The sequence below is a fragment of the Colossoma macropomum genome, unplaced genomic scaffold (genome assembly GCF_904425465.1).
Source record: "Colossoma macropomum unplaced genomic scaffold, Colossoma_macropomum, whole genome shotgun sequence".
In the NCBI taxonomy this organism is placed as follows: domain Eukaryota; kingdom Metazoa; phylum Chordata; class Actinopteri; order Characiformes; family Serrasalmidae; genus Colossoma; species Colossoma macropomum.
The window spans coordinates 37,298,900-37,443,078 of record NW_023494800.1 but is presented as its reverse complement, the minus strand read 5'-3'; the positions used below and the strand labels follow the sequence as shown (position 1 = coordinate 37,443,078).

The 144,179-nt window shown below is 40.6% G+C and overlaps 2 protein-coding genes across 6 annotated transcripts in view; both read right to left on the bottom strand.

Annotated features, from left to right (window-relative positions):
• Positions 1 to 12,560, bottom strand: part of rad23b (RAD23 homolog B, nucleotide excision repair protein) — an 18,375-nt gene extending 5,815 nt beyond the window's left edge. The window contains exons 1-7 of the mRNA XM_036587929.1: positions 12,379 to 12,560; positions 7,407 to 7,488; positions 6,901 to 6,980; positions 4,962 to 5,164; positions 2,087 to 2,139; positions 1,090 to 1,217; positions 7 to 142 (exon numbers count right to left, since the gene is read on the bottom strand). Coding sequence (XP_036443822.1) covers positions 7 to 142; positions 1,090 to 1,217; positions 2,087 to 2,139; positions 4,962 to 5,164; positions 6,901 to 6,980; positions 7,407 to 7,488; positions 12,379 to 12,444 — 748 coding nt within the window. The 5' untranslated portion in view covers positions 12,445 to 12,560. The remainder of the gene's footprint in view (positions 1 to 6; positions 143 to 1,089; positions 1,218 to 2,086; positions 2,140 to 4,961; positions 5,165 to 6,900; positions 6,981 to 7,406; positions 7,489 to 12,378) is intronic.
• Positions 12,561 to 29,149: 16,589 nt separating this feature from the next.
• Positions 29,150 to 123,869, bottom strand: znf462 (zinc finger protein 462). Of its 5 annotated transcripts, none has more exons than XM_036588249.1 (13): positions 123,764 to 123,869; positions 75,798 to 76,051; positions 70,128 to 75,499; positions 68,204 to 68,341; positions 56,728 to 57,107; positions 52,247 to 52,365; positions 45,909 to 46,106; positions 40,874 to 41,162; positions 38,010 to 38,146; positions 36,360 to 36,583; positions 35,520 to 35,934; positions 32,398 to 32,551; positions 29,150 to 31,835 (listed from the first exon to the last, which is right to left on the bottom strand). In XM_036588249.1, the coding sequence occupies exons 2-13, from the start codon at positions 76,018 to 76,020 to the stop codon at positions 31,622 to 31,624; spliced, it is 7,863 nt and encodes a 2,620-aa protein (XP_036444142.1). In that variant the 5' UTR covers positions 76,021 to 76,051; positions 123,764 to 123,869; the 3' UTR covers positions 29,150 to 31,621. The 5 variants fall into 5 exon arrangements, with proteins under 5 accessions (XP_036444142.1, XP_036444145.1, XP_036444143.1 ...); XM_036588252.1 differs by having other exon boundaries at positions 56,728 to 57,104; XM_036588250.1 differs by lacking the exon at positions 123,764 to 123,869 and adding an exon at positions 123,237 to 123,748.
• Between the last annotated feature and the right edge of the window lie 20,310 nt (positions 123,870 to 144,179).

Here is a 144,179-nt window from a genome sequence, read left to right as displayed (position 1 = left end):
CCTCACCACCTGATCCAGCGCTGGGCTGTGTCGGAGCTGTGCTGGAGGGAGAGGAGAGGCCAGTGGTGGCAGCAGTAGTGCCCCCTGCTGGAGCCACTGGATCAGCACCACCTGCATTGCCCTCACCCTCTACAGGGATGCCCTAAAACACACACATACACACCCCAACACTGACTACACAGAACACAGGAACACTGTAACAACATCACAAGAACTAGAAACCTATACACATATAAACTAATAAAATAAACATCCCTTTCCATAAATTACCAGTAGTGGGCGGCACGGGTAAAACTGTTTTTGATTCCTGATGGTTTCGGTATGTATCACTGCATACTGTATTTATGTTTTGTTTGTTTGTTTTTTTAAAATCAAACCATTTTGGACGCTTAAGCAACCTTTTTTAGTAGATTAATGATGCCATATTATTCTGGATGTTCCTTCACTTTTAATAAGAACCATATTTAGTAACAGCTGAAGTAAATCTAAAATATTTTCATTGGGTGAAACAGTAAAAACAGAAATGATCAATATATATTATACAGTCAGGTGTCAGTGTGTCTCTCTAACCCTACCGAGATGAAGGTGAGTGAGTGTAAAGCCCACAGCGGCTCCTCTAAACGCTGCTGAATGTAGTTTATAGCCTGAAAGTCGTTAGTCTCATCTGTGCGTCTCTCACACTCGAGCTTTAATCTCCGAGAGTCAGACGCTGCTGGAGTTTAGTAAATATTACAGCCGTTCACTCAGTTTTAACTGAGGAGCTGCAGAGCCTCTTAGCTTGTAGGCCGAGACCGCAGCTAAAGCAGCTGGCCGAGCGAGGAGCGCCGTAGGCAGAGCACACGGAGAGACGGCTAGTCTAAATGCTAGGCTAACGGCTAAACCCAAGAGACTGGCCTGTCTGAACGGTGTGTTTTCTGCATTTATCTGAATGCCGGTATAACAGCATTCACTAAACTAACACCATAAATAGTATTTCAACCAGTATACTGCCCACTACTAGTACACAGTAGTACGCTTAATTTGACTCCGGAAGTCTTTCCCAAGATCTCCATTTCTCCCTTTTCCACTCCACATTTCTGTGACGCTCACCGTCAGCAGGTACTCGACGGCGCGGTCCGGGTTGTTGAAACTCGCCCTGAGCGCTGCCACCACCTGCTCTCTCTCATAACCCATCAGCATGATCTCCGTCACCATGTTCTCATACGACTGACCCGTCACTGCAGAGAGAAATAAACAGCATAAAGTCAGGTGTCAATACTGCTTTCCAACCCTAATGAGATAAAGGCGAATGAGCGTAATGTCCATTCCACCTTAAATGGTGTAGCTGCTGGAACAGGAAAATTCAAAATAGCAGCTGGCGAACAGGAAGACAACTTCAGCCTCACAAAAACGGTACTGAACAAAGTTTAGTACTATTACAGTCTTAAGAAGATGGTTCTTCAAGGGTTCTTTAGTGAAGACAGTGGTTCAATATAGAACTATGAACACAAACAGCCATTTGCATGATTAAATAGTTCCCTGCACGGAACAATTTATATATATATATATATATATATATATACACCTATATATAAAAATTCTGCCTTATACAGTGATGGGCGACCGTACATTCTTCTCTGCGTTCAGCAGTCCATGGTTGCTTTGCAACGACCTCACATGCTAAAGGAACTACATTTCTTGGCGGAATATTTATGTCGATTGTTATTTATAGTAAATTATTTTGTTTCATTATGTTTTATATTGGCTGGCGTTTTATAAAAGCAATAAGCCACTTGAGGTCGCGTGTGACTGTGATTTTATCACAAGGAAGGGGTTTTTACTCCACTTTGCGTCATGCCAACACCCTTCAACTGTGATAAAATTGCAGTAACGCATGGCCTCTCATGGCTTATTGCTTTGCTTTCACATAGAACCCCTGTCTTTACTAATGAACCCTTGAAGAGTCATTTTTTAAAGTGTACTAATATGAGAACGCACAGTTAATTCGAGGGTATAAAGGCAGAACAATCACATTTCTTAGTCTCTGTAAAGACTTTTAAATATAATAAACAGCATTATTAACTCTGATATAAACACTGCAGCTCACCCAGAGCAGAAGTCGCTTCGTCGAAAATGTTCACATTCGTCAGTCCACCAGAACTGCAGAATTAGGGGGGAGAGAGAGAGCATGTTAAAAGTAAGACAGGCAGGTTATCTGTGTTCTGAAGCAGAAGCACTGGAGAAAGTTCCCGACAGGTTCTTGATACAGATTAAAAACTCTACATAAGCACTCAGGATTCACAGCACCTTCAGGAAGAATAAACCAAACAGTGTGTAAAAATAGCGCAAATCCCAATAGAAGTGCACTCATTAGTGTAGTAGGTGAAGTACAGAAGTGTGTGGTTTGGGACGCGGCGTTGGATCAGCCAGTGAGACGCGATCAACAGCTGCTCTGCTGAGCTGCTCGTTAGCTGCTCATTAAACACCTCCAAGAGGAAGTTTGAGGGGTTTCCTGATTAAAGAACAACCAACAGGCTGCTCTCCTTATATAGCATTATTTGGTGTTGCACCCCCCAGATACCCAACTAAATAATTATAAATGCAACAGATTGGCCTTTTGCACTTTGCTGGCCAGTGCGATTAATACTGCTTAGGTGTGGGGACCCTCTTCCCCCTAATTATTCTCAGTGGATCAAAAGAGGTTATGCAGTGTGTTTAAAAAAAAAAAAAAAAATTCTCTCTTCAAGGATCTGTACAAAATTTAATAGGATTTGGCATCCCTTTCTGACATATGTGCAAAAAATGGAAGCTGAGAATGTAACCCTATAGTATGGATTTATTTAAAGTTACAATGGACCTCAGTTTTTTACATAATCTCAGGATTTATACAGCTTTGTTTCAATGATGTAGGTCAATAATAGAATTTATGGCCTTGGATGATCAACCGTTCTATCTCCATATTTTGTGATACAAGCTGTCTGTTCTACTCATTAGGCTGAATAGGATATTCTAGCATTCTGTAGAGTTTGTCCAAACTCACAACAGCAGCTATGAAAGTACACATTAACAGGCATCCTATTCCAACAAGCAAACTCAGAGCTGGGGGGCGTTCATGGCCTGATTAACCATAATTCTGCCCCAGGGCTGAGTGATCTGCATCGCACGGTCTGAGATGTGCAGTTTTCATTCGGCGGGTTCCACTATTACAGTAATCTGTTCATTTAAATAAAACAACTATTATCATAAACTCTTTCTAAATGTATGATTTACTTAACTGGTTAAGATGTAATCAGAGCGGTTCAGAGTGGTTTGGTGTGAAACTCTCTGTTCTAGATAAACTTACCGAGTCAGAACTGTTCACAGTGGTGGTGATAGGAACCAGACGTCCACCTCTAAAAGCTCCCTCACAGAAAGTTCCTACATGAAATGGTTATGAATTCACTGCCTGATGACTGAGACACTGTTTTAGTTTTGAGAAGATTTTGGCCCAAATTATATTTCTTATATGCATTCATGGTGGAGAGGTACACAAAGGGCACTATGGGGCAAAATAGTCCCCAAAAATGTGGGGTTTTTTTCAGATTTACCACTAATATACTACCTTCAGCTTTCCACAAAAAACATGTGTAGGTTCACTGGTGGTTTTGGATAGTAAATGAAATGTCTACATTTGTGTTGTAGACATCGTGAGCCCTGGTTTCTATCACCACCACTGCTGTTTTGAGAATTATTTGATTTTGACCTGTTTTTATTTTAACCAGTGTAACTTTTCTAGCTTTTACTGTACCAGTTCAGCAGCCCAGGAGACTCACAGACCAATCGCATACGTTGTAAATATTACCCTGTATTCACACTGGCAGCAACTTTTTGCCTCTTGTTTGTCGCTCAACCCCTCTGGGCCATGGCTTCACTGACGCCAAGCACAAATCAGAAGCGTTCCCACTACAAATGAAAATCCTGGTGAGAAATCGCTTGTGTGCTTATCTTTATTTAACCCCTGTCGGTGCAGTCAGTGTGAGGAAAACAGTATGTGATCTTTGTGATTACTGTCTATTTGTGGCGAAAGCACTGCTGCCATTATTCCATCTCTAGTAGGAACAATTATCTAGGCTGCTTAATGCTCAATTCCTATTGGTAGTCGTCACGTTGCTTCGCTCCTTATTTGCATAAAACCTCTTTGCGTCGCTGACTCCGCCCACTTTGCACTGCCAATGAACTTTTGCTTTTGAATATGAATGACCTCCTGCCGCCTCGTCGTGCCACGGCCAGTACTCAGCCAATCAGATCTGTTTATTACGACAAGCAATGCAACTTGAGTCAGTGACACACAGACACACAGGGCAGAGACGAGAAACAGCAGTCGAAGGAAAGTTCACTCACATGGTGCTCTAAAACAGGGCTTTTAATCCAGAATGGACACTCTTACATGTTTATTCTTCCCACGGGCAGCTCAGTATCTCTCATATGTTCGGGACGGGGGCGATTATTAAAGGCATTAATGTCCAGCGCTACTACGAGACAAAACACAGATCTTAGAGTGTTTGTTATTTATAACTCATCGAGTTTGGTGTGAAAACTGATGAATATTGTTGGAATATTATTGAATTTTACTTTATTTGATTCTGGCATGTTGATATTACTACTAGGCTACTTAAATATACAGTATATGGCACTGAATCATAATGCAGGATAGACATTATGATGTTCCAGACCTCTGCTTGAGGAAATTTTCTCTAACTGGACGTTACTGAATTTTAAACACCCCTGATGTAGGCAATACCCTTTATTAAACCAATTTTAAGCAGGACAGTGATGTTTAAAGCAGGCCCAACGAGCTTATTCTCCAGAACTGCCTCAATCCCCTGACTAGGAGTCCAAGCACAGGTCTCTGAAGCTGCTTTGTGACAGGACCTCCTGTGGAGCATTTTACACATACTAAACTACCCAGAGCTCCCTCTGCTGGTAAGGCAAGTGAGGTGTACCTGGCAGGTGTGGAGGAGGGCGCTGCACTCGAAGGCGGTTTCTCTTCAGCCGGTTTGTCCTCTTTCGGGGCAATCTCCGCGGGTTTGTCGCTGGCTGCTGCTGAGGCGGTTGAGGGGGTTGTGGGAGCTGTAGTGCTGGAGGAGGTGCTGCTGGTCGTCGTGGCGGCGGCAGAAGGCTGAGCGGCGGCAGGGGCCGCTTTAGGCTGAGGAAACAGTTAACTCAGATTTAACAACACCTCCTCACTCATTTGAATTACCTTGACCAATAATTTTAAACCACAGCTTTATTGAGTGTCAATGAGAGTCTGGATACCAGAAATACATTATATGGTCAAAAGTATGTGGACACCGATCATAATTTTGAGTTCAGGTGTTTCAGCCACACCCAGTACTAACAGGTGAATAAAATCAAGCACATAGCCTTGCAATGTCGATTAGGCTGAATGAATAACCGACTCTAAATGTAGGTATTGTGATATAAACTGAGTCTGTTCTACAGTTTCTCATTAGGCTGAATGAATAACCGACTCTAAATGTAGGTATTGTGATATAAACTGAGTCTGTTCTACAGTTTCTCATTAGGCTGAATGAATAACTGACTCTAAATGTAGGTATTGTGATATAAACCGAGTCTGTTCTACAGTTTCTCATTAGGCTGAATGAATAACCGACTCTAAATGTAGGTATTGTGATATAAACTGAGTCTGTTCTACGGTTTCTCATTAGGTTGATCAGCATTCTGTAATGCTTGTCCAGTCTCTCAACACAGTACCCATGAAAGCACACATGTGGGTGGAGCACTGATTAAAACATAATAATAATAATAATAATAATAATAATAATAATAATAAAAATGTTCAATTTATAATATTTGGATCTAGTTTAAGCTATTGAGGAACTAGCATTAATCTATCCCAACTAGCTAATGTTCATGTATGTTCAAGCTCCACTAGACCCTACACACCTGAGAGTATCACAAAGCAGGGCTCCCCCTAACCTCTTTCTGCACGCCCCCATGTGGCCATTCCACCAACCGTAAGAGATCTTGGATATATTTAACGAATACAGCTAAATAGTATGTTTTCTCTGCATTCATATCAGATTAACAAGAACATTGTTGGCTCTCTGCGTGTAAAATGTGACTCAGTGTTGAGCTGCTGGCGAGCAATGAGGGATGAAAAAGGGGAAAAGGTGAGAACCTACGCTGTAAAAACATCACACCTCTTGATGACCAAGCCAAAATAATGTGTACAACACAACTGCAGCTTTCTTCATGTTAAATACAAAAAAAACACCATTTAACCTTTTTAACTTCATCATATTCTTTACTTCACAACTACCATAAGTTTCATTGGTGGTGGGTGTCATATGAGAGTCTTAGAGAGTCTTAGGGTGTCATATGAGAGTCTTCGAGAGTCTTAGGGTGTCATATGAGAGTCTTCTTTCCAGTCAAATAGATGGGTAATATAATTTTAAAACTTTATAAGAAGATAAACTGTAAATTATAAGCATATAGCATTATGTTTATGATCATTAAACACATTCTGTTAATTTGAGGGGAGCTTTTACAAAAAAAAAAAAGAAAAAAAATTTTTTTTACATTTGTTTCAATAATTTGCCTTACAATTTGGGCATGTAAATTCAGATGGAAAATCTGAAATATACCCACGAGCATAAGAGGTTAAACCACTTTTTAAGTGTTGACTTGAAAGCACAACTGTTGACATGAAAATCCAAATTGCTTTCAGATTTGTAAACCACACACATTTCCATCTAAATACATTCCATCAACGCTACTGGAAGAAAATAAAATGCACGGTTCAACTGAAAGGCCTCCTCCAAAACAGGTGGAAATTGCCTTTTCTTGTTACTGTGAAAAGGGGTTAAGAAAGGAAAGGGAAAAGGGTTTCATTCACCGTTGATAAGACTGATCTCTTACCTTTGCAACCATGACGACCACAAAGTTCTTCTCATCTATCTTATACTCCTTAAGTGCGGTGTCATCGTTAAGGATTTTGCCTGTGGGGGACAAAATAATTAAAAGACATTACATGCAATTTATCAGCCGGTACAAGTGGCTGCAGATTTCTCCCTCCTTCTCCCTGACAGGCGTAATTCCCTCCTGCCCGGCTCGGCCGTCATTTCTCCCATCGGTGAGCTGAAGGGACGACGCTCCACAACTCCCAGTGCACGGAACTGAGCTTTATCACTGCATTTCACATAATTACACACAGAAACTGGTGACAACAAATCATATGCATGTCTCGGGGCTGTTTTCTTATCAGGGCTGTACAGGGCAGCCAAACAGCGCCACATAATTAAATCAAGACGGCCCGTTTCCATCAAATCGGCCACGACAAAACCTTATCAAAATGTCAATGAAAATGGAAAAGGGAAAACAGAGAGAGAGACAGAGCGAGAGAGACAGAGAGGGGGAGGACATACCTGCATAGATCAACTTCTGTCCAGCGACAGGAAAGCTCTCCTTCCCCTTTTCATTCTCGATTTTCTCCTTTAAGGCTTTTACCTGTAAAAGCAGAGAGCGCAATCTGTTAGGATGGTAAAAATGAGTCAGAGTCCAAACGCAGTGCTCAGCAGGAAATAATAACCTTTATTCCAGCAAAGTGGACCTCTTCACCCATAAGAACTACCTCCCAGTAAGAGGCTAAAACTGGTTGTTTATCTTACAAGCACAAACCCATTTCCTAAAACGTTGTGCAAAATTCTAATAAAAGAGAAAAGCAGTGATAAGTCAATTCTGTTTGCCCTGTATTAAACTCAATGCAGCACAAAAACACAGTATTTTATGTTGTACCTTATGAACTTTGAACATTGTTTTTTGTGAATATGCACTGATTCCAAATTTAATACCTTGTCTTTGGGGACTGAAGACAAACTGATCCAGTTTTGAAAGTATAGATTATAGTATTACAATATTATAAAGTATTAATATTATTTTCTTGCCATTCATTTGTCATTCATGTCTTCAGCTGTGCACCTGTACAGGCCCTTGTTGTCGTATTTTGAGCTTAAGAAGTTTTCAGTGCACACTCTCTGATTACTCAGCCATGCTGCAGAATGTTTCTTGGTGTGTCATGTTGAAATAATCATGGACGTCCCTAAAAAAGACAGCGTCTAAAAGGCAGCATATGTTGCTCCAAAATGTGTTTAACGGAACTTTTACAGATCACCCACTAATATCCCCGGCCCCCCACACCCACCCCCACCAAGACAGATGCTGGATTTAGAACTTTACACTGGTAACAATATGGAGCGTCTTTTTCTTCTTTGACGACACAACGTCCATTATTTCCATAAACAGTCTGAAAGGCTGACTTGTCAGACCACAATACATGTTTCCACTGAGTATCAGTCCAATTCAGATGAGCTTGAACCCAGAGAAGTCAGCGGTGTTTCTGTTGTTAATATGTATCTTCCACAGAGCAGGGCACAGTCTTCACCTGCCTTTGTGGATGCAGCGACAGACGGTGTTTACTGAAACTGTGTGTCAAAGTATTCTCCAGGCCATGTGGTGATCATCACAAAAGCATGCAGTGCAGTCTGAGTGGTCAAAGGTCACAGGAATTCAGTCGCAGTTTTCGGCCTTGCACTTTATGCACAGATATTTCTCTGGATATTGAATATTTTGATATAACGCACTGTATAGGATGATGAAATACCTAAAATCCTTGCAATGGCGTGTTAAGGAACAATTTTTAACTGTTCGATATTCTACTGATGCATTTTGGCAAAGCGGTTACGGTCTAGACACAATAAATGCATCGTTTAATTAGGATGTGTTCTGAACATTTCACAGTGTTCCTTGTCTTAAATTGCCCCATATTATTTTTTGGAATGTGCTGCAGGCATCACTTTCAAAATGAAAGTATATTTAGAGACAAAAACAAAACAAAACAAAAAAAAAAACAATGAGGCTGATATAGTAAAACACTGTGCACCAGCAAATGGGAAAATAGTATTAACCAATAATATCATGTATATCAAGACTGAAATATAAGATGTAAGTTAAGTAAATGTGAGCAGTCAAGGCTGCAGTTATTTGTATTCATGAATACAAAACAGCCATAAAAGCATGAACGCGCCGGCCGTCCACACTCACCCTAAATAATCTGAATGTTTAATCCAGAAACTGTTTTAATTCACTTTGCACTTTATCAAATTTCGACAGCTAGCATTATGCTACTTTCTATTAGCCCATCAACTGGAATTTCTATGTAATATTAGCATCAAGCTATATTATATAAAAGCTATTCACATTTTTAGCATGCTCTACATTACAAGCTTTAATTGGTCATGTTTAACAGACTAGTGGTGGCAAAAATCAAATATCACAATACCTCAAGAAACTTTCACAATAAGTGATGTCACGAAATTTATTTTTCCAGACGTCCAAAAAAAATCTATTTAAAAAAAAATAATACTGTCAAAAACTGAACACTTATTTATATTTTATATTTGTCAGTAAATCCAGTTAAACAGGACTAATATTTCTCTCTTTATAGTGAAACATGCAGTTGGTGAGTGTCTACAAGCACTGATAAACACAGTATGTTCACAATATTGAATTATGATGTAATTTATCACAATAAATGGTATATATACTGTCATATTACCCAGCCCTATAACAAACATTTACTCTGTGCACTAGAGATTATGGTAGTATTGCACACAGACTGTAGTGAAGTGCTTACTGTGTACAATTATTAGCCAACATCACGTAGCACCACAGCGTTTAACCCTTTCAGACTCACAATAATATGATATTGCTCCGATTTTATTCTGAAAGCAGCCATAAATAATAAATCAGGTGTGAATAACTATGATTACTCTTTACTAGCTATTTCTGATGCCTAATACAGAAATGCTGCTGCTCATTAATGTACAATAATTAAGAAGTACTCCAAAAAAATAACACAAAGTGATTTCTTTACTAAAAGAGTTAAGTGTCGCTTTAAAACAATACATATTTAGTTACATATACACTCATACATACGTGTTTGTGTGCATTGTATTTGAGAGTATTGCTATCTGGCATTTGATGTTTTAGGGAATCACAAAAAAAAAAAAATCAATAATGTAAACAAAGCAGTTTAAGATTCAGGACAGTCAATTTTCACTTCAGGGCAGCTAATTTATTTTTATTTATTATTTTTTATACATGTTTAGGTGTTTTCAGTAGGCTGTGGAAGTGCAGGACAACATACTTGACCTTATTTTTATTTATTATTATATTATTTATTTATAAGCATATAATCATTTTTCTTTGGTTTTTTTAGTTTAATTATCTTTAAAAGTATAATGAAATCCACTGTTAAGACTTTTTTTTTTTAAGAAGTTCAATGAATTCACGATGTTTCCAACGTCAGTGAGTAACTGTGTTAAATAAAGGTGATGTGAGTTCTGACCAAAATAACTCATGATTTTTACCATAATTGAGCAGCCCTAGAGCCTTATGAGTCAGGCCCTCTCTGCCACCATGACTAAGCTTAAACAGCACTTCTAAAGATTTAGAACTAATTTATCTGCCGTTTTGATTAATCCCAGGAAATATCCAGTCAAAGCAGGAAGACTGAAGACCATAAACTTTTCGTAGCCACGTGGCTGCTTAGGAAGTCTGTATGACAAAGTCACGTGGACCCAGATCCATACGTTTACGGTCTTCATCCATTGAAAGTAAGAGTGATGACAGAAATCTGATCAATAATGCTTTCTGACAGAATTCAGGAACCAAACCCGTTATGGTTAAAGGGGAATTCCACTGATTATTTCTGCATAATTCAGTGTTTGAGAGAGATTCAGAGTGGTTTGGTGTAAAATGGTTCAGATGTCTTTACAGTGGTGGTGATAGGAACCAGGGGTCGCCATGACTACAACACAAATATAGACATTTTATTTACCATCCAGAACCACCAGTGAACCTACACGAGTCTTCTGAGTTTATATGGAATGTTGATGATGGAAAATAGTGGAAAATCTGAAATAACAAGTTAACATTATGGCAAAATAATAAGACTATTTTGCCATAATGTGCAACAATTTTCTATAAATTCATTTCCAGGCCTCTTTTTTCAGCCAAGAAGGGTAGAATATCCACCTGTTCTGGCATGAAACTTACACAATGAGTATGTTAGCTGTGAAGGCTTTCATGTCACATATACATAACACAGGTGTACCGTTGCTTCTGATTGGTCTAACTCATCTACAGTTCAAAACCCCTGTGTTATTAGGTTAAGTCTCCATTTAAAACTTGTTCCTAATGTGTTGTATAATAAAAACTGCAGCTTTAGTGATTTGGTATAAAAACAATTAATCTTTCAGCCCTATTAGTAATGATAACGTAATAACCTTCTGTGAGGGATCTTTTAGAGGTGGATCTGGTCTGGTTCCTATCACCACCACTGTGAACAAATTCTGACTCTAAGTTTCTCTAGAAGGGAGCATTTCACACCAAACCACTCTGAATGGAGTTTGTTTACATCTTAGCCACTTAATTATGCACAGTTTTTTAAAAAGTGGGTGGAATTCCCCTTTAATATCACTGAGTCACTACACTAACCCAGCAGCTGCTCCACCTTCTGCCTAAAAAGCACCAGCCAATGTGATTCATTCACACACACACCCACCCAGCATGTACATTCTCTAATGAATGTGCTGTAGCTCTGTAAAAAAATAATAATTATAAAAGAACATAAAACTCATCAGACCATGCAGACCATGCAGGCCACGCAGCTTAAGCTAACGAGCTAACCGTAACAAATTACCGCTGTATCTGAAGTTTACTCAGAACTAAACTCACCAGTGGTGTATATTAGGTGTCTATTAACCCAAAGCAGAGATATAATTCATACAACCGCGCTGACAAATGCACGTCCTGCAGGTCAGCATGCTGAACCAGAAACGAGCTCATCACACACGATTAGCTAAAAGCTAACGCTAATTAGCTTAACGCTGCTTGGTTAAAAGAACATTACGTGAACCCTGCATTTAGTGCTGTTTTCTTACAAGCCATTAAAGACTAAGTGAACAACTAACTACACTTTGCTTTGAGTCTGGGTGAAAACTTCTAAGTACCCAAAAACTCAGAATTAGCGTTAGCTGCAATGCTAACGGGAAGGTATGCTAAGCTAGCGCGTCTCAGTCCCAACTTTTTCTCCGATAACCCGTCTCGCCGTACATAATACACAAACACGATGCTAATAAACGCCCACATATGGACAATTAGCTCCTATAACGCGAGTTAAATCAGCCCAGCAGACCGCAGCTGTCAGAAACGTGAGGTAAAGCTAAGGCTAATGCTAACGCTAGCGCTAGCGAAGCCAACAACTTTTGTCGGTTTTTTTATTTTTTCTCATTCTATTTTTTTCCCCACCGAAACGCGTTTGTTCCGAGCTCTCACCGTCTCCTCTCCGTCGATGTCGATTTTGAACGTCTGCTGCTGGAGGGTTTTCAGCGTGATCTGCATTCTTTTTATTTTTATTTTATATTTTTCCCCCGATTATTTCGCAAGAGAGAGAAAGTGTTGTTATCCGCTCGGTTCTTTCCCGAACGTTTTCACTCTGGAGTCCCGCCTCTCCTGCGCCGCGATTGGCTATCGGCGTCCGGCCAGCTGCGCTGCGATTGGCCACTGACTCGTATTCACGAGCAAGCAGTCCGTTGGAATACGGGTGGGAAACAAATAAATAGCACACCGCACCTGCGCAGTCATCAGAGGTGAGAACTACAACTCCGCCGCAGTGCCCGACGGGAAATGTAGTTTTTATACGACAACACTATAGAAGCTAAAAATAGACATTCAGTCTTAGTCATGCTACCATGACTATGAAACATGTAGGTATGTAAATATCTAACTAAGTCAACAGAAGCCTGTAATTTGTTAAAGTGAGGTTTACATTTAGATTTAACCTGGTGTTCGTACTCATCATCACTATGTGGCCACGGTTAGTTAGCATAAACACTTGCTAACGTTTGGCCTTGTGGATTGTCCACTAATATTCAGACCGCAGTTGCCTCCTCAGGCAAAGGAGAACATGGTAACAGATGTACCGGCGATGGGGGGCGAGGCCTAGAGGAACAGAACCTTGTCCCAGTCAGCTAAAAGAATCTCCTGAGTACGTCACCACAGCCATGGGAGTCAGCCGAAAGGACTTGCTGCCAAATGGCTTCAGGTCCCTGTTGATCCCAGAGTATGATCTGAAACGCAGAAATGTTTTTCAAAGCAAAAAAACAGGCACAGGTTACAGGTAATTAAAGTTAATAACATCTTAATGGCTGAGAACGTTTTGTTCAGACATGCAGCTCAAATCCAGTTTTTTGGCATATCTGATTACCTGCAGTTTCAACAGCTATGTAAAGGAGGTCGATATGGCAAAATGTTATATCACAATACTGTGATGTGTCATGATAATTATTTTTCTGACATCTGATAATGTAGAACAGATAAAGAAATGCCACACTTAAAATGGTCAAAAATTATTAATCTTATTACTTGTATTCAAAATTTCACACACTGTACTGCACTAAATCCAGTTAAACAGGACTAACTATTCTCTTTTTAGTCTAAATTGTGGTTTTAAGTAATGCATGACATACTCAGAGAAGCATACTGTGACATTTTGTGACGTAATTTACCTCGATAACGATAAATATTGATATATTGCCCAGCACTAGCCACATGAAATTTGACTTTCTCCACTCTGATTCAAGCCACATTTGTATGAACTAAGATCTCTGAATATGTGACTCAATATTGTTCCGTCAGATCGGATGTTTTTTTTTATTATTATTATTTTGGTACATTGGTTCTTTGATGTTAGAATGCAGGACAAAAAAGTAATTTAATTTCAGTAAGAGCCAAGTAAAGTCATAACATTATAAGCATAGCATTCTTTAAAATAGGAAGCTTTTAATTTCATTGACTAGCATTTGTTTATCCGATTGCCACAGTTAACGTAATGATAATTTTCCTAGTACCCCAGTGGATTTTGTTAGTGCCAAGCTAGTGATACATATTATAGCTTAAACACAGGCATTTAAAGTTAGTAACAAATATTCAGGTAACATTTTTTAACTTAAATATTTAAATAGTTTAACTTAAAATCTGTCTCTGAATATTGCTGGTATAACCTACCCAGATAGCGAGCATGTATCAGTCCGCTGGATTGATAAGGTCGGCTCCCCACTGACTGTTTGCCGCTGCTGGTCCACCCTCGGACCACCCAGATTAGTGTCCTGCAGACAACGTCTAACTAGTTTTAATCTCCACAAACAGATTTTAAATGCACAGAGACTTTTATCTTAGAAAATAAACTTGTAGACAAATATTACAAACAACTGAGAAAAAAATCATGACTAGGCTTAAAATAAAATGATTTTATAAGAAATGTTGTGTCTGACGCTGAGCTGGATTAAAATTATTTACCAGACTAATTTACAAAGTGTACCTAAAGAAAAGAAGGAAGGAAAAATCAGTAAACTGGACTGTGAGTGGAAATTGAGTGATGATGAGTGGAATTTTGTCTAATTCTCTGCTTAAACACCAGTGGGCTGCCTGGAAAACACTGAGCAAAGTGGACCGCAAGCTTTGTGGACCTCTTGCTATCAGGGCAATAGCCTGTAGCTGTCTGGATGAAAACTTATAATTAGCCAAAAACTCAGAATTAGCGTTAGCCACAATGTTAATGGGAAGTATGCTAAGCTAGCACTTCTAAGTCTTAACTTTCCTCCGTAAAACCAGCCCAGCTGTACAGAATACACACACAAAATGTCAATAAATGTCCACATATGTACAATTAGCTTCTAACACACAAGTTAAATCGCCCCAGCAAACCCCAGCTGTCAGAAACGTGAGGTAAAGCTAATGCTAATGCTAACACTAGTGCTAGCAAAGCCAACATATGATCTGAAAAGCAGAAATGTTCTCATTTGTGGCCCTGAAAAGGATTTCAAAGCAAAACAGGCGCAACAGATAATTCATGTTAATAACATCTTCTAGAACCTATTAGCCTGTAACTGTATGCTGACCAGGTCAGTCTAGTGTCGTGTTCTGTTCATGTTCTAGCTGATATAAAGAGCTATGCTGCTATAAAAAATAATCTAATTGTTTTGTTAGCGAAAATGCTAACATATGTACGCTTCCAGTTTTGCCTAGCATGGAGATACAACGCATCACTATGGAAATCACTTTGACTATGCAAGCAAGTGTTACAACAGCCCGACCATACAAATCACCTTTGGTCAAACTGTAACTATGTGTGTTAAAATGTGGACATTCAGTCTAAAAATCAGATTTAAGAAACAAATCTATGTAAACGAAGCCCACAAGAGCATAAACACAGTAGTGCAATACACCACTAATCAGATAAATCTGGAATCAGGCAGCTTTGAACAAATGAACACTATATTGTCACGTTTAGTGAATGATACGAGTCAGAAACCAAGCAGAAAGCCCTGACCTCTCCTCAATGAATTATCCAGTAAAGTGACTCTTTATTTTATTCAATAAAAGATGAGCAGAGCTCGGCCTCGGAGGAGAGACCTCTGCCCTCGTACCTGAGGGGAAGGTAACCCCGCAGCCTCCTCTGGCACAGCGGCCGTGACCCAGACCTTCCCTCAGGACCTCCATAAAGCAATAATTCAGTGAAAAATTCAATTTACACATTTTCCTCCTGTGGTTGATCAGCCAAGACATGTTTGGTGTCTGAAGTTTGCTTCTTACCCAGATAACAAAATTTCTAAATTTCTAAATTTCCTTCGGGATCAATAAAGTATCTATCTATCTATCTAACAAGAGGATGGAGGGCCACTTTTGGCCCATTGATGGTAAATAATTAAATAATTAATACTAATAATAGTAAATAATTTTAACAGGAATATCAGAAATAAAACTGGTTATACAGTAACCAATCAAATACAGCGTCAGCAACAACATTTTCAATGAAATCAATTTATATTAGGCCTAGTTATTATTTTTATCTCTCAACCGAATGATTGAATGTTAGCAACAATCATACTAGTATATTTTTTTCATAGTAAAAGTCTCTGTTTGATGAGATTAAAAACTAGTTAGTCCTGAGTGGACATTAACCTCTGTGGTCCTAGGGTGGACCAGCAGTGATATACAGTCAGAGGGGGGCCACATTATCAAGCCAGGAGACTGATATATGCTCACTAACCAAGATTGGAGCTATGAGGAAAGCTAAGATAAGGAAAAATAAGGTAGCTAACAAGTAATGGAAGCTAGTGGCCAGTTAGCATCATCACACACTCGTCGTAAACTGAGTGTCTGAGGCCAATATAAAGATAAATTAAGGATGAACAGTAGAGGAAAGGTGGTTTGTTGGTTTCAGTTTAAGTTTAAAGTGGACATGTTGGTGTCCAGGAACTTGAGTGACTTGACTTAATGTTGGGGATGTTCACCTGAAACCCACCGCCGTTTCCACAGGCTTTTGCTTGCTGAGCACAGGTGGTTGCTGCTGCTCCAGGAGACCAGCATCACTGTGGTGTCATCTTCACAGCTGGTTTCTTTGGTGGAGAGACTGAAGAGAATGTGTGACAGCATGCTGAGGGTCCAGGTCTGAGGATCTGACTTGTGTGTCCTGTTTGTCAGGAAGTCCATAATTCACCAGCAGATGGAATCTGGCTCAGACAGCTGGGACAGTTTGGCCTGCAGCAGTTCTGGCACTCTGGTGTTGAAAGCCAAGCTGAAGTCCACAAACAGAACTCTAGCGTAGGTGTCAGAACTGTCATTTAGGCTGATCATTCAGTTATTCAGTGTTAAAGCGGAAGATTTTAGCAACGGAAGATGCCCCTTCAGATGAGCCAATGCTAAAGCTAACACTGAGTGTGTTTACATTTATGTAATAATCTGATAACTGCAGAAAATCAGATCGCATCACTAACTGGTTCAGTGTGTTTACACTTAATAATCTGATAACTGCAGAAAATCAGATTGTGTCAGTCACTGGCTCAGTGTGTTTACACTTAATAATCCGATAACTGCAGAAAATCAGATTGTGTCAGTCACTGGTTCAGTGTGTTTACACTTAATAATCCGATAACAGCAGTAAATCAGATTGTGTCAGTAACTGGTTCAGTGTGTTTACACTTAATAGTCTGATAACTGCAGAAAATCAGATTGTGTTAGTAACTGGTTCAGTGTGTTTACACTTAATAATATGATAACTGCAGAAAATCAGATTGTGTCAGTAACTGGTTCAGTGTGTTTACACTTAATAATCTGATGATGGCAGAAAATAAGATTGTGTCCATAACTGGTTTAGGGAGTTTACACTTAATAATCTGATTACTGCAGAAAATCAGATTGTGTCAGTAACTGGTTCAGTGTGTTTACACTTAATAGTCTGATAACCGCAGAAAATCAGATTGTGTCAGTAACCGGTTCAGTGTGTTTACACTTAATAATCCGATAACTGCAGAAAATCAGATTGTGTCAGTAACTGGTTCAGTGTGTTTACACTTAATAATCTGATGACGGCAGAAAATCAGATTGTGTCCATAACTGGTTTAGGGTGTTTACACTTAATAATCTGATAACTGCAGAAAATCAGATTGTGTCAGTAACTGGTTCAGTGTGTTTACACTTAATAGTCTGATAACCGCAGAAAATCAGATTGTGTTAGTAACCGGTTCAGTGTGTTTACACTTAATAATCTGATAACTGCAGAAAATCAGATTGTGTCAGTAATTGGTTCAGTGTGTTTACACTTAATAATCTGATAACTGCAGAAAATCAGATTGTGTCAGTCACTGGCTCAGTGTGTTTACACTTAATAATCTGATAACTGCAGAAAATCAGATTGTGTCAGTCACTGGTTCAGTGTGTTTACACTTAATAATCCGATAACAGCAGAAAATCAGATTCTGTCAGTAACTGTTTCAGTGTGTTTACACTTAATAGTCTGATAACCGCAGAAAATCAGATTGTGTCAGTAACTGGTTCAGTGTGTTTACACTTAATAATCTGATAACTGCAGAAAATCAGATTGTGTTAGTAACTGGTTCAGTGTGTTTACACTTAATAATCTGATAACTGCAGATAATAAGATTGTATTAGTAACTGGTTCAGTGTGTTTACACTTAATAGTCTGATAACCGCAGAAAATCAGATTGTGTCAGTAACTGGTTCAGTGCGTTTACACTTAATAATCTGATAACTGCAGAAAATCAGATTGTGTTAGTAACTGGTTCAGTGTGTTTACACTTAATAATCTGATAACTGCAGAAAATCAGATTGTATTAGTAACTGGTTCAGTGTGTTTACACTTAATAGTCTGATAACTGCAGAAAATCAGATTGTGTCAGTAACTGGTTCAGTGCGTTTACACTTAATAATCTGATAACTGCAGAAAATCAGATTGTGTTAGTAACTGGTTCAGTGTGTTTACACTTAATAATATGATAACTGCAGAAAATCAGATTGTGTCAGTAACTGGTTCAGTGTGTTTACACTTAATAATCTGATGACGGCAGAAAATCAGATTGTGTCCATAACTGGTTTAGGGTGTTTACACTTAATAATCTGATAACCGCAGAAAATCAGATTGTGTCAGTAACTGGTTCAGTGTGTTTACACTTAATAGTCTGATAACCGCAGAAAATCAGATTGTGTCAGTAACCGGTTCAGTGTGTTTACACTTAATAATCCGATAACTGCAGAAAATCAGATTGTGTCAGTAATTGGTTCAGTGTGTTTACACTTAATAATCCGATAACTGCAGAAAATCAGATTGTGTCAGTCACTGGCTCAGTGTGTTTACACTTAATAATCTGATAACTGCAGAAAATCAGATTGTGTCAGTCACTGGTTCAGTGTGTTTACACTTAATAATCCGATAACAGCAGAAAATCAGATTGTGTCAGTTACTGTTTCAGTGTGTTTACACTTAATAGTCTGATAACTGCAGAAAATCAGATTGTGTCCATAACTGGTTCAGTGTGTTTACACTTAATAATCTGATAACTGCAGAAAATCAGATTGTGTTAGTAACTGGTTCAGTGTGTTTACACTTAATAATATGATAACTGCAGAAAATCAGATTGTGTCAGTAACTGGTTCAGTGTGTTTACACTTAATAATCTGATGACGGCAGAAAATCAGATTGTGTCCATAACTGGTTTAGGGTGTTTACACTTAATAATCTGATAACTGCAGAAAATCAGATTGTGTCAGTAATTGGTTCAGTGTGTTTACACTTAATAGTCTGATAACCGCAGAAAATCAGATTGTGTCAGTAACTGGTTCAGTGTGTTTACACTTAATAATCTGATAACTGCAGAAAATCAGATTGTGTTAGTAATTGGTTCAGTGTGTTTACACTTAATAGTCTGATAACCGCAGAAAATCAGATTGTGTCAGTAACTGGTTCAGTGTGTTTACACTTAATAATCCGATAACTGCAGAAAATCAGATTGTGTCAGTAACTGGTTCAGTGTGTTTACACTTAATAATCTGATAACTGCAGAAAATCAGATTGTGTCAGTAACTGGTTCAGTGTGTTTACACTTAATAATCCGATAACTGCAGAAAATCAGATTGTGTCAGTAACTGGTTCAGTGTGTTTACACTTAATAATCTGATAACTGCAGAAAATCAGATTGTGTTAGTAACTGGTTCAGTGTGTTTACACTTAATAATCTGATAACTGCAGAAAATCAGATTGTGTCAGTAATTGGTTCAGTGTGTTTACACTTAATAGTCTGATAACCGCAGAAAATCAGATTGTGTCAGTAACTGGTTCAGTGTGTTTACACTTAATAGTCTGATAACTGCAGAAAATCAGATTGTGTTAGTAACTGGTTCAGTGTGTTTACACTTAATAGTCTGATAACCGCAGAAAATCAGATTGTGTCAGTAACTGGTTCAGTGTGTTTACACTTAATAGTCTGATAACTGCAGAAAATCAGATTGTGTTAGTAACTGGTTCAGTGTGTTTGCACTTAATAATCTGATAACTGCAGAAAATCAGATTGTGTCAGTAACTAGTTCAGTGTGTTTACACTCAATATTCTAAGGAGACTGATTCACAACCCACGCTGCAGAATGTTCTACTGCTCATTTCATGCAGTTACAGATTTCCACCAGAGAGGTCTCTAAATCCCCAAATCTTACATAGTGCAGCTTTAATATTAATCTACATAGATGCGTGCCGTGGGATGATTTAGCAGAATTTAAACGCTAAGCCAAGTTATTTATAAAGAAAGAACAAATCAACTGGATAAATAAGATGATATCTAATTTACGTATAAATTTAATGACATGGTCCATCTCGGTGTATCAGTGCACCTATGTGTCCCGTAATCTTTAAGTAGATTCTCAATAATAGACCGTCAGAATAAACAGAGAGAGATGCTGGCAGGACGTTTCCTTCACGCTGATTCATTGTCATGTCGTCTGCGGCTGTTTTCCTCTCTGTCTGCTTACAGGTTCAATCAGTTCTCAGTCCCATCATGCATTCTCTCTTCACTTCACTTCACACCAACAAAATCAGGCCCGACTCTGCGTCTCGCAAGCAGATGACGAAACGGGAAATATGTGGAAGATGAAAGTGTTTTCCTGGTCCAAAGACTGACTTAAAGTCAGCCTGAAATCAGAACTGACCCTTTTACCTTGTTCGTCAATGTTCCTGATCATATTTAGCATAATTCATCATATCATACACTTATAAAAATATGGTCCTTCAAAGGTTCTTTAGTAAACAGAATGTTCCTGTTTTTTCAGGCTTCTTCAGGCTGATGGAGGATGTGTTGTGTATGGTTCTCTATATATCACCAAAAAGGGTTCTTCTACTGTTATGATGTCAAGCTTATAACAGTAGCAAAACCCTTTTTGGTGATATATAGAGAACCATACACAACACATCCTCCATCAGTCTGTAGAACAATTTCACCATGCAGAGAAGTATTTAAGGATGCAGTGGTTCTGTGTAGAACTCATGGTTCTAAATAGAACCATTCCCTTTGCTATTTTTTTTAAAGTGAAAAATCCAAACTCTAAGACGAGCACACACGGGTCTTTACTACGCTCAAATTGTTATAAAGTTCAGCACATTTTATTATTAATATTTTTAACAGATGAAATCAGGGGGCTCTGCAGCCCCCTTAGCACCCTCATGTCCACATCCCTGCTTAGCCTAACAGACTACCAGCATTCTATAGGGATGCTAGCAGAAGTTAGCATTATCAGCACCGTTAAGGTGGGTTTTCCTTTGCCGCCGGTCAGCAGGTAATAAAAAGCACTTTGCATCCAAACCTCACCTTTAGTACGGGAATAGTTCTGCTCTGACTGTAGTGTGCGGACAAGTGTGTGGAGACGTCGCGCCACGGCGCTGGCGCTAATATGTCAAGGTCTCGATGAGGTCGCTGCCTTTGGCCTGGTCACGCTGTCAGTTAAAACCACGGCTGGCGTTTCTCATCAGCCATTCCTTCAGTAGTGCTAAGGCAGACAGAACCGCGTCCCCGGGGTTTCGAGTCTGTGTGAAGTTGAGCTACTGAGATTACCGCCTGATCCCTCGCGTCTCACTGATATTTTTAAAAGATGACGTTAGACCTGTGAAATCAAGAGCTTCAGAAAATAGGCCCTGGATACTCACCGCAGGAGAGCGGGCGCTCACTCGCCTTCTGGAAGGTCACCTCTCCACTCAGAACCGCGCAAAATGACTTATATACGCATGTGTTCCACCATGTTCTAGATCTACCATCCAGTATGTTCTCCTTTGTTCTATATCTACCATCCTGTGTGTTTCACTGTGTTCAGTATGTACCATTCTGTGTTCCACTATGTCCTATATCTGCCATCTTGTGTGTGTTCCACCATGTTCTAGATCTACCATCCTGTATGTTCCACCATGTTCTAGATCTACCATCCTGTATGTTCTCCTTTGTTCTATATCTACCATCCTGTGTGTTTCACTGTGTTCAGTATGTACCATTCTGTGTTCCACTATGTCCTATATCTGCCATCTTGTGTGTGTTCCACCATGTTCTAGATCTACCATCCTGTATGTTCCACCATGTTCTAGATCTACCATCCTGTATGTTCCACTTTGTTCTATATCTACCATCCTGTGTGTTTCACTGTGTTCAGTATGTACCATTCTGTGTTCCACTATGTCCTATATCTGCCATCTTTTGTGTGTTCCACTATGTCCTATATCTGCCATCTTTTGTGTGTTCCACCATGTTCTATATCTACCATCCTGTATGTTCCACCATGTTCTAGATCTACCATCCTGTATGTTCCACTTTGTTCTATATCTACCATCCAGTGTGTTTCACTGTGTTCAGTATGTACCATTCTGTGTTCCACTTTGTTCTATATCTACCATCCTGTATGTTCCACCATGTTCTAGATCTACCATCCTGTATGTTCCACCATGTTCTAGATCTACCATCCTGTATGTTCCACTTTGTTCTATATCTACCATCCTGTGTGTTTCACTGTGTTCAGTATGTACCATTCTGTGTTCCACTTTGTTCTATATCTACCATCCTGTATGTTCCACCATGTTCTAGATCTACCATCCTGTATGTTCCACCATGTTCTAGATCTACCATTCTGTGTTCCACTTTGTTCTATATCTACCATCCTGTGTGTTTCACTGTGTTCAGTATGTACCATTCTGTGTTCCACTATGTCCTATATCTGCCATCTTGTGTGTGTTCCACTATGTCCTATATCTGCCATCTTGTGTGTGTTCCACCATGTTCTAGATCTGCCATCCTGAATGTGTTCCACCATGTTCTAGATCTACCATCCTGTGTTTCACTTTGTTCTATATCTACCATCCTGTGTGTTCCACTATGTCCTATATCTACCATCCTGTATGCGTTCCACTATGTTCTAGATCTGCCATCCTGAATGTGTTCCACCATGTTCTAGATCTACCATCCTGTGTTTCACTATGTTCAATATGTACCATCCGGTGTTCCACTATGTCCTAATCTACCATCCTGTATGTGTTCCACTATGTTCTATATCTGCCATCCTCTATATGTTCCACCATGTTCTAGATCTGCCATCATGCCTGTGTTCTGCTATGTTCTAGATCTACCATCATGTATGTGTTCCATGTTCTATATCTACCATCCTGTATGTTCCACCATGTTCTAGATCTACCATCTTGTGTGTTCCACTATGTTCTAGATTTACCATACTGTGTGTTCCACCATGTTCTGGATCTACCATCCTGTTTGTGCTCCACCATGTTCGATATCTGTCATCCTATATACTTTCCACCATGTTCTAGATCTACCATTGTGTATGTGTTGCACCATGTTCTATATCTACTATCCCATACGTTCCACTTTGTTCTAGATCTACCATCTTGTGTCTTCCACTATGTTCTAGATCTACCATCATGCATATGTTCCACCATGTTCTATATCTGCCTTCTTGTATGTGATTCACCATGTTTTATATCTACCATGCTGTATGTGTTCCACCATGTTCTAGATCTACCATTCTGTATGTTTCACCCTGTTCTGCATCCACCATCCTGTGTTCCACTATGTTCTGTATCAGCCACCATGCATGTGTTCCGTTATGTTCTATATCTACCATTTTGAGTGTGTTCCACTATGTTTTTATCTACAGTTTCATGTGTGTTCCACCATGTTCTATATGTACCATCCTGTGTGTTCCCTCATGTTCTAAATATACCATTCTGCGTGTTTCATCATGTTCTATATCTACCATCCTGTGTGTGTTTCATACTCTACTTCTACAACCCTGTATGTGTTCCGCTATGTTCTAGAAAAAACAATCTGTATGTGTTCTACACGATCAGTAGATCGTCCAGACCATTTGGCCACGCTTCAATTATCTTGTTCCCTTGCCTTACTAAGTTGTGGCCATGCTTTAATTATTAGTAAAGCAGAGAATGAGATGATTAAGTTGTGATAGTTAAATCATGGTCACAACATAGTAATGTGTAGAATGAAATAATTAAGTTGTGGCCATGACTTAGCAAGGCAGGGAATGAGATAATTAAGTTGTGAGAGTTAAGTAGTGGCCACAAATTAATAAGGAGATGAATAAGATAATAACTTCTGATAATTAAATTGTGGCCACAACTTAGTAAGGCAGGGAACAAAATAAATAAATTGTGATAGTTAAGTAGTGGCCAAGTCATTACGCTGGGAATAAGACCACCACGGCTGTGATGGTTACGTTGTGGCCATGGTGGGAAACGAGATAATTATCTTGTTCCCTTGCCTTACTAAGTCATATCCATGCTTTAATTACCCCATTCCTTTGTCTTACTAAGTCATGGCTTTAATTATCTTGTTCCCTTGCCTTACTAAGTTGTGGCTATGCTTTAATTATCTCATTCCTCTGTCTTATTAAGTATGGATTTAATTATCTTGTTCCTTTGTTTTACTAAGTCGTGGCCACATATTGCTTTCATCAGTAAAGAATGTCTCGTAGTAACAAGTAAGTAGGTGATGATATTTTTCCTGAACTATTAAATCTGGAAAATTATTGGAACTGTTGGTGTAAAATAGTAAAATTTCGACCAAGAATGGCTGATTTGGGTTTGATCATTTCTACATTACACAGACCAAAACTGAGCGTTTGTCATTACTGAGATTCTCCATGAGGCGCATCTGCAGAGCAGAAGACAAATTGGACTCTGTCTGAATCGTCTGCCAGCTTAACCTGCTTTCCACAAACCCTGAAGGTCACTCCTCTTTCTTCTCATTGTCCATTTTCATTCCTCCTGAACTGGGCGATCAGAAGGGGGACCTGAAAATAAGAAGCGTTTTTTCTTTGTTTTTCACGCTCTAAATGACTGTCTGTCACTTCGCCTTACAAAAGCTGTGACTGAGGGCTGCAGAGGTGTGTGTGGGGGGGTCAATGTGTCCGTCCACGTCAGCCTTTGTCTTTGTCCTCTCCAACCCTGGAGCACGTTTTCAAACCAGCAGACGGTGGAAAACGCGCCCAGGCTTTTGACCTTGAGGTGGACACGCCATGAGCAACGGGATAAGGCGTTAAATCTGGCGCGTGTTTCTGCTGGTGAAATGTACCCGTTTATTTCCATTGACACATCTGTAATTTCAATCATTTGCATTCAAATATCCCAGTTAGCAGTTCTGTTACTGTTATGAAAAGAGGTTGTGAGCATGAAAAACACAATTATTTCCATTCCCTTTTTTATTTACACTGCATTCTATTGTAAACAGAACGGTTAACTACTGTATTTGTGCTTGATTAAATGAAAAGCTTGTGGCTTCAGGATTTTTGTATTTTTTGTCTTTTTTTTCAAAACCAGATGTAAATTTTCAGCAGGCGTGTTGTTGACTGACTTCCTTTAGTGACCACAGCAGACACAGGGGCTAGACAGAGCGTCCAACGTGTACTGAAAAACAGAATAACACAGTTTCAGCTCTCAGGATCAGTAAACGTGTATCTTTACACAATTACAGGCTCACCGCCCAAAACAGTACACTATTTAGTGAATAAGCTATAGTTTTGGACACAGCCCAAAATAGTACACTATTTAGTGAATAAGCTATAGTTTTGGACACAGCCCAAAACAGTACACTATTTAGTGAATAAGCTATAGTTTTGGACACAGCCCAAAATAGTACACTATTTAGTGAATAAGCTATAGTTTTGGACACAGCCCAAAATAGTACACTATTTAGTGAATAGGATACGAGTTTGGACACAGCCCAAAACAGTACACTATTTAGTGAATAAGCTATAGTTTTGGACACAGCCCAAAATAGTACACTATTTAGTGAATAAGCTGTAGTTCTGGATACAGCCCAAAATAGTACACTATTTAGTGAATAAGCTGTAGTTCTGGACACAGCCCAAAATAGTACACTATTTAGTGAATAAGCTGTAGTTCTGGATACAGCCCAAAGTAGTACACTATTTAGTGAATAAGCTATAGTTTTGGACACAGCCCAAAGTAGTACACTATTTAGTGAATAAGCTGTAGTTCTGGATACAGCCCAAAGTAGTATGCTATTTAGTAAATAACATATGGTTTTGGACACAGCCCAAAACAGTACACTATTTAGTGAATAGGTATGTTTTTTCTGGATAGGGTCCAACATAGTGCACTACATTGTGAATACAGTGAAGATCTTAAAATTTTGGATAATACCTAAAATATAGTGCACTATATAGTGAATATGGTGTAGTTTTGGAAATATCCTGAAAATAGTGCACTGTGTAGTGAGGCAGTGGAGAGGACAGAGAGTTAAGCGAGGCTCAGAGGCAGACCGCAGCACCAGCACTGATGTAGTAGTTTAGTGAATACTTCGTTTTTGTTTTTTTTCTTATGAATGAGTTGGAAACAAGAATACACAATAACAAGAAAGAGAAGCAATATGAGTCCCTTTTTTGACTCACTGGACCTGCTCTACTCTGCCTTATTGAACGAGCCCGGCGATTCTGAGCAGCCCCTTGATTGGCTTGACTTCTTACCCACTCCGATCTGGCAGGAGAGACAGTGCCTACCTGCCTCAGAGCTGGGCTGGTAAGAGTGGGGCCTGAACGTGAGGCACTACAGTGGGAGCTGCACATACACGGGCCTGGACCTCTGCTGCCGCTGCTGCGTGTGGTTGACGGATTCTGGGGAGGAAGAGGACTGCTGGCTGGAACCCCAGTCATATGTACACCATCCTGCAGTCTGGAAGCTGTGAGGCCTTGTACAGTGGCTGCTAGAGTATCCGTGTCCCTGAGCCCCAGCCCACCTGCTATCTCCTGGCCTTTGATGACTCTGCCTCTCCCTCTGACGAAAGGGGAACCTGGCATTGTGCACAACCCCTCCCTCCCCAACCTGGACCTTGGTGCTCTCTCTCCTTCTTCTTCCCAGCATTGAGCTCTGCTGGACTTACTCGAGTCTCACTCCTCCCGCCTTGTCCTTGGACTGCACCTGTCCCCGTGCCCAGTCACTTCACCCCTGGCCTTGGGCCAGGTTCGCAGGGGTGTGGAGGCTGCAACAGCCCGAAGCCTGGGCACCCTGGGTTACTCTGGAGTGCACACCAGAGGCACCGCCAGCCTTGACAGCATTGCTTCCAGTGCTGCTTTCAAGCTCTTAGTGCCTTTCCCACACAATCATCGGCACCCACCTCTCCTTCTTCCCCCACCTCTCCAGCTTGCGCCCCGTCACCGGCCCTCACCTTACTGGCTTAGAGTACAGCCACCGGAGTCGGTAACTGTGGCAGTGGAGAGGCGGAGCTGACGTAATCACTGTCTGTGTTTTTGTTCACAAATGTGTAAATAAGACTTTGTGCTGCAGCCACACTGCTTTGAATGTGTATGTCTCTGGGTCCACATGGGCTCTCAGCCAGAGTGTCTCGGCCCCTCTCCAGGCCGTCGCCGGAGTAGTAAATAGGGCATAAGGCACTATATAGTAAATAGAATATAGTTTTGGATAATGCCCCAACTTAAGGCACTATATAGTTCATATGGAATCGTTTTGGATATGTCCCCAAAATAATGGAGAAAATAGTGAATAGGTTATAGAATATAGCTGCATAATAGTGTATTATATTGTGAATATAGTTTTAGAAAGTTCCAAAATAGTGTACTACATAGTGAGTTTTGGATATAGCTCTGAAGTAGTGTACTACATTGTGAGTTTTGGATATAGCTCTAAAGTAGTGTACTATATAGTGAGTTTTGGATATAGCTCTAAAGTAGTGTACTATATAGTGAGTTTTGGATATAGCTCTAAAGTAGTGTACTATATAGTGAATTTTGGATATAGCTCTAAAGTAGTGTACTACATGGTGAGTTTTGGATATAGTTCCAAAATAGTGCACTACAGTTGGTTTTGAAGATTGGCCCAAATAGTGCACTATATGGTGAGTTTTGAAAATAGCCTCATAATAGTGCACAACAAAATAGTGCACTATATAGTGAGTTTTAGATATAGCCCCAAAATAGTGCACTATATGGTGAGTTTTGAAAATAGCCTCATAATAGTGCACAACAAAATAGTGCACTACATAGTGAGCTTTGGATATAACCCCAAAATAGTGCACTATATAGTGAGCTTTGGATATAACCCCAAAATAGTGCACTACATAGTGAGTTCTGAATGTAGCTCCAAAATAGGGCACTATATAGTAAGTTTTGAAAAAAGCCCCAAAATAGTTTATTATATAGTGAGTTGGTTACAGTTTCAAAATAGTGCACTACATAGTGAGTTTTGGATATAGTTTCAAAGTAGTGCACTACATAGTGAGTTTTGGATATAGTTTCAAAATAGTGCACTACATAGTGAGTTTTGGATATAGTTTCAAAATAGTGCACTACATAGTGAGTTTTGGATATAGTTTCAAAATAGTGCACTACATAGTGAGTTTTGGATATAGTTTCAAAGTAGTGCACTACATAGTGAGTTTTGGATATAGTTTCAAAATAGTGCACTACATAGTGAGTTTTGGATATAGTTTCAAAATAGTGCACTACATAGTGAGTTTTGGAAATAGCTCCAAGACAGTGCACTGTATAGTGAAGTGTAAATATTTTCGGACTCAGCCCCAAAACAGTGTAGGACACAGTTTAGTGACCAGGATATAGTTTTGAATACAGTCCCAGAAAGTGCACTATGTAGTGAACAGGGTATCATTTCAGACCCAGCCTCAGTTTCCCGTTTCCTTCTGTCCATCCACCACTCTCTGACCTCCAGAAACCCGCAGAGGAAGCCAAGGGTGGAGTAACTCTGCTGCTGAAAGTACAGAGTCGCCTCCCCGGCTCCTTGGTTTGCTCTTTCATCTCCTACATTTGCAGCACTTTGTCCTTGAAAGCAAGCATTCCTTATTTATTTCCTTTCTTCGCCATTGGCTTTCCCTGGAGCTTGCTTACTTAAGAACTTATTCTCTCGCTTTTCTCCTCACCAGCGCTCCGTGATAAGCATAAGAAGAGGCAGGCGGCTCCTGAGCCGAGCGTCTGCGTCTGAACGGCTCCACTGGGGACGTCTACAGCAACAGATGAATTTGAAATGTGGAATTTAATGAAAGCAGAGAGAGAAAAAATAATGTTTCATATTGTGGCGTTCCAATTTCACTCTCCCCCCACCTCCCCCTCAGGAGTGAAACGCATCTGTCGTGGACTGTACTGAAACGACCGTGATGCATATTGTTCCTCCGGCCGTGTGGAATGAAGCGGGCTCTGGAAGGACAGCGGGCGTTATCTGATAACTTTATTAACAAGTTAAAAAAACAATGAATTACAATATTTACAGAATATCCAGAAATAAATGGAATAAAATTGTAAACAACCATTCTAGTCAACATCACAAACCCATCGTCAGGAAGCGGGTCTTCACAGGGAGAAAAGGCAAGATGGAGAGGAGCTACTGTAAGTCGAACTATGGTGAACTCCGAACAGTCAGGAAAAGAAGGAAACGAATAAAACAAACAAAACCAAACGAAACGAAACAAAAACTTCTAAATCATATGTACAAGTATCCAGTGTGTTATGAATGGGGTGCGTCCGGTCGTCGGCCGGCGCCCCCAAAAGCTTATTTCTCGTTTCTCTAAATGGGTTTGTCTTTTAGAAAGGTTAGGCTAGTCCTTATAAAGGAAACGAGCACCCAGTTCCCCCCCCACCCAAGGACTTTTATTTTGTTTTAAAGGTACAAAAAGAAGAGGATCTTTTTTTTTGTTGTTTTGTGTTTTTTTTTTGTTTCTAAACCAGACATTGTACAACAGCTTTGAACATTGGAGAGCTGAAAAAATGAAGGTTATCTCATTTTTTTTTCTGTTAAATGACGACGACACCTAAAGGAAAGAGTACAGTATTCCTTTCTGAAACACCACAGTCTCAAACACTTGACAAGATTTGTATTCTTTTTTTTTTCTATACATGGCTGCAAAAAGACTGCATGCAGAGGACCCGGAGCGCGGCCGGACCCTCCCTCCTCGGCGAGAGGAGTCGGGAAGGACAATCGTATGGAGGGCCGCTGGAAGGGCCTAACTTTTGGTACCAAGAAGACGTTGTGTGTAACGGCGGTTTCATGGCTCCTGGTAGATTTCTGTTATTTTATCGATGCTGTGAGATTGACGACATCTGCTTTATTGCGCCAACTGGCGTTGGGAAGAAAGCACTCAAACTGCAATGCGCATTAAATAAGGCTTTGGGGTATTTGAGCAGCAACTTCCATCGCATACAATCTCTGCCTTATTTATGTATTTACTTATTTATTCATTTACTTATTTTGCTTCCTGTAAAGATGTGAGTACGCCGGGCTTTGGGCGAAGCTCAGGCGCTCACCTCGTCACCGATATTTTCCGTCGCAAGTGTTGCGATTAGCTGCTCGGAAAAGAGCCTGTCGCCGTTCGGCCGCCGCGGCCGAGCGTAGAAGGTCACGCCACAATGGAGTCATGGAATCGAAGGTGCTAAGCTATAAATGCTTTCGTCTGTCGGTGCTTTTGCGTTTGAAGGTTTGAAACAGTCTGGAGAGAAGCTCGGTGGCCAAACGCAAGGAAGTGCAGAACAAGCAGCAAAAACAAACAAAAAATCAATTAAAAATGAAAAAAAAAAAACAAGAAAACAATTAGAATAAACTACAGTAGCAATTTGCTACAAACTTTGGGGCCCAGTGTCGATATTCTTAAAAAAAGGTGTTCAAAAATCAAACGTCTGATACACAGATAAATAAGATGGCGACTATTCCTGAAGGAATTCAGCTACAGGAAGATTAACACAAGGCTAAAAATGTAAAAAATACAGAAACCGTACGGGTCAGCGCCCGGGTCAGGTCACAAAAATCCGTCTGCCGCAGGTTTAGAATTGCCTTTGGATTGTTTTGACATTTAACTGGCTGAACGTGAGTATTAACGTCCTGAAGTGTGAATGGCTCAGAGCTGAGTTCCTCCTTGTGCAAAAGTTTTGGCACCCCGGCCAGTTCACATATTTTGTCTATCGCAAATAATCAAACCTCGGTGGCTGCAAATGAGAAAAAAAAAACGACCGGGGGTGCCCAAACTTTTGCACACGTCCATAACCGAAGCTCATTTGCTCTGAGGATGGTGCCGTGACATATATGAACACGTACGAGACTAATGGACATCCCAATGGTTTTCTGTAAAACAAGAGTTTCATTACATTCCACATACGCCAATTTTTTTTTTTTCGTTTCTATTCGGCCTAAAAAAATTAAAGCCAACAACAATATGTAATATATTCACATATTACATATTATATATGTTAACACGTAACATTATCAAGGCAACTTAGTTTAAACCGATGCAAAATGAACGGGGTTTATAAACCTGCGCAGGAACAGAAAGCTGGACGATCTGACCCGAACTGAGCCCTTACGGTTTCTTCAACTATTGGTTACCAATATATTAGCATCTGTCCTATGGGACCAAGTCACACTTCTTAAGGATCAGCAATTTAACAAACAGCTAGGATGTAACACAACCTATATATCAACGTTTTAACACTTAAAATCTAATGATGCTCCAAAGTTCTTATGACAAATCTCTTTTTTCTCTTTTTTTTTCAAATCAAGTGTCCGTGAAGCAGCCTACATTTCGTTTTCTAACAACGACACCAAAAAAAAAATCCCAAACAAACAAAAAAACAAACATTCTGGAGCCAGGTCACACGGTCTAAAGCCGAACGGGCCTCGAGCGCCTCTGCAGTCCTACAGATAATTTTTGGTCTCGTGGGCTTCTTTGTCCTCCTCGTGGTGAGTTTGACTCTTCGAGTGGCCGGACTGATACGCTCTCTCGGCTTCCATAGTGTTAATGGACAGGTCCAGCCCTGCGTCCGTCACGGGCACCAGGCCGACGGTCAGGTGGGCCGTGGTTCCGACCGGCGGTGCGGGGCTGGTGGCCGTCCTGCTGCTGTTAAAAGTCCTAAATGGGGCGCAAAAATGACTGAGGGTTAGTGGAGAGTAAGCTGAGCCCTGTAGAGACACACTTCTGCACCTTTTAATGCACAGTCAGTGTTTATTTGCTGAATTTAACACACTGGTTCCGTGCAAAAGTAATGGCACCTTTTATGCCATGATATGTGTTTATATATATTACAAGTTTAACAGTAACCACAACATTCAGCATCAAAAATTTGACCTTTCAACATGAACTATGAACTCGTCAGTCCACACAGTGGAAACTAAGCAGCAAAACAGCTGTTTTGAATTCGCTGTTTTTGTGATGTCACAAAAACCAGCACACTTGCATATTTCAGCCTACAGGTGTTTAGCTCCGCCCATTCACGCTGAAGTATTTCAGCTTGTTTTAGGTACACAAACCCACAGAAACGTTGTAAGAGGAGCTCAACAAATAAATAAATAAATAAAGGCAGAATTATTTTTAATCTACATTTATCTACAAAAGGTGTAAATGACAAAAATGGAGATGTGAGGTTTTGTTCCAATGGCAGTGATATATAAAATCTGCAGTAAGGGCGACTCACATGCCATGTCGGAGAACGTGGCGCTCCCACTCTGAGCTGAGGGAGAAGGCTCGGCCGCAGAACTCGCAGGGAAATCGCTTCTCACTGCCGGACAGCAGGCCGCCGCCCCCGCCACCGCTGCTGCTGCTACTCGGGGAGACCACCACCGGGACACCTGGGGTCAGCCGGAGATCAGATACAGCAAAGGGAAAAAACTCAGGTCAGACTGAGAGAACAAGCTCCTGTAAACGGCCAGAAAAGTGCAGCACTAGTGAAAATTTATACCTCGATGTATTAAATTTTCATCTACATTTTTATCTAATGTTCATATTAATTAAGGATACCACTTACTCCCTTCTGATACCGGCACCAACATCTGATCCGCAAGTATCTGCAGACACCGATACTGATACTAACTCTTTCTAACCTAACTTCTGGATAGGCCTATAAATCCTGACACCACTTTATTTCAAGGAGAGTTCTGTGTCACAAATAAAACATACTAAGCTTAAATTAATAGTGTTTGCTTGGATATGAATGATTTTCATGACTGAAATTGGTATGAATTTGTACGGGTGAGGATGGTTTGCACATTTAGCTGCAGTTTTCTACTCTGCCACAGGGTGTCGCCAATCCCCACTCTCTCTCAAATGTTTATGGCTGTACGCCCAGGTCAAAACTTCTGTAGATGTACTTCTGTTTTCCCGCAACGTATTTCTTTCAAAATCCCGGTTTCTGTGTTAGATGCTGCGTCCGCACATTTCAGACCCGTTTTTGTGTGTAGGCACTGTTTATAAATGAGGCCACACGTTAAAATCTTCATGTTCCTCAAACCATTCTTGAATGATGTGTGCAGTGTGTCAGTGTGCTGATGGGAACACCATCGCCATGAAGGGGTGTACCTGGTCTACGACAAAGTTAGGTAGGTGGCACATGTCAAACTGATGTCCACATGAATGTCCAGAGCCAGCTTGTCTTCTTCCCACAGTGCATCCTGGTCCCTCACTTCCCCAGGTAAACGGCGCAGATGTACCCGGCCTTCCACGTGAAAATGGGACTCATCGGACCAGGTGACCTTCTTCCATTGCTCCAAGGTCCAGTTCTAAAGCTATTCTAAACGTTTTTGACGGGGGGCAGGGGTCAGAAGTGGTGAGTACCCATCCAAAGTTGAGTATCTACCTGACTGTGAGTGGTCGGAGGAAGGAAAAACCATGAACCAGCAAAACCTTGGATCCAGTCATTCATGTGGACGTCAGCCACCTACCTAAACACAACCTTCATGGCGATGGTATTCCCAGATGGCAGTGGCCTCTTTCAGCAGGATGATATGTCCTGCCACACTGCACACATGGTTCAGGAATAGCTTGAGGAACTTGACGAAGAGATCAAGGTGTCGCCCTCGCTTCCAAACTCCCCAGATCTCAATCTGATCAAGCTGGAAAAACAAGTCGGCTCAACCTCGCAACATACAGGACTTAAAGGATCTGCTGCTAATGTCTTACTTGGAACCTCAGTGGAGGTGATACTAAAAATGCTATGAGGTTTGCCTGATGAAGAAACCAAAAAAGGCAGGCAGAGTCGAGTCGAGCCGGTACCATGCAATCTGCAGAAGTGTGCTCTCTGTAGAGGACGTGTTCACTTATTTACACTTAGAAAAGCAACAAAACATGTATTTTGACCTGCATAAATTGCAGTGTCACATCACAAGAATCAGCATTTCAAAAATCTTGACACATCGCAACAGAATCGTATCGTGACTCGAGGATCAGGGTATCGAATCGTGGGGCCTCCATCTGTATCTGTGTCATATCTATTATTCATTTTGAAATTCATATCCAATTCAGATTCAGATCTTTTCCAAACTCATGGCTTAGGCAGACAAACTGCTAAAGTAATTGGAAGATTCATGTAGAACTTCATTTGTGAGTTGGGAAGAAAACAAAGGACGGCGGATGTAGAGCGCTGCCGAACAGAGACTGAGCAGAAAGAGACACAATAAGAAGCTCAGGATAGCAGCTCTGAGCAGCGCCGCAGACAGCAGGTCAAACAAGGCTTTCTTTCCTCAACCCTACAGAGCACATCAGAGCGTTCTCTTTGTGTCTGAACACAATGAGTCTGATGTTTTTAAATCCAGCTTGGACCACAGTTTCTTCTTCAGCATCAGTCCAAACAGCCTGGACGGGAGATACTATGTGAGCATTCTGCTGTCTGAATGCGGTCATCGTGTTTGTTTCACTTCATCTTTAAGAATTTGTCTTTAGTCTGTCGCAAAATTTTCTCCCGCTACCGCAGAAAACCGGAATCATCTGTCCCGCTCCTAACCGCAACCGAAACGCTTAGTCCCGCTCCCGCTCACAGCTCTGAAAAGGCGAATTGCCACCCAATATCTGACACAGTCTGATCACAAACACATTACCCTCTGCTGGAATAATGGTCATCAGGCTCACTGTGAGTAACTTCACCAAACGCCGTTTATTCACCATTTAAACTCAGAGCAGGAATCAAACCACAGAGCGCTTATTTTTGGTGTTCTGCTGGGCAGCTGTGGCCGTCGGACTGAAGGCTCCATCTCTGTGAGCTACGAGAATCAGTGTGTTGTTCATGAGATCGGCTGCTTCACTGCTCTTTAGAACGCCTTCATTCATTTTAACTGTTTTACTGTATATTGTTTATATATGTTTATATATGTTCATTAATTTGCGGAATTTCTCTTTATGCATGCTTTGTCCCGCTCCCGCCTTCATGTTCTGGTTTCCTGCCCGTTCCTGCACACAACACTGAAAACTATTTTGCCTCACAGCGCCCTGCATGTATCCCTCCACCATGAATGGAGTTTAAGTTCTCTAAACTACCATAAAACAGTGTCTCAGTCATCAGGCAGTGAATTCATAACCATTTCATGTAGGAACTTTCTGTGAGGGAGCTTTTAGAGGTGGACGTCTGGTTCCTATCACCACCAGAACAGTAGAGCAAATGGTGTTAGAAACCTTTTAGGGATAAAGTCTTTAGAGATGGCTTCACTTTTTGAGGCAAGTGTGAGATGGCATACAGTTAGCATCATGCTAATCAACGGTGTGTAACCTTCCAGCACCTGTTAACTATATTAGCCTTGTAGCTAAATGCTAATGCATGTTTCCTCTTACCTGCTGCCTCTGGTCTCCTCAACTCTTCTTCTTGCTTCTTCTCTTCCTGTGTCTCTGCCCTTTCCTCCACCATCTCCACAATCTCCTCCTCCTCCTCTTCCTCCTCCTCTTCTTCTTCTTCCTCCTCCTCTTCTTCTTCCTCCTCTTCCTCTTCTGCATCAACAGCCACAGCTTCCTCCTCCTCTTCCTCGACGGCTGCTGATTCTTCCTCATCCACGACGGCCACTGCCTCCTCTTCTTCCTCGACTGCCACTTGCTCGTCCTCCTCCTCTTCCTCCTCTTCCCTTTCAGCAACCGCCGTTTCCTCCATCTCCTCTCCTTCCTCCTCAGCGCTGCTCATGCTGTTCATCTTCTCCTGCAGAGCCTCCAGCTGGTCCAGGTTCACCCGCCCCATCAGTTCAAAGTTGCGGATCACCTGGGAAGAGGGAGTAATGACATATGTACTGAATAATTCATAGCAGTTACTGAATAATTTATAGCAGTTACTGAATAATTTGTATTAATTACTGAATAATTTGTATTAGTTATTGAATAATTCAGAGTAGATACTGAACAATTTATAGTAGATACTGAATAATTTATAGTAGATACTGAATAATTTATAGTAGATACTGAATAATTCATAGTAGATACTGAATAATGTATAGTAGTATACTACTATACAGTATATAGTATACTGAATAATTTGTCGTACATACTGAAAAATTCCGAGAAGTTACTGAATAATTCGTAGTAGATTCTGAATAATTTGTAGTAGTTACTGAATGATATTGATTACTGAATCATTTGTATTAGACACTGAATAATACTCAGGTGAGAGTTTAAAGCGTGAGGCCTGACCTTGTGCTCGTCCCTCAGGTGGTCCTCCAGCTGCTGCCGGTGTTTGGTGTCGTAGTAGCAGAGCTGGCACTGGTACGGCTTCAGCTCCTCGTGTTTGTGGATGTGCTGCTGCAGACTCTCGTCGCTCGAGCACGTGAACGTGCACTTGTGGCAGCGGAACACCAAACCCTCCAGGTGACGAGACAGCTTAGAGCGAGAGACCTCCAGAGGCACCACTCGCTCTTCTGCAGAGAGAGAGAGAGAGAGAGAGAGAGAGAGAGAGAGAGAGAGAGAGAGAGAGAGAGAGAATAAAGAGAGTATAAACTTTGATAAATTGATAAACAATTTCCTCAACACTTTTTAGAAAATAGTTTGATGTAAAAGTATCAAATCAGCCTGTTTTGAATTCACTGCTTTGATGATGTCACAAAACTATCACATTTACATTTATCCACCTATTCAGCTTACAGCACTGTAGCTCCACCCACTCACGCTGGCGTTATAAGGAGTGTTTCAGCCCGGACTGCTTTTTGAATAAAGCTAGCCAATCAGAACAAAGCTCATTTACATATATAAATTTAAGGCACAGTAACAAAAAACAGCCTGTTTTGGGATAAAAACAAGTTGGAAAATATGTTATGTAAAAATTCAATTACGATTGATTTTGGTATTTAAAACCACACAAATGTTATTTGTGGACCTCAGGAACAAAAATATAAGCGAACTAATAAATGGATGATTAAATAATTACTGACTAATGATAATTATTACTAACAGCAGTTATAACTAATTATTTTTTATTATTGTGATAATAAAATACAGTATTTTAACACCTCGAAGACTAGAGTTAGTTATTTTACTATACTATATTGTTACATTATGATATATCAGGAATACCTAATTATTTATTTGTAATAACATAATTGCATCATTAAAGAGAAATTTCTCCGATGCCTCTAAAAGCTCCCTCACAGAAAGTTCCTACATGAAATGGTTATGAATTCACTGCCTGATGACTGAGACACTGTTTTATGGTAGTTTAGAGAACTTAAACTCCATTCATGGTGGAGGGATACATGCAGGGCGCTGTGAGGCAAAATAGTCCCCAAAGAAAACTTATTATTTCAGATTTTCCACTATTTTCCATCATCAACATTCCATATAAACTCAGAAGACTCGTGTAGGTTCACTGGTGGTTCTGGATAGCAAATAAAATGTCTATATTTGTGTTGTAGTCATGGCGACCCCTGGTTCCTATCACCACCACTGTAAAGACATCTGAACCCTTTCACACCAAACCTCTCTGAATTACTCTGTTTACATCTCACACACTGAGCTATGCAGACCTGACAAATTGGTAGAATTAGCCACTAATAACATTTGTGTAATGAATTACATCAAGATATGCGTTTACTTTTTCTTTTACTGTCTTCTATCAATTCAAAGTTTAGAATCTGCACTTTCCACACAAGTTCTCACCTTGTTTCAGTCAGAAATACAAATATAGAAATATATCTTATAAATATAAATTTACAGCGTGCGTTTGTTAGTATGATAACTTTGTCTTCTAAGAGTTGAAACGTTGTGAAGTCACTTTAAAGGTCTCAGAAGAAATAAACCTGGAGCACATTTCGGTGAACAGTGTTTACAGTGTGTGAGGGCGTGTAGTACCTCGGTGTAGGATGACGTGGTCGATCATGTGGCTCTTGTATTTGGTGTGGTAGAGACAGAATGGGCAGCGCAGGTCTTTCGGACCCTCCTCGGGCATGCTGGCGTGTCCTGCCTCCACGTGCATCGTGAAGGTAGACCTGCGCAAAACACACAGGACGAAATTGTTCTTCAGATTGATGAGGAATGTGTTGTACGATGTCAAGTGTGTAACAATAGCCAACCATTTTTGGTGCTATATAGAGCCAAAAAGGTTCTATATAGGTTCTATACTATTCTCATTAGGCCTCTTTAGAGCATCAGAAAGAATATGTGACTTTAGAGCATGGACTTTGGACTACGACTACACTGGTTGGCCAATAATACTGACTGATACTCACTACTGTGACCCACTGTTTTATCGGTATTGATCGATAATATGGGTGATAACATGAGCAGTAATTTGCAGCATTACTGGGGTTTGAATTTCCAATCATTAGATAACAGAGCAAATCCTTAGACCCTGGTTCCACTGAGGAACCCAGTATGGGTCCCCCGGTACTGACCAGATTGAGGAGTCACATAATATAACACTCAAACAACCTTCTGTACGTAGAGAACTGATAGAAAATCAGCAGATATATTCAGATGTCAGTATTTTCAGCCCAATGAAAATGGAACTGGTGACCACCAGGAAATATCGGTCAGGCCCAGGGTGGTGCGAAAAAAGTAGTGATGGATGAATACTGAACACACTGTCCCAAACGAGTATTCAGATTATTCTGAACGTATTCAGAATACATTTAGAACACATATTGATAAAGTACATTGGAAAAGCTCCTCACTGTTACTTGCATGAAGTTTTATTAATGCAATTGTTCTGGTAATATGTTTCAGAAAAAAAAAAATTAATTCGGGGCTCCTAAGGGCGAGGGGTTACTTCCACAATCCCACTGCCCCTTCATGACCTAAACCAACATTCACCACACTGAGATTAATAACTGATCATCACATTGATTTATCAGTCTACTCAGGCTTTAGCAGAGCTCAGTAACACTGAGATTAATATCTGATCACATTGATTTATCAGTCTACTCAGGCTTTAGCAGAGCTCAGTAACACTGAGATTAATAACTGATCATCACATTGATTTATCAGTCTACTCAGGCTTTAGCAGAGCTCAGTAACACTGAGATTAATAACTGATCATCTCATTGATTTATCAGTCTACTCAGGCTTTAGCAGAGCTCAGTAACACTGAGATTAATATCTGATCACATTGATTTATCAGTCTACTCAGGCTTTAGCAGAGCTCAGTAACACTGAGATTAATAACTAATCACATTGATTTATCAGTCTACTCAGGCTTTAGCAGAGCTCAGTAACGCTGAGATTAATAACTGATCACACTGACTTATCAGAATACATATTCCCAATACTTGTATTCCATTGCATCCCAATCCAGGCCCTCTTCACACAGTCATAAAATTTACTGAAAAAACAGATGCAAATCCAGCTTAAACAGTGAGTGCAGACAGCATCGTTATCCAGATCACACCACACACAGTACGAATGGAGAGATGAATGAAGTGAGTGGTGAAGAGATGTGGAGTGATGGAGTCCCTGCACAGCGCTATCAGCCGGGTTAAATTAACACCTCCAGTCTTACCGCAGAGCAAACAGGTCTCCAGTGAGCACTCAAGGTGCTAATTCACCAGCGCTAATTTCACCTGTGAGTGGACAGAATGAGCACATTTGGAAGCAACAACACTTTTCCACTTACAGCTGAATGGCACCCACTGCTTTCCCACAAAGACCGTCTCCACATCCGCCGGAGCAGCATATTTACATTCAGTTCAGTTTTAATTGTACAGGTCAGAGCTACTGACCAAACCATCATCATACACTTTTACTATATTATGGTATTTTTTATCAATAATTATGATATGCAGTCAGGCCAACTGGACACAGTAAACTGCCCCTGAGTGTGAATGTATATGTCTGTCTGTCTGCTCTGCGATGGACTGGCGACCTGTCCAGGGTGTATGGAAAAGAACAAGGTAAACTTTAAGCCTGCAAATTCGCGAAGCGCCAGCCAAAAACAAAAAGATGTCTTCTTTTGGAAAAATACTACGTGGGTTACATATTTATATGAAAATATGTGCTAAATATATATAAGAATTTATATGAAAATGTTTTAGTAAAACATAAAAGAACAGAAATATCTAATGTTATCCAACACCGCTAACTGATAATAGCTAACTCTGCTAAAATAGCTGAAAATAGCGAACACTACATAATTCTGCTAACTGAAAATAGCTAACGCTAGCTAACTCTGCTTAGAGAATAATAGCATACACTAGCTAATCATGTTACTTGAAAATAGCTAACTCAAGCTAACTCTGTTAACTGAAAATATGCTAGCTAACTCTGCTGAAGCTAACATTAGCTAACTCTGCTAACTGAAAATAGCCAACTATAACTAACTCTGCTACCTGTCTAGCTGTTGTGAGTGAATGGCTAGACTTCTCCCTTCTTGTCTAGTAAAAGACAAACAGCTCCACCTACTGTACTGAACTGGCAACTGTTCATAGTTTAAGCCTTTGCTGCCAATACAGAAATAACATATTGAAGTACATGATTTAGTGAAAATATCTCAAACATGCATTATCAATATGGAAAAGATATTTTGTTATCATTTTATCATGCTGTCTCTTTGCTTTAATAAGTTAGTAAATAAATAAATAAAACAAATAAAAGACAATTTCCGCTGCTGTTAAAATGAGATACCTCACACGCTCGTCACCGTTCTAAAGGAGGTTTGTTTAGGTAGCTATTGTTACTGTTTTGTCGTTACTCTCAGGCCGAGGCTGCAGGTGAGGGCTCACTTGTAGCAGGTGAAGAAGGAGCAGTCTTTGCACTTGAAGAGCTTCTTGCCGCCGTGCCGGTCGCGGTAGTGCCGCCGCAGGCTCTGCATATAGCCGGAACTGAACTCGCAGAACTCGCAGGTGAGGATGGTGTCAGGTCGGAGGAGGGCGGAGCCTGGGGACTCCAGGCCCAGCGTGGGGGCGGGGCCAGGGGGGCTGCAGGACACAGTGGGGGGCTGGCTACGAGAGGCCAGCTGGTAATGAGTCAACTGCTGCTGAACATCTGGAGGCTCCAGATATCCTATCGGCTCTGTGAGAAAGAGAGAGAGAGAGAGAGCGAGAGAGTGGAGAGAGAGGGAGGGAGAGAGTAGGAGGAGGAGAGACAGACAGAAAGAGAGAGAGAGAGAGAGAAGAGGAGAGAATGAGGTGATCTGATCAAGTAAATATTTACAAAGTGCAAACTGCATCACGGGAGTGAAGACAGTGAACTAAACCAGATGCAGGTCTGAACGAAGTCTGATTCTGGTGTTAGTGCCGCTAAAATGGTTCATGAAAAGCCACAAGTGTGCAAATATACCAAAACCACAAACCTCAAACCTCAACACAAACCCCCCACCCCCCACAGGCTGTGATGGTAACCACAATATCGCGGTCATGTGATGCCTATCGTTACCGTTACCACCATTTTTTTTTATTTTTTGTATTCAATTTTTTTAGCTGGTGAAACTTACAGGAGTACAAATGCTGTTTGTTATATGAAATATAAACACAATAATCAGTTTAGTTATCATCACTGACTGTTTTCCATCCTGTGTTCTAGAGCATAAGGAGAAACAAAACTTTTCAGCTGCTGGTCACTTCAGTTTTGCATGTGACAGGGAGGGACAGTCCATTAAAAATACGAGGTATTTAGCAGTAACACCAACCAATCAGTGCTCAGTATCAGTAACGTTAACCAATCAGCGCTCAGTATCAGTAATGCTAACCAATCAGTGCTCAGTAGCAGTAATGCTAACCAATCAGCGCTCAGTATCAGTAACGTTAACCAATCAGTGCTCAGTATCAGTAATGCTAACCAATCAGTGCTCAGTATCAGTAACGTTAACCAATCAGCGCTCAGTATCAGTAATGTTAACCAATCAGTGCTCAGTATCAGTAACGTTAACCAATCAGCGCTCAGTATCAGTAATGCTAACCAATCAGTGCTCAGTAGCAGTAATGTTAACCAATCAGCGCTCAGTATCAGTAACGTTAACTAATCAGTGCTCAGTATCAGTAATGCTAACCAATCAGTGCTCAGTAGCAGTAATGTTAACCAATCAGCGCTCAGTATCAGTAACGTTAACTAATCAGTGCTCAGTATCAGTAATGCTAACCAATCAGTGCTCAGTATCAGTAACGTTAACCAATCAGCGCTCAGTATCAGTAATGTTAACCAATCAGCGCTCAGTATCAGTAATGCTAACCAATCAGTGCTCAGTATCAGTAACGTTACCCAATCAGTGCTCAGTATCAGTAATGCTAACCAATCAGTGCTCAGTATCAGTAACGCTAACCAATCAGTGCTCAGTATCAGTAACGCTAACTAATCAGCGCTCAGTAGCAGTAATGCTAACCAATCAGCACGCGCTCATGGGCGCAATCATGTTTTTGATATAATGGGAGGAACAGGAAGTGTCCATGGCTCTGATTTCAACACTAAACATAGCTAGCCAGCTAATGACGGCTAGACTTCTTCTACCTCCTCGTGTAGAGAGTAAAATGCACACAGCACGAGACTTTTAGTGAATTTAGTTATGAAATAAACATATGATACGTCCCCGGCGAAGTACAGTGGGGTCCAAAACTCTGAAATCATTAGTTAAGATTCTTGCCTTCTTTTCTAATTTGTTACAAAGGTTTTCATTACAAATGACATTATTAGCATGAGAACGTCTGTTTAAGGTCCGTTTCTCTGGTTTTTAGGCAGCTGAGTCAGCAGCATAGTTCACTACCAGCATAATGAGCTCCATTTATTTCTACTGTAAAACGCTGCTTTCACTGTGAGATGATTTTCTTTTCTAACTCTGCGTTTTAAAGATCTCAGACGCTGCAGACTCGATCTCCACCGCCCCTCTGATCACCTTCGTGTGTTAATGTTGATGATGAAATATTACAGCGATGGTGGTGAATAATGAGGAGACGGAGCTGAACGTGTGTCTGTTTATTAGGAGGAGTAACGTTAGCGCGCTCGGCTAAAGCGTTTGGGAAATGGAGACCGAAACTGGGGAGCGGCGACGCTCTGATAAACAGCAGGGGGCGCTCTCACAGTATTCACAACTCACAGTTTATCACACTTTAGTGTTATCGACTTTGATTGTGTGGTTTACAGTTTCTTAACTAGAGATTAGATGCTGTAAGATAAGATACCTAAATTAAGATTAGATTTGCTTCTGTAATACAAATTTGTGAAAAATCTTGACCAGTCAAATTTTAAGACAAAAAGAGAGGAAGTTTCTGTAATACGGCTCCAGAACGCCATAATCATTTTATAAACAATTTCTCAATTATGAGATGATTATTATGATTATTATGTTTTTCACTTCTCCAGAGCCCTCCTTGCCTTCTTTGTGAGAGCAGGCCAGTTCAATGAATAAAGCACATCTCTGGTGCCATCTGTCAGCAGAGCGCAGGAGTCAGTGGATAAAAGGTTCAGCGCTGAAATCAGCGAAACACGCAGATCTCACACCGCACAGCGAAGAGGAACCCTGCCTGAGCCTCCCCGAGCTAACGCTGGACTTGCAGCACCAACATATCACTCAGTTAGGACAAGACTGAGATGAGCAAGCGCTTTTAATATTCCACTCGCGGGGGTGATTTATCTGAGCTGGTGGATGCAGCGGCGGAGAGAACAGGGGACCTGGAACGACACGGCGCGCTACTGCAGGATATCAGCAAATACACGGATAACCTTAATCTGAGAGAGTCCTGCAACAGCACTCTCAGAAACCACAGCAGGGGATTTCACACTCACCGAGTAGAACTGAAGGCCCCACGATACGATATTATCACAATACTAGAGTCACGATATCATATTATTACGATACCTGAACCACAATATTATATTAAGCCACTGTACAATATTATCATGACTCTTGAGCAACGATACAGCTTTATCATGAGCACAATAACATTCAAATAACATTACCACGATACTGGGACCACAAAATGATATGTAGGTGTAGGAATCACTGAAGACCCCACGATACGATATTATCACAATACAAGGGCCATGATATATTATATCTAAATATATAGATTATTATGATACCTGAAACACAATATGATATTATCACAACATTATCATGATTTGAAATTATCTCGATACCTAGTAAGTAAGTAAGTAAAGTTTATTTATATAGCGCTTTTTACAACAGGTGTTGTCACAAAGCAGCTTTACAAGGAAATGAGCATTACAAAAAGAAGTCCGGGTCCGAGCCCCCATGAGCGTCGCCAGTGGCGACAGTGGCAAGGAAAAACTCCCTAAGAGAAACAGGAAGAAACCTTGAGAGGAACCAGGACTCAGAAGGGGAACCCATCCTCCTCTGGTCGACACTGGATAGTAAACATTGTTAGTATAAAGTATTATAGTACAAAAAAACAGGGTAAAACGTGAAGGAAACAATTAATTTGAATAGTTCAGTTCATCCTGAACCACAATATTGTATTGAGCCACTGTACAATATTATCATGACTCTTGAGTGACGATACAGTATTATCATGAGCACAATAGAATACAAAATAATATTAACACGATACTAGAACCGCAATATGACGTGTAGGTGTGAGAATCACACCTACACATCACACGATACAATATTATCACAATACCAGAGCCACGATATTATATTATTAGACACCTGAACCACAATACGATATCACAGCATAAACACAATGATTGAGCCATGATTTGATATCATGATGCCTCAACAATGTTATATTGTTATGATACTTGAGCCACAGTTCAATATTATCGTTGAGAGCCACAATAACTACATTTGAGCTAAGGAGGTGCATTTGATTGTCCTACAAACTGTTCCTTTAACCAGCAGCTAGAAAATCATCTCAACTTCCATAAGTGGACCAGACCGGACCGGCCTGGCCCGTCCCAGCCCAGCGTTGCTGCTGCTCGGGAAAATGCAAGCGGTGCATTCCAGAGCAGAACTCGCTCTCGATGCGCCCGAGGGGAAGCCCCGCTGTGCCAGCAGAGAGAGCCCAGCAGCTGCCAGGAACATTCTAGAAAGCAGCAGATAGTGTGAAACAGCAGAACTCGCGTCCAACTTTTAAACCCTGAAGGGACCAACAGCGCAGCCTGGGACAGAGTCTGGGATAAATGGCCAAGCTGTTACTCTACTCCAGCATGACAGGCCTACTTGAAACGCGGTTATTTTTTAATGCTGGCAAAATTGCTGAATTGCTCAACTCCTAGAAGTACCAGTTGATGAAATAAAAGCATGTTCTAATGTTATTTTTATATGAATGAATTATTATATGAATTATTTCTCACTCCTCGCTCATTACAACAAGTGGAGAGATTGTGTGGAAAATGTAGTCTGACAGTCTGTCAGAGTGACTGTGTGGATCATATAATGAAACAGTAGAAGCCATATTGCCCCCTACACTTCCTGTAGTGTATTACAGTCTGTCAGAGTGACTGTGTGGATCATATGAACATTATAGAGCTTTTTAAATGAAACAGTAGAAGCCATATCGCCCCCTACACTTCCTGTAGTGTATTACAGTCTGTCAGAGTGACTGTGTGGATCATATGAACATTACAGAGCTTTTTGAATGAAACAGTAGAAGTCATATCGCCCCCTACACTTCCTGTAGTGTATTACAGTCTGTCAGAGTGACTGTGTGGATCATATGAACATTATAGAGCTTTTTAAATGAAACAGTAGAAGCCATATCGCCCCCTACGCTTCCTGTAGTGTATTACAGTCTGTCAGAGTGACTGTGTGGATCATATGAATATTACAGAGTGGCTGATCTGAAGAGTTGACTAAATACATACCGTTGGTGTCCAAACTAAGTGCTGCGTGTTGGGGATCTGTGTGGGGGCTGGTGTTGGGGCGTGTGGTGCGGAGAGCGGCCGCAGCACGCAGCCTGGGCAGGGTGAGGGTCTCTCCGTGCTCCCGCAGCGAGTGCTCCTTCAGCTGGCTTATTGTCATAGTGGAGAAGGAGCACGAGATGCACTTGTAGGTGTTCTCACCTGAGGAGACAGCACAGCATGAGGGGATTAGCTTCAGCCTACTTATATAAACATTAAAATCTAATTTAAAGCGATAGCTCAGCAAAAGTAAACGTGTACACTGTTTTCCCATTACAGCAAAGTAGCGGATCGCTGCTAGGTTGAGAGTGGAGCACTACCCCAAAAATCTCCTGCCAAGAGAAGCTCAGTGGTCAGAAAGTCCACCTCCTTGTATCTACACTAATTGTCCATTCTGTCAGCTCCACTGACCATATAGTTTCACTCTGTAGTTCTACAGTTACAGACTGTAGTCCATCTGTTTCTCTGATACTTTGTTAGCCCCCTTTTACACTGTTCTTCAGTGGTCAGGACCCCCATGGACCCTCACAGAGCAGGTCCTATTTGGGTGGTGGATCATTCTCAGCACTGCAGTAACACTGACGTGGTGGTGGTGTGTTAGTGTGTGTTGTGCTGGTACGAGTGGATCAGACACAGCAGTGCTGCTGGAGTTTTTAAACACTGTGTCCACTCACTGTCCACTCTATTAGACACTCCTACCTTGTCAGTCCACCTTGTAGATGTAAAGTCAGAGACGATAGCTCATCTGCTGCTGCATGGTTTGTGTTGGTCATCCTCTAGTCCTTCATCAGTGGTCACAGGACGCTGCCCACAGGACGCTGTTGGCTGGATATTTTTGGTTGGTGGACTATTCTCAGTCCAGCAGCGACACTGAGGTGTTTAAAAACTCCAGCAGCACTGCTGTGTCTGATTTACTCAGACCAGCGCAACACACACTAACACACCACCACCACGTCAGTGTTACTGCAGTGCTGAGAATGATCCACCATCCTAATAGCACCTGCTCTGTGAGGGTCCATGGGGGTCCTGACCACTGAAGAGCAGGGTAACAAAGTATCAGAGAAACAGATGGACTACAGTCTGTAACTGTAGAACTACAAAGTGCTGCTATATGATCAAGGGAGCAGATAAGATGGACAATAAATGTATATACAAGGAGGTGGACTTAACAAAGTGGCTGGTCGTTGTATATATGATGGCCATTCATATACACTGTTCTGTTGTCCTGTCTCGTGTGTATTGTCATGTGTATTTACTGTTCTGTAATGCGCTGCTGAAGAATGACATTCCGTTCCAGTGAATACAAATTATGTTGAGGAGTGACAATAAAGAACACTTGACTCTCCTTGTCAAACTGTGCATAACCAAATGAGTTCAACTGTACACCAGCAAGGTGGGGCTACAAGGTAGGGGTTTCCGATAAAGTGGCCAGGGACCGAATATGCATGCTACTCTACAAGCTCTAAAATTTGGATTCGGTTTCAAATACTCCAAAGGATCCCATACGTATCTCAGAACCCTCTGGACATGACAAGCTGCTCAGTTATATTTGAGATATGTTTAACCTTCAAATGGTTTAAACAATTTAGAGTAAGTTCATAAAACAAAAAATCTCTGCTTCAGATGTCGTCTTAACTTCTGTTCTCTCAGGTAACGCTTATCTTAAAGGGCCCACGTTTTCCCTGAGGTCCACTTGTAACATTTGTGTGGGTTTATGTATCAAAATTAAAATCATAAATCATTTCTACTAGGGGCTAAACGTCTGTAGGCTGAATGGTGGGGCTAAACTGCTGTAGGCCGAATGGTGGGGCTAAACTGCTGTAGCTGAATGGTGGAGCTAAACTGCTGTAGCTGAATGGTGGAGCTAAACGTCTGTAGGCTGAATGGTGGAGCTAAACTGCTGTAGCTGAATGGTGGGGCTAAACTGCTGTAGCTGAATGGTGGAGCTAAACTGCTGTAGCTGAATGGTGGAGCTAAACTGCTGTAGACTGAATGGGTGGGGCTAAACGTCTGTAGGCTTAATGGGTGGGGCTAAACGTCTGTAGGCTGAATGGTGGAGCTAAACTGCTGTAGACTGAATGGGTGGGGCTAAACGTCTGTAGGCTGAATGGTGGAGCTAAACTGCTGTAGCTGAATGGTGGAGCTAAACTGCTGTAGACTGAATGGGTGGGGCTAAACGTCTGTAGCTGAATGGTGGAGCTAAACTGCTGTAGACTGAATGGGTGGGGCTAAACGTCTGTAGCTGAATGGTGGAGCTAAACTGCTGTAGACTGAATGGGTGGGGCTAAACGTCTGTAGGCTTAATGGTGGAGCTAAACTGCTGTAGACTGAATGGGTGGGGCTAAACGTCTGTAGCTGAATGGTGGAGCTAAACTGCTGTAGCTGAATGGTGGAGCTAAACTGCTGTAGACTGAATGGGTGGGGCTAAATGTCTGTAGGCTTAATGGGTGGGGCTAAACGTCTGTAGGCTGAATGGGTGGGGCTAAACGTCTGTAGGCTGAATGGTGGAGCTAAACTGCTGTAGCTGAATGGTGGAGCTAAACTGCTGTAGGCTGAATGGGTGGGGCTAAACGTCTGTAGGCTTAATGGGTGGGGCTAAACGTCTGTAGGCTGAATGGGTGGGGCTAAACGTCTGTAGGCTGAATGGTGGAGCTAAACTGCTGTAGCTGAATGGTGGAGCTAAACTGCTGTAGGCTGAATGGGTGGGGCTAAACGTCTGTAGGCTTAATGGGTGGGGCTAAACGTCTGTAGGCTGAATGGTGGAGCTAAACTGCTGTAGCTGAATGGTGGAGCTAAACGTCTGTAGGCTGAATGGTGGAGCTAAACTGCTGTAGCTGAATGGTGGAGCTAAACTGCTGTAGCTGAATGGTGGAGCTAAACTGCTGTAGACTGAATGGGTGGGGCTAAATGTCTGTAGGCTTAATGGGTGGGGCTAAACGTCTGTAGGCTGAATGGGTGGGGCTAAACGTCTGTAGGCTGAATGGTGGAGCTAAACTGCTGTAGCTGAATGGTGGAGCTAAACTGCTGTAGCTGAATGGTGGAGCTAAACTGCTGTAGGCTGAATGGGTGGGGCTAAACGTCTGTAGGCTTAATGGGTGGGGCTAAACGTCTGTAGGCTGAATGGGTGGGGCTAAACGTCTGTAGGCTGAATGGTGGAGCTAAACTGCTGTAGCTGAATGGTGGAGCTAAACTGCTGTAGCTGAATGGTGGAGCTAAACTGCTGTAGGCTGAATGGGTGGGGCTAAACGTCTGTAGGTAAACACTGAAACTCAGACACTGAAACTCATGACCTTGACACTAGCGTTAGCAAAGCAGGAGCTTCCACAGATTGAATGGAGTGGCTTTGAGCAGAGCGTGGATAGTTCAGTACGCTGTGTAAACGCAGTGATGTAACAAGGTGGATATGATGTTATGATGATGACAAAGACTACACACTCACAGTTCCACGTTTCTGTTAATATGGCCAGCTGAATATTGCGTGAGCTGCACAGTATTGATCTGACTCATGTGTTTTTCTCCTTCATTTTTCAGCTGTGACAGGAAATGCCATTCATTCAGCATCTGTCCATCGATTGCTGCAGCTCATCAGTTAGGCTGAAAAGATTCATCTAGATGAAGCGTAATGTTGAAAAATGAAACAGTGGAACTGAATTTGTGCCAATAAACAGGATAAATCTCTGTGTTCATTTGAATTTCACTACTGCGGAGAACATCTTCAGCTAATTTAAAGTGAAATAAAGTCCAAGTAGCCCTTATTTGAATTAAGGAAGATATTATATGACTTTGTAGGTTCACTGTGGATCAAAAGCGGTTATATTGAATGCCCACTTAAGCCCATCATGACTCTGTGCAGCTTTAATGGCATTTTTGGCAGGAATCAGATTTCGATTAAATACAACAACAAGCCACCCAGCAGAACACAATACAACAGAAATACAATACACTAAACTCCAACTAAAGCCTACTAACAACAAGTGCCTTTTAAACCATTATAAGTCAGAGATATATATAACATTATATATATATAACATTCATTTGTGACGTGTGCAAAACTTTGGACATCCTTCCAGTTGTGAAGTCTCAGAATGTAATGAACTAATTAGGCCTTAATTGACTAATTTGGACTTGCTAGGTAGGTCAAGAACAGGCATTAAGAACTATCAGCTGATGACAGTTCCAGAGCATAAGAAATTCTCTGACTCCTCAAATTTTGTGCTAAAACTCAACAACAACGGGTTCCTCCCAGCAACTGGCTGAGACTATAAAAACGAACGACTGTAGAAGACAAGGAAAGATCTAGAAGACCAGGAAACTCTCAGATAGAACAGCTCATATTCTGGCTTTTTAAGGCAAAGCAAAACCCCCACATGACAGTGAAGAAAAAACACATCTTTTTGTGTGTTGTTGAGCCAAATGCTTCAAACTATTACAAGAAATGTGTCAGATTTTACCAGTGATTTCAAATATGTTTGAAATGGAAATCTGGCCTTCAGTTTTGAGCTTTCAGTTGCTCCCCATTCAAAGAAAGAGGACTCTGGTCTGGTATGACTGGAAATGACTGACCGGCGGCATTACCAAGATGGCCACTGAGTGGACAGACTTTCCTAGAAGGACTTTGAAGAAGGTTTAGGTAAACACAGATTTGGTGCTGCACCATTCGACTATTCTACAAACATGATCAGAAGTAAATATTACCTTCCACCTCATCACAAAAGTAAATATCTAAAGTGCTCAAAACAGCATCCAGATAAGCCTCAACCTTTCTAGAAACAAGTGCTCTAGGCTGATGAAATAAAAACAGAACTCGTTGCTCACAGTCGCCAAAGGTATGTTTGGAGAAAAAAAGGAAGCAGCATTTGATGAGAGGAACAACGTGACACTGATCTGAAACATAACTCAAAACCTGCCATTTACTGTTTGAAGAAACACAAGCTGAAGCTTTTAGAATGGCTCTCACAGCCCCTAACATGAACATGAATTTTGGGTAGATTTTAAACATGCTGTGCATTCAAGACAGTCCAAGAATATCACAGAACTAGAAGCATTCTGCAAGGAAAAGTGGATTAAAGCAGAAAGATTCCTAGCTGGCTACAAAAAGTGTCTACAAGTGGTGATCTCTGCCAAAGGCGGTGTTACTCAGTACTGATTAAGTTAATCGAATGTAAAGTGATTGACAGTGATTGACAGTGATTGACAGTGCATTAACATCCTTATTAACATCCGCAGAACAAAACAGTTTGCTGCATGTTGTGTTTTATTTTTTAAATCAAAAAATCAAAAATGGAATTTGGCCAAACATTTGCATAAACCTGTATGTACTTACATTTAAATAGTATAGAAAGATTACAAGAGTGGCTCTAGACATCTAGAGGATGTTACACAATGGATGCAATGCATTTTTTTAAATAGGAATTCCGCCATATTTAAAAAAAATATGTAGGATCAAAAGATATATATTGGAAGAACATATATCAATTACATCAGAAAAGCCCTTTGCCCCTTAGAAAACAGACAGAGAGTTTCTCCTCATTCAGGAGCTGAAACTGTACAAGCTCTTTCACTCGCTCGAGTTTGAGCTGATTTTGGAGATGCAGCTCCACACGAGACAAAGCTTAAAACAAACAGGCCGAATGTCTTCAAGTACATTTAGGAAAGTACAAGTAGCGTGAAGAGCTTCATCGTTTCATTCAGAAGCCGAAACATTGAGTTCTTCCACATTTAACTCTCAGTTTGAGCTGCTTTTGGAGATTCTGATTTTTTTAGCGTTTGTGTTTTATTTGCTGGAACTCAGCTGCTCCATCATCTTGGTGGTCATCATGCCAACAGTAGAGGTGACCGTGATTCGTCAGAGTTTTTGTTGCTGGCAAAATGAGCAAAAATCAAGCAGAGGGCAAATAAAATAATGTCACATTTTTGTGTCTGAAAAATCAGGTTTGGAGTGCAAGATACAGTCAGTCCGACACATGCTCGAATTAATTTACGGTTGTCCGAATAAATAAATCGTGTTCGGTGTCTAACGGCCTCGAGGGTATCTTATCTAGAGATTTAATAAAGGTCTTATACTGATCAAAATGATCACAGTGAGTTCCCCAAAAGAACCAGGCTTACAGAATCAATACTGGGGTAACGAGAGGACAGTTCATAACCAGGATGTGAGCTACTTCTGACTTTTGCTTTTTATTTGTTCGTAGCTCAGTGAAGCGTTTACTGTGTGGGTAAGCAGAGTGTGAGACAGATGTTTACTCTCAGTGTTTGGTTTCCTCGTGTTGTACGACGTGTGATTGGTGCAGCGGCCGTCTTACCTGCATGAGACTTGTGCAGGTGACTCTTGAGGCGGCTCAGGTAGGCAGACTTAAAAGGACAGAGTTTACAGCGGAACGGCTTGTGGTGACCATGATGAGACTGGACGTGTCGGTCCAAACTAGAGAGACAGAGAGAGATAATTAGAGATACAGAGAGATACCGAGACAGAGAAAGAAAGAGAGAGAGTGAGAAAGACAGTAAATAAAAAAAGAACGGTAGAGAAGAGAATGAGAGACAGATAATGAAGGAGAGAAAGAGAGAGAAAGAAACGGATAAAAAAGAAAGAGTGAGGGAGATGAGAAAAGCAGAGAGAGAGATAACAAAAACAGAGAGGAAGAGATAGAGAGTGAAACAGAGACAAAGAGAAAGAAGAGAGAGAATATGAAAGAGAGAAAACGTAAGAGAATTAGAGAGAGAATGAGAAAAGAGAAAGAGAGGGATTAAAAAGAGTGAGAGAGAGAATACAGGAGAGAAAAAAGAGAAAGAGAGCATGACAGAGAACAACATAGAGGGAGAGGGAGAAACAGAGCGAATGAAAGAGGAAAAAGAGCGAGAGCAAGAAAGAGAGCAAGAGAGAATGAAACAGAGAGAGAGAGAAAAGAACAAAGAGAAACAGAGACTAAGAGAGAGGAAAATGGAGAGAAAAGAGAGAAAAGAAGAGCGAGAGAGATAAGAAAAACAAAGAAAGTGACAAAGGAAGAGAAAGAGAGAGAGAGTGAGAAAACGAGAGAGACAAAAAGACAGAGAGAGGAAATAAGAGAAAAGAGAGAGCAAGACAGCAAGAAAGAAAGAGAGAACAAGAGTGACAGAGAGAGGGAAAGAGAGAAAAAGAGAGCAAGAGAGACAAAGAAAGTGACAGAGGAAGAGACAGAGCGAGAGAACGAGAGAGAGAGTGAGAGACAAAAACACAGAGACAGAGAGAAGAAATGAGAGAGAAAAAAGAGGGAAAAGAAGAGCGAGAGAGATATAAGAGAAACAAAGAAAGTGACAGAAGAAGAGAAAGAGAAATAGAGAGCGAGAGGGAGAGAGAGAGAGAGAGAGAGAGAGAGAGAGAGAGAGAGAGAGAGCGCTAAACGTTAACATGCTATACTGTAACACTGTAACTCAGTTAGCACAGTGCTAACTGCAGGCTTACATTAACACACACACATCTGCTGCTGAGCCTGCAGGACAGCTAAGACGTCCAGGTGACTCCACGGAGGGTCGTGGGGTAAAGATTAAGACTGAGGGACGTCTAACGAGTCCTGGTGGCAGAGAAGTGCCCACCCTGGCAGGGAGAGTCTCTGGCAACCCGGCTGTCTCCAGCGAGAGGATCTTGGGAATAGGCCCTGTTTTTTCATCCCTGCCTCCGGAGCAGCATGGGAACACTCTGGCTTTCTGGGTCACAGAACATCCAGTGAAGGCGGATTACACCAGGGAGCTCAACAAAGACGCGGTCTTCAGCTCCCGATAAGACAAACTGCTCCATCTAAATATCTAGCAGCCTCGCAGGAGCTCCACCAGGGCACTGTACGCTTTTTTCATAAAACACATAATTTCGTAGAAGTGTCTGTTATTAGAAAGGACCATGTGTACCAGACCACCATGGCTGATATTTTTATTAGGATCCATAAAATACCAAATCTATTAGAACATCTGGGACAGCCTAGATCAGCCGCAGCGCGTGTCCCTTAATACATCTGCAATACTCACTGGATCAGATGTCTTTACAGTGGTGGTGATAGGAACCAGGGGTCGCCATGACTACAACACAAATATAGACATTTTATTTACTATCCAGAACCACCAGTGAACCTACACGAGTCTTCTGAGTTTATATGGAATGTTGATGATGGAAAATAGTGGAAAATCTGAAATAATAAGTTTTCTTTGGGGACTATTTTGCCTCACAGCGCCCTGCATGTGTCCCTCCACCATGAATGGAGTTTAAGTTCTCTAAACTATCATAAAACAGTGTCTCAGTCATCAGGCAGTGAATTCATAACCATTTCATGTAGGAACTTTCTGTGAGGGAGCTTTTAGAGGTGGACGTCTGGTTCCTATCACCACCACTGTGAACAGTTCTGACTCTGTAAGTTTATCTAGAACAGAGCGTTTCACACCAAACCACTCTGAACCGCTCTGAACCGCTCTGTTTACATCTTAACCACTTAATTATGAAAACACGTTCAAAAATCAATGGGATTCTCATCAAAACATTCTGCTCCAGATAAAAAAAAATCAATTTAGGCAATGACACAGACTGAATGGGCACATTTTGTGCTGCGCCTTCTCACACAGTCCAGTCAAAACAGACATTAAGAACAAGCCGTTCAATTTTTTTAGGAGATATTTCTGAGGAGATAAGATATAAAAGAATCCATTTAGACTATCAAGGAGAAAGTCAAAGAATAATACGTGCAGGAGGTCAAAGAACTAATTAAAAACTACAGACAAAATGTGGCGCCTTAACAACCACCTGGAAGACCTGGTCAACCCCAAAACTGCCCCATCAAATAAACAGCACTTAAAGCTCTCATCTCTGAGAGAGAGGAGAAAATCAAGCTGCTTCAGATCTGAAAACATCCACAGGTGTTTCTGTCCATCCTTCCACTGTGAGAAGACGACTCAGCGCTGTGGGTCTGAAAGGATGTGTAGCTGATCAAGAAGAACCTCACTGAGAAAAGGAGACGGACACATCAAACAAAGAAGCTGAACGATGGACTGACCACCCCAGAGTCCAGACCTCAACACCACTGAATGTGTTTGATTACTTCAGAAAATCATCAACCAGCTTCTAAGACTGAACTTTGGAGGTGTGTCTGCAGATTCTTTGAGGAACTGAAAGCGCTGTTTTTCCGTCTACCTGCTGTGTCGAGAGGAATATGTAATGTCTTATATAATAGCTCCGCCCATTTTTCCCTCCCTCAAATGCATATGTATGAGAGGAAGAAAGGCACGTTGGATGTTTCCATGCTCACGGCTCATAAACTCTGAATTTAGGCCTGTTCCGTGGGCAGAATGCGCTTTGCCTGTCATAAAGGGCAGAGCAGTCTCAGCATTCACTGGCTGCCCGTCTACAGTTCAGACGGGCATTAACTGAAGATCTTTCTCACCAGAATTACTCCATTAAACCCAAAACACACAGCAAAACTAATATTAATCAACATGACAGCGTGCAACATCAGTCGTCAAACCACTCTCCTCTCCTGTCCTGGGCTATTTCACAGCTGCTACAGAGTGTAGCCGCTAATGCAGCTCAGTGTCTAGACGTCTGGAATGGAAGCATAACCTAATCTGTCTCCGAGGGATCAAAGCCGCCTCACCTCCGCTCCCGAGCAGGAAACCTCTGATTGCTCCACGCAAATCAGTGAGGAGAGCGTCCTCATTTGAACACAAGCAAAGCAAAGTTTCACAAAGCAATGCTAGCATCGCTAACGCTAATGACTGATATCTAGTGGAGTCTAGCAGAGCAACACCCCACACTCTTTCAGTCACTCAGGGAACAATCACATTTACACCACATACTCGATCAGCCTAGACAGGTCTGCGGTCTGAAGTCGCTTCTGTAGTTTTAATGCTGGCACTATGAGGCTAATGTAGCTAACAGGTAATGGAAGCTTATGTACACCAATTAGCAATAGAGTTGTGTAATCTCAGTAGACTTGCTTGCGTGGTTTCTGACATGCTATTATCAACAAACATGGACTCAATAATTCATAGTGGGTTAAATTAACTTAAAGTAGAAACTGATTATATTAGATACTGAATAATTTATAGTTGATACTGAATAATTTGTGGAAGACACTGAATAATTCTTTGTAATTACTAAATAATTAATAGCAGCTACTTACTAATTAATTGAGGTTACTATAGTAAATAATAAATAATTTGTTGTAAATACTGAACAATTCATAGTAGTTACTGAACGATTCAAAGTAGATACTGAATAATTCATAATAGTTACTGAATAATTCATAGTAGATATTGAATAATTCATAGTAAATACTGAATCATTTATAGTAAATACTGAATAACCCAAACTGAATAAGTCATAGCAGTTACTGAATAATTTGTAGTAGACACTGAGTAATTCATAGTACATACTAAATAATTCATAGTAGATACCCAATAATTTACAGTAATTACTGAATAATGTATAGTAGATACTGACTAATTCATAGTAGATGCTGAATAATTCATAGTAGATATTCAATAATTTACATTAGTTACTGATTAATTTACAGTAGATACTGAATAATAAGCCTGCAAGTTCAAGCGACTTTTAAGGAGTTAATCAGGTCAAACTGCCAAACTGTCCTCTGTCTACTCTTTCTCTCAGTGTCTCTCTCTCAGTCTCTCTCTCTCTCTCTCTCTCTCTCTCTCTCTTGCTCTCTCTGTCTCAGTGTCTCTCTCTCTTGCTCTCTCTCTCTCATTGTCTCTCTCTCTCTCTCTCTCAGTGTCTCTCTCAGTGTCTCTCTCTGTGTTCAGCTGTGCTTACTTGTGTCTGAATGGTGATTGGAACTGGCAGTACTGGCAGCTGTATTTGTCCTCCCTGTTGATCAGGGCCATGGCTGAATGGCTCCTCTCGTGCGAGCGCAGGCCCTGCATGGACATGAACACGCGGTCACACAGACTGCAGGGGTGTCCCGGGACCACCCGCGCCTTCTCCTGCTCCAGACCCGCCGCTGTCAAGTCCACGGTCGCCATGGCTACCGGCCCACCCTCTTCCATTTCGGCTACAGGGGCGACAGCAGCAACCCCGTCCACCGGCACCGAGCTTGTGTCCGTAGCGACGGCATCAACGTCGACCACTTCCTCTACGCTGCCGTTGGCGACGCCATCCACAGCAATGGCAACGGGCATCTCCACCACTTCCTGCTGAGAGAGGAAACAGTCAAATTTACATCTGCGGAGTTATAATGATTAAATAATTTAGTAGTAATACAGACGGCCTATACAGCACCAGCCAAGGCTGTGGCCGACTGTGTTTACTGTATTTTAGACTTAGAGAACTTAAAACAAAAAGGAAAAAACAGAAATAAAAAATACAGTAGATTATTAATGTAATGATCTATTCTTCTCATTTTTCTTCTTTTTATTGTTATTATTATTATTACTTTGTACTTAAAAGAAAGGAAAAGACTGAGGACAAATTTGGCTTGACAAAGTGAGTTAATAATGCTTCAAATGTTATCATAGCAACAGTCTAGCCACACCTTAGCAATCACCTGGAATAACATAGCAATAGACTAGCAACACCTTAGCAACCACCTGGAATAACATAGCGACCTTAGCAATCACCTGGAATAACAAAGCAATGCCTAGCAACACCTTAGCAACCACCTGGAATAACATAGCAACCTTAGCAACCACCTGGAATAACACAGCAGTGCCTAGCAACAGCTTAGCAATCACCTGGAATAACAAGGCAATGCCTAGCAACACCTTAGCAACCACCTGGAATAACATAGCAACCTTAGCAACCACCTGGAATAACACAGCAGTGCCTAGCAACACCTTAGCAACCACCTGGAATAACATAGCAACCTTAGCAACCACCTGGAATAACATAGCGACCTTAGCAATCACCTGGAATAACACAGCAGTGCCTAGCAACACTTTAGCAACCACCTGGAATAACATAGCAACCTTAGCAACCACCTGAAATAACACAGCAGTGCCTAGCAACACCTTAGCAATCACCTGGAAATACAAAGCAATGCCTAGCAACACCTTAGCAATCACCTGGAAATACAAAGCAATGGCCTAGCCACACCTTAGCAACCACCTGGAATAACATAGCAATAGATAGCAACACCTTAGCAACAACATGGAATAACACAGCGACCTTAGCAGCCACCTAGGAAACAGCGACGGCATAGTAACACTTTAGCAAATACTTAGAACAACATACAGACGACATAACAATACCTTAGCAAACACCTATCAACCAGCAGGCAATGTCCAATTAGCTGTCCACAATCAGCAATCCACAGTGTTCTGCAGCTGCTTTAACTTCTGAAGTGTTATTATCTGACTTTGTCAACTACCTACAAGTTAGTTCACAAAATCATTATTGTTGTTATTGTTATTGTTATTTACTTAAATATTAACTAACAAAAAAATAATCTTAAATCTTAATCTTAAATAAAGAATCTAGTAAACTATTTCTCTCTGCCTTAGAAACAAACTTAAAACACTTCATCATAACCCTTTGGATCAAAATGCCATTAAGATTATAAACAATGAACATTCAATCAAACGTCTGTCACTGAATAGAGTGTATAAAACTAATCTCCCTGAGAGTGAATGGACTGAAATAATGACCCAGTCTGTGTTTTCCTTCGGACCAACTGTTCTGCAGGTGCGTGAGGAGTCTGCGTCCGAGCTTTCTGCTGTTTATTCCGGGTTTAAGCTCTCAGTATTTGTGTCAGTGGTGGAAATCTCAGTGACTCTCCACAGTGATTCAGTTCAAATTACAAATGGCTCTTTTTTCTGAATATTTTCACTCCATCTAATACTGTTTTTACAACACTGTAAAGCAACCTTGGGTTTGTGAAAGGCGTTAAATAAGTCTAATTTTAATAATATAATAATAATATTATTATTATGTAGCATTATTAATATTCTAACTGCTAAATAACCTTGTAATTCAGAGGATCCAGTGATATTCAGTGTGAAAATGTGTGAGCTTTGGAGCGTTTTAGAGGCCGTTTACACCCTGCGTTGACGTGTGTTTCATGTCTGGTTTGTATCATGTATCTGGATAAACTCTTCATTTTACGATTTTCATTAAAAATGCATCCCCAGTTTGACCAGATAAGATCTGGAGAATGTGTTGTATATGGTTCTATATAGCACCAAAAAGGGTTCTTCTGTTGTTACAAGCTCAACATTGTAACAATAGCAGAACCCTTTTTGATGCTATGTAGAACCATAGACAACACATTCTCCATCAATCAGAAGAACATTCCCCAAGCAGAGAACCATTTAAGCATGCAAATGGTTCAGGGTTCTATATACAACAGGGGTCGGCAACATGTGCCTCCTTTACTGCCCTGTTGCTCCACAGCTGAATCAGATTTGTAGGTAAAAATAAAATAATCCTCCTTTACAGTAAAATAAAGCTCTGCTGATCGTTCAACACAGTTTAACACTAAATGATCTTAAACTCTGGAGTTAATGTAGAACTGCTAATTCACCCTTTAACCCTGAAGATCAGCGCAGACTGCTGGTCACCATAGCAACACAGACAACAGTCTCGCCTAGCTAGTAGCTAACGAAACAGCAAAGAGAGAGATTTAAGATGAATATTGATGATTTGGAGACGAATGGACTAATTTGCATTTATAAACACTAAAAAGTTGCAACGCTGAAGTCAGTTTCTCATTCGCCAGATTCTTGTGTGAATTTTCCCGTTCCACCTTAAATGGTGCAACGGTTAGCTACATAGTTAGCTACATTTTGGTGCCTCAGGCACCGTTTAAGGTGGAACAGGTGGCGAATGAGAAGCCGACTTTAGCTTCACAAAAAGTCAAACATTAAGAGACATTTTACAAGAAATTATTCTACTTTTGTGGAAAAGTTTCCTGCTGGAGATGTGAGAAAAGCAGCTACAGCTGAGCTAAAGCTTAAAGCAGAGCAAAGTAAGTCTGTGTTTTTGATTATATTATATTTTTAGCCTATATTAGAACATCAGCACATACTGAGACATGTTTACAAGATGGTAAAATGTTATTTCAATGAAATGTTGTGGCTCCCAAGGAGGTTTGATTTCCCGATCGGAACGGATGCGTCCAGAGGATGTTTACTGGCTGTTCATGCGGTTGAGTAAAATCCAAATGTGATCTGATCACCAAAAACACATTTTACAGCAGGGAGTAAACAGGCCCTCAGTTCACCTCCAGACGCAACGGTGATACATTTCAAAAACGCTGTTCATTTTTCCCCACAGTGAAAACCTGCTTAGACCCAGAGTTCCTAACATGGGCATGACACTGAGATCTATAAGAGAAGAGAACGTAAGACAGATTATTGTTCTGTTAACTTACTTTTAGGGGTTCAATGGATTCAAAATATTAAGGCTGCCAGATACTACTGTTTTTTTTAAATATATGTTTTTGTTTTTACTCAATTTTCTCACAAATTTAGTCAATGCTAATTCCACCTGCTAGCTAGGACTCCCCCATCACATGATGCTACCAAGCTCGGAGGGTGATGGCTAGCACATGCTTCCAATGGGACAGACAAACCTCCGACAAACATTCAACAGCTCAACACTCTTGGAGGTGATCGCTAACTGCCAATCCAGCGTTGGCACCACATTAATGAAGGAGAGAGAGGGAGGACCATCTCACCCACCCAGAGAGAGAGATGCCAGTTATGCTCTTGAACTCCTGCCAACGGATGGGTTTGTCATCGCCAGGGATTAAACATAAATATTATTCTGATCAATTATAACTGACTGTAACAGTTTTTCACATGCTAACGTTTACTGTTATTTGTGAAGTCCTTGTGTGGACCGTAAAAGCAGCGCCCCGTGTGAGGCCTGGTGGTCATTAAGGCCTTTGGTGTTATGGTCAAGGCTGTGTTTGATTACAGGGATAAACAGCCTTTGGAGGCCTCTTAACCACCGCCTGGACATCCCTCATTCTTAATTTGGAAACGGACGCAGGAACGAGTGTTGCTGGCCTTTTCGCTGCCCACAAGAAATGCAGTGAGTGGACCTGACCCTGCACTTCAGCCTGCCATAAATAACACACACACACATTTACACTCGCGCATTCACACAGTCCACCAAAATGACCAGCCCTGCACAGTCAGCTCATTCGGACAGAGTGACAGGAGGGGGAAAAAACGCAGTGGAGGAGGAGGAGGGGTGACGAGAGCGCACATACACAGCAGTGGGCTAAAGTCAGAGACCACCCCTCACTCATTTAATTTCCAGTCAGAATTATAGAGACGATCAGGTAGAAGATAATCGGAAGAGAAAGTCAAAATACTTTCCAAAACTGGAGCTCAAAACATGATTAAAAGAGCCAATATAGCAATCAGGGATTGAAAAAAATTAGATTGTAAAAATATATCAAATGCTAATAATAATACTAATAATAATAGTAATAACAATAGTAAATTTAATAGTAAAAACCTACCAGAATAGAATAAACTGTTAAGACTGCATAAATAAAATAACGTGTCATGCTTTCCAGCTCTCAACCGGACTCTCACTATCTTACGGACTTCAATTCCCAAGGTGCATCAGTCAGTCACATGACCTAGCCATCCAATCATCAGTCAGTCAGCAGATCACAGTCAGTTCTAACTGATGTCACCTGTTTGCTCTTGTATATATACCTGTCTGTGTGTCTCTCTCATTGTGATGTATTGCCTGTTTACTAGTGTGTTCTGAGCCTTTTGTCTGTAGTTTGGTCTCTTGTTATGACCCTGTTTTGTCCACGATTGTCGATTCTTGGATTTGCCCCTTTGCCCTGTTCCTGTTTAACTGTTCTTGTTTTTGGCCTGGTCAGGTGTTACCCCACTGTTTCCTATCTTTCTCCTTTTAATAAACCTTATGGTTTATTTTACTTAGCGAGTGTCTGGTTCATCAACCCATCATTACATTATTAAAAAACAGATCAAATAAGAACAAAATAAATAAAAAAACATAGTTAGTAATATGAATAAATGTTATAGGATAATGTTGAAATGGAATAGGTAAAGTGACTGGCACTGTCTTATTGTACCTTTGTGTTACCTTTGGTATTCATGTTGATAATTATTGACTGTAGCCATTATTTCTGATGTTTCTTGCTTAAATTGTTGTTTTTTTATTTTTAATAATATGTAGCAACTGTCATTGTGCTGCATTGCAATCCTTTGTTATCAATATTATCATGCATTATCATGCATCTGTATCTTATTTGATTGCTATAACAAACAAGACTGAAGAAAAAAAGGGAAATGTAAAACAATAGCTAAAATATACCAAAATGAAATTAAAAGTTAAGTAAAATCAGATGAAAGTGTCGGGCTGAGTGGAGGCGGTCAGAGACTACATTTTGACTGGAAATGAAATATGAAGGATGGTCTCTGTCTTCACTGTATTCACAGTAAAAAATGTGTAAAATTACAGTAATTTACTGGCAGCAATTTCTCCACTATTGTTTATTTCTACTGTACAGTTCACATTTGCCATATTCTGCACCCACAGCTGTCTAATATAGAAATATAAGACAAAAAATAATGAAAGATGACCTGAGAGGTCTAGTTCACCTCTGATTTGACCTGGAACACACCTGTCCAGACCAGTGCGGCTCTGTTAGACAACTTTGTTAGACACTGTTAAGCTTTAATCAGTTGCTCTAACGGCCCATCTGTGTAATCTGTATAGCTTCAGTAATGGCCAGTTTGTTTAACTGTCTGCAGTAGTGAGCTTTCCTTTGTTTGTTATGTTTGTTTGTTATTTTAAGGCACATTTCCCCACAGTAGTTAACATCTTACAATCGAGACTGTTTATGATACATAAACAGACCTAAGCTGGTTTACTTTGACAAGGTGTCTGGTGTTTGGTCTGGCAGTGTCTGAGTCCACTCTGGCATTCCGTTATGGCCTGACCACAGACCAGGAGTCTACCTCACAAAGCAAGTTCAACACAGACAGGGGTCCAGACTGGGTTTTAACCTCACAAATTCAGGGGCGCATTGATATTGATACTGGTATCGGGCCAGTACAGCACTCATTCAGTCTGACTCATAAAAATGCACCGATACCGGCTGATACCGTGTGAGGTAAGCCAAGTGTGGGCGCAAAGTCACTTTAAACGTTCCGCCTTGGCATTATATTCCAGCCAGGAATACACTGCGATTTTAGCCTGTTTCTATACACAATTAAACACAATCACAACCACAATTGCTTCACCAATAGTGGAGACATGTAGGCTAACAAAATGGAGGCGAAATAGTCAACATCCATATCCATATATGCTGATTTACCTCTGTTTGATGAGGTACAAACATTAATATAGTGATTTTTTTTTTTAAATCAGGCTGTAGAGAGACCGAACTGTCCTACCGTGAACATCAGTGCCTGCTCTTAGCTTCAGTGCTCAGTGTCTCAGCGTGCTGCTCAGTGCTCAGTTATTCTGAGTGAATCAGCTTTATTGATAACGGTCTGTAGACAGAGCGTCTGTAGAGGCTGCGTTTCCCGTAGCAGGTCAGTCAGACGGAGCGTTTCGTACAGTGTGAGTTTAGAAATCGTAGCTTTGTCTGAACACGATGGTCTATTAAACGGACAGTGAGAGTCACCAAAGAACAAGATCTCTAACATCACACAGCGTCTGTCTGGCTTTAGAGGACATTCAGCTACAGCTCAACCAGCCAATCAAACGACTCCAACAAGACGGAAAACTTGAGCTTAAGTTTAAATGGGAATTCCACAATTTTTTAAACCGTCTGCATGATTCAATCATTTAGAGTGGTTTGGTGTGAGATGGTTCAGATGTCTTTACAGTGGTGGTGATAGGAACCAGGGGTCGCCATGACTACAACACAAATATAGACATTTTATTTACTATCCAGAACCACCAGTGAACCTACACGAGTCTTCTGAGTTTATATGGAATGTTGATGATGGAAAATAGTGGAAAACCTGAAATAATAAGTTTTCTTTGGGGACTATTTTGCCTCACAGCGCCCTGCATGTATCCCTCCACCATGAATGGAGTTTAAGTTCTCTAAACTAACATAAAACAGTGTCTCAGTCATCAGGCAGTGAATTCATAACCATTTCATGTAGGAACTTTCTGTGAGGGAGCTTTTAGAGGTGGACGTCTGGTTCCTATCACCACCACTGTGAACAGTTCTGACTCGGTAAGTTTATCTAGAACGGAGCGTTTCACACAAAACCACTCTGAACCGCTCTGAACCACTCTGAACCACTCTGTTTACATCTTACTTTATCATGTAGACCTTTTGAAATGTAAACTTTTAAAGTGATCGATATTTGGACGAGATTAGTTTTACATGAGGCGGCAGGGTGATGTAATTTTTACAATTTTCTTCTTAGTGATAATCCCATGTCAACAAAAACGCTATCATATCCAGCGGACACAGAGTTTCTTACGTATTGAGACACTTGCAGAAGCCTTTACTTCAGTCAAAATATGAATAATGTTCTTTTAGTTCAAATCACAATAAAACATCTTCTCTCCTACCTACAAACTCAAATGCGGCACAGATAGAAAGTTTAGAATCTCCAACATCTCCACTTCGTCCAAGAGAGTCAGAAATTATTCAACAGAATATGAGAAGAGGCGCTTTAAGACGAACACCATGGGAATTCCAGGAAGGTTAGGGGGTTAACCCCACTGCATCCCATTCATTTCCGTGGTTGGTCTCGCCGCTGCCCCCTAGTGTGCGGCAGCTGAGCCTCGCTTGGCTTTTCTGTTACGGGACGAAGCGCTAAATCCTCAGGGCCGAGTCAGAACCCGCACTGGAATACTAATAGCTTAGCCGCTGCCCTGAAAGCCAAGCTGTCTTCCTGTCCGGGCTGCAGACCAGCACTACCTCACTTGTTTTCTCTTAAGGGGGGCTGACAGAGTGTCTGCTGAGATTGGGCGGGGGTCCTTCTAAACCAAACTGGAGGACTGTGAATGGTGTAAATCGCAGGCCTCTGGTGAGAGGAGGCTGTGGGTCAATAAGGAGAAGCCTAAGCTCCCCCAACACACACACACACACACACACACAGACACACACACACACACATACACACAAAGAAAAGTCTAGTCTGGCCTGTTTGTGGGGGGAAAAAGTGCAGTTGAGAAATCCATTACGCTTCACACAAAGGCAATCAGGCCACAGCACTGGCTCAGAGTAGCGCAATGATTAAAACAACTGCATTCAGAGTTGGTGTAAAAATAATAGAGGCTGTAATTCAAGGTGATGGAGACGGCAGCTTCCTCTTTTCAACCACTGATTAATAAAAATGCTCAGTGAAAAGCCATCGCAGCTCGTTCTGATCTCAGGCGCTGACCGTTTCCATCTCTGGTATCCTTTCACACGTCAAAAAAGCTTACAGGAATGAATCGGGGAGAAACAATTCCATTGATTCACACTTGCAAAACATAAACAGGACCCACAGGAAGGACAAGGCCACAGAGTCTGAAAATTGAAACCACTTCCCTGTGAGTTCAAGGTTTTTTCCTTGTAATCGTCCAGCAGACGTGCCCGCGCTCGCGTTCACACGCGCAAACTAGCACAACTGATGTAATATCACGCTCTCTCTATATCCTCTGTCCTTTTGTAACACCCTGGAGGACTCGCTCTTAATTGAACGTGCAGCTGAATCGCAGCCGTTTAACCATCCAAATAAGAGCAAGAGACACTCGAGGAGGGGGGCAGAGCGTGGCAGAGCTGAAACGGCCTCCAAATGGGCTTTATGACATACTGCTGTTGCAATAAAGCAGGAAAAGAGAGCACCCCGGGGAACGGAAAGCTTCGGGCCGGATCGGGAAACGCTGGCGCTCTCCACCGACTGTTGCTGCTGATGGATGCAGGTGCTTATGTACAGAACATAAAGGCCTGTGTAGCAGGAAATAACAGTGGAGCACCTGTGTGCAGCATGAAAGAAAGAGAACATTTTAAAATAATGGAGAAAATAGTTTCAGTTTTAAATCTTTTGGACCTGCACCTACAGTGAGAGAGGCGGCACAAGAGTGCGGCAGACCCCAGCAACTATTTACTAAAAAAGTGTTCTTACAAGAACAATAAAACAATAATTTGATAGACGTTAGATGCAGAAAGACTATTTTAATAAATATGTTACACATTTTGGGTCCGTTCCAGCTTCTGGTGGGTCTTAACCCTTTATTGCATGATGTTGCCTCAGGGCAACAAACTCATTTTCCGCACTTTACAATGACATGATACATGTTTACTGATCATGAAAGGGTTAATACTGAAGGGAGGAGTTTGAACAAACCAATAAAAAGTCTGTATTTGGTCACTTTAGAATCTTTTGGATATTTTGAGATATTTTAAACCTTTTTTTGGAAAGGTGCAGCTTTTGGACAACACACGTTACTGCACCACACAACTTCCCTCAGAAGAAAAACAATTTTTCAGCAATTTAAAAATATGATTCACATCTATTAGAGTGTAAAATTAATTTACATTCACTACCATATAAACAAATATAAACAAATATAAACAATACTGTATGTTTGTTGCCTAAAAGCAACATTGTGGAGTGGGTTTAGCCAGTCAGTGCAGTCATTATATACTTTTTCCATGTAGAATTATGTTTTATTTAGAACAATTTGGGGGTTTTATTTATTTAGGAAATGGAAAAGGAAATTTTATCATTTTTCGAATTTAAAGAAGGGTAGCCTTTTCATTTTCATTCTAAATATTTACACACAAAAATATATTTCTTGATACTCTGTCATTTTTTTTTTTCATTTTTACATTTTTTTCGAGGCAACATACCCCAAAAAGATGCATTCACACATTATTATTTTTTTTGTCTTTGTTTTTATTTTAATAATGAGGTCCATTTTATGCAAAAAAGTGAATGAGACGTTTTGAATGCAAAGTGAATTTTGTAAACATTCCTCTCATGATGATGCAATAGAGGGTTACAAAATCTTTAGGCTGCCTGTTCTTTTTTACACTGTGTGGCGCGAATAGTCCATTATTTACTTTATCACAAAATAGTATGATAAAAACGCAATAAAAGGTTAATAATTTACACAAATTCACCCATGATTTGTGCTCCCCATTTCAGCGTCTAAATTACCCCAAATTAAATGCCCATCATCAAATTAGCAACTGTTTTAGCAACTAATTTTATTCAACTCAAAAAATGACACTGATTGAAAGAATTGTCCATTTATAAAAGTATTTATTTAGGTTGAATAAAACTAAAAATTTACTGATTAACACATGAAGTCATATTTTTAGGTTGAACTGAGTCATTTTTTACAGTTTAATAGGAACTTACAGAATTAGCCAACACTGGAATTGATTTTTTGCTCAAGACGTAAAATTGTCACCTGCACCAAAATGTCACAGCATCTTATGTTTGATGCAGCATTTTTTTTATTTTTTATTGATGCATTAAAATGTCTAGTTTGGCCCATTAAAGGCAAATAATGTTGTTTATATTGCAAGTAGGCTAACAGAAAGTGCTGGAAATTTGCTAGCTAATGTGTCATTGACCTCACACAGTGTGAGCATCAGATTTAGAAAAAGACCAAAAACTCAGCCGTCGGACACAATTATTCATGTTCATCTGTAATATGTATTTATTACGGAACTATTTAATTATGTAACATCAAATAAACATAATTCAGAAATAATTATGTGATGTAAATTGATTGTATAGCAGCCATTTTTTTTCCAATTTTCTGCATAATCCAGTGTGTGAGATGTAATCAGAGAGATTCAGAGTGGTTTGGTGTGAAATGGTTCAGATGTCTTTACAGTGGTGGTGATAGGAACCAGGGGTCGCCATGACTACAACACAAATATAGACATTTTATTTACTATCCAGAACCACCAGTGAACCTACACGAGTCTTCTGAGTTTATATGGAATGATGATGGAAAATAGTGGAAAATCTGAAATAATACCATCTTAGAACTATCATAAATAGCGTCTCAGACTTCAGGCAACATATTTGGAACCATTAAGTGTAATATCCTTATGTGAGGGAGGCTGTGTTTGGGCCGTCTGATTCCCATCACCACCACTGCGAACAATGCGGACCTCTCTGGAATGACTATGTTTACAGCTTAACCATTTAATTATAACATAATTTTGAAAATTCCTCTTGGAATTCCCCTTTAAGCTGAAATTTGGATTAAACTAAGACTATACAGATGTAAAGTTAGAAACTTTACTCACTCTAAGGAACTATGGCTCTGTTTGAAATATAGACCAGGAAGTATAATGTCTATAACTATAGGATTGTGTTACCTTCACGTGGCCCTCTTTGACTTCCCCATACTGAACGTGTTTCCTCAGATGGTTGCAGATGGCTCGCAGGGTTGGGTGCATCTCCACGCAGAAGTTGCATCTGTAGCCAATAGGAGCCTTATCAGCTTGGCCATCCATCTGAAGAACAAATGAAGAAACAACATAGCACACTTGGAACAAAGCTAACCGGAGAACACCATCACCCCATTTCTGCTACCACTGACATCTAATGGGTGTAAATTAGTTTTCAAAGCAAATGAAGACAGGAGCAATACAGTCGCTTCAACGTTACTCATAATTGGGTCATCAGAAACCTTTGATAACTAATGAATGCTGAATGCAAGATGCAATCACTGTGATAGTCCACTTAACCGCTCTGCGAATGACATAAATGCCAGAGCATTTAGAGGAAGCTATTATAATTAAATTGTACATTTCATTTGATTAGCCTTGCCCATAGCCCCCTTTCTGTTCTGGAATGTGTCTGTTAAGGGTGAATTTAAAGGCGCCATGACTGTGTTGTTTTGTGAAATATCAAGATTCTGTTTCTTTCATACGTCACGTACACATTGGTTCTGCTTCACCCTGAACTGCCAGGTCCGGTGAAGGTTGACACAATGTAAAACCTGCAAAAAACATTATCATCTTGCGCTACTTTTTCATTATTAACTGACCAATGGCTTCAGTTTCCTTTCTTAAAGAAAAAATGGTCTTTTCTTTAATGTCATTTCCAACAAACATTTTATTCATCTTGAAAACCTGTGTACCAAAATCTGATATATGTATACGTATATGTACATACATATCTAATTTTTTTTAACAACTCACAATTATTTGAGCTGACTGCAGTTGGTAGTTAATTAAATGTTTCTTAATAACACCTTTAGAGGGCAGAGGTGAGTAATGTTATTTTATTTGTGTTTATTCATGTATTTTGTGTTTGTTTATTTGGGTTTATGTTTATTTGTTAACACATCAAGCAGTTAGTAATGTTTGTTTATTTCATGTATGTTAACACCCTTAGAGAGCAGCAGTGAGTAACGTTTGTTTACTTGTTAATACCACCTTTAGAGGGCAGCGATGAGTAATGATTGTTTATTTGATGTTTGTTAATGACGCCTTTAGAGGGCAGTGGTGAATAATAATTGTTTATTTGATGTTTGTTAATGACGCCTTTAGAGGGCAGCAGTGAGTACCGTTTGTTTATTTGATGTTTGTTAATGACGCCTTTAGAGGGCAGCGATGAGTAATGATTGTTTATTTGATGTTTGTTAATGACGCCTTTAGAGGGCAGCAGTGAGTACCGTTTGTTTATTTGATGTTTGTTAATGACGCCTTTAGAGGGCAGCGGTGCGTAGTGTTTGTTTATTTGATGTTTGTTAATACCACCTTTAGAGGGCAGCAGTGAGTGACATTTGTTTATTTGATGTTTGTTAATGACACCTTTAGAGGGCAGCAGTGAGTGACATTTGTTTATTTGATGTTTGTTAATAACGCCTTTAAAGGGCAGCGGTGAGTGACGTTTGTTTAATTGATGTTTGTTAATAACACCTTTAGAGGGTGGTGGTGAGTGAAGTTTGTTTATTTGATGTTTGCTAACAACATCTTTAGAGGGTGGCAATGAGCAACATTTGTTTGATGTTTATTAATGACGTCTTTAGAGGGCCACAGTGAGTAATGTGTGTTTATTTGAGCCTGAGCTGTGTCTGTCATCATTTAGGAGGTGCTAAGGATCGACAAATAGGACGCAAGACGGCTAATTTACTTTTGGTGTGTACATCAATGTATAAAAAAAGGCAATTACTTTGTTAATCACAATTATCTATATGGCTATTAATCAGCTAAAATGTAATGATCATGACAGGCTCACTTGTGATATCTTTGGATATATGAAAATCAACCGTCCTTTTTACATACAGCTCACCTTGTTTTCTGGTTTTGGCTCGGTTGGCTCTGTGGTCTTCTGCTTGCTCTGAAGCTGCTTCCTCCTCTCCTGCCGCGTCGCTCTCTTCTCAAACTCTTCATTGTGGTCTGTCAGATGGGTGCTCAGTTCAGGAAGGGTCAGGAATTTGATTTCACAGTGAGCACACTGGTAGAGCTCAGTGTCATCTTCCACTGGACTCTGTATGGTGACAAAGTCCCGCTTTAGCTCCTTGCCATGGTAGTTGTTGTAATGATTTACAAGCAGGTCTGCATTGCTAAATGACAGTTTGAAGCACTTCAGACACTTGAATGGCAACCATTCAACATCGTTCTCCTGTTCAGTTTCCGATTTCACTTCCACTAGCTCGACGTCCTCTGTGACAGTTGATTTCTCCGGCTCCCTGGCGTAAATCACAGTGAAGTAACGCCCAAGCTTGCTGGAGTGCTGTCTTTTAGGAAAAACACCTGGGTGACGCTTGATGTAGTGTGAGACAATGCTTTTCCTGCTGAATGCTTGAAAGGAGCACAGTGAGCACTTCCTTCGGTCCACTGCTTCCCTTAGCTCATCACTCATCGCTGGTCCATCTTCTTCAGAGGCCAGGGGCACCATTACTTTACTTGGCTTCTCTCCCACAGTCTTAGATGCAGCTAGGCAGTGAGTGTAGTAGGCGTCAATGTCGTGACGTTTCTGGTAGTGAGCTGCCAGGCCTTTGCGGATGGGATTGGTGTAGGAGCAGAGAGCACATTTAAAGACGTTGTTTTTGCCCTCTGGCTGAGCTCGTACATTGTTGTGCTTGATGCGGTAGTGTCGAGCAATACCTTTCCTGGTGGAGCAGAAGTACTTGCAAAGCTGACATTTGAATATGGCATGCTTCTCTCCTTTTGCGAACTCTGAGAGAGTGAGGTCGAAGTCGCAGACCTCAGAGACTTCCGTCACATTGGTAGCACTGCATTCAGCAACAGAGTCCTCTTTGTTCGCCAGAGACTGGATGTTCGTTGCCATGAACATGTCTGATGCTGACTGGTTGTGATATTTCTCATAATGTATCTTCAGTTTTTCGAGTGTCCCATGAGTGTACGGGCACATTTTGCACCTGTAGGCACCATATCCCTGCCTCTGGCTTTTGGATCGCTCGTCTCCTTCGGTCACCAAGTCTTTCACCTGCTCTACATCGTCAGCAAAGTCTTCAGCGGTGACTTTGATCAGAGGATGCCGTTTCTGGTAATGCGTAAGAACCCCGTGGATGCGGGAGTTCACGTACGGACAGTGTCTGCACTTGTAAACCGAAGTGGGGTTGATGTCTGTTTCCTGTGCAAAGTCTGCAGCCTTCACTTTCATGCCTGGATGTTTTTTGCCATAGTGCGTCAAAAGACCATGAAGACTGTTGTACTCCGACAGACACACAGTGCACTGGTAGGGATTGTTGGATATCGAGGAGGTGGTGGAGAACGCAAGGAGGTTCTGACGATCAGGTGCTGACCTGCTAATCTCCACAGTGCCCTCATCAGACTGGTGGCTATTGAATGGGCTGGACATCGAGACATTTCCCTTCACCATCTGGGGCATTAGCTTTTCTGCTGTCTGATTTCCTTTGATGATGTCAAGGAGAACCGACTCATCTCCTTTGATAGCCCATGGATGAACAGCTTGGTAATGGTTGGTAATGTCCCAGATGGAACAAGCCTCAAAGGCACAATCTCTGCATTGGTAATGCTTTGTTTCAGAGTTCCCCATTTGTCTGGAGATGGAAGTATCAGGACCAGCCCACAATTTGCTTGCCATGTATGCGTAATCAACGTTGTGCTCTGGGTGTCGTCTTTGGTAATGCATGAGCAACCCGTTGGGTTCAGCATGGGAATAGATGCACCACTCACAGTGATAACCAGCCTCCAAGATGCCATCTTGATAAGCCCAGTGTAGAATGGTCATGGCCGTGGCCTTCACAGTAGGATGATCCTTCTTCAGATGCTTCTTCAAGGCATACACATAGGGAGATGTGTAGGCACAGTGCCTGCACTTCAAAGACCTAAGGGCTCTAGGTTTTTCTGCGTCAGTTGCTGTGGTTGCAGTGGATGTGGAGCTTCCTGTTTGGTTCATCTGAGCCCTTTCTCTCTGACTGCGAACCACAGCGGTATGCCTTCGAACCAAATCTGCATTTGCCTTTACATCTCTGTGCTTCTTCTGGTAATGGATCAATACGCCTTTTACAGTGCGGTTCCCATAGTCGCAGTGCTGACAGAAAAAGAGCATCTCACTTTCTCCTTTGTCTGCTGCTCCTTTTGGGTGTGAATTGTTTGATCCATCAGTTGAATTGGCGCTGAACTGTTTCATGAACTGTTTAGGAGGTGCAATCTGCAACTCTTCCATAAGCTTCATCAATCCTGGTGTAGGAGGGGCATGCTTGATATACTTTGCCGTTACCTTGATTTCTGGGTGCCGCTTTTGGTAATGGACAAGAACACCAACCACGGAGCGGTTGTTATAAACACAGTGCTTGCAGTAGAATACCTCTTCATCCAGACTTAAGGGCAAAACAGCATTCGAAGACTTCGGGGTACTGGACAGGTTATAAGCTGAGTTGGTTGATGATTGCGCCCTGTCTACTGATATGACGCGCATGGTTTTCTGTATGCGGAAATATGAGGCCTTCTGTTCAGGGTGCTTCTTTTGATAGTGAACCAACACTGAGTGCATGTTGGGGCTTGCAAAGGTGCACATGTCACAATCATAAACTACAACATTGCCATCAAGAGTTTCCCTAAAGGCTTCAGAGTCCACATTCGAGTCAGGTGTCTTGCACAAGCTTTTGAGGGAAGGACTTGATGAAGACCTTGATGTGGAAGTTGTGAAGCTCTTGGGCCCAGAATTCAAGATTTCTCTCAGTGTTTGTGACTCTGCTGTTCCCTTCTGAGGCTGATCAACCACATAGCTTGAGAAAATCATTGCATTGTTGATTTTCACTGAAGGGTGCATTCTTTGGTAATGAGGCATCAAGCTTCTCACATTTGGGCTGGTGTATGAACAGAAACGACACGTGTACACCAAATCTGGCTGGTTAAAGTTGAGAACATTGCTAGCTTCTGGATGGTGATCCATGTAGTGCTGGTGTAAGTCACTGAAGCTGTTGTATTCTATGAAACACTCTAGACAACGGAAGACGGCACTCTGATCCTCAGGATCGAGAATGTATCTAAAGCTAAACTTGATGTAGGGATGCATTCGCTGGTAATGGGTGCTTACACTGCGGGCAGACTTGTTCTGGTACTCACAGTGTTTGCAATAGAAAAGGTTCCCAGGTTCCTCAGTGTAATCAACATTCTCTTGATACGTGCTATCTTGACTGCTTTGATCTTGGACATCTTTAGACTCTCCGGAGGCACTGAAATGGTTGTCCTCATCGTCAGAGACAGTAACCTGGATCGGAATGTTTCTTGAGCTTATTTTGGGCTGCAAGCTACGTTTCCTTTTGCCGACACCACGCTCTGCCTGAGCACCACCAGATTTCCTGATGTACAGATGCTGCGTATTATAGGTGAAGCGTTGACTTTGAATCTCAGAATTCTCTCTTTCCTTTCTCTCATCAACGTGATTTTCGTTTTCATCTTCTTCGTCCTCGATCTCCTCGAGGTTTATTACATCCTCTTGCTGTTGACTCTGACTGATCTTACTTTGAAGGTTGTTTGCAATTTCGTCAATTCTTGTTCGTTTCTTGACGGGTGACAGATCCAGAGGCAGGTCATTGATAGACTTCCTTGCTGTCTTTCCAATAAGGTGCTTTCTGGATGAAAAGCCAAGGATTGACGTTTGAGTTTTTTGCACAAAGTTTAATGAGCTGTATGATTCAGACTCAGAATCCTGCTGCTCATTTGATGAGCCCTCTTGACTTGTGGCTTGAATCTCATCACAGTATGAGTGCTTATGTTGCTGGTGGACACGTAAGCCTTTCAGTGTCGTTGTGGAAAAGTTACAGAGTGCACAATGATGAGAATTTTGCTGTTCTTCTACAGCGGTGGATTTCTTCCCGTTCATTTTAGAGCTGCCGTTCCCACCATTCACTGGTTCTGAGACTTCATTTTGGCCCTCTGGGCTTTCATTGGTTAGGTCCATGGTGTCCCATTCAGAAGAGGAGCCACCATGGCATTGCTTGTGTGTGCTGAGTTTTACAGGACTGGTGCAAAGAAACGGACACTCGTCACACTTGTACAGTGTGGTTTTGCCAGATAAGTGGATATTCTCTATATGGCGAGAGATGCTCCGGCGATGTGTTGTCAAGAAGGAGCAGAAGGGGCACTGGAACCTGTTCAGATGTCTTCTGATTGGAATCCCTTTAGTCTCCAGCAATTTATTATCCTCCTCTGACAGAAGCAGCTTAGCTGAATCCTCAGCTGACAATGGATCAGTGTAATTGGGATCATCCATGTCACAGAGTTCACCATCAGAGCTGCTCCTTGAATCATTCAGAATGCCAGAATCCAAGTCTAATGCTGAGTTGGATATGTCAGACATCGCAAAAGTCGACCTCTCTGACAGTATGGAAGATCCCGTGCTGTTGGGTACTTTCATTGTTAGTTGGGAATACTGAAAATTTGACAGCCCAGATGTGGACTTCATCGATGCAGTCCCTTTCAAAGATGAGATGTTTGTTAAGGATCCTTCATTTCCACTCAGATCATTTGACATTAAGTTGGACGTTGGAGTGCTTCTTGGCGATAAAGGAGAAGCAGATTTGGAGGATCCTGCACTTCCCTCCGCTTTGGGCTGCTGCAGTGAAACCATGATCTTAACCATGTTGCGATGCTTCTTTATCATGTGATCACATAACCTCTGTCTTTGCAAGGTCTGAAAGCCACACCACTCACAGCTGAATCCATCTCTGGTTTGGGGTTTGATCATGGAATCCAGAACATTGCGTTCTGTAAGAACATCTGGAGACTCCTCACACTGTTCTTCTGAAGACAAGGCATCAGAGTCCACATCCAGAGTCCCTTTTTCAGCTTCTGCTTGAACAGGAGAATCTGAATGTCCTAACAAATTGTCTTTGTGATACATCCTCTGATGTTTCAGGATCCTAGCTCTGCGAGGAGACTTGTACGTGCAATACTGACAGGAGTACACCTTTTCTACACCTTCGTGCATCGTAACGTTGAGGGTCGACTGCTTGGAAGCATTGAGTGAACTGCCATCGCTTGGAGAAGCTCCTCCTATGATGCTATGAACCTTCCTAGTGTGCTCCTCAAGGAGGGATTTTGATCTAAAGTAGCGAACACAGAACTTGCACTGGAAAAATGGGTTTGTTGTCTTGGTGGACTGGTTGTATATTGTTTGGTTTGAACTTGACAAGTGCCCCGAGTCTGAGTCAAAGGAATTGAGGCCTGAAACATAAACAGAGAAAAACAACATTTATTTATCCTGCACGCTATTTATTTTCAAACTTGCTCGAGGCAAAAATTGTTCCATGAATCTTTTTATGTGCGTGCCATAAAAAGGCCACATTATGACAAATGTCATCTATTCTGCAACAATTTAATTTGCTATTGCATGCTGCTTAATGACATTGTAAAAATGAAAATAAAGAGCAAAGATGAGGTCATTAAAAACACTTTACAAGCAAAGACTGATTTCATATGTGGCGTGTGACATGCATGAAGCACAGACACCGTTAAGAGGCACCTGCTTCCTTGTGTGGCAACTCATATTCGTTATTCGTGAGGTCCTCCTCATCCTCCTCTGTGTGACTGAGGGAATTTAAGGAATTGGACCTTGACTGTTGCGGTGACCCATCCCCAACCTCCGTGGGCTGCAAGAAGGCAGTGTGGACGTCCTGTATGTGCGCCTTCAGCTCATCATAGGAGTCTGCACGGAAATCACAGCCGTCGCATTGTAGCACCTCCATTGCTAAGGCCTCCCTGGAAAATCAGGGACAGCTGGAGAGGGTGAGAGAGAGAGAGAGAGAGAGAGAGAATAAGAAAGAATTCCAGGAACACTTCCTAAGAATCTTGTATTCACAAAGCTTTTTATGCATAATTGTATGTTGTATGCATAATACCTTATAACGCCTGGCATAAGCCTGTATAATTGCTTGTGAGTAGTTGTAATTGCATGTATAAGACTTTATACATCAAGACTATATAAACTTATAATTTCAGATTCAATATTGTAAGAACACTGTAAACATGAATGCTGTAAAGCACTATAAGAAGGTTCTGATTATGTTAGCTAAAATGAAGATTTTATAAGTAGCATAAATTTAAAAACCTATGTTATCTAAATGGTAACAGATATTACAACCAGACTTCATATGAAGAGTTAATTTGCAAAATCTCCATTTTAACTTTTATAAATCATGTTTTGTTTTGGTGCATTCCAGGTAACATCAGTCAAACTGCAATTGTGTTGTTCTGATTAAGTAAAAAATATAATAAAAAATAAAAATACAACTTAGAAAATTAAATTTTATTAAAAATGTGTTCTTTGTTTCTTATTTTTTGGCTGAAGCAGATAACTCCAATGGTCATTTCATGTTTCAGAGTTAAAGCCGTTTAATGGACACAAGTTTCTTTAAGGTCAACATTTAACACCTTTACCATGAAACAAGCAGGTAAAGATCTGAAAACTGAACCCAAACAGCTGGTAATGATCAATATTAATCACCTATAAGATCAGAGCTCTGAAAATCCTCAGGCTGAGTCTCAGACGCCTCACTGCTCCCTATAGAGTCACTATGAGTTATGAAGTTTAGTCTTTTCCACCCAAATGTTGGTCTTTATCCAGTATGAATCGTCTCTCATGGCTGAATCCAGAGTGGTTCTCTGTGAGACTCACTGAGCTCTGTTTAGATGCACTAGCCATTATTTTAAAGGATATATGTAATTATACCTCTTTAAGAAAAATTATATAAGCAGGTATTTTAAGGTATTATATATTCCATATGAATGCATTTGTAAAGCATTATGGATACAGACATTTTTTTCAGTTTACAGCAAGACAAATTCAAAAGGAACAACATAAAAGCTGGATATCGCACATCAAGAAAACACTTGAATTCTGACAGTATGTGACACAGAAGGAGAACCTTTCATTATTTTTATTTATTTTATTTTTTTTTTGGTGAATGGACGGCCTGTTCCAAGAACAATAGTTGAGGAGGGATTATGGGTTGATTTGTTCCATTTTTTTATTACCTTGGGATAAGCCGCAGCTGGAGAACACCAGTGTGTCTCCGTATTTACATCAGACAATTCGTCAGATTGCATCAAGCCCTTCTGAAAGAAGATTGAGTGAATCCAGAGAGGGATGAAGACTAACTCTGGGCTCTGAGGTTGCCATGCAAACATGAAGGATTATGGGACCATTACTTGGAGGTGGCATAATTATGCCTCGTGCCCTCCCTGAGAGCAGCTGGTGTTAGAACCAATCAATGCCCGGCAACAAAGACCTATTATCAGCCTTACTAAGTTTAATTATGTCCATCTTCTTTTTTTTATGTCTTTTGGATCGATATTTTTTCATTAAAATATGGACGGCTGCCATATTCAGCACAGATTCATATCACCATGACACGAATCTCTGCAGAGATCTCTGCTGGAGGAGTGCGGTGCCTCATATTTTCAATATGTTCAGTATTTTATACAAGAAGGTATTCAAGGATAATAATAGATTGTCATTGTCTATTCATAGGAATTTATCCGCTTCAAGATGCGATTACGTCTTACAGATTACATACGAAATACAAGGTATTATGGATTCATGCAATTATTTTAGAATCATCTACACACCTCAGATTCATTCACACATTTATTAATTTATTTTTGCAGCTTCCTACTGATTAACTGTGATTATAAAAACTCGTGAAATTGCACAGGACTCGCACCAGATGGTTAAAAACATTTGAACAAACTTTTGGACGGTCGTTTAATGACGCTTACTACATATATACAGTCGTGTGCAAAAGTTTGTGCACCTGTGGTTAAATTTCATGTTTCATTGATTTTCTAAGTTAAAGTAACTTAACACATCTTCTGCTGAACATTGGGCACATTTTAATACACAATTACTGTTTATTTGCAGAATTTAACATATTTTAATGTTTTATATTGCATGTTTTATTTTTTGCCTGATGTGTTAAAGATTCTACGTACAACAATTTAGCCTCTTAAATGGCCCACAGGTGGGCCCAAAGTTTTACTACACACTTTTGTAACCTGTAGTTACTAAATAATAATACTTAGTATGTAACAAGCCTGAGATTTTAAGGGGTTAAACAGGTATTAAAACGACCTTCCAAATATTCCTCCACCAAATATTCCTTGATGTTGACGAGGCTGAAGTTGGCTTCCTATTCACATTTTCTCGTTCCACCTTAAATGGTGCAGCTGTTCCATTCTGCACATGAGACAACTGAACGTAACTGCTGCACCATTTAAGGTGGAACGGGAAAATTCAAACAAGAAGCTGGCGAAAAAAAACTTCATGTATGAAACAGGATGAGGAGGCTGCTCTGTTTCTGCTTGACAGGTGGGCAACTTTCACTTATTTTCGCTGTTTCACAGAACCAACAGGACACTTTTGTTTGGTCCTGCTTGCTAGTGTTTGTGACAGCAACTGGTTAGCTTTGCAGTGGCAGTTTGCTAACACACAACCTAGCTAATGTTAGCCACATTACTTGCTAACGTCAATTCATGGTATTTGTACATTGTTTGCGAAGAGTTTTATGGCCACGAAGATCTAAAAGTTTGCTCGCCCAGTGTTGTTCAGCTTGGCAATGTGCTTCCATGAATTTGGTAGGTGGGGCTTCTAAAGGAGCACCCCAGTAGAAGATGTGTTAAACTATTTTCATTTTGAAAATAAACTAAATGTGGCTGTTCAAACATTTGCACACAAATGTATACATTCCTGGAAGAAGTACTACACCAAAGGCATTACACCCTTTGTTTACAGCAACTGCATAAAATTCCTTAAGTACTGGAATCTAACACATTTATGAAAACTATTACTGATAATTACCTCATGCATAAAGTATATATATTGTGAATATTTTAGGGGATTTCTTTTTTTAGCAAGTTAACAAAAGCAGAGGAAATGCTCCTTCAAACTGAGTAAGGGTCATCTTGCAGCTTCTGGGTGGCAAGGACATGGATATTTTGCGTACGCTCAAAAAGAACTAAAGCTCTACACTGCAGGCACTGGTTCTTTTGAAATCTGCATAGTTTTGTGTAATCTGTTAGCCTTGGCAGGATAAAACATCACAGCACAGACTGGAGCTGGTCTCACCCAGAAAGCATAAAAGGCGCCGATGTCAATGAACATTATACTCATTTAGCATTAAGTAGGTGTTCCACGTTTCTGAGGAAGGCCTTGAAATCTGTTAAAACAAACAAAACACTGAATCATTCCCAGTCCAAAATAAACCATAGTCTTACTGTAAGGCAAACTGACTTATGCCCTGGCAGCTCCTCCACTTAGACTGACAAACAGATGTGCAACACAGTCAGGGACACGGATACAAGGATACGAGAGCGTGAGGTCCGAACCGATGCTTTGAACACTCTACGAACAAGGCCGCAGGAAATGCTTGGTTTGGATTGACTGATCAAAACAATGCAATACACTTTTTTTGATCAAAACAAAGTAAACACTTTTTTTGTCACACAAAAACTAATTTGCATTATATTATGCGTTAATGTGCCAGATTTTCGCAATAAAAACAGTAAGGCACTCAAGGTCACGCTTTACAGTGATTTTACTCTGCTTCACATAAAACACAGCCACTTGTAGCTTATTGCTGTAGAACATCACATGACATTTATTGTTGAAAACACATTGTGGACTTTTAACCAAAATTCTTAATTATGTTTAATAAAACAAATGATTGAAAATTCCATTTTGTCCACCTAAACAATCACAAACACCATTTTTTATTAAATCACTAAAAAGTACTGCAGAAAATATGACAATTCTTAATGTTCCACACTGATTTTCAGACTTTGGGACACATTTACTTTAAAAAAATGATGATTTTGTATATATTTAGCTTATTACTGTCTCTGTTAATGCCTTGAGTTTAAATAGATCAGAACATCATGCTTGTAAATATCTAAGCTCTAAATGCGTAATTGCTTTTTAAATAGTTTTACTGTTGGAAGGCAGTTTGAACTAATTCAATAGAGTGTTTCATACAGACCAGCAATCACAGCTGGAAAGAGTATACAAAGATAAAAAAAGGGCTGCAAATATGTAAATATGACTTTAGAGCAAGAACGACACAGTGTGTCAAAAAAGCTCCTACTTTGGCTAACTAGTGGAGTAGCCAAATGTGTTGTGTGAAATTTTGATTGCTTTGAACTGCTTAGTGTAACTGTCAAGTTGCACAGAAATTATGTTGCAGACAACTCAAACTTGCAATTTTGTAGGCAACTTAAAGGTGCAATCTGATTGCTCCTGAACTGCTTACTGCAACTGGGAAGTTGCATGGAAAAGATGTTGCAGGCAACTCAGTTGCAATTTTGATTGCTTTTGAACTGCTTCATGTAAAGGTCAAGCTGCCTAGAAATTATGTTGCAGGCAACTTAGTTGCAATTTTGATTGCTTTTGAACTGCTTCATGTCACTGTCAACTTGCACAAAAGTGATGTTGCAGTCAACTCAAAGGTGCAATCTGATTGCTTTTGAACTGCTCCATGTAACTGTCAAGTTGCACAGAAACGATGTTGCAAGCAACTCAAAGATGCAATTTTCATTGCTTTTTAAATGGTTAATGTAAATGTCAAGTTGCAAAGAAATTATATTGCAGACAACTCAAAGGTGCAATTTTGATTGCTTTTGAACTGCTTCATGTAACTGTCAGGTTGCACAGAAATGATGTTGCAGGCAAGTCAAAGATGCATTTTTCATTGCTTTTGAACTGCATTGTGTAACTGTCAAGTTGCACAGACATGATGTTGCAGTCAACGCAAAGTTGCAAATTTGATTGCTTTTGAACTGTTTCATGTAAATGTTAAATTGTACAGAAATTATGTTGCAGGAAACTCAAAGGTGCAATTTTGCTTTTGAACTGCTTTATGTAACTGTCAAGCTGCAGAGAAATAATGTTGCTGGCAACTCACAACATGCAACTGGTTGCATAAAAGTTTCACCACGTAAAACCAGCCTTGGAATCACCTTTGAGCGTTTCACTCACACAGGTGGCAGAAAAAACAGCACGAGCGAGAATCCTGAATGGTTCAAATTCCTTCCAGGTGAGCACAGAGACACATGAGCTCTCGCACCTACAGCGATCCACCTCCGGCCTCAATGTCCGTTTCAACCTCCGTTCCAAACCAACCCTGCCAGCATCTGAAAGAGGCCTGCTCCTCTGATAGTCTCCGCAGGTCGGGTTACGGCCCTACAAACGGCTCCACCCTGATCTGTTTTGGAACTCGGAACAAAGTTGTGCTCCATGCCAAACTCCCTGACATGCATATCAGGAGAATCTGCTAGAGCCATGGGGCGGGAAAAAGCACTCAACACGCACAAAAAAAGAAGAAGAAGAAGACAAAAATAAAGGAAACAATCACAGAGAGCTGAGAGCGCTGGCTGGCTTCCTTTCGCTCCAGCTCCATCTGCGCCACGCCAGGCTAATGGGGTGAAATCTGTACAGCTTTCATCTGACAGGCACCGAGCCGTGCAGGTCCTTTTGAGCTTCAGGAGCAGCCATTTTAGGTGTTGAAGCTGTGCACAACATGGACCCACACGCTGGATCTTCCTCGTAGACTCTGGAGAGCTGCGGACAGAAAATCTAACTGCCATATGTACAGTACCCAAGTTCTTCTGCATGCGGAACTCAGCAGGACCAAAAAAAAACCTTCACACTTGCCAGCCTGACTTAGCCCTCCTTCATATCTCAGAACAATATCCCTCACGTCTTAAGATTAAAATAAAAAAATACATATTAGAGTCTCTGGGTGGGGTCAGAAGGACACTCGCTTCATCAAAAGCGGGCAGAAAATAAATAATCTTTCTTTTTTTTTTTGGGAACTGCCAGCTAAGCTCCACAAGGGGGTCTAAAAATGCAAAGCATGCCTGAACTTCCTTTTTTTTCAAAGCTCAGAAAACATCTGCAGCCTTGGGGTGAAGAGCAAAGAGAGAGAGAGAGAGAGAGAGAGAGATAGAAGGAGGGAGAAAACAAGTGGACTAGAGGAAGAGATAAAGAGTGAAAGAACGGAGGCAGCTAAAAGAGAGACTGGAGGACAGAGTGGAGGGGCGAGTTAAAGAGTGAAAGAACAAAGCCTGCTAGAACACGGAAGCCAGCGAGAGGAAGAATGGAGGAGGAAGGGAGTGAAGAAAGACAGAGCTAAAGAGTAAGAGAGTGGAGGAAGATGGAAAGAGAGGAGAAGAAGAAGATAAAGAAGAAGAATGTACGTAGAGAGTGAGGAAATAGAGGGAAAAATGGAGGACAAGAGAGAAAAAAACCAAGAGCAAACAAATGGATGAGTGGAGAAATACAGAAAGAAATACAGAGTGACAGAACAGTGCCAGCTAGACTGAAAGAGGGAGAGAGAGATGATACAGTGAAAGAATTGAGCCGGAGAGAGAGAGAGAGAGAGAGAGAGAGAGAGAGAGAGAGAGAGAGAATGAGAGGCAGATAGAGATAAAGATTGAAAAAAAAAACATCTGAAGAGTTAAAGAGCAAGGAAGTGGATGAGTGGAGAAGGAATAGAGGAAGAGAGTGACATAAGTAAAGGACACAAGGAGAAGAATGGAGAATGGAGCATCCAAGAGAAAGTGCAAGAGAGAATGAAAGAGAGAGAGAGATAAAGAGTGAGAAGAGTTACAAGAGTGAAGAAGTGGACGAGTGGAGAAAGAATGGAGGAGGAGAGTGACGAATAAAAAAAAAGAGATGAGAAGAATGGAGCATGGAAAATGAAGCCTCCAAGAGAAAGAGCGCGAGATAATGAAAGAGAGGGAGAGAGATAAAAAGAGAGGAGAGGAAAAAAATCAGTTGGAGGGTTAAAGAGCAAAGAAGTGGACGAGTGGAGAAAGAATGGAGGAACAGAGTGATGAAAGTAAAGAAGATGAGAAGAAAAACAGAGAATGGAGCCACCTACAATGGAAAATGGAGCCTCTAAGAGAAAGAGTGAGGGAGTAAATGAATGCATAAGCGCTGAAAGGGCTGGTGGAGGGGGGTGAGTGGTGCGGGAGCGGAGGGAGTGGTGGGGGGGGTGAAGTGGGGTGAATGCCAGCCTGGCTCGGCCACCTGGGAGACCTTTCTCCACACGCACACACACAGAGCCATCTGACTGGGCTCCCTGGATTCCAAAGTCTACTGACATTTGTTAATCACCAACCGGTCTCTCCGCATTGCCCTGCGCTGCCAGCCGTCACACCCTCTACTCAAACTGCACCGGCTGCAGCAGCTGCCCCTCCAAACACGGCCTTTCAATAAGCCAGCATTAAGCTGATTAGAAGTACAGAGGTTTTGTCCTTAACCATTGGTCCACCATCTCATGTGCTGCTAGAGCAAAAAGGGGAGGGCGTGGAAAAGGAGAGGGGGGGGTGTTGGAAGGGGGGGAGCGGATTACATTATCTGGCTGGAGATCCACATTTGTCATGATGTGTGTTTCAACAGACACATCTAATCAACTCTCGTGGATGTCGGCAAGAAAATAATGACGGACTGATTGAGAAAATTGGAGGCTATTTTTTTGTTTCAGTCCAGACAATGAAAAGAAACAGTGAAGACCTGGTACCATTATTGTACGATGAGAGTGTCATAAATATCTCTCTTGTGTTCCTCAAGTCCAAAAATATGACGTGGACAAGCTCTTTAAATACACGCCGCTCCAGTAGCATGCTCCAAAGAACTTAAAGGGCCCATATCCTCCATTTTTCTTGTCTCCTTTTCTATTTTCTATTCTCTCTTTCTCCCTTAGAATTAAACAGGCTGTTGTTCCTGTGCCTTTAAGAATGATCTATGCAAATTTCCTCTATTCTGATTGGCTGCCCTTGTTCAAAAAGCAGACGAAGCTGAAATGCTCCTCATAACTGCAACATGAATAGGGCCTGGCTGAACAGCTATACTGAGCGGATGCGTGCAAGTCAACGAGTTGGTATTTGTGACATCACAAAAGCAGTGAATTCGGACTGTATGGGCTCAGGAACCTTTAACAGTGTTCAAACTGCTGTATTTCAAAAAAAGGCACGATCAACTCAGTTTTCCATGATACGAGCCCTTTAACTTTAGCTCCCTTAAAGGGCCCATGTCATGGAAAAACAAGCTGCATGTGAACTTTGCTGTTCACTCCCTAGTCTGTACAGGAAACTATGCTGCACAAGCACTCATTTACATATAAAAGCTCATTCAGGCTACAGCACTTTAGCTCCGCCCACTCATGCTGAAGCTATAAGGAGTGTCAGCCCTGCTTTTTGAATGAGGAGCAAAATAGGGCAGCCAATAAGAACAGAGGTCATTTACATCTGTCAGGTCTAAAGGGACAGTGACAAAAACAGCCTGTTCTATTCTAAAGGATAAAGAGAGGTTGGAAAATGATTTATAAGGTGTTCTGAATGTATTTTTGATTATGAGTATATTTGTTTGTCCATAACCCACACATACGCGGACCTTAAAGGCAAGAAAAGAGAAGAAAAACATAGGATAGGGCCCTTGAGCTAATGCTAACACTGGAGTTCACCAGTGATGAGCTAACATTAATGAGCTATGTTGACACTACAGCTAACTAGTAATGCACTAATGTTAATGAGCTAATGCTAACACTTGAGCAAACTAGTAATAAGATATCGTTAATAAGCTAACGCTAACACTACAGCTAACTACACACACACACACATCCTCCAAGCTGCTTATCCTTCTGGGTCGGGTACTGCTCACTAGTAATGAGCTAATTTTAATGAGTTAATGCTGACACTACAGCTCACTAGTAATGAGCTAATGCTGACACTACAGCTCACTAGTAATGAGCTAATGCTAACACTACAGCTCACTAGTAATGAGCTAATGTTAATGAGCTAATGCTGACACTAGCGCTCACTAGTAATGAGCTAATGTTAATGAGCTAATGCTGACACTAGAGCTCACTAGTAATGAGCTAATGTTAATGAGCTAATGCTGACACTAGAGCTCACTAGTAATGAGCTAATGTTAATGAGCTAATGCTGACACTAGAGCTCACTAGTAATGAGCTAATGCTGACACTACAGCTCACTAGTAATGAGCTAATGCTAACACTACAGCTAACTAGTAATGAGCTAATGTTAATGAGCTAATGCTGACACTACACCTCACTAGTAATCAGCTAATGCTAACACTACAGCTCACTAGTAATGAGCTAATGTAATGAGCTAATGCTGACACTAGAGCTCACTAGTAATGAGCTAATGTTAATGAGCTAATGCTGACACTAGAGCTCACTAGTAATGAGCTAATGCTGACACTACAGCTCACTAGTAATGAGCTAATGCTAACACTACAGCTAACTAGTAATGAGCTAATGTTAATGAGCTAATGCTGACACTACACCTCACTAGTAATGAGCTAATGTTAATGAGCTAATGCTGACACTACACCTCACTAGTAATGAGCTAATGCTGACACTACACCTCACTAGTAATGAGCTAATGTTAATGAGCTAATGCTGACACTAGAGCTCACTAGTAATGAGCTAATGTTAATGAGCTAGTGCTGACACTAGAGCTCACTAGTAATGAGCTAATGTTAATGAGCTAGTGCTGACACTAGAGCTCACTAGTAATGAGCTAATGTTAATGAGCTAGTGCTGACACTAGAGCTCACTAGTAATGAGCTAATGTTAATGAGCTAATGCTGACACTAGAGCTCACTCGTGATAGTAACAGTCAATTGTGATGACTATATTTGTCGAGGTAACATATAGAACCATCTAACCAGAGAAACATCTTTTTTTGGTGTTAGCTAACACCACCATGATAGCAAGAGGATGGTGGACCACTGTCGGCCCACTGATGGCAAAGCTGGCGGTCCACTGGCGTTTTGCACGGCCCATCAGTGGTCAAGCAGAGTATTAGACAAAATTCCACTTATCATTGCTCATTTTCCATTTACATTCTCTCTTTACATTTTCTTCCTTCATTTCTTTAGTTACACTGTAAATTAGTTTAGTAGATCATTTTAATCCAGCGCAGAGTCAGCAACATTTTCTATAAAATCATTTTATATCAGATCTAATAATTATTTTTCCTCTCTCAGTTGTTTGTATTATTTGTCTTAGTTCATTTTCCAAAATAAAAGTCTCTGTGCATTTAAAATCTGTTTGAAAAGACTAAAAACTAGTTAGAGCTTGTGTGCAGGACAGTAACCTGGGTTTTCCAAAGGTGGACCAGCCATGGCAAACAGTCAGTGAGGTGCCGATCTTATTAAGCTAAAGGACCGATATATGCTGCTATCTGGGCAGCTAGAGTAGCTAGCCAAGTTACGGTAGTTAGCCTAGTCTAGTTACTGTACCGTCTTAATTATATCCTTAAGAACACGCTCAGATTAGGATTTCTTTGCAACAAACTGTTTGCCCAGTTAGAACAGCACTTCACTGAATTGTTGGTCTGTTTATTTCCTCTCTTACATCAACTATATAAAAATGGAAATTAAAATTTTGTCCTTAATTTTGTCCATATTTATTAAGAACATTGAGCCACACCTAGTGTTAGAAACCACAAAAGCAAGTCTATTAGAGATACTGAACAACTGCACACACTTTGAGGCAAGTTTGTGATGATTTAGGCATGCTGTTAGCACCATGCTAACTGGAATGCTAATATGCTTCCATTACTTGGTAACTACATTAGCCTGGTAGCTCCAGTGCTAAAATTAATGAAGCAAATTCAGACACAAAATGTGTGTCCTGGCTGACTAATTACATTTAGGGTAAGGGAGAAAATGAAATAGTGGTCACCAAACTACCACACTTGCTTGAACTTCTCACCACCAGAACACCAGGAGGAAAAAGAAGTGTCCATGGCTCTGAGGCTCCGAGTCTGCCCACACCAGGCTATTACATAACACTATAGATCACATTATGTAAAATGCCGGACACTGAAGGACTGGGTCAATCAACATATTTCTCTCTGCAAACACTGTCACGGGTATGACGTCTGCAAAGACTGTTCAGTGACACCACTAGATCAGAAGAACCGGAAAAGTGGAGAACGAGAAGATCCTCATGTCCAGAAAAGCATGTTGACCTTCTCCTCTCTGTTAAAATGAACCTTAGATGAGTTAAAGCTCAATCTGACCGCTCAAAACCACGCTCTGCAGTTGCTCGACTTGATGCAGCAGTCAGTGACACAAACCGATGACTCCGTAACTAACGTTTACTCTCCTCTCGAGGGCAAAAGGCCCCCAGAGGGGCCGAGCACGTGAGTCACGGCCTTACATGTGGCCATGGAATGTTCCTTCGCTCTGAAGACTCCTGTGAGGCCCAATGTGGGTTGGAACAGAACAGACCTCTAACAAAGCTGGACTTCTCAAGACGGAGGATCCAAACAGACAACATGTAACTGATGAAACTGTGTTAGGAATATCTGACACACAGAAACGAAAGAGTTACAGGCAGCCAAGAAAACTCTATATATTCATACACACACACACATATATATATATATACATACTTACTAAGTGTAAATAAGTTAACACACTTCTGCATATTTTAATGCAAAATTACTGTTTACTTGCTAAATTTGGTTCATTGGGAAAAAACCCAAATTATTAAATGTGGGCTGTGCAAAAGTTATGGCACATTGGCCCATTCTACATTTTATGCTTTATTTTTTCTTACATATTAAACTCCACAAAGAAATAAAAAGCGTACATTAAAATTAGCTGAAACTTATTTTCACTTAGAAACACACACATTTCTGCATATGTTAATGCGCAGTTGCTTTATATTTGACAAAATATACAACGGTAACTGTGTTTGGACACCTTTCCAGTCTTAGAACTGAACTCATTAGCCCTCACTGACTCGTTAGGACTGGTTAGGCAGGTCAAGAACTGAGGATCTGAAGCTATCTGATGCCTACAGAGCAAGAAGAGGCTATAAAAAGACAGCAAAGCATATTCAGCTCTCAATCTCTACTGTCCAAATTGTCTTTAAGAAGTGGCAGTTAAGGGGAACTGTGGAAGTCAAGGCAAAATCTGGAAGACCAAGAAAACTCTCAGATAAAACTGCTCATTCCACTGTGTAGCGCTGTTTGAAATGTAACTGAGACCACCTGGATTATGCAAAACAGGTAAGCATTTTTGAAACAAGTGCCGTGAAAAAAAATGTAACTCTTTTGCTATAATCACCAAAGGCATGTTTGGAGATAAAAAGGATCAGCATCTGATGAAAGGAACACCTTGCTGACTATTAAATGTGGTGGTGGATCTATTGTTCTTTAAGGTTGTGTGGAAGCCAGTGGCTCAGGAAACACAGTACAGGTGAATGGAATAATGGATTCCACTAAATACTGGCAAATTCTAAAATCACTTGTGACAGTCAGTCAAGAAACTGAAGCTGAAAATGGCTTCTACAACAGGATAATGTTCCAAATCACACCTCAGATCCACTATGAACTATTTCAAGGCCCTTGCAGTCTCTTGCATGAAACTCTCTAACTATACTGACAGATAACTTTCTCTGTTTGAAGCATATTTCTTGAAACAAGCAAAATTATCTGGCAATTTAGTGAGAAAATTTCACTTGATGAAATCACTTAAAATATCACAATGACATAAAATATCTAGAAGTCTTATAATAAGCTTATAACAATTTCAAAATGAGAAATACTACTTAGACACTGACTAGATTTAAGATGATTTCACTTGCCAAAATTCTGCCATTTCTGTAGTGTGAAATTAAAATATAACATAAAAATATAAAATTACATTGGATGATATTGGTTATGGGGATTTTTAGGCCCTTAAAATCAGCATTGAAAAACAATTGATATTTAGGGTCAGAACTGAAGGCCCAGCTCTAATAGTCAGGGTTCCTCATCACTACACCAGAAAAGCCAGTAAGTGAAGAAGGTGTATATACTTGAAAATCAAAAGGTTATTATATAAAACAATAGACGGTTAAAAATGATGCTAAAGGCTAGTTTCCTTAAACCGATCACTCTTTGCTATAACAACATTTTCACAAACACAGTTCATGCTGGTTAATTCAGCGTCTTCTCAGCTCTTCTGCAGCAGTTCCCAGAGACGTTCCCTCAGCAGTTCCCTCAGGCGCCACAACGTAACAGCTGCACCATTTAAGGTGGAAAATCTGTACGAGAAGCCAACTTCAGCCTCGTAGCTGCTATGCTAATAGACGCTGTATACTAAGAAGCTCAGAAGTAGTTCCATAGGTTACTCAATATTTAAGCGGTTATCTGACCTGACACTTTGGTCTGGACACTGGACGCAGGTCGAAAGATGTCTTTCACTGTTTATTTCCAGATAGTTCTTGCACAACTCGTGAAATCTGGGTTATTACCCTGTAATCCTGATGGAATGGCATGGCTCTGAAGCTATGATAGCCATGCTGGTTGACACGGTCACGGCCTCACAAAAGCAAGCCTGGACCGTGATAATGTCTTATCCAGGCTCGGTGGTCGGGCCTACGCATTTAAAAACATTCAAATTTTTGACTAATCGGTCCATTTGGCTGACTTTTGCTCCTCAAACATCTCACTGCTGTGGTTTTTGACCCAGACAAGTCTCTTCCTCTTACTCTGCAGTCTTAAAGCGACAGCTCGACAAAAACAAACAAAAAAAAAACACCCTCAAATTTAAAAACGCCCTCAAATTTAAAGTTTCTCAGCCCAAGCACAGTCGATCAGCCATGACCTGTTTGGTAGAACGATTAAAAAAAGTTTCATATAATTTGTCACAATTTGGGCACATTTTTATTTTTATTATTTCTGAATGCACTCATTCCAAAGAACAATTTGATTTAACAAAATATTAAGGGACAATATTTAAACACTACAGAAGCTTTAATACATATCTGATCAAAAATTAGTCTGCTTCTTTTATTAAGCTGTTTTAATACTTATTATTTTTATTAAATGATAAAATTAGTAACACATTTACAGGAGACCCTGGGCTACTCAGATATGCCACTGTTTGACATGTAAATGCTAACAGACATTTGATATCTTTTGATCACAGGTTTACCTAGCACCTGCTAAATTCTGTAACGTTTTGCTTATAGAGATCTTGAAAACCTCAGATACCTTTTCAGAAATTGTTAGTCTTGAGTGTCTGTGAGCTGAAAGTGCAATAATTGTGATGGTTATTCATTCTATTGGTTATTATGAGTAAAAATAAACAATTAGCATAAGGCGGACATGTTTTTTATTGATTTTCTGTCCTGTTGGATTCAGGCTGAGTGCTAAAACTCTGATACGAAGCAAGACTGGCTTTATTTTTAATTATAAATTGAGTTACATATTTAATATCAGATATTTTTAATACTCAAAATCAATGTAAACTGAAAGACAGAGACAAATATTATTATCTTTATAATAACATTTGTCAAATTTACTATTTATCTGCTAAAATGTGTTCTAGGGCCTGTTTGTGTGATTTTGAGGGACAGAGAGAAAGTGCACTCAGTGTAGTGGATTGGGACAAGGCCAGTTGTCCCCCCCTCAGCTCAGAAGCATGGACACCCCGCATGGCTAGCGTGACTGCATTTTTTTATGTGTATTTAGCTGTAAATTTCTGATTTTCAACACTAAACTCAGAGTCTGAGTCAGTCAGAGGACTGTTTGAGACACGAGGGAAAGTTCCAGATTCGTACAGGCGAAGTCACCCATTTAAACGGAGATTTAAACGGAGTAAACGCAGGATCTGAACGGTGGTTTTCTGACCTGGATTATTGACTGAATCATCGCGGAAATCACCACAAAGTCACTCTGGACATACAGGGTAAGTCCTGATGGCCATGATGTGTGAATTGCGTCGCTGTTTTAAGCTAACACTCTCTTATCAGTAAGCTTTAGCATTAGCTACAAAACAGCTGCTAAGTTAGCTGCTACGGAGATTGTTTTACAAAATAACTTTCTCTGTATCAGATAAAAAAAAGCTTATTAAACATCAACAATGTAGGCTATTCAGAGATTATATGAAAATGCTTACTTTGATTAAATTCAAATACATTTGTTTAGCATTTAAAACAGCAAAAGTGCAGCGTTCAGAGCCTCAAAGCTGAAGCTTTAGCATTAGCTAGAAAACTGTCACTAAGTTAGCCTAATTAGCTATGGTGGCCTTAACTGACAGCTCATAGCGCCAAAAAAAGGGACGTGCTGTCTGATCAGCCACAATGGAGGAGTTTTTTTGTTTTACACCATAATTGTTTCCTCAGCATCAGATAAAAATAGCTAATAATGTCAGCTTATTAAATATTAGCAATGTAGGCTGACAAAATGCTATGTTTAAAAATAATATCTGAAAATGCTTCATTTAGTTCACTTCAAATGTAGTTATTTGCTTAGCTTGAGGCTACAACTTAGAATTAGCTAGAAAACTGTCACTAAGTTAGCCTGGTTTGCTAGCCTTAACTGACAGTGCTAAATAAAAGCAAAATGCTGTTAGGCTAACCAAAATGGAGATTTATTTTACACCAAAAATGTTCCGTTTTGATTGAAAATGTAATTGAAAGTTTAGTGTCTGAGTTGTGCTTCATTGTTTTCCACTGGCGCTACAAGCCTAATGTAGCTAACAAGCGAAGGAATCATATAATTCACTAATTAGCATGGTGCTAACTGCTTGCCTCGCCTCAAACGGTGTGGAGATGTTAAGTAATCTCAAATATACATGACTATTTGGCTTCTGATATTTATCTGTAAAGAGGGACTACAGTACAGACAAAAATCAGCCTTCTAGATGCTAATACTCTTGTTTTTAGCTACATGACAGACACTTTTGCATGGTTCGGTTGTAAACAGGCCATTTTCTCTGAACAGCTGATGCTGAAACATCTGCACTTATAGTAGCATTAAGCTGGGCCTGTATTTCAGAGGCGGTTAATCGCTGGTGTTACAGGCTTTTGACTGGAATGAACTTCTGGCCTGTCTGACCTTGTTCAAGTCCCATGAATACCAGTTTCTTCAAATCCTTTGATGGTGTCTCGGGCGGAGTTGTTACAGCCTCTTGCGAAGTTCTTCGACATTGACCTTCATGTCTTAATGACAGACTGACTTTTTCTTCACTTTTAACTGAGTTCATTTTGCCATTTTCACTTCCTTACATTTAGAAATGCCAAAATTTGTGACCATGCTACCTATATTTGTAGTAAGCATGGACATGTGATAAAGTGTTGGTGAGAAAAGTTCATTTAAGGGTTTAAACTGTTTGGGTCTGTTTGGGTGACCATTGAAATGCATGTGGTCATTTCCATGCATTTCCATGCATAAAAGCCTGGGGTCAAGCAGTTTAGGAGCTGCCCTAAAACCAAACAGTGGTGTGAAAATGTATTTGCCCCCTTCTGATTTCCTCTGTTTTTGCATATTCGTGAAACTAAGTGGTTTCAGATCCTCATGTAAAATGTAATATAAGACAAGGGGAACATGAAGGAACACAAACGCAGTTTTTAAACGATCATTTCAATTGCTGAAGGACAAATGTTTTGCGATACCTCTATCACCCGTGTGAAAAACCAATCGGCCCACCCCACAAAACCTAATAACTGGTTGTGCCACCTTTAGCAGCAACAACTGCAACCAAACACTTCCTATAACGAGAGATCAGCCTCGCACATCGCTGTGGGGGAACTCTGGTCCACTCTTCTTTACAGATCTGCTTTATTTCAGCCACACTGGAGGGCTTTTGTGCACGAACTGTTTAAGATCCTGCCACAGCATCTCAAAGAGGTTCAGGACTTTGACTGGGCAAATCCAAAACTTTAATTTTGTTTCTTCTGAGCAATGCAGAGGTGGACGTTCTCTTCTGCTTCGGACCGTTGTCTCGCTACATGACCCGATTGTGCTTGAACTTCAGAGCACAGACTGATGGCCAGACATTCTCCTGCTGGATTTTCTGTTGAATTCATGGTTACATCAATTATGTCTAGTCGCCGAGCCCCTAAAGCACCAAGGCATGCCCACACCATCACACCACCACCATCATGTTTCTCTGTTGGTATGATGTTCTTATTGTGGAATACTGTGTTAGCTTTATGCCAGATGTAGTGGAACTATTCCAAAAAGGTCCACTTTCAACTCAGAACATTATTCCAAAAGGCTTGGGGGTCATTTGTGTTTTTGACAAATGTGAGACAACCCCTTATCTTCCTCTTCATTAGCAGTGGCTTTCGTCCTGCAAATCTCCCATGGATACCATTTTGCCCAGTCTCTTTCTAAAGGTGGAATCCTGAATGCTGACTGGACTGGTTGATTAAAGAACTGAGGCGCAATTACTTTTTCAGACAGGGCCAGCTGGTGTTGAATAATGTTTTTCATTCAATAAATTAAATGATCATTTACAAACTGTTTTTTTTGTGTGTTTACTAAGGTTGTTTTTGTCTTCTATTAAAAAAAATCTGAATCAAGTGTAACAAATATGCAAAAATAGAATAAATTAAGGAAAAACTTTTTTACAGCACTGTATAGAACTGGAATAAATCCCAAGGTTGTTAGAACTGACTACACTCTTAAAAGTAAAGGTACCAAAAATTGGCCATGGGATGGCATAGGAGAACCACTTTTGGTTCCTAAAAGAACTATTTTTCTTTTAAATTAGAAGTTCACAATTCCAAGATATAGGATGTAAACAGAGCGGTTCAGAGTGGTTCAGAGTGGTTTGGTGTGAAACACTCCGTTCTAGATAAACTTAGAGTCAGAACTGTTCACAGTGGTGGTGATAGGAACCAGACGTCCACCTCTAAAAGCTCCCTCACAGAAAGTTCCTGCATGAAATGGTTATGAATTCACTGCCTGATGACTGAGACGCTGTTTTATGATAGTTTGGAGAACTTAAACTCCATTCATGGTGGAGGGATACATGCAGGGCGTTGTGAGGCAAAATAGTCCCCAAAGAAAACGTACTATTTCAGATTTTCCACTATTTTCCATCATCAACATTCCATATAAACTCAGAAGACTCGTGTAGGTTCACTGGTGGTTCTGGATAGTAAATAAAATGTCTATATTTGTGTTGTAGTCATGGCGACCCCTGGTTCCTATCACCACCACTGTAAAGACATCTGAACCATTTCACACCAAACCACTCTGAACCACTCTGTTTCATCTCACACACTGAATTATGCAAAAAAAAGAGAAAAATAAGCAGAATTTCTATTTAAAGAACGTCTACCTAATGTAAAAGTTGCATATCATTTGAAGGCTTTTTTCCCCAGAACCATACATCCACACCAAGAACCACTCAGGAACCTTTGTGTGCACCAGTTTGTGATGCTGGTCTGGATGTAGTTTCTCCAACTTAGCACCTCAAATTATTACATTTCTAGAGGAAACGCAGTCATGACAGCCAGATTTTCCATGGTACCCATGGTGCCTAAAGGCCTTTGCATCATCACAGGCCAGGTTCTATTCTGAACAAGCCATCTTCTTTCCACACACCATGGCTTACATTCTTGATATAATTAGAAGCACGTTCTCCATCATTTATGTTGAATAGGCCCGAGACCAGCTCTGCCTTCACTCAAAGCTGGGCAGCAGATCAGCGGAGATATGTGATACGCGCTCCTCTAGCGATAGGTGCCAAGCCTCTGAAGAACCTTCCTGAATCACTCGTCTCCTTATCGCGGTCCTCCTTTGCAAATGTCACGCGGCGACCAAAGAGACTGAGCGAAAAGAACTTCCTGACGCGCGCTTTGGGAGTTATTTTGGTTTGGGTTTGGAAACGGTGCCCCTACTGAGTGCACAAAGGTTAGGCAAGCAACAGAAATAACTGCCGCGACAACTTGGCCTGAATGTTGCTGCTTTGTAGAACAGTCTGAGTAGGACCACCCTGGTTTGGTGGATGCTATTTTGGCCTTCAGAGCCAAAGACCTCAATTACAACTTTCTGAAAAGAAGGCCTTTTTGGACAGAATGGCTTCCTGGAATTGTTCTTCAATTTGCACTTGTCTGACGGCATCGTGATTTCAACTAGAGATGCACCGATATGGGAATTGGGTCAGTACTGATATTTTTCATGTATGCAATCTGTGGGTGACGATACATACACCAGTACTCAAAAGTCTGGAATCACTCACCACATATTTTGAGCCTTCAAAATGGGACTGAGTCCCATTAAGTGCTTCAGTATAAATATTTACTAATAAATCTATAAATAAATGTTGAATTCTTTAAAAATCTCCTTATGATGATGCAGATTTGTTGTAACAGTAGCGGTCACTACTTCATACAGTCTATGTATTTTACTCTAGGATAGAATAGTTTTTGAGGTGGCGAGTGTTTTGTAATTGGGCGAGTAGCTGAAATTACTTGTTCTCCATGCAGGAGAGCAGGGTTCTAGCCCAGCACAGGGAAGCATTTGTGGACTTGTTCCAATGCTGCGCTCTAATTCTAATTATTTGATTAACTACTTGATTGGATGTCATCACAGCCCTAACAATATGTATTGTGGAAACTCATATCATGATAACAATAATTATATGATTTATCGCGCAGCCCTATTAAATAATTGCAAGTTACAGTGAAGTATTAGTATAGTAGCATCATTTTATACATTTATCTGGTTTTATATTGTTGAAAACACTGATTCCAGGCTTTTAAATGTCAGTGTACATATTCATAACATATAGAAATTGTGACTAAATGTATTTGGAATAGCATAAATGACATTTATTAGGATTACAAATGCAGTAAATTTAATAATATGCAGATATTTTACCACAGAAACCCAATGTCACCGAAACATTCTTCTCTTCTGGAGCAAAAAAATACATTATCAAATATTGGTCTGAAATATACATCAAATCTAAATCTTCTGTTCGATGACAATGTGATTACGATATTATTGTTCATCTTGACTTTCAACAGCTCTCAGTCCGTTCTTTGTTTCAGTGCAGAGTAAACTGGGGAACTGGGGTTGACAATGTGGACGAAACAAGTGACTAGAATGGTTTTGTTATTTTATCGTTATAAATTACGTCACAATATGCTTTTCTGAACGTGTTTCAATACAAAGAGAGCATAATTAGTAGGGCAGTACCTGAAACACTTGGTTAAAAAAACATCTTAACGTATTTCTTTTTTTTTTTAAAGGATTATTAAATGCAAAGCACCTTATGGGCCTGGCTAGTAACTAACTTACTCACTCATGTTTAGCAGACTAAAGATTTTCCACAAGAGGGTGTTATTAGCACTCCAGTAGCTTAATAAACACAGTGCTCCTCATCAAAGAAACTATGTACCCTTGTTTAAATGTGGCACTACTGATCCTTTTACGTCTCTTCTTACTGATAAAATCTCTGAAAAATTAAATATCATGATGCATATGGTGAAAATATATTGAGGTTTTGTGGGATATATTTTTGCAGTACAGCCCACCCTCACCAGAAACCATGAAAAGGTCAAAGCAAATTCAACCAAAATGATGAATATTGTTTAAATCTTTTAAAAATTGTATGTTTCCTCTTTTAAGCATAGCCTTACGCTATAGCCTACAAGTATGGTTGTTAGCCAAAGGCTAACAAGCTAACCCTGGTCAGATCATGCAGCCGAAGTGTTCTTTGAAATGCAACGTTCTGCGTTCTCACAGGAATGATCATCAAAGGTCATGAGCCACCTCACAAAAGCCTGCGCAGCTTCAACTTCCTCAAACCTTCTCATCATGTGCTGCAGCTCAAATTAGGAAGCCAGACACCTCCGAGATGAAGCATCGATCTCATCTGCCACATTTTTTGACTGGAGAGTGAAATCAATGAAGTATTCATTAGGTGTTCCAGCGTGAACAGGCACACTAGACAACAACTCCAGCTATTCAGAGCCAGAGAGTCACTGTTCTAGATAAACCAGTCTGGATCTTCATGTTCCTCTTCTTTTAGTTTCTCTTTCCTATTTAGTCTGCTGTTCACAGGAATCACCGAAAACATAAAGCACTTTGGTTATTTTCTATAATAACAAGAGTGCACATTTAATTATTATAAACTACTCACCAAAAGGCATTTTAAGATGTTCTATTCAACATTTAAAGAAATATGTGAGCAAGTGAATAAAATAATAAATAATATGCTTTAATTATCTATTTACATTCAGTTTATGAAGATATCTGCCTTGAGATTTGATCTCTACTTCTGGATATTAATTTTATACTAGTTTCATTCTGCATGGTACTTTTCTTAGGCCTTTCTTCTGGATACTGATTGTATATGAATTTAATTCTAGATAATAATTCTTTTAAAAATTCATTTTGGACTTAAATTTTAATTAAAATTTTATTCTGAACATTAATTCTATTAACAAAATTCTGGGTACTAATTTTATTAGAATTCTGGATAATAATTCTATTAAAAATTCATTCTGGATTTTTATTGTATTTTGTTTTTTATTCTGGATAGTAACTATCAAAACTTAATTCTGGGCAATAATTTTATTAAACTTTAATTTTGGACATAAATTCGAATAAAATATTCTGGATTTTAATTAAATTTTCATTTTATTCCTGATATTAATTCTATCAAAACTTAATTCTGCATATTAATTTTACTAGAACACCATTCTGGATATGGATTGTTTTAGAATGTAATTACAAATATTAATTCTACTAAAACATTCTGGACATTACTTTTATTAGAGCTTCAATCTAGATATAAATTGTATTAAAATTTAATACTGAATATTAAATCTATTAGAACCTCACACTGGATATTAATTTTATTATAACAAATTAATATCTATTATGCCTGTATATCAGAAGCAATTTCAAGGTAGATCATCTGAAAATGATTGTAAATAATAAAAGTACATTATTACTCATTTAATAACTCATAAGCTATTATTATTTACACTACCATAAACTAAATTGCCTGCCTTATTAATGTTATTTTTTCATTTTAAACAGTGATATACAATGTAGATTTAAATACGACAAACTAATCACCAAAAGGTAGTTTAGATGTTTTATTCAAAAGTTTATTGAAAATAAAATGACAAATAATCTATTTACATTCTTTTTTGTCAACTTATCTCCCTTGATGTTTGATATAATATGATAAAATTCTGTAAGATCATTTTGTTAGAACATTTTTGATGTTCTACATTTTCACAGTGGTTTTAGAGTCTTACCCAGCTCTGCTCTTCTCTCCAGACACATCTAACATTTCACTTTTTCACAAAAACACATTTTGACCAGTAGTGCACACAGACGTGATCACTGATATCACAGATAAATTCATTTATCAGCATCAGCAAGTACGACACTGATGTGTTATGACAATTACAACATGAAAAGGACAGGAAGCAGCTTTCATACAGCCACTGAAACGAAGCAGCAAACTCGCCACACCGTCTCTACATGTGTACAAATCACTCAGTGCTTTCATATTCATAACACGGGACTCTGGATCTCCCAGTATGACATGGTCTGTAATCTTCTTCTTCCCCAAAAATCATTGGCTTTTATTTCACAGCAAATCCGTTCCAGGAACCAGATGGCAGCAGAACTAGGTCAACCATTAACCAACTAACATCTCAAAGAAGCAACCAACACAAGCCCCTTTCCAAAGAGCAGATTTTAGCCCTCTAACCTTTGTGATGCTTTTAAAAACGCAAAACAACAAGCAGTGATGAGAAGAAAAAAAGAGATAATGGAACTGAGAAGAACAGAGAAGTTTCTTAGTAAGTCGGAAATATGGGACAATAACAAAGGGCCTGTTTGTGCTGGTCTGGCCTTTGAGACTGGTACTGCTAGATGTTCTTCCGCTGATCAAACATGTCAGATACTGTTCTGAAATGGTCATAAGCGTGAAAAACTCAGGTGTAACTGAAGATAACATACAAGGAACTAGTCAGATCTTAATGTGTTATAAGAACTAGCATGATGAGCATATACCAGGATGGCATGACTTTACAGTGGAGATGGTGTTAAAAACTACTTTTTTATCTACAGATATTAAAATCTGATAATTTCTTTACAAACGGCAAAGCTTTGAATGAGGAACTGCACTGATTTTTCAAAATGTTGGTGGTTGAGTCATTCAGAGAGTTTAGAGGTGAGACGGTTCAAACTTACCGACTTCTTTACAGTGGTGGTAATAGGAACCAGACGTCCACACAAATATAGACATTTTATTTACTATCCAAAATCACCAGTGAACCTACACGAGTCTTCTGAGTTTATATGGAATGTTCATGATGGAAAATAGTGGAAAATCGAAATAATAAGCTTTCTTTGGGGACTATTTTGCCTCACAGCACCCTGCATATTATGTATCCCTCCACCATGAATGGATATCGAGGCCGACATCTTTTAAAACTATCGTAATTCAGTGTCTCAGTCATCAGGCAGTAAATTTATAACCATTTCATGTAGTAACTTACTGTGAGGGAGCTTTTAGAGGTGGACGTCTGGTTCCTATCACCACCACTGCGAAAGCTTTTTTTTCTAGGTTTAACAAAGTAAATAAATTTGCTAGATCTACTAAACTAGCTAGCTAGCACTAACAAACTGGGCTACAGCATTAGTGTTTTTTAACCAGCTGGCAATGTCTTACATTATCACAGGTAGTTTACCTCAGTTTTAAAGGTGCAGTGTGTACGATTTAGTGCCATGTAGTGGTGAGGTTGCAGATTGCACCCAGCTGAATCCCCCTCCCTCACCCCTCCCTTTCCAAGCATGTAGTAGAACCTACGGTGGCCGTCAGGTTTTCTTTTGTCATCTGTCTCGATTTTGTTTGGCTTTCTCTTTTTTGACGGTGAGAATTCACCCTCAGTTGCTTATTTTCGCACTAAATAAAAAAGTCTGATTCTGCATTTGTCAAAATTTGGGCTCTTAAACTTCTCACAACACAAAATGTTCAGCCAGCTCTGGCAGCAACCACTGATTCTTCTTCTTTCTACGTCTTTCAACCGGAGCTACAGCACCACCAAATTCAAGCTGCTGCTTCAGCGTAAAAGTGTGAACAGCACCCTCTAGAGCCAGAGTTTGGTTTGTTCATTCTGGGCTACTGTAGAAACATGGCGGCGTAACATGGTAGCCTCTGTTAGAAGAGGAGCTGCTCCCTATGTAGATCTGAAGGGCTCATTCTAAACTAATGAAATCACATTCAGAGATACAGGTGATTATACACTAATAAAAACATTGTTTGGTTTACTGTATTGCATTTCTGCCGATAGACCCCCCTAAATCTCACTGCATCTTTAAACATCCTTGTCTTCAACATTTGAAAAATGGAGCTGCTAGAGTAAAGGAACATGCTAACTGTACTATATGGACAGCATTTCCCATGAGTCCCATGCACAGGGACATAAAGATGTGACAGAGAATGTTGATCTTTTCCTCTTAAGCTATTTTATCTTTATTTGTGTTGAACAAAATCCACTTATAACATCAAATATGCAAAGCACCCAACCACAGCAGGCCTGATTTGACAGTGGAGCTGAAGCCTCCTGCATAAAAACCTGTCTACACAGTGCTTTGTTGAATACCATTATCATTAAACCAAACGCTGAATGTCTAATAAGAAAAACATCTTCAACTCATCTGATCGGCACTTTTGTAAACCCTGAGACAAACTGACGAGCCGACGCAAGCATCAACAACCTAAGCCCAGCTACGTCTATTTTGCTGACTTGGAGAGCTTTAAACTAGACCGTCCCTTCAAAAATACCATTAGTGGCAGCTGTGACTTTATTCTAATCCTTTACTGAAATTATAATTTGCCGTTTGATGTCTGGGAACCTGCACAGGAACGTCTAGTTTGAAATCCTAGCAGATGGCTAACTTCACCTCAGCTACCCTTTAATACTGACTAAAAGCCCACAGCATTCTTCCAGATGAATCACACACTTCGTCTTCCTTCCACGCTGCTCTTCTGCTTATGAGTCAAAGGCCTACAGCAGTTTAAACAACCTTCCTTGAGGGACTTTACCTTTGTATCTACCAGAGGGCCTCCATTGTCTGCTTGGAAAGATGTAGTTGCAACACAAACCACTCATGCACGCTGGCCTCTTTCACAAGACCCCAAAGGAGATTACGGGTTCTGCTGCTTCGGACCTACGGATGTGTATTCCGATTAAGTGTGACAGTTGGGTTAACTGCAGGTAAGAAAAAAATTAGCGCAAGGATGGGTATTGAGAACCGGCACTAAATTGGTAGCGATTCCTGGGTGGTCAGTACCAAAATATCACTAAGCTTCTGGACACACAGTACTGCTATCGGTATTTATGTAGCATTAATTCACTCTACATAGCTGGCATGTTCAAATGGTTGGTGATTGAATCAACAAATGCTGAGCGTCACTCTGTGCTCTCTAGTCATGGCTGAAAGGGTAAGACGCTCAAAAGCGTGGGCTCACTTTACTAAATTTATCGATAATGCAGCTAAATGCAGTATATGTAAAGCAGTAATTGTGTCTAAACTCCAGCAACCTCATAAAACACTTACAAATACAACATGCCACAAATCTGAAGCAGTGCACCGTGTTAGCTTTAGCAAAGCAACTGCTGCACCTGCGTCCTACCTTGTCGAAATGTCCTACCATAGAAGCACATATTTATACCTAGAGTTTTAAATAAAACTTTAGGTGGGATATTTTGATAGCCTAAATCACCTTATCAAAAATACTACCAGCATTAAAACTACGAAGCTGAAGTTGGTGACCTATCCGCCAGCTTCATGTTTGAATTTTCCCATTTCACCTTAAATGGTGCAGCAGTTACAGGCAGGTGCCTCAGGCGTTATAATAATAATAACTGCTGTGCCATTTAAGGTGGAACGGGAAAATTCATACAAGAAGCTGGCTGAAAGTAAGCCAAGTTCAGCCTTGTGTTTAAACTGCAGGTGGGATAGTTCGATAGTCTAAATGTCCGTATCAGAAAATCAGTAATAAAAGGATAATAAGGATATTTTGAGAGCCTAAATCAGCTTATTGGGGGGCAGTGATATTAAGTTGAATCTGTACTGAATTAACATTCAGTAGCTAGCATAGCATAAATCGCTAACAATAATCGCGAGAATGTTTTTTCCCATTATCGAGAAACAAGCTTTTGTCACGGCAGCTATGATATGCTGGCCCGCTAATTAATATTACAACAAAATTATTAGAGATGCATAATGATATTGGCGCTAATAGATGTTAGCCTAAAAATTCTAGTTGCACACAAAATTAGCACGAATAGATTTGAAAACATGTTTAATTATTCAACAACAGCCAAGCAAATCAGGTTTTTTGTGTTGGACGCATAACAGAGGCTAATTCTGCTGATGAGTTGATGCAAAAAACTACGACTAACCAGTACAACGTTGGATGCTAATGAGGACTCATCATGTTCTACATTAGGTCTTTACTGCTCAGTGAACACAGTGCCAGCATGTTAGTCTGTCAAAGAAATATCATTCCTTCCATCAGCTAAACTAGTTAGCACGATTAGCTAAAAAAGCTAAGGCTGTGCTACAGAAGCTGTTAACAAGAAGCTAACTTCTTCAGCTTCATCGTGCCTTTTGTGTCACGTCCTTAACAACATGCTCACGTTAAAGTCTCAGGGAGCACAGAGTTAAATATTAGAAATGTTTGTATGATATTAAACTTGAGTGCTCTATTAAACAGCAAAGCTTGAATGAAAAATATAAGATATAAATATAATAAAACACGGCATAGAATCCACTGATCAGCTCTATCTGAGAACAGTGTGGGCGTGGCTAATGAGCAGCTTGATTGACAGCTCTCTGTCTAGTACTCCTAGTCTGCTCCGCCCCTCATACAGAGCTAAAATCATTATCTAGCTTTTATGTGGCGCTAACTGGACGGAAACATTCATGGATGAACAGACGTGAAGACGGATGGATGGATGAATGAACAAATGAACGGATGAAAAAAATGGACGAGTGAACAATGTTGGTGTTGGATAAATGAGTGAACAGGCGACAGGCAGCTACAGATAGGTGGGCTAGATTGCTAGCTTTTGGTTATGCTGGGTTAGCTTTAGCTCACTAAGCTTCTCTGGCTCTGAAACTGATCTGTGTGGGTGGGGCCAGAGATGCAGCCTTGTGATTGGTCAGGGGAATGCTTATAGGAAGTTTTACCCAAAATTAGGACCACCCAGTTTACACTGAGAGGAGGAAAATATGGTGAAATATATCAGCCAATTGTTGGTTTTTGCAACATCATTCAAAGGATAAACTTGGTACACATTTACTGTTTGCCTGCAAGAACAAGATTAACTTGATTAGAATGAGAACAGATTAGGTTATCTGGGTCTTTCAGGTGCTCATTTGTGTTTTATAGAAGGAACATGTAACATAATGTACTTAATTAATCTTAAATAAGAGCAAAATTGTCACAACTTATAGTCCTGAAGAAACAAAAAATTGACGTTTCCATAAAACATCACCGACACCTCGAATAGTCAGCCGAGTATCTGAGTGACCACACACGTCCCTACCTTGGCCATCTTCACCCATGCCATCCAACAAGCTGAGGAACCTGCACTGTAAATCGACTCCCCTGACGAAGCAGTAAGACCTCTGAGCTGTGTGCAACCTGAACGATCACAGTGCCTCAAAACAGCTTCAAAAAGATCATCAATGATCTACTAAACTCTCCAAACAGCATCAGTAAGCATAACAAAACACCAACCCAGACCTCTGCGTGGAGAACGAGCGGTAAGGTCCACCGTCTCAGAGGACAGTCGCTCAGGCTCTGGTGGAGGAGTCACCTCCCTGGGCTGACAGAATTATCTTCTGCATCAGAGCAGCGGTGACTGGCCAAACGCTAGCGTAGCTCACAGGACTCCATTTCACACACACTCAGCCACTGCAGCGTCGCAGCAACCGCTGACACTGGTCAGCCACCATTTTGTGCTGCTCAAGGCCATGAAGAGGGCCTTTTTCTTTTTTTGTTTCTCCACGCTCCTTCCTTGCCCACTTTTACAAGCCTGCTATCTTATTACACAGATGGGATGGAGTAACCTAGAGCAAAGACCTTAGCCAGCTTCCGTTCCTGCTTTTCCTTTTTTGTGTACGCTCGTGTTGCCATTGGTGCTTGTGAAAGCAGAACTAAGAAGCACTCTTTGTGGAAGGCCACCTCAAGGTCTTCTCCACTGCTGACACAGTCTCAGCAGATCTGATGACATGCCCTGAAGAAGCTGTTGAATTCAGTTCCGATTTGCCTTTTCTTTACGGTTTTGGAGAAGCTCGGGGGGGGCGGGTGTTAGAGAAGGTTTGGCTTTGTCTCAGTGTGAATTCCAATAGTATATTAGACAAAATAAGAAGATAGAAAATGCTTCTAACGTCAGACGCTCACTACTTGATAGGGATGTTCTGATTCCTGATCTGATCCAAGTAGTCTAACATTGAGTATCAGCCAATGCAAATGATATGATATTTGTGCCTTGATCATGATTGTTTCCTACAGTCCAGAGCAGAGGCTCCCAATCTCAGTCCTGGCAACCCAGCAATATGCACAATTTTTGTACTTCATCTCAACGAGTCCACTTGATTCAACTCATTAACTAATTAATAAGCACCTTGGGTCGGGTGTGTAGAGTAGATAAAACACAGAAATGAGCAGGGGCTGGTCTAGAGGATCTATCTACAGAGGGGTGCAAAGACCCATGGTGGATCTGGAGGTCTTGGTGAACTTGGTGAAGTGCCCACAAGCCATCATGGATGATGCATCTATTAGCGATGCCCCAAAATTACAGCTACTAAAAACACTTGGCCAAAATCTGTCAAAACTGGCACTTTCGGTTTTAGGCCGACATACAGCCTAAGCCTAAGCTAAACAACAAAGTCTCAGAAACTAACAATGATCTAAGACTTCACAAGTAAACTTAAAGGAACACTATGTAAGATCTGGGGATTTGGAGACACCTCTGGTGGAAATATATTATTGCATGAAACGTGCAGAAGACCGTTCTGTAACGTCGGTTGCATTTCAGACCCCCACAAGTGGATGAATCGACTTTTGCGAGTGTGTTCAAAGAGAACTCAGTCTAAACCTGGTGAAGGAGCGTCTTCTGAGGATGTGAGTGAATTATCAACTATTGTCATCCTATCTTTAGCAGTATTATGTTGATTTTGAGATTAAGACCTAAACATCGAGCCGGACCTTCTTTTTGAGTCTGTTTGTGTGAGATTAATACGTAAAGACGTACAACGTAGAGTGAAAAGCCCCCAACTCAACGCCTCTGACTTTATATGATTTTTTCAGGCTTTACAGGGTGAATCGCTGTAGCGCACACTCACCATATTTTAGTGTGTTCTTTTTTCTTCAGTCTCAGTAACACTACTTATTTCAGTTTTGACAAAAAAACATTCAATCATGCTGCTTTAATGATAATTAAACTGAGAAATAGTGATTAAAAACACTGCTGCATTCAACTGTTCAAACAGTTTGAGCAGCAGCAGATCAACAGTGAAAATATCAGCCACATATTAACTATTTCATGGTTTCTATGAGGAACTTTAGACAAGATATTCATAATCTCTGCTCATGTTTAGTGTCAAGAGAAGATACAACACCCAAGAACTTCCCACTACAGGCACCTGAAAACTCCTGTACATCCTGTTTGAAACGCAAAATACTGCAAAAGAAGCGAAGTTCTTGTAATAAAAATGATAAAAATTTCACAAAAGACCTCGCAAAAGTGCAACATTCCAAAAAATAATGGGATGTTAATTTCTTGAAAGGATGGACTACCAATGATAAAAGGGCTTTTTCCTCATTGTTATGCTTTACAAAACTACTTGTCAGTTTTGGTTTTCAGACAAATTTAGTTTTCTGTTTCAGCTTTAGTTTTCCAATTTGGTATAGCTACAATGCTTTAATCTGGGGACAAACTGATATCTATTTATGCTTATTACAGAATACAGAATTACAGAATGGTTACACAGAGCTATAAAGTCTTCCAATTAGTTCATGCATTCACATATGGATTCTGCATTAAAATCTGTGATGCTTATGGCTGGAAAACAACCCCTGTGGTAGCTCTCTTTTACGACCAGTTAACTCCCACTTCCACTTATGTAGTAATTACCACGTTGAATTTTAAGTTAACTGTTTAGTGCCTCTGCAGATTAACACTTTATTATCTTGGACAAACGTAGAGCAAAGACATGTCATCTCACCAACACCAATCGGTTTAAACGACAATGAGACCCTCTATTGGTTTCACATTAGGAGAAGCTTAATGAATAGAAAGTGCTGACCAGGCTCGCGACTCTAAACTCTAAACTGTCATTAGGAGGAAGCCAGTTGAAGCTCTAAAAGGCCTGCAGACCTTCAACTAAGGAGAATAAGCCAGTGCAGTCCCACTGAGGGCTTAAGGAACCAGGAGCTGTACTACAGAAACACCTTAATTCTGAAATCTGATCTGTTTAGTCTCCATGACAACTTCAGTACGGACTCAATTTCGGACAGTAGCTGTTCCAGAATAACAGTTCCTAACTTCATAATCTCATGAACTCCAGATAAGAAAACAGCATCACACAAACATCCTAACTAGACTAAACCTCCTAAATCCTGTCCTAACTTTAGGATGAACCCCAACAGGGTCCTCACTTCACCAAGGTTTGACTGAGTTCTCTTTGAATTCTCTTTCAATCATCAGATTCATCCGCTCAGGGAAGGGGGCCGAAGCACAACCCACGGTACAAAATGTTCTTCCACACATTGTGTGCGATTACAAATTTCCACCAGAGAGGTCTCCAAATCCCCAAAACTTACTTAGTGCAGCTTTAAATGAAATTGAATATAGATTTAAAAAATATGTTTTAGGCCAAAATCTTCTCAAAACTATCTCTCATGAATCTCTCAGGCTAAATTACAGCTTTATTATCTGCACATATGGACACTGTACATCTTGCACATCTGGACACTTTATTTCAGTACCAATATATGCACATATTTATTCAGTACTGTCATTATATGCTGTTACCTGTGCCTCCTTTGTACAGTCATTACTGCACTGCCTTTTATATCTCACCTTATAGATCTTATAGCATATTTTTGTATATTTCTAGTTGTATATATGACTGTAGATGGTTTTTTGTATTTTTTGTTTTTTTTATATTGTATCACCCTTATTATTATTACTGTCCTGTGTTGTGTGACTGATACTAGCTGCTAAATTTCCGTTGGGATAACACCAAACCACTCTGAACTACTCTGAACCACTCTGCTTACATGTGAACCATCTATTTACTCAGAAATTTAAAAAGAATTAGTGGTAATTCTTTTTAACACTTATATACAGACAAATGCAAAAATGCAAAGTGTTGTTGATTTTCTAAGTGAAAGTAAATTAACACTTCCTCTACAGAGAGCATGCATTAATGCACAAATACTGTTTATTTTCTGGATTTAACATATTACAAAATAATAAAACATGAAATGCAGCCAATGCAATTTATAGCACACTTTATATTTTGTTATATTTTTTTCCCAAAATGTTAAACTCAGCACATAAATAGAAATTGCGCACAAAAAACATGACAGGCCACCTAAGATTATATATATTCTCATGTGACCTGTCATGGTCATCTTAAGCCATTCTATAAAACGTGAACCCATGAGGACATTTTATGCCATGAAGGACTGATGTGAAAAAGGAGGGGGGCCTGCAGACACCCGAGGTCATAAAACTGGAAAATAACCAGGAAGTGTTTTTCCACTGAGACAGTTCCTTCAGGAAACCATGAAGTGCGCACCACTGTTCCGCCTTTCTGCACTTGGCACCATTTGGGTAAGCTTGCTTGGGCCAACGCCTGTTAAGATCAAACTGAATTATGGATCAAAGACTGGACCAAGCTTCAGGAATTCTTGACCAGAGAAGAAATGTTTCCCTTACTTCAGGCGTGAGGGAAGGCACCCCTGGGCCCTCTGCTTGGGCAAAAGACAACGCAACACCTGGCAGGTTGTGGCAAGAATTCTTTTTACTACACGATTGCATTCGAAGAATTTCTCCAAGGAGACTCCTGCCTCTGGAGCGCGCAAGTGGAGATACTCAGCTTGCTAATTATACCGGACCAAGGTTCACGTTTGCATGGGCGACTGTTTATTCTTAACAACAAGAATAAAATACCTTCACACCTTCACGCACGCAGTCTCCGCCTGGCTGAGGCTGATCAGAAGCAAGTTCAGTCCAGGCATTTCACTCTGACTGTCGGTGGAGCTCGGCCAAAAGTTTGCAGCTTTGCCTCCTTCTGTGCAATCCTGACATTGCAAATACTACAGTTACAGCATGCGGGTGGAGTTACATGCTGGTCTGGAGGCCTTCAAGGACATAAATGTCTTTGCCTGGCCCAGCTCTTCCTCTGCCCTATTAGAGGAACATGAACAAATGTCCTCAGATCAGCAGATCAGCAGATTTATAGTAGAAATAGAAAAGATTAAACCAAGTCTTGGACCAAACTGCAGTATTTACGGTGGTTCCTCGCAGAACTCACCACAGACTTCCTTGCATCTCTGTTGAAACACAAAATAGTGCAGTGTTAAGAGATAAAAATGTCATCTTTGCTATGGGAGTTTTCCTTTTTCATTCCACTGAGCTGAGATGTTTAATCGCTCTTCAAAAAAGAGCCACCAACTTGTGGTGGAAACACGAGAGAACCATTAATATTAACTCGCTAGCGAGGCCTTCCCCTTCCAACTTCTTCAATGTTTAATCAGACTTGGAAACCAGCACCTCTCCAGCACAGAGGAACCAAAAGCAGTGGATCTCTCTCTCTCCCCCACAAGACCACTCCTGTTCCCTCTGAAAGGAAGCCTTGTCCTGGTTGGGCCCAGGGCCTCCAAAGGGAACAGCCTTCTCCATACAGCTCTGGATTTTTCCATTCACAGCAGCGAGGCTGGAAGAATTTGTTCACACACTGTCTTGCTTCAACAGGGCAAAGAACAGGGGGCCAGTCTAGATGTCTAAGCTGTCTTGCAGATGCAATAGTAGCTAGCGCTGCAACAAACAGTTTATAATATAGGTAGACAGATAGACAGATAAAACTTTATTGATCCCGAAGGGAAATTGCATATTAAATATAGTGTATAAATTAAGCACATTTGGTAATTTTTTGAGCCCAAGCACTTTCATGAGGAAACAAATGGTTATGAAGCTAAATGCTAGCTTTTAATTAGTAGCCTGCAGTTGCCAACTCTGTAAACAAACTCACTGAAGATTGCAATTTGGCACTCCATTCATAACTAATATAATTTGAGGCGACGGTATAATTCTTAACTCCAGACTTGCCTATTGCTGCAGATTGCTAGCTGGATAGCCTTCTAACTACACTAACCACACTAACTTCCTCACGAATACGACTTGCGTTGACAGTACCTGTCTTTCTTAAAGTTCAAGGTTCAGCACAAAATAAGTTACAGACTGCTAGCCAGCTAGCCTACTAGCTAACGTCACTGTAGAATGCCATGAAGTGCGCTAGCTTTGCACGCTAAAATAAGTGGGGATTGCAATTTGGCACAACTACATTACTAACTAATCTGATTTGAGACGACAGTGTCATTCTTAGCTCCAGGTTTAGGCCACACAAGTTTTCCAACGCTAGTTATCCTAGCCAAATGCTGGCTTGTAGTACACTTGTTAGTGCACTGCTAACAAAACTTCATTCCTAAATAATCTCGTTTAAGGCAACAGAATCATTCTTAACTCTAGGTGTAGCTCAAATTCCTACCGCTACAGACGGCTAGCTAGGCTACTAGCTAAATGTTAGTTCATGACTGTAGCATGCAGTTGCCAGCTTTGCACATCAAACTCACTGGAGACTGCAATTTGGCCAAATTTACAAATCTGATTTGAGGCAACAGTATCATTCTGAACTCCTAGCTTAGCCCAGATAAATTTCCTACTGCTACAGATTGCTAGCCAGCTAGCCTGCTAGCTAAATGCTGGCTTGTCAATAGTAGCATGCAGTTGCAATTTGGCACTGCTTGCAAAACTCCATTGCTAACCAATTTGATTTGAGGCAACAGTATCATTCTTAATTCCAGGTTTAGTCTAAATAAGTTTCATATTGCTGCAGATTGCTAGTGTGGTTTAGTCTGAAACACTCTGTTCTAGAGAAACTTACCGAGTCAGGATTGTTCACAGTGGTGGTGATAGGAACCAGACGTCCACCTCTAAAAGCTCCCTCACAGAAAGTTCCTACATGAAATGGTTATGAATTCACTGCCTGATGACTGAGACACTGTTTTATGATAGTTTAGAGAACTTAAACTCCATTCATGGTGGAGGGATACATGCAGGGCGCTGTGAGGCAAAATAGTCCCCAAAGAAAACTTATTATTTCAGATTTTCCACTATTTTCCATCATCAACATTCCATATAAACTCAGAAGACTCGTGTAGGTTCACTGGTGGTTCTGGATGGTAAATAAAATGTCTATATTTGTGTTGTAGTCATGGCGACCCCTGGTTCCTATCACCACCACTGTATAGAAGTCTGATTTGGTTTTTGCTTCTGTACAATGAACCGTTTCACACCAAAACAAAATGGGTGGAATTTCCCTTTAAGCAGTTTCAACATTTGTCAGAGATGTTGTTTTCTTTGCACGCAGCGAATTATGTTTGCTGCAGGCAAACTCCAATGTCATATTCTCCTCACTTCTCCTCGCTCTGAACTCCTTGCCTTTCCATCCTGAGCCGTTATGAATCGAAGCACTTTGCATGGGACCTGCTAATGCTGACGCACGCAAAATGCTGACACATATCACGTATCCTCCTTTTTCTGAGTCCCCACACGCCAGCGCCGATGCCAACCACCCCTTGGGCATTAAGATGCCCCTGTTTTTCCAGGACCTCAGTTATCATATTTTATTATCACTCATAGTCACTAGATTTATCCACCATTTTGTTGAATACTGTCTTGAATACTCACTTATTCTGCAAGAATACGAAAACGTTTCATTTTAAAGGGCCCATATCACAGACAGCAAAGTTTTCTTCCCTTTTTTTGAATGATGTAATATGTAAACATTGTTAAAGGGGCATAATGAAACTTCCCTACAGTCAGTATAAATAGACTAATCTGCAAAAATGACTGTTTTCATTGTGCTGTTTTTGGGATGTCACCAAAACTGACACATTTACATATATCCACCTATTCAGCCTGCAGCAGTTCAGCCCCACCCATTAATGCTGAAGTTATGAGGAGTGTTTCAGCCCAGATTGCTTTTTAAATAAGGCACAATACAGGACAGCCAGTCAGAACCGAGCTCATTTACATATATCAGTCTTAAAGGTACAGTAACACAACAGCCTGTTTAATTGTAAGGGATAAAAAGAATTTGGAAAATGGTCACAGAAAATGAATTATGACTGGTTTTGGTATATAAAATCACACAAATGTTAAGAATTGACATCAGGAAAAAATAAAATACAAGACAAATGCAGGATATGGCCCTTTTTGGCCTATTATTTTTTGTTTTTTAAATAAAACTTAACAATACAAATTGATTAAAAAAGGTTTACAATAAACAGTAATTCTATAGCAACTTGCATTAAAATGCTAGCCCTGGGATATGACAACCCTGATCATCTGCTGGCAACAACCTTTTGAAAACAACCTTTTGGTCAAGTTACAGGAGAATTCCACCCATTCCTCAAGTTTCCTGCATAATTGAGTGTGTGATATGTAAACAGAGTGATTCAGAGTGGTTTGGTGTGAAGTGGTTCAGATTTCTTTACAGTGGTGGTGATAGGAACCAGGGGTCGCCATGACTACAACACAGATATAGACATTTTATTTACTATCCTAAACTACCAGTGACCCACATGGGTCACCTGAGGCCTCGTCCACACGTATCCAAATATTTTAGAAACCTTTTTCCCCTCTGTTTCCAAATACAAATAATCGTCCACAGCAGCACCGTCTTTCAAAATCTCTACGTCCACATAAGAACTCAAAAATGACTTGAAAGCACTCACATGAGCATGCCAGCCCTGTAGGGGGAGGTAATACGACAAAAAATTTGATGTCACCTCAAAACGAAAACTGTGAACATGCACAGTGCAGAAAATATGTAGCACGCTGCAAACTGACAGAACTGTGTTACAAATAATGTCAGACCTCCATAAGTCAACATTTCACACAGATTCAACTCCTGCCAGAAAATAAAAGCTTTAAAAAGGGAAAAATTTTGGTAACACTTTCTATGAATGTCACCTTTGTAAGCATCTATAAACACATTCGTAACATGTTATAATGCATTCATAAGGCATTATAAACATGGCTATAAATATTTATAAAAATGCATTACACGTTATAGCCATGCTTATTATGCATTATGAATTGTTAACATAATACATTATAAGTACTGTTCATAAACAATTATAAGAGCTCATAAGTGGTATTTGTCCGCTCTAAGTAAAGTGAAGCGTACTGTACTAAAGCCTCCTCCAGTGTTCAGAGTGAGGCTTCAAGTTGAAGTATAAACTACAGCACATTACGGGGTTCAAATGTCAGAGTTTAAACTAGAGCTGCCATCAGTGTTTTACCCAATGTGGGAAAGGTAATGTACACCACCGTTAGCTTGGTATTTGTCTTTACGCTCTCCAAGCTGGGACTGACTCAACTGGCACTGACAATATAACATGTTATTAACACTATTTGTAATGCATTATATTAACAATTCATAATGTATAATAAACATGGCTATAAAGTGTAATTCATTTTTATAAATGTTTATAATCATGTTTATAATGCCATATGAATGCATTTTAACATGTTATAAATGTGTTTATAGATGACAAACGTGACATTTATATAAAGTGTTACCAAAATTTTTTTGATCCCCAGTGATGCTACAGCCGTCCATTGCTCGGAATCCATAAGAGTAAGTTGTCCTTGCTCTCTCTGGGTGGGCAGGATGGCCCCCCCGTCTCCCCCATCACTCAGTGCGATGCTAGCCAGTGCAGGCAACTAAAAAAAATATTGCAAAATGTCAGACAGGGGATTCATTACCATGTAATAACTTTCTGTGAGGGAGCTTTTAGAGGTGGACGTCTGGTTCCTATCACCACCACTGTGAACAGTTCTGACTTGGTAAGTTTCTCTAGAACAGAGCGTTTCACACCAAACCACTCTGAATGAACTTTGTTACTTCATAACCGTCTAATTATGCAGACATTTATTAAAGTCGGTGGAGTTCCCCTTTAACCTGCATCCACGTCACCCCAGCGCAGGGTGGACAAAAGATGGAATATTCTTAAAAAAACAAACAAAAAAACACTGCTAAGCAGATGAGAAAGTGCGCTAACGCGCGTTCTGGTGAAATGAAAGTAGCGTGTGATAAAAGGAGCAGCGTAAGCTGAGACAGGCAGGATGAGCTCCTATCAAATCTGCTCTGTGGTCTGAGGTGGCAACAGAAAGCAGACTGCCACTTCCTATCTCTGGATCCCCTGGGGGGGCCGAGGGGGGGTGAAGACTTCCTCTACAATCATGCACAACAAGACAGCGCTCAGAGAGAGCACCTAAAGAGCGCAGGAGAAGGTGGACAGCTTCATGAGCTCCTCAGCTACTCCTACAGTTCTTTATCTATGAAATGAAGTTAGTAGCGAGCAGCAGGACTAAAACTGCGCGTCGAGGTATAATTCAAATGTCTGATGGTTTTGGTATTTATCAGGTGCACATGTATCAAGTGCACCTGAAACATTTTATTGTGCAATATTGAACAATATGTTGATAACAAGGGTGGATGATATGGCTAAAATATAACGTCACGATACATAAAGACGTTTTCACAATACACATGAAAAACGATAAGGTGGTATGATAAGGTGGAATAGACAAAAACAGACAAAAACTGTCTTATTAGTTGATAAAGAGAATCAAATTAAACAAATGAGACAGAAATATTAGACTTGGTATGAACCTTGAGGATTAGCAGATAATTTGAAGGTGAAATTAGAGTCAGGTGTTTTCAAACAATGGGACGGCAATCAGGTGTGAGTGACCACCCTGTTTTATTTAAAGAACAGGGATCCATCACAGTCTGACCTTCACAACACATGTTTGTGGAAGTGTATCATGGCACTAAACCATCTCTAAAGAGTTTAGACTCCACAAATCCACAGTCAGACAGACTGTGTACAAATGGATGAAATTCAAGACCATCGTTATGCTCCCCAGGAGTGATCGACCAAAAAGGATCACACCAAGAGCAAAGCATGTAATACTCTGTGAGGTCACAAAGGAACCCAGCGTAACTTTTTAATAACTAAAGGCCTGAATCACAGTGGCCAATGTTAATGTTCATGAGTCCACCATCAGGAGAACACTAAATAACAACGGTGTGCATGGCAAGGTTGCAAGGAGTAAGACACCCCTGGATGGATGAGACCAAAACAGGTCTTTTTGGTTTAAATGAGAAGCATTATGTCTGGAGAAATGAAAACACTGCATTCCAGCATAAAAGCCTTATCCCATCTGTGAAACATGGTGGTGGTAGTATCATGCTTTGGGCCTCTTTTGCCACTCACAGATATGTAATATTGAATCACTCTCCTCAATAAATGAATTAGAACATTCTAAAGAGAGAACTTTCAGGCACCACTGTAGATAACAGGGGTGGGTGATATGGCTAAAATATAACGTCACAATACATGACGATATTTTCACAATACACAATATGCAGCTCAATATTTGTTTTTTTCTGAGGTTTGATAAGGTGGAACAGACAAAAACAGACTGAACTAAATCCAGGACTAATCAATAAAACATAAAAGTGAGTGTTCTCACACTGACAATGTCCACGATATGCTCAGAAAAGCACACTATGGTGTAATTTATCACGATAACGATAAAATATTGTCATATTGCCCAGCCCTGGTAGATCTATGGACCACTAGTGAATGTGGAAATTTCTTATTAAAACCCAGTTACGCAGTTTTCATAAACATTCTGTCATTCACCAGTGTTCTCTTATGTGGGGTTTGTTCTTAGGTAAGAACAGAATCTACACACACTCAAGAGCACAAAGGTGAGAACGGTTCTGCGCTTTAAGAACACGTCATGAATCTGACGTAGACTTTTTCTTAGGACCTTTATCAAGAACACACATATGAACAGACTTTAGATATTGGTGAATGAGGCCCAGTGTTTCTAATTTGCAGATTATATTATAAGCATGACAAAAAAACTTTACAATATTCACATGAATTTCAGAATTTCTAAGCATCTGAGATCCTTCACTAACAGTGACAAAAGCCTCTGATCTGCAAATCAGATCCACCTGACCTTTTTGTACAAAAACCTGTTCAGTGACTTCAATTTAAGCACAATCCCAGATTCTCAATGTGTTCTCAGACATCTGGACCCCACTGCATAGCAATACTGCTTTCAAACACTAGAGCTGTGGGTTCTAAAATGGTTCTAAATGTTGTTTCACGTCGTAATTTCTACATATTTGGCAGCTATTTGTCAAAATGTTCCCGTTCCACCTTAAACAGAGCAGCAGTTATATTCAGCCACCTTTACAGGCTGCAAGTAACTGCTGCACCATTTAAGGTGGTGCGGGAAATTCAAACAAGCTGGTCTACACTGTTAAAAAAGATGGTTCTTCAAGGGTTCTTTAGTAAAGAAAATGTTTCTATGTAGAATCATGATTAAAGCATGATTAAAGTGTTCTTTGCATTGTTAAATGGTTCTTCAGATTGATGGAGAATGTGTTTTATATGGTTCTATACAGCATCAAAAAAGGGTTGTTCTATTGTGTGGGATGTCAAGCCTGCAAATGGTCCTCTGAGTGTTCATGGTTCCACGTAGAACCATTTTATTTACAAAAGAACCCTTGAAGAACTTTGTTTTTAAGCATGTAGAGCTTTTCGTGGCCCTAAGTCTGTGGTGTCATCTGAGTCAGGCTCCTCAGGCTGTATGATGACAGAACAGAATGGAACGGAACTGCTCTAGTGTCCATGTTAGGCAAAGGCTAATCCCAAAAGGACCGGCCATTCCTTTATGTCCACCACCTCATAGACTAAGTGGACTACTCCAGATTAAACACACTATACAGCAGGGGTGATCGGGGGTCTGCTACGGTTTCATTTTCATTTAAAATGTGGCTGAAACAGCCCTGACTTGGCCTCTCAGCTAAACGGGATAACATTAGCGTGGTTTGCACCTGTTTTACGTCGCATTATCCACTTATTTGTGGTTTACATGGTATTGCAGTCATAACAAAACTCACATCTGAGGAGGAACTGCAACCACTACTAGGCAAAACCCAGAACTCAGCATGCTGCTGGACCATCTCTGAAGTGTCTTTATGAAAAAAAAACCCAGAAATGGGCAACAAATGATGGTGAAAAAGTTCTCGGAGGAGGTAATGATCCACAATAATTAACCATTCAGCAAAACCATGTTAATCAGATCAACCCGTTCAGAGTTAATGCAAATCAATTAGCCTAGTCTTGCAGCGCAAGAAGAACCAATTAGATGATCCATAAAAAAAATCTCGCTCCGCATACAGTCACATAGTGTGTGATGTAAAATTAATAACGAGTTTGCTCGACCAATTAAAAAGTTATATAACTTTGGGGCCTCTTTCGGAGAAGAAAAAAAGCTTTCAGAAACAGCCAAGATTTGAATGCACTCTTCGAGGATCTTTTAAAAAAGAACCTGCCGCTCCGTTAAGTGTGCACAGCACCGCAGGCCGGTTTGTATGAGGAAGAGCAGGGCAGCGATTCCCCAGGAGCCAATGCATCATGTCAAGAAAGCAGCCACTGGACCATTTCAATTGGCTTTTGTGTGTTTTACCCTCTCTCGCTCGTTTTTCTCTCTCTCTCTCTCTCTCTCGCTCTCTGGCTGCAGCCTGAAGAATCAGCTCAGGGTTTCAGAGGTTGCGAGCTTTCCACCACTTCCTCCTGTGGCCTGTCTGGACTGAGAGGTCCATTTTGTTGCACACTTCACTTATTTTCCACCCCCGTCCATCAAAATGGAGGCCTGTCATCTTGCCTCAACAACAAAGGGAAGCTCACCTTCCACATCGTCCTGTAAGAACACCATTAATCATCTTTTAAAGATCTTTTAAATGATTAAAATCAGTGTGATGTGCTCTTTCCTGGAAGGGATGCACCGATACGGGAACTGTGGGCTGATGCTGCTCTCCAAAACTTTGATATCTGCTGATGACGATGTACATAAACACTGGTTAAATGTAAAACTATCCACCTGGATCAGCACTGTAGAGAAATAAGGCACTTAAATATACAGTTGTACACAAAGTGAAAATAATCTTAACACCTTCTATACCAGGAACATATTTGAATCTGACGTTTTTCTGCACAATTTCTCATTTGCTTTTTAGCATATTGCAAAAGCATAAAACACAAAAGGTGCCACAACATTAGCACAGGCCACATGTTATGTTTTTTTTTTCCCCCGACATGTTTGTCAGCAAATGAACAGTAATTGTGCATTACAGTGTGTAAAAGTGTCAGAACATCAACAAAACAGGGGCGCTTAAACTTTTGCACGCGACTGTGTAGATGGTTCCAAATGCAGCAAAACAAATCATTTTATCCCAGTAGCCCAGCGTCTGCTCTTCCAGAGCACAACATATACTAATAATACAAAGAAAAGAAAAAATTCAAGCCAAAACCGAAACTGAAACCGAAATTCAGGACACGTTGGGCCGAAGTCAACAATAAATAAAAACAGTCTACATAAAATAAATTTACAAAGATTATCACAGCATGTGCAACGAAATCCAATGTCCTCAACAACAAAGGACAGATGATCATCAAAGACCCTGAGTTATACCTGTGCACTGATGTTTGTGAATTATTTTGAAAACTGACACTACAGACGGCGTCTGCATTTATTGTTCTACTGCATTCTGTGTAACAAGAAAGATGTTTTCAAGTCGAATCAAACCTGTAATGGGAAAGTTTTTTGTCATCGTTTCCTCTGTTGATATCCCACATGACCAGCGAATATAAATCAAGGGTCTAAGGTTCCACAACTGGGAATTGTCTTCACTGTTGATCCGCTGCTGCTCAAACTATTTCAATCTGTCTGTGTAAAATAAGCAGTCATTTTATTCAATATTTCCATTTTTATGGCCACTAAAATTATTTGTAATGTCTGACACATCGCTGGCGGCCTACGCTGTTAAAAAAGAAGGTTCTTCAAAGGGTCTGTAGTCAAGACAGTGGTTCTATATGAAACCATGAACACTCAAAAAACAATTTCCATGCTTAAATGGTTCTTTGGTGAAGTGGTTCTTCAGATTGATGGGAGAATGTGTTTTATGCGGTTCTACATAGCACTAAAAAGGGTTCTGCTATTGTTATGAGCTTGAACAGAACGCTTTTTTGGTGCTATATGTATATACCTTTTTTTTTTAGAGTGTATGTCAAAATTTTCTGGCTGAAAACTTGGTGCATTCCTAATCACCTATTGTCGAGAGTTGTTCCACAGTGATGCCACAGCCATCCGTATCTGGGAGATCAAGACAGCCTAACTGGCCTCATTCTGTCTGGGAGGGTAGGAAGGCCCTCCCTCTCCCCCATCACGTAGCATGATGCTAGCCTAAATGGCTCCTCTAAGTGCGAATGATGTTGCATTAGCGGCAGTTGAAAAAGATGCTGCTTCAACCTCCCATCTTGGTAGCTTGACGTCATAGCGGGAGATCTAGCTAGCAGCTGGAATTGGACACAACTAAATTAGATTAATTTAAAAAATTAAGTATCGGTCAATTCAACTTACTTCTAAGCAATTATCAGCTATCAGATACTGATGATTCCGATATCATTGTGCATCCCTAGACAAAAGCGGAACTGCCAACTGCAAGCTTAACAAGCCATGGCAGCGCCTTCAACTACCTCGCCCCATTTATGCCACCACCTGCCTTTTATGCCTGAAATTATTCAAATGAAACCTTCACACCGGTTTCAGAACCCCACACAGGCCAGGGAAGTGATATGCCCCCCTGTCTCTGATGTCCCAGTGGGCTCCAGGGGGCATCTGGCCTGAAGTTTGTGCGAAAATGAGGCATTATGCAGATGGCAGTTCAAGGATTTTGTGACAAACCTAACAAAAGGTTATGGAAAGTGTGTCGGCAGCCCATATCTGGACATACTGTGAGGACATTTTGGATACCTGGAATTATCCATTAGATCCATTATGGCTTGGTTCTATTTTGGCGTTTGGTTCAGTGAATAGTGCTAACATTACTAACAATGAATGAAAGTGAATACAAACAGATTAGCAGTATTCCAATGGTGTCTGATGACTACTAGCATTGCTAGCATCAGTAGCATGCATGCTTGAGCTAATCTTCAAAGTTGTTAAAAAACCTTATAAAAGATAAAACCATCATTCTTTTATTTGATGATCCTGAACACACTCAAACACGGCCAGGATCTTGATTTTGATCTCTGGTCTTGCTGGTTAGGCCAGTTTTGTTTACAGATTAAACAGCCTGACGCTGATCAACTTACATTTCCAATTTAGCTCTAAATCATCCTGATTTGAGGCTTTCATTCCATCTTAAAGAAGCATAAAATCAGATTGCCAAAGCTGAAAGGTTCTTCTTTTCAGGACAACCTCCACAGGGACAAAATACTATACAAGCTGTGGCAGTTCAAGCCTACCAAAGCAGCAGAAAAACATGAAAAACTTCTCAAACTACATGAGCTCTTTTCAGAAGCTTCTTGGTTTGTGCCGTCCCACCCTGCTACTGTACCATCACAGCCATTCTACAGCTTCTCTGAACAAAGTACTAATGAAAGACAAGCCTATCCTGCAAATTCAGTAACCAGCTGAGTTGTGTACAGTGATTAAGACCTCCAAAATACAGTAGTAGAAGTCAGAAGTTAGCTGTTAGCAGTTAGCATGAATGCACGGGCCAGCTAGAGGAAAAAAAAATGCTCTGGGGTTGGAATGGAACAGATGCACCACTGATCTGCACGTAGGCATGACGGAGTGCTGGACTGATCCAGTAATACCATAATCTTAACAAGAAAAAACCATAGATGTTTTATTTGTGCTTGTTTTCAAAGACAAAGACAAAGACAGGGACAGGGAATTTTACTGATTGTGAACAATGTCATTCAGAGTGGTTTGGTGTGAAACGCTCCGTTCTAGAGAAAACAGCCAGAACTGTTCACAGTGGTGGTGATAGGAACCAGACGTCCACCTCTAAAAGCTCCCTCACAGAAAGTTCCTACATGAAATGGTTATGAATTCACTGCCTGATGACTGAGACACTGTTTTATGTTAGTTTAGAGAACTTAAACTCCATTCATGGTGGAGGGATACATGCAGGGCGCTGTGAGGCAAAATAGTCCCCAAAGAAAACTTATTATTTCAGATTTTCCACTATTTTCCTATCATCAACATTCCATATAGACTCAGAAGACTCGTGTAGGTTCACTGGTGGTTCTGGATAGTAAATAAAATATCTATATTTGTGTTGTAGTCATGGCGACCCCTGGTTCCTATCAGCACCACTGTATAGCAGTCTGAGTCTTCTCTACAACATCACATCAAATCACTCTGAACAACTTTGTTAACATCTTAACAGTTGGTTTATTACAAATATGTTGCAAAAATTGGTGGAATTCCTTTTTAAGTGTTCACAAAAAAGGCCAAAAGGTCAAGTGCATGAAGGTTAGGGTCAACCTTAAACCTAACTTCCCATTGGGACAGTGATTCTACCCAACACAATCCGAATTATTAATAACCTGCCCAATCTGTATACATATACAGTACATACATAACAAACTGCCAAATGATATTTAGAATAAGAAAAATTGAGAAGGGTGTTTGTTCTCTATTCTGTGAGAACCCTAAATTAACTCCCAAAAGTCAAACTTGAGAGCTAAAAACAAAATCCAAAATCCCCCGTGTCATTCTGGACTCTCCTGAATAAATGGGTCAGCGGCGAACTTGAACCTTGGGCTATCACTGAACGTTCCGCAGTTGCATAAGGGGGCTTTTAGCTTTTCCAGGTCAGGCACACAAAGGGATCAAAGACATTACTCTGTTACTACAGCCATGTCATCACAGATATTTGATTAATTCTCACGTGGTTGCCTTAGAAAGAGAACGAGAGAAGCTGTCAGAAATTACAGGGCCCATTTCCTGCATTCTGCAGTCTTCTTTCTCCTTATAATCATAATTCATTTTTTTTACAAATTCTGTGCCTTTAAGACTGGAAATGACCTCTGTCCTGACAGGCCCTGTTTTGTGCCTCATTCAGATAGCAGGCTGCTGAAACACTCCTTATAACTTCAGCGCAAATGGCTAGACTGACATATGTAAATGCACTGGTTTTCCTGACAGCACAACAACTGAATTCAAATGGGCTCTTTTGGCAGCTTAGTTTCTGTATGGACTGCTCATTGTTTTGAAACTTTAGCATGGGGTTTTCCTCAAAATGGGCCACTAGAAGGTGCAGAACAACAAAGGAGCTGCAGCAGAACATGTTCAAACTGGACTGACAGGTTGCAAGGACAAGCTACGGGGCCTACAGACACAAAACAGACTTTGTCCTTCAGGAAGAACCTCGACCTAAAGTCCACAAAACATCAGAATGCATCTAGAAGGACAATCTCAAGAACATCAGAGCCTTGAAGAAGCAGGGTAGGCAGCAATTAGTCGACCATGGCCTGTTCCTGTCAAAACAAACATCTGAGGGAACCTGCTTGCCTTGACACAAGAGCCGTGCCACCATTTTGAAAGCTCCTCCTAGCCCTGGGTTGTCGCAGGGAGAGAGTGTCTAGCTCAGTCTCTTAGTCCTTGTCAGCAGGATTCTTCAGTGACCAGAGTTATTGCAGAAGCAAGCACACTCTCCTCGCTGGCACACACATGCGCACACTCGCATACATACAGCTCCACTCAGCGCCGAAAAACAAGGTTTCAGGTTTGTTAGATGGAATGAAATGATAGATGGATCATTCGAGAGGGAGTTATGTGGTGAAACCCCCGTTGTTGACAGCCTGCCGTGCATTGTTCCTCCTAATTCAGGGTCACGCACCATTCGAATACAAAAGAACATTCCTATTCTCATTTCCTGAACACGCAGGTGGAACGAGAAGCCACATCCGAGCTAAAACCATCTCGCGCGCAGCATGGAAGTTCGGCAAAAATCAGCACTGGAAACCACAAAAAGTGTTCAGATACACCCTGAAAGTTACCACGTCCCGACACGGCCCTCGTTACACCAGGAACTTTCAAACTTCTTGCAAGAGTTCCCCTCTCGCCATGTGTGAAGGCCACTTTCGTAGAACATTAACGACCTGCAGACGCATTAAAATTCCCATCTCATCCCCGGCCCCTTCACACAATACAACCGGTACCTCTCGCCTCTCGTAACCCCCCTCCAATCCCTCCTCCCTCCTCCCCTCCAGATCCTCTAATCTCCTCCAAAGACGACCTCCCGAAACGCTCGAACAAAGCCAATCAGAGAAAAGTGCTTCAAAAAACGTGGAGCCAAAAGCTAACCTTGAAACTTGGTGAGCAGCAAAAGAATAAATATTCCTTCGTTATCTCCCAAAGGTTCCTCTGTCCATGCAGGAGTAGACTAGAGTGGCCACCACCACCAGCAGCGCAAGCCCGGCAGAGAAGGAGAAGAAGAAGCAGCAGCAGCAGAAGAAGTGGAAGAAGAAGAAGAAAAAAAGAAGTCGACCTTTGTTCTAGCACAGTGAGGACGGGCTCCTGTCTCACTCCTCCTCTCCTGCGAGACTCATCTGCCTTCCTCCATTTTATGGAGAAGCCCACAATGACACATACCTGCCTTCAGAGCGCTGACACACACACTCTCCGAGACACACACACACACACTCTTCTCGAGAGCACCAGAGCACGTCCACAGGCTAGGAGAGGAGACAGAAAGACCTCCAAGTGGCCACACCAGAAAACAGAACGAGCGTGGACGCTCCAGGGCCATGGGGAGCACGAGCGGTGGTCATTGACATGGGGGGGCCGGGGGGGCTCCGGCAGCTCCACTTCTCTAGCCAGAACCGGCAATAATGGACGCTCACCTCCCACAGCACCATTCGCTTCTCCTCCTTCTCGTCCTTCTCCACCTCCTTCTCCTTCAAAGAGAGCCCCCGAGCGACAGCAGCCTCTATCTCTTCCTCGCAGGGGGAAAAAACAAAATAAAAGCCGGATCAGTCCAGGCTAGCGCGTCCACTGAGGTCCATGGCTTCCTCCTAAGTCCTGCTCTGGCTTGTTGAGGGCTGGTTTATAAATAGCAAGAGCAGCAAAAGCGACAAAAGCAGCAGCTCCTCCAGGCTGGCTCTGGCGGAGCCACTCTTGGAGCGTCTGCTCCTCCAAGTCCATGAAAGAAATGAAGGGAGGACACAAACGAGCGAGCAAATAAATAAATAACAATAATAAAAGCTCTCCTTCCAGGTCCTGCTCGCTCGCGAGGAGCTCCAAGCAAGCACGCACGCACGCGCACACTCAGACATATACACACACACACACACACACGCACTTGCTAGCAGCCCGGACGGCTAACGCTTCTCGCTTCTGCTCCAGGCTCGTGCTCTGTTTTCGTACTCACGGCTCTTGTCCTGCTCGGCTGCCCCGTCCTCTCTCTCTCCCTCTCTCTCTCTCTCTCTGTGCTCCTCTACTGCACGGTCGCCATCTTCCCCCCCCTCCTCCCCCTCCTCCACCTCCTCCTCCTCTTCCTCCTCTTCTTCCTCGGCTCCGTCCGGCTCCGCGCGCAGGAGGAAGAGACACACGGCGGCAGCACAAAAGAAGTTTATTTTGGAGACGAGCAGAGCGAGCACCAGAGGGTGCACGAGAGCCCGGTGACACGCACATCACACAGACACAAGCGCGCGAGGCTTCCGTGTGTGTGTGTGTGTGTGTGTGTGTGAGAGAGAGAGAGAGAGAGAAAGAGAGAGAGAGAGAGCGAGAGAGAGAGAGAGAGAGTGTGTGAAAGTCCCCACAACGACAGAAGGTTCAGTCCTGATTTCGTCCCCCCTAAGCAGTAAATACAACCAGGTTCGCACACACGAGAATCGGGCTGCATGCTATCTATAGGCCTACGTCACGTGGGGTCATCGTGGGGTCACTAGGAGAGCGTCCACAGTCCGGTTTAGTGCTGCTGAACTTATAGCCATAGCTACACATACACATACGTGGATCTACATCTATATATTTATATCAATATCTCTATCTATATGTATGTATAACGTGTATATATAAAGAGAGAGAGAGAGATAAGTAAATATATAGATTGATAGGTAGATAGCTTGTATACACTTGCTATTTCAATGGATCACTTTCTATATGACAGGACTGCATATTATTCTATATTAAATATGTACACTATGCTTATGATGTGTGTGTGTGTATATATATATACGTATATATACATATATATATATATATACACACACATATATACATATTTATCTATTTCTCTCTCTCTCTCTCTCTCTCTATATATATATATATATATATATATACACACATATTAAAAAAAAATAAAAATATATATATATATATATATATATATATATATATAGTATGTATATGTATAGTATGTATATATGAGGTATGTTTATAGGCCAAAAAATCTGTTTCATTCAGAACACTGGTCCATTCACAGCCTCCATGTGAGACGAAGGGCAGTAGCTCAGCAGCAGGCCGCTGGTCAGGCCTCGGTAGCGTGTAGCAGCCGGCGTCAGTGGAGACACCTTAAGACCGGAGGGAGCGTGACATCATCTGGACAGCTGCACAGACTTAAGGTCCTGCCCAGACAATGCAAGGACTGTGCAAGGACACCCAAACTGACGGGAACGCTGAAGCAGAACCTGAGGAGACTGGACCAGACTGGACTTTAATGATGGGGACAGGAACGGTTTAGGACTTTAACCTTTGTGTGTGGCTTCTCACTCTCATAACCACAGGACATACACATTAGTTTCATAGTAGTTACTGCATAATAAGCTTTAAGATGAAATAATAATAAGCCTGCAGTTAAACCACTTAAATTAAAAGGGCCTCTTTCAATCTAGAGCTTAGAAATATTACTGATAGTCAAATGACAACATACCCTTCCATACCCACGTTGATAATTATCAATAATTATGTATGTGTGCTCAGTTTTAGGTTTGGATAATATTTAGAATCAAGATGATTCTGATTAGAGAAAAGTAAACAAACTAATTCCACATTGGACAGGACTTTACTGCTTTCCATAATTTCTTCACCGATAATAGCTAGCACTAGCTAACTCTGCTAATTGTGTCCATAATTTCAACACTGAGAATAACCAACATTAGCTAACTCTGCCTCTGTAATTACCACACGGAAAATAGCTAGCGCCAGCTAACCTTACTGACTTCAACACTGAAAATTTCTAAGCTAACTCTGCTGTGTGCCTCTATACTTTTGACACTAAAATAGCTAAAGCTAGCTAACTCTGCTAACTGCCTCGATCATTTAACACTGAAAATAGGCAGCACTAGCTAACTCGGCTATGTGCTCCTTAATTTTTAAACTGAAAATATCCAGATAGCTAGAGCTAGCTAACACCGCTAACTACTTCTATAACTTCAGCACTGGAAAAAATAGCAAACACTGGCTAACTCTGCTAACTGCCTCCATAACGTCAACACTGATAATAGCTAACATACATATGAGTCTGATAGTACTGAAATATGTGGTTGGGGAATGGAAGTATCGCTCATTACTGTTTTTAGCTAAAGTTATTGTTTTCAGTAGCAGTAATGCTAACCATCAGCACACGGTAGCAGTAATGCTAACCAATCAGTGCTCAGTAGCAGTAATGCTAACCAATTAGCACTTGATAGCAGTAATGCTAACCAGTTAGTGCTCAGTAGCAGTAATGCTAACCAGTTAGTGCTCAGTAGCAGTAATGCTAACCAATTAGCACTCGGTAGCAGTAATGCTAACCAGTTAGTGCTCAGTAGCAGTAATGCTAACCAATTAGCACTCGGTAGCAGTAATGCTAACCAATTAGCACTCGGTAGCAGTAATGCTAACCAGTTAGCGCTCAGTAGCAGGTGTTTTCCTACTGTACATTAAAAAACAACAACTGACCCAAAAATGAACCAACTTAACTCACAGATCTACTTCATTTACCGCCTGCTTGAGAGACAGCTGAGCTTTTAACGTTCTACTGGAACCTGTTTAACTGCATGAGATGTTTTTTCCCATGTTACTGATTCCTACAGCTCCTATTTCCAACAGGTCCTGCACATTTTCCCCCCAACACAGCGTTTAACCCACTTAGACCATACCACACACCGCTCTAATTCATAAATCATTATTCTGTGCGTCTAAATGACACAAAAGCCCACGAGGCACGAGCGGGACATAAATTATTTACACAGAAACGTTTTACGTGCTGCTGCCTGTAGCATGTCACACACGCTGTATTACAAGTAAAGTTATTGTTATTATGTCATCTGTCAACAGAGTTCACCACTGACAGGACTTATTGACCACTGAAGGCCATGCTAGTCATGCTAGGCTGCCTAAACGTGGTCCTTTTTATGCCATTAAGAAGCCATTTACATGTTGAAATAAGTGCTTTGGGCCTGCAGAACAAGACATATCTTTAATAATGTGTTCTGTTGAAACACTGTTCAGCCTTCTGAATCCCCCCTGGTGTTTACGCCCTGAATCGCTTCTCCTCACATTCTGTTCAATCATTTCTGACTCGTAGCTTAATGAAAGAAGCAGAGAAACTGTGTGGAAAGTGCAGAGTGTAAACATTCAATCCATACCGCATTTGTATTTGTAACCAGAAGAGGAGATATTTTATTATGATATGAATTTAATTACTTCCAAGCACTGGCCACTTTATTAGAAACACCTACCTTAGACTTACACTTCCTGGCCATTTTATAAGAAACACCCACCTTGTGCTTTCACTCACTGGCCACTTTACTAGAAACACCAACATTGTGCTTCCACTAACTGGCCACTTTATTAGAAACACCTACCTTGTCCTTCCATTAACTGGCCACTTTATTAGAAACACCTGCCTTGTGCTTCCACTAACTGGCCACTTTATTGGAAACACCAACCTTGTGCTTCCACTAACTGGCCACTTTATCGGAAACACCTGCCTTGTGCTTCTATTAACTGGCCACTTTATTGGAAACACCTACCTTGTGCTTCGACTAACTGGCCACTTTATTAGAAACACCCACCTTGTGCTTCCACTCACTGGCCACTTTATTAGAAACACCCACCTTGTGCTTCCACTCACTGGCCACTTTATTAGAAACACCCACCTTGTGCTTCCACTCACTGGCCACTTTATTGGAAACACCAACCTTGTGCTTCCACTAACTGGCCACTTTATCGGAAACACCTGCCTTGTGCTTCTATTAACTGGCCACTTTATTGGAAACACCTACCTTGTGCTTCCACTAACTGGCCACTTTATTAGAAACACCCACCTTGTGCTTCCACTCACTGGCCACTTTATTAGAAACACCCACCTTGTGCTTCCACTCACTGGCCACTTTATTAGAAACACCCACCTTGTGCTTCCACTCACTGGCCACTTTATTAGAAACACCTACCTTGTGCTTCCACTCACTGGCCACTTTATTAGAAACACCCACCTTGTGCTTCCACTCACTGGCCACTTTATTAGAAACACCTACCTTGTGCTTCCACTCACTGGCCACTTTATTAGAAACACCTACCTTGTGCTTTCACTAACTGCACACTTTATTAGAAATACTCAGCTTGTGCTTCCACGTCTGGAAGGTCAGCGAGATACAGACGAAGATAAGAGTTCGAGTCCTGAAGAAGATAAAGGGGAATAATAGCCCCGTTTCCTCCTCCTGGGTGGCCACACTGCCTTCAGTGCTCTACTGCTTCACTGAGCACCATCACGTCTCTGATAAATATTTGAACAACAGGACAGAACTAATGAAAAGTGACCTTGCTGTAGTGAAAGTGAAAACTCATCAAACAGCTCAGGGTGTCTCTGAGCACGTCCGCCAGGAATCACCGCTACACCTCGTTACGTGTCCCTCTGAAAAGAAAGCAATAAAAAAACAAACAGACTAACATGTAAACAAACACGAGGAAACAGAGGTATAAGGATCAAGACAGAGTGAGTTGCTACATGATTACAGAACCAAACAATAATCCACTCTGTTTGTTGTTGCTCCCTAAAGAGCTTTCAGTCAGAGCCTCAGTCAGCTTGCATGTTCCACACACTTAGTACACTTAGTACACATGCACATGCATATATATACATATATATATATATATATATATAGTATATGTATAATAATAAAAAGTAATGTGTATTACATATGTAGTAATACATGTATTAATGATGTGTACCATATGTATTATACATATGTATATGTATATAAAACAAGAATTTTCCGAGCCTCTTTTCAAACTTGCATTTATTCATTTAAAAAAAGAATCACGTCAGAAAATCAGGACATTTTATTGGTTGTGTGTTTTAAAGATGTTTTTCTCTGGATTTTATACAAAGGCATGATATTCTTGTCCTGATAAAGCACAAAAACAAACATAGTGACACACCCTTAGCATGGGGCTGATTGGAGGAGCCGTGAGGAGCAGCGACGATAGGGCTCTGGTTTGACTGTGCTGGTCAGAGCGAGGGGGGGTATAATCTGACCCCGTATCAGTTCTGCTGTGTCTCTGGTTACAGTTCAGGCAGGTGGAAGCTGATCCTGGATCAGGGGCACAGAGTCGGGCCCTGTGGAGTCCAGCTCATGCTGCCGCGACATATGGGCGGCGTGGTAAATCTGATTAATTCGAAGGGCCAGGACAGGCTGCAGCGGGAATGCCCAGCCGCTTCCGTCCCGCGAGCTGCCAGCTAACTCCTCCGGCGTGGCTAAAAACAGACAAACAGACGTCAGACGCTCAGATGGTCCCACTGCGGAGGCTGGTGGGGCAGTACCGGGGCCTGGAGAGGAGCAGGAGCACGAGGACAAGAACCTGAGATCAGGCCCAGAACAGTGGCCAGCTACTGGAAGCTAAGGCCACGAAAAAACATGAGCAGTGATATTTTGGTGGAAAATCCTAACACAGTGACGATAGAGGTTAGAGGGATAGTACGGAATAAAATCTAATCTTCTGCTGCAGTTCAGTGTCAGTGTTTTGTGTTCTGATCCAAAAGCAGAACCTTTGAAAGAACATTCGGATGAAAAATTTTACTTTTCTAAATCTAATTTCCTTTTGTTTCCTCAAATGTCATCAAACAACCAAGTGTCCCAAGTGTCTTCAGATGTTATGTGTCCCTACAAATAAAGATCAGAACTGTCCCAACTGTGGCCTTTTCCGTTGTTCTTTATGAATGTGAAAACTGGGCAGGAAAATCTTTGAACTTTAGAAACTTTTAAGAGAACCTTGGATGGCAAGGAGAACAAACAAATAGATTCTTGGCCAAATTAAGGCCTCACCTCTCACTTAAAGCCCAGATAACCAAACTGAAGCTCTTATTTTGGACACATTCTGAGAAGAACCAGGTCATTAGATGCAACAGTCATGTCTGGAACAGGACGACCAGCTACAAGATGGATGGACACAATCAGAGGAGTCATGAAGCAGCCATTCAGATGCCTGAAGACCCAAACAGAAGACAGGACATTCTGGAGAAACACTGTCCACTATCTATTCACCAGGAACGTACTTGACAACACTTAACAATAATAATAATAGTAGTAGTAGATACTGATGACTTAGGCCTTTTTCACACATGCTACCTCTGCATGGCGTGAGTGATGCGGAAGCGTTAGCGCTACAGCTCGAATGTGCTGGCCTTTCATACATACAACGCTCATTTTTCCAGATAGATAAATGGTCACATCAGTAACTCTGCTCGATTAAAATATCATTATAAAAGTGCACGACATGTTTGTTTATCCTCGACAGCTTTCTGACTTGTGATTAGGAAGTTTTAAGCCTGGTAGACCGACCAGGAAATCTTTCTGCAGCATGGAATGTTTAACTTGTGTTTCTTCATGTATTAAATTCAATTAAAATAGTGTTTTTAAGTTTTTATACAGTTTTCTGTTTAATTTTCGAAATGTAGTGACTTTTGTCCAGATCTAAACACCATCTGTCGTTTGAAAGCTTCACCGTATTCTAGCAGCAGGGACAAAATTGTACTCACCACCAATAATATCTTAGCATATTTTCCCTCCCTCTCCCACCCTCCTGACCAATCACTGAGCAAGAAAAGCTGCCATCACCTCCCGGCTGCACGTACATGTTTGGCGGACAGCCTCCTTTCTTCTCCTCTCTTTATTCTCTCACTGTCTGTGTTTGGACCGGTTGTGAAATAATCATTTATGTGTTATTTCAGTTTGTTTATGCTGGTAACGTGTGTTCATGTTAACAGGAGTCAGAAAGCTCAGATATCTGGTAGTGTTTGGGTCGTTTTGCAAAGTTTTCAGCCATGCTACAACGCTCCATCTCTTGCTCAGACGTTAGGTAGTTACACTCATACATGGGTTTATTTACAATAAACGGACTTGTCCTGTGGTCTTTTTCTATTTGTTTTGCAGTGAAAGTGCAAGATAAGTGAAAGCAGCATGGATGTTAACAGGCTAGCCTGCAAACCAGCACTTCAGCTCATCTAAAGTCTTAAAAAGCCATTACAGTTTCAAATAATGAATCGTGTTTCAGAAACTACAGCAAATACACATCAAAATAGTGTAGTGCTTTATTTTTTGACAAAATGACAGATGCATTCTGATCATCAGAGTTTCTCTCTATATTTGTTTTGCAACGCCTGCTTTTCAAAATGCAGTCAAATCCTGAAGAATGAAATCAGGTCCCGCCCACAATTATTTCCCACTCGAGTAGCTGGTTTCACTTGGAAATATGTCACGTTAAGAAAGACAAATGCACTCTGATTTCTGATTCTATGTATTACGTACTATGCACTATGTGCATTTTGGGGATTTGGAGACATCTCTGGTGGAAATGTGTAATTGCACACAACATTTTGTAATGTTGCGCATCGGCCCCCTTCCCCAAGCAGATGAATCTGCTGAGTGAAAGAGAATTCAAAGAGAACTAGTCTAAGAGAACAAGTCTAAACTTGGTGAAGGAGCGTCTTCTAAGGATGTGAGTGAATTACCTACTATCGTCTTCACATCTTCATCAGTATTAAGTTGATTTTGAGATGTTTGAGGCTGAAAACATCGAGCTGGAACTTCTTTTTTAAACCTGTGTGTGATGTTAATGCTTAAAAATGTATGACGGTTTAAAATTCCACACAAGGCCTCTGACTTTAAAACTTTTCACGAAAAAACTTGAAGAGAATTGGTCAAAAATAAGAAAAATAAAACAATTAACAGAAACAAAACCACAAACAATTTGCCCCTGTGCTACAACGTTTATATTATTCAAGATTATTTAACTAAAAGTACTGGAGCATACAATTATAATCAAAAATATCATTCAAATTCTGTGTCAACATTTTTTCTAGCCCCTTGAAAATGGTATCGATATCAACCATGTTTGAATATTAACTGTTCTGTATTCTTTTAGCACCGGAGCTAAGAGGCTAATGTAGCTAACAAGTAGTAATGGAAGCTCTTAGCACAGCAGTTAGCATAGCGCTAACTGCAAGAAACATGTAGAACTATGTAAGGAGCCTCCTAGACTTGATTATGTGGTTTCTGGTACTGTATGACACACTGTCATGTAGAAAAATAGACATAAGTAGGTTAGCTTAGCTAAAAACAGTAGCAGCAGCCACCTTAAAGCTTGAAATTAGTCCATTTTTATAGATAACTGTGTCTATTTGAGATTATTAAGCAACTTGACACAGTCTGAGGCAAGCGTGTATGATTTATGCATTCACACTAATTGGTCAATGCTAATTAGCTTCCTTTACTTGTTAGCTAAATTAGCCTCCAGTGCTAAAATTAAAGAAGGAAACTTCAGACACCAACTATGTCTTGGCTGATGGACTACATTTGGAGTAAGGCTGGACACTGGGGTATTTCAGTTCTTTATTTTTAAATGTAAAACAAAACATGTGACTTTTAGTGATTAGCATCACAAATTATTGCATTTCTGTGATTTACTGCACGTGTTTGTGGAGAGTTCAAGAGTTTAAGGATGGCGTTTTGCGAGTATGATATCAGCTTTTTTATGCACTCTTGCTGAAGCTTTGGAGATGGGCTTGGAGAGAAAGGTGGGGGGGGTGAAAGAGAGAGAGCGTTTTTGTTTCAGCTCATAAATATTGATGAATCAGAGTAAAAAAAAGCACCCCCAAGGCTGGAGGGACAGCGTCTGAGCGAGGCCATGAAACCAGCTCCTTGGGGCTTCATATTAAAGAAAATAATAATAAAATATCTGTGGAAGCTCGTTGCTCTGATTCGACCTCCTCTAACTCTGATTTAGAAGACAACTCAGTGCAGGATTGACTAGAATGACTGACACTATATGAGAAAAACAAATCGTTTCTGTGAAATCATATTATTCAAAGAAAAAAACACTTAAAATCATGTCATAATTACTGGCATCACTGCATGTAGCAAGCTAACTCTCAAAAAAGATGAACCAGAGAACCGGACTGGTGGGTCTATGTAAAAAATGGCCGTAATTCATAAACGGTTAAAGGGGAATTTTTTCCACCAATTTTCAAAAATTTCTACATAATTAAATGTAGAAATATATAAACCAGATGGTTAACTAGTAAATATGGCTTAACTCCATTTGAGTGCTCGTTCATAGATACGTACAAAGAAAAAAAGCATGACAATCCTGCTTTTCTTTTGCTGTGTTAAAAAGCACATGGGTCTAATCGAAGCGCACCAGCTACAAATATGACTTTGTTGGCTGTTCGAGCGCAGTTTACAAGTCATTTCCCAGTTTCCAACACCACTCGAGCACAGCATCAGAGAACCTAAAATCCAATATTTCTAAAACAATCTGAAAGGTTGACTCATCTCAGACCACAATACACGTTTCCACTGAGCATCAGTCCATTTCAGATGAGCTCGAGCCCAGAGAAGAGGGCAGCGTTTCTGGAAGTTATTGATATAGAACCTCCGCTGCGCATAGTGCAGTTAACTTCAATGTTTATTGACAGTGGTTTGTCAAAGTGTTCCTAAGCCCATGTGGTCACATCCGTTATAGAAGCATGCTGTGGTTTACAATGTAGTGACATCTACAGAATCAGTCACACATTTGGTCTTAAACTGTTGGATTATTTGCTGACACGTTATCAAGCCTCAACCTCACCCTCGCTCATAAACGACTCTGCCTTTCCTGAATGCTCCTTTTATATACAAGCCTCATTGCATCACCTGTTTAAGACATTTTTTGAAAATTTCACAAGGTTTCGAGTCTTAAACAGTCCATGTAACAACTTTTTTTGAACGTGTTGCTGGCATCAACTTCAGAATGAGAGTACAAAAACAATAAAGCTAATAAGGTATAATCGAGATCAAAGATCTCGTCTTTGTACTGTCATCATTTATATACAGGTCAAAGTGGATCACTGCTTTCTGCTTGTCTTTGCATTTCACGTTCTGTCCCAACTTTTTAGTTTGTGATATTTGATCACTTAGGTTGGGTTTATTGTTTATGATGTGTCTGTATTAGTACAGTTTCCTGCAGCCTGTTTTTACACGCACACAGTGTGTGATTTATCTGCAGGTTTGGCTGCAGTCGAGCTGTGAGCTGGGAATCGATGAACTGTTGCAGCAGGTAAAACACTCGGCCTGCCAGGGGAGACACTTGAGTGAATGAGGAGCAGTACAGAATGTTTTCCCCACTGACGGAGTGTGTTTGTGTGCGTGTACTGCAAAATTCCTTTAGAAGAACAGAGAAAAGAACTAAGGCAGAACTGAAAGACCCCCTCCAGTAAAAATATGTAAGTTTTTAAACTTGCTAACGTGTCCATGTGGTGTCTTTTATATGCTGGAGGATAGATAATGAGCAAAATAAGTAGTTACCCATGGCTGAGTATTTCCACTTTAAACATGGAATCAGACAGCCAGGGTTTCACACTTTACAAACTTAAGTAACCAATAACGTCCACTTGCAAAGTAGGGCTTTTCATACCATTAGCATAACGATACGGTGGAACGAGGTGCGTCAGATTTGCAGCTAGCTACGCGTCAGATTTGTAGGAATTCACTGATATCATTTTTTTCAGACCGAGTACATATTTTTCGTACTCAATGATACCGAGTCCAATACCGTACCTGGAACAAAGTAGTTATCAGTGTAAATGAGTGTAATATACTTTAACAGTCAAATCATTAAAATATATCTGATTTCAAATGAAGTGCGTTATCTCGCTATGCTACATTAGTGATCTCTGATCGAGCAGCGCTGCAGTGGAGGTTTAGTTCCCCGTCAGAAAAGCTCTTCTGTACAGCTGTAAGTAAAGTAGGTTTCATAGTTTTGATCCTCATCTGTCTCTTTCAGCAGCACAGCGACAGCAGGAGTCACATCTGAGGCTAACACATCCGAGGAGCTCACGCTTCCAGTTTTCTATCTTGTTGGAGTCGTTTGATTGGCTGGTTGAGCTGTAGCTGAATGTCCTCTAAAGCCAGACAGACGCTGTGTGATGTTAGAGGTCTTGTTCTTTGGTGACTCTCACTGTCTGTTTAATAGACCATCGTGTTCAGACGAAGCTACGATTTACAAACTCACACTGTACGAAACGCTCCGTCTGACTGACCTGCTACGGGAAACGCAGCCTCTACAGACGCTCTGTCTACAGACCGTTATCAATAAAGCTGATTCACTCAGAATAACCGAGTACTGAGCAGCACGCTGAGATGCTGAGCACTGAAGCTAAGAGCAGGCACTGATGTTCACGGTAGGACAGTTCGGTCTCTCTACAGCCTGATTTAAAAAGAAATCACTGTATTAGTGTTTATACCTTGCTATTCTATTCAGTCAAACAGAGTAAAGTCAGACTTTAGTAGGAAATGTCGACTTTTTCTCCTCTGTTTTGTTATCCTATGTGTCTCCACCCGTATTGGGGAAGTGGTTGTGATTGTGTGTTCATAAACGGTCTAAAATCTCACAGTGTATTCCTGGTGGGAATCTGCCAAGGCAGAATTTGCGCGGCAGCTGCACTCGGCTTCAGGCACAGCTGGTATCAGTGAATTTTTATGAGTATGAGTAAATGAGCGTGCTATTGACCCGATACCTGATACCAGCATCAGTATCGATACATTTTGCAAGTTTCACATTTTTTTCTAAACAATGGCAGAGAGATGCTCTGTTTTCAGATGCAAAGTTGCAAAAGAAGAAAATGTGAGTCTTCATATGTGACCAAAGTGTGAGAAAATTGGACAAAAACAGTGCAGTTTATTTTGAAAAATCAGACAAACTTCCAGAGAAAACTCTGTTTTGTGACTTTACTTGAAAACAGATGGGATTTTCCAGTGAATAGGAACAAACATGCTGATCAGCTGGTAACCCAGCTAGCAGGGAACATTTCCATAACTCTGGCTAACGTTACCTACAAGTTCTAATAATGTTTAAAGAAAACCTTCAAAAAACGTTTTAAGGATGTTTAGCATTTTGAATAATGTTCTTACAAGGTTACATGTTAACTAAGACATAATGTTTTAACATGGTGTTTTTAGGAAACGTTCACAGAAGAACATTCTGGAAACAAAAACAAACTTCATGTTGAAAACATTAATAGAATGTGTGTAATATTCTCAGAATGTTTTTAGAACTAGCTAGGAAGTTTATTTTTCTTGTGTTTTATCCGTTGACTGTGTACAATCTATTCAGCTCTCTATTCTGAGTTCAGCTTCTTATTCATCGGCTTCTTGTTCAGATTTTCTGTTCCACCTTAAATGGTGCAGCAGTTATGGGAAAATTTGAACAAAAAGGCCTGAGGGGCCAGAATGTAACTGTGGCACCATTTGAGGTGGGACGGGAAAATTTGAACAAGAAGCTGATGAATAAGAAGCCTCGTAACAAATCTGCAGTGAGATAGTTAAAGTTAGACTATGGTAGCCTTACAAGCTACATGGTGATTCGTGTCAAATGCTGACAGGACACTTTATACTGGTTCAGGATGTTAATGAAGAAATTTAGAGTAAATGTTACTCAACAAGTTTGTCAGATAGCTAAGCTTGCTGAACTAGACGATATTCATTACGATAATCCTGACAGAAAACTTTATGAGTTTGGGGAACTCAGAATTGTTCACGGTTGTGGCGATAGGAACCAGACATCAAAAGCTTTTAATGTCTTGTTACGATACTTTTTTCAGATGTATCACGATTATAACACTTTTATACAATAGTGCATGTTTACACTAATGTTTACATTCTAAATGTATAATTTCAGAACAACCTATGACATATTAGTTGTACTCAAATTGTAATTGGGCTATGACTAAATATGTCAAACAACTTGCGTTGAAGTATGTGATTTGTAGACATCATTTATTATTATCATTATTTATAAACATACTACTGGAGTTGCACTGCAACTAAAATGCACTTGAAATCAGATTTCGATATCACTAAGCACTCAAACACATTCTAAAAAGAAAATATGCACTTAATTGTAGTTTTAAAAAGCATAATTAAACATATTTTATTATGTATCATATTTTATTAGGAGAACTAAACATGGCTTATATAGAATTAAATTATGTTAATTTATGTTGCAATAATGCTAACTTAAGCAATCATTAGACACAAATCCAAAATTTTAATTTAAAACATATTTCAAATGTAAGCTCTTGGGGATGTACACACACCCATGTTTGATTGCTAAAATGTACTAAAGAATACTTTAAAAGTCTTAGATTTCAAGTGTGCTTTAAAATAATGCGCTTACATTGATGCCAATCAAATCTATTTGTGTTTAGGAACGTTTTAGTATGTTAAGAAATATATTTGTGTATTTTCAGTTAATATACAGCTTAATTTAATAATTTAAAATGTGTTACCTTAAAAAATACTACTATAAAATGTATTTTTAAAACTTTATAAATACGTTAGTGGAAAAATAAATAAATAAAATAAATAAAATAGTGGATATTGGATGTATTTCCGTAGTATCCTCCTCATACTTTGAGTATACTATTATTATTTAGTATTATGTACTTAGGTATGTTCTAAAACATTACAGTGTCACTACAGTGTCACTGTAAAGCCTTGTGAATATGTTGTTGTGGTAACACTTTCTATGAATACCATGTCTATATAAAACATTCATAACACGAGCTTCACATATCAGAGTTTAAACTAGAGCTCCATCAGTCGAGTTTTACCAATGTGGGAAAGTCAGTGTTCACCACTGTTAGCTCAGCGCTAACTTAACATTGCATATCCAATAGAGCGCTAGCAGAAATGAGAATTACTGACCAAATTACAGTGATGGCGCTCTACTAACCCGCCTCCCTCTCTCTGTGCCTTTACTCTACATCAACTTCATGCTCAGTGTCAGATGTCAGATGGGGTTCAGGGAAGGGGCTGATGGGTACTCAGTGTGCTGTGATGTAATGTAGTGTTTAAAGTGAATGTGCTGGGTAGTAAAAGCGTGTTATTAACACTATGTAGAATGCCTTAACAATTCATAATGCATAATAAACATGGCTATAAAGTGTAATTCATCTTAATAAATATACAGCCATGTTTATAATGCCTTACGAATGCATTATAAGATGTTATGAATGTGTTTATAGATGCTCACAGACATGGTATTCATAGAAAGTGTTACCGTTGTTGTTTTACATTATTTGAAAACTCCAGCCGGCCTTCATGATGGACGGACCAATAGAAACGCTCCGATTTGTGTTTCAACAACTGTTTAGCTGTAAATAAAACAGTTCTACACATCCCTGATAATGGCTTTTGCATATATCCAAAACATGTTCTAATAACAAACAAGACTCACTGATGCATGTGAGATGCGCTCGCTGAGCCTCGGCTTCTCGCGGCCCACAGAGGAGGTAATTTTACCCGAAAGTGCTGAATCAAACTGCTGAGTCGACGCCTGGCCTCAGCGCTCAATCCATCACCACTGCTGCACACACATACTCACACCTACTGAGAGAACACATCCTCACACCGCAGCCTCACCATTAGCTGCTAAACGCTAAACGCCGAACCTGAATGAATACGGAGTACAATCACTTAAAGGGGATTTTCACCATTTTTTCAAAATTTCTGCATAATTAGGTGTGTGAGGTGTGAACACAGTGATTCAGAGTGGTTTGGTGTGAAATGGTTCAGATGTCTTTACAGTGGTGCTGATAGGAACCAGGGGTCGCCATGACTACAACACAAATATAGACATTTTATTTACTGTCCAAAACCACCAGTGAACCTACACGAGTCTTCTGAGTTTATATGGAATGTTGATGATGGAAAATAGTGGAAAATCTGAAATAATAAGTTTTCTTTGGGGACTATTTTGCCTCACAGCGCCCTGCATGTATCCCTCCACCATGAATGGAGTTTAAGTTCTCTAAACTACCATAAAACAGAGTCTCAGTCATCAGGCAGTGAATTCATAACCATTTCATGTAGAAACTTTCTGTGAGGGAGCTTTTAGAGGTGGACGTCTGGTTCCTATCACCACCACTGTGAACAGTTCTGACTCAGTAAGTTTCTCTAGAATGGAGCATTACTGTTAAACCTTCAACAGAGTCAAAATTTGAAGGCAGTTAAGTGACTTTTAAAAGTAAAAAAAACAATACAATGTGCATGTCAACAGTTTTGGTCACAAAATGCCCAGATAGTGAGCATATATCGGTCAACTGGCTTGATAAGGTGGCCCCCCGCTGACTGGTCTACCCTCGGACCACCCAGATTACTGTTCTGCACGCAAGGCCTACTAGTTTCTAATTCTCTCAAACAGATTTTAAATGCACAGGGACTTTTATTTTGGAAAATAAACTAAGACAAATATGACTAGGCCTAATATGAACTGATTTAGTTGTAAATGCTGTTGCTGACACTGTGCTAGATTGGTTACAGCTGTATAACCAGCTTTATTTATGATTTTACTGTTATTTAATAAACTAATTTACAAAGAATAATGAAAGAAAGAAATGAAGGAAAAACGAGTAAAATTGGGCTGTGAGTGGAAAATGCTGAGCAAAAAGCCAGTGGGCTGCCAGCTTTGACATCAGTGGGAAACCAACAGTAGAACCAACAGTGGACCCCCATCCTCTTACTGTCTGTGTGTGTACCGGCACACTACACACTTAAAAAAGATGGTTCTTTAAGGGTTCTATATAGGACCATGAACACTCATGGTTCAATTTATTTGCATGCTTAAATGATCCTCTGCATGGTGACATCGTTCTTCAGACTGATGGAGAATGTGTTGTAGATCGTTCTATAGAGAACCCTTTTGAAAATGCTTCTATGTAGCTCCAAAAAGGGTTCTTCTGTTGTTACAAGCTTGGCATCGTAACAAGGGTTCACCGAATGGTCATGGTTCCATATAGAACCACTGTCTTTACTAAAGAACCCTTGGAGAACCATCTTTTTAAGAGTGTACGTGTGAATGCTTTGGGTATATTTATCTTCATTTTCATCAAAGTATCTTCTTTACTATAAAGAACCGATTTTGTCTAAATAATGATTCAATGCACTCTTTAAACAGATGGTTCTTCAAAGGTTCTTTAGTAAAGAATATGGTTCTATACAGAGCCATGATCACTCAAAAAACCCTTATGATAAAAGGGTTCTTTGCATGGTGAAATGGTTCTTCAAATAGATGGAGAATGTGGTGTGTATGGTTCTTTTTCAAAAGGGTTCTATGTAGCACCAAAAAGGGTTACAACTTTCACATTCTCCATCAGTCTGAAGAACCATTTCACCATGCAAAGAACCATTTAATCATGGAATGGGTTCTGAGAGTTCATGGTTCCATTTCCATTTACACGGCTGAGAAAAGATGGCATTGTTGTTTATCACCTTGATCTGAGACTGAAATGCTGAAAGAAATGAAACCTCTTATTGAAATAAATTACAGAGCAAATGAATGATTAGAATAAAGAGCGGATCTAAACCTGGTTCCTTCTGGTAGAAGGTCATGGTTACAGCCTCCAGCAGCACAATGATCCACATCCTCCAGGTTCATATGAAAACAGTCTCTTTCTTCAATGTGAATGAACTGACCTCACTGCAAGGTTAAATTTCTCTCACGCGGTCAGTGTAAGATGAAGCACAAAGGCAGTTTATTCAGCTCTTTGGCTCATTTACTGATGGAGTCAGCATTAGAGAAACTTATGTAAAGCAAGACACTATAAAACTGATCCAGATTGTGGTTCTACAGTTACAGACTGTAGTCCACCTGTTTCTTTGTATACTTAGTACCCTGTTCTTCAGTGGTCAGGACCCCCATGGACCCTCACAGAGCAGGTACTGTTTGGGTGGTGGATCATTCTCAGTACTGCAGTAACACTGATGTGTTGTGCTGGTCTGAGTGGATCAGACACAGCAGTGCTGCTGGAGTTTTTAAACACCTCAGTGTCACTGCTGGACTGAGAATAGTCGTATGAACGTATATATGCAATAAAGTTAATTAGTTGAAACATGAAGTTTCTTGTCTTTGTGCTGTTTTCAGGTGAATACACGCCAAAAAGGATTTGTAAACCAGTGCTGTCAGTTTTTATTTGCTTTTTTTTTTGGAATCATATTATTTGTACTTCTTCTCTCAAAATTCAGACAATTTTGGTTTTCTATGTCTCTTTGTTTTCATTTCTTTCATCGTGTCCATTCATTTTAACAGCAAACCAAACCTCATTTACATGTCTATTCTGATTGGCTCTTGCCCAGGACACTGATAACAATACCACAGTGTTAAAAAGACAGCCGTGCACTAATCACCGCCACGGTGACTTTATGAATAGCCTTTATTTACCATGCTGCACATTCTGTGTGGCATAGCTCTGCTACCACGGACTTCTATGAATCTGGCTGATTGTGTTTAATGAGCCACAAGTTCATGAACAAATACATTCCTACTCTGCCTCTCATTGTTGCGCCATCTGAGGCCGTAACTGTCACCAAAATATCATAAGTATGAGCTGCACAATAACCTGTTGGGCTTCTCGCTCGGTAGTAAAGTGGGCATGTGGGCAATCAATACAGAAAAAGCTGTTCTCTTTCATCTGTGAGGGAATATAAAGGCTTATAATACACACAAAAAAAACAAAAAAAACAAAATAAAAGTCAGCTCCAGACAGCACGGCAAAATAAGAGTGATGGGAATAAAACAATTATAGATTTATTTTGGAGAAATAGGTCGGAACAGCAGAGCTCTCCTAATGTGATGTTGACCTGTAAGATTGGTCTGAAGCAGTATTTGAGGATCAGGGACGATTCCTTTTCAAAAGAACCTCTAAAGCTCATTTCTGAGTTGAACCAATGAAAAGATTAGACACTCGATATTGATCCGGCCATTCAGGAAACCTCGGCTTGTTGGGGGGCTCTTTTGAAACCCGGACGAACTTTTTCTCTCTTTTTTTTTTTCGTATGGACTGAATCAAAAAAGTGGATGTAAAGGAAAAAAACGACCGTGAAAACACTTCAGGACACAAATCAAAAATAAATTACATCAGGAACCAAAAAAAAGGTTCCCGCTGTGTAATTTGAATGCAATTTTCAAACACAGCCCTTTCAATGAAAACTATTACTCCTTACCTGGAGCTGTTTGCTGTATTTTTGACAAACTGGCTGAAAGAAAACCTTTCACATCCTCTAAAAGGGTTTCAGTGTTTGTCTTTGCCATCGTGTGCTGTGAATGTGTTTTTCAAGCCGGCAGAAACACAAGCCGATGGTCTGAGAGTAAACGAGCAACTCGCTGGGTTGAACTTTTGTCTCAAATGGTGACCAACTTACTCCCTTCATCACTGTCCATCATTGCACACGACTGGAGTGTATTGTTTTTTATCAAATATTCAAATTAGGTCAAACACCCAGACAGCAAACAGTCATCGTCTTTAAACTGGTGTTAAATCAGTGTTCAAATCTAAGGCTACGTTCACATTACCAGGTTGAAGTGGCACCAATCCGATTTTTTGCTCTAATGTGAATCAGATCTGATGTTTTCAGAGCTGTGTGGACACACAAATCTGATCTGTTCAAATCCGACCTGAGCCACTTTCATATGTGGTCCTAGATCGGATACGTATCTGAACGGATACGTTTTTTTCCACTGCGCATGCACCATCGTTCAGCGTTACCATGGCAGCAGCGCCGAACAGAAGTTAAAGCCTGTAAACAGTGGAAAAGCAGCTCATCTCACCTTTTTCTCCTTCGTCTCGCTCTAATAATGAAGCTGAGAGCTGATCAGAGTTAATGATCTTCTCAGCGAAGCTCGTTCTGCTCGTTAGTTTGTGCTGATGATGAACGTGATTCATTCACGTGACGTTACTGAGTAGGATGAGCTCATGAGGGTCATTTCAGGACGCCGGTTCGTCACATTAATGACAGATTTGAGTCACTGACCTAAACGAGTGTGAACCATCGTGTCAGAGAGATCGGATTTGAGCAACCAGCCTTGTAATGTGAACGTAGCTTAATGTCAATTCTCAGTCACTTTTACACCCTGAATTGATATTGAAACAAGCTTAAAGTCTCAAGAAACAAGAGGTGTGGACTTGAGTCATATGACTTGGACTCGAGTCGGCCTCAAGTCACGAATTTGATGACTTTAGACTTGACTCGAGAAGAAAATCGAGAAAATCGACTTTGACTTCAACAGCAGTGATTCGGACTTTAGCCTTATGACTCGGAAAGACTCGAGGCTCAAAGTGGAGGAAGTGTGGAGATTCTAACCGCAGACGAGACTCTCTACACAGTCGATTATTGTTCATGTGAATGAACGTTTCGTGCCATAAATTGAATATACAGCAACATCGTCAGATGTCTCTCACTGTGCTTATGCTCGGTTTATTTTATTTCGGAAGATATGAGACACGTTAGAGCTTAAGTTCGCCTCCATAAGCCAGAAACAAGTGAAGCATCAGCAGCATCAATAAGGCCTCATTCGCTTAAACTCCAGCCTTACTGGAGAAACTCACCAGGCCAACTGACCATTTTCATCATGGTAGCAAAACTAAAGAAACACAGCGTCTCCGTTCGACTGATTTTAACAGCTTCTGTAGGTAAAATAAGCACAACATTCATCACCCAGCTGAAGTTTAATTTTTCGCCAGCTTCATATTGTAATTTTGCCAAATTCCAATATGAAGCTGAAAATTCAAATAAGAAGCCGCTGGCAAAAAAAGTCAACTTCAACTTCGTACATTCACCATTATTTTACTGTCTTTTCTGTAAACTTTGTTCAGTTTGGCCGTTTTGTTTTTTGTTGTCGTCTAAATTCAATTCAAAGTAGCGGTTATTCTTAGAAAACATAAAAAAATGTATATACAGCCACACTGCTAACGTGCCATCATTAAAAGGCTACGGTATTGTTACCATTATTCAGTGTTATGGCCTTAAATTATCTGAAGGATGCAGACTGACTTGCTTTGGACTCGACAATTAGGACTACTGACTTGAGACTCGACATAAGACTCGCCTGTACTGACTCGGGACTTGAATCAAGACTTGACTATCTTGACTTGTTACTTGTAGCTTAGTGACTTGCTCCCACCTCTGCAGGGAACAGAGTAAAATATTAAAAATATTTGTATGAGTGTTCCATTAAACATCTGGCCAAGCCTGACTAATAAATATAAGATATAAATATGATAAAACAGCTTAGAATCCACTGATCAGCCCTATCTGAGAACTGTGTGGGTGTGGCTAATGAGCAGCTTGATTGACAGCTCTCTGCAGACAGATGAACAAATGAAAGAAGTAACGCATGAATGAAGGAACAGACGGGCGAACAATGTTGGTGTTGATAAACCAGTGAACGGGCAACACCAGCTACGGACAGGTGGTCTAGCTTGCTAGCTTTTGGTTATGCTGGGTTAGCTTTAGCTCACTAAGCTAAGTGTTCAGCCACTCTTGCAT

Bases quoted from the DNA above. Each gene is read 5' to 3' on its own strand.
- znf462 (XM_036588249.1), bottom strand. From the start codon at position 76,020: ATGGAGGTGCTACAATGCGACGGCTGTGATTTCCGTGCAGACTCCTAT. The intron at 46,107-52,246 runs GTAAGACGGCCG...CTGTCTCCTCAG, and splicing joins CCTGCACAAGTCTCATGCAG to GTGAGAACACCTACAAGTGC. The intron at 36,584-38,009 runs GTACTACACGCC...CTCTCTCTGCAG, and splicing joins CCACGTCATCCTACACCGAG to AAGAGCGAGTGGTGCCTCTG.